A 141,279-nucleotide genomic window follows, 5' to 3' on the forward strand; every position below is an offset into this window, starting at 1 on the left:
TGAGCTGGGGACGCTGCTCTTCAGGGCCCACTGAGAATCAGCGAACTGTCTGGGAGAGAAAGCGGGGAGGGTAGCACTGTCCCCGCCCTAAAGCCCAGGACTGAGCTGGGCCCACTGAGAATCAGCGAACCGTCTGGATGAGAAGGTGGGGGGAGGGTAGCACTGTCCCCACCCTAAAGCCCAGGAGCCCAGTGGTTGTAGACCAGATCTAGAGCGTTCACTTCAGCAAAGGAAGGGAGTTCCTCTGAGAACAACTGGGGGCCTCGCCTCTTTCTCGGTCCATCTACTCATTTACTCTGCTACCAAAATCGGAGAATGAGTCCGTTTCCTTTGACAGACGTTTCTTTCTACTTTGTTCGTGGAGTTTGTTCTGTGTCTTTGAAACACGTCGCCCTGGAACTATGTAAACCATACTGGCCTAGAACCTGCCGCAGTTCTGCGTCTGCTTCCCCAGGATGGAACTAGCGGCACGTGGCACCACGCCCACTTTAAAGGTTTCTGAAATTAAAGAACAATGTTTGTCTACCACTAATCTTATCTATTTTGCTCCCCCCCCCCCAGAGCTGAGGACCAAATCCAGGGTCTTGGGCTTGTTAGGCAAGTGCCCTACCATTTACCTACATCCCCCAATTCCCACTGACCTAAAATCTTCACATTTTTTAAAACAACTTTTGCCAGTTGTAGAGGCACGTACCTTTAACCCCAGCTCTTAGGAGGAGGCAGTGCTTGTAAACTTTTATGAGTTCAAGGCCAGCCTAGGCTACACAGTGAGACCCTCTCTCAAAATTAATAATAATAATAAAATAAAATTTAAAAAAAAGAAAAAAATTTCACCCTAGAAATTAAAAGGTGAAATTCTTGTTAATCTCAGCTCCAATCGCTGTGGAGGAATCTGGGCATTGTTGAAACAAAAATACAACTCTCACCTCAATAGGGATAAGAGTTAACTTATTCTGAAGCCAGGTATGAGTGACTGTGGCCTAAGAACACAGAGTCAGTTACCCCAAATTCCACCTCCAATGTGGTAAATCTGACATTAGATCTCTGAGGTAGCGGAAAGAGACAGAAGGCAGGAGACCAGAGTCAGACTTCAACAGATGGGACTGTTTATTAGCACACACAGCAAGGGGCAGTCTCTCTCCCAAGGGAAATGGAGAGGCCCGTGCAGGAAAAGACTATCTGGGATGGGCTGGAGAGATGGCTCAGAGGTTAAGAGCACCGTCCGCTCTTCCAGAGGTCCTGAGTTCAATTCCCAGCAACCACATGGTGGCTCCAAACCATCTATAATGAGATCTGGCGCCCTCCTCTGGCGTGTGAGTATACATGGAGGCAGAAAGTTGTATACATAATAAATAAATAAATCTTAAAAAAAAAAAATTAGCTGGGACCCTTTATGGAGATTGTGGGGGTCTTGGAAATAAGGAGTTGATACAACTTCAGCGGGTTACTTGTAGGTCTGTAGTCTCCCCGTTCTGAAATTGTTTGCTCAAGGCATCATGGAGACAGGCTGTCTCAGCCGACTTTGCTTTCTGCACTGACCGGTAGTGGTTGGTCAAGGTCAGCTGTGATCGCAGAGGAACTGTCTGAAAAACTGAGGCATTCTATCAGATAAAATTTTTATGGTAATTGAACAAAGAAAGTCATAAACCACGGTGTTTTCAAATACACAGGTGGGAACCTTAAGTGGGCAATCACAGCAGAGCAGTCTCAGGGACCGGCTTCAGCTCCCTTCTGAGGGCACTCGAGCTTTTTGTTCACACTATCCGAAAGGCTTTATCTGTTATTCGAATGACATTAGGCCAGACACAGAAGTGGGCAAGGAATGGCCACTCCAGGGTTAAAGGTAGCCCAAGATGATTGGGCTCTGGGCCTACAACTTTCCAATAATCACTGGAATCTAATCAGTTAATCAGCCTGAAGTTGATTCGGTTTCTTTTTTTCTTGGTAACACAAACCTTCCCTGAAGACTTCCTCCATCATCTAGGCTGGATGGGTGAGGAGGCCTTTGACGTGGGGTCATCCTCCCGGGCCTGGAGCCTTCCTGCAGCTGGGTTCCCTGAGACCACAGTGCTGGTAACTTACAGACCTCAGTGGCTTGGGTCAACTCTCACAAGAAGAGGACAACAGGGGAACTCCTTCCTGATGACCACGTCAAGAAAATCTGAGGCCAGTCAAAGAATTGCTACGGCAAAAACTCTGATGACAACTGCTTTTCCTCCAGGTGTGAAGTTGGAGTGGAGGAGGCTCCGAGGGTGACGTCAGAGCCACACAGGGGGAAGGAATAAGCCATCTTCTGGTGCTGAAGCGGGTCTGCTCAGCATCCCAGAATGCACTGGTCAGAATGTTCAAAGACACCTCATCTTTTTCATGAAGACTGGAACCAGTGGCCAGTTTGCCTTGAGAGCGTCAGTATGCCGCCTGTATCGGGCTGCCTTTGCCACTAACTAGCAGGAAGGTGTAGGGATAAGAGATGGGAGTGTTCTATATTTCTGTCCATGAAAGCCAGCCCTTCTCAGCTGCCCAGGTGATTCTCCATGTGCTGGAGTGAGTGCCCCAGGAAGAGCCAGTGAGAGAAACACTGTGGGTGCTCACTGGGGCCCAGGTTGCTTTCTCTGACTCACCTCAAAGCTACAGGCCAACCTTGAGACACCCCATCCCACCCCCACCTCCACAGGGTACCTCCAGATGCTTACAAAGCCCAGAGGACCAGCAAGCCCACTGTAGCTATGCAGATGGAACAGCAAATGATACTTTTAGCACAAAGCTAAGGGCCCCATGGGTGCCTGGGAGGAGAGTGAGCATCTGGCTTCCTCCCTGTGAAATGGCAGATTAATTTCTCTCAGCAAGAAGTCACTCCAGGCACCCAGAGATAAAGGGAGAAGGATTTTGAATGGCCAACCATAACCCTAACTGTCGCTCAAGGATGCTTCGTCCCAAACAGAAATTGTCCATTGTTTATATAGGTTTGGGCTATAACATTATAGTCTTACACATGTTTTTATCTGCAGATGGCTTTGCAGGTTTCAGTTTAACAGGTTTCACAAAAACAGAAACTGTAAGTTTGGGTCATTATTGGGCAAATGGGAAGATTTACACAGTAGAGAGCCTATCACAGCCACTTTTTTCTTTGTTTGTTTGTTTGTTTGTTTTTCGAGACAGGGTTTCTCTGTATAAATCCTGGCTGTCCTGGAACTCGCTCTGTATACCAGGCTGGCCTCAAACTCACAGAACTCACAGAGATTCACCTGCCTCTGCCTCTGCTGAGATTAAAGGCATGCGCCACCATCACATGGTGTATCACAGCCATCTCAAAGATGCTCTTCTAGGCAGCTGATAGTCACGGTCATTCTCTTTGAACTGCCTGGCTGACCTGGGCTCTTCCTGGTAAGAGGAATGCGGCTGAATGACCAGGCAGGCCTGGTGAGCAAATTCACCCACCCCCACCAAAAAAAGGAGGAAACACAAAACTGGGAGTCATGACCAAGTATTTTGGTCCCATAAATTCCTCCAGGTAGTGGGGTCCTGAACCTATTGTAGCTTGTTTCAACTCAATTATGAAGTTTGATGGTGGGTAATTTATCAGTGTTAATTGTCTGCTAATAGAAGCAGCAAATAAGAAAAGAAAAGAAAAAGTAATGTGAATACTTGGGAAGCAGAGACAGAACAATTACTGTTAGCTCAAGATCATTCTGGACAGCAAGTCCCATGTGGCCTGAAGCCCCCTTTCCAGGGCTCATGTTCTTTGCTTGTGGCTCCACTCCATAGCTCAGAGAGCAATCCAGGGACTAAAGCCTCCTCTCTACTTGGAGGGGATTCACCACTGAGGCCAAGCCCACCTCTTTCCATCTTGCTCACTCTTAAAATACACAATACACATATATACATGTGTGTGCATGTGTGTGTTGTTCTCAGGCAGGTCAGGGAACCCTTGATGAGGAAGCAAAATTCATGCCTTAATACCGCACAGTTGGCCATGTGATGGTGGCACACTCCTTTAATCTCAGCACTCAGGAGGCAGAGGTCTGTGAGTTTGAGGTCAGCCTGGTCTACAGAGCAAGTTCCAGGAAGGCTCCAAAGCTATAGAGAAACCCTGTCTCAAAATACAAAACAAATAAACAAACAAACAAACAAACAAAAAACTAAAAAAGCCAGCAGCAAACAGGGTTCTCCCTTATTTCCACACTTTCCCTCATTGACTGGGTTTCTGCAGAAGAAATTCCAATCATTACTGGCCCACATAAGTGTCCAGGATGTGAGTCGCCCCTTTATTTCCTTAAATGACCTGAACCCCCACATACACCTCTGCCTGGGTGTTTGTATTAGTTCCCATTCTGCAGAGAAACAGAACCGATAGCAGAAAGCCAGGGTGGATATGTAGTTCAGTGTGTGTGCCTCGCATGCGAAGCTTGCAGTTCCACCTCAAACACTGCAAAAAAAGCCAGGCCTGCGAGTACACAGCTATCACCCCAGCACTCGGAAAGTAGAAGCAGGAGAATCGGAAGGTTTCTTTGTTTTGTTTTGTTGAAACAAGGTTTCTTTGTGTAGCGCTGGAACTCACTCTGTAGACCAAGCTAGCCTCAAACTCAGTGATCTACCCGCTTCTGCCCGGAGTGTTGGGATTAAAGGCGTGTGCTACCACTATCTGGCAAGTCAGAACGTTTTATTTGGCTGCATGAGCCTCACACACACATACATACATACAAAGCTAACCATTCATCTATGTCCATCTGTCCTATTTTTCTGTTGTGATAGACACCATGTGCAAAAGCGACGTGGGGGAAAAAGATTGATTTCACCTTATAGGTTAGAGGTTAACTAAGGCAGGAACTGAAGCACGAGTCATGGAAGAATGATTCTTCCTGGCTTACTCCCTCAGTTAGCCTTCATCCACAGCCCCAAATCTACGCCTAGGGCTTAGAGCTGGTGTCACCCAGCAAGCTAGGCCCTCCGACATCAACTAGCAATCGTATGATAATAATGATGATAACAGTAATAATAGGCCCACAGGCTTTTGGACCAGTCAATCTGATCGAAGCAACTGAGTGTCCCTCTGCCCAGGTATATCAAGTTGATACAATTAGCCATCACGCCACCATTATGTTCAAGTGTTGGGTGGCAGAGAGGCAAGCAAAAATACACTAACATCATCAAACATTTAACATATTTGAAAGCCTAGGGTAATGGGTCTAGGGAGAGAAGAGTCTGGAATAATCATCTGGGGAATTTGGGTGAGGTCTGCTTCCACGACAGCAAAAAGCTCACCAGGTCGTTAGTAAAATGCACTCTTGGCTTTCTTCCTGGCTGAAATGCAGGTATTTGGTTTTTATCTCCTCCACCAAGGAGATGCGCCTGTGTGTTTAACATTGCTTCCTTGTGAGTACAAGGACCTCTGTGCCCCCAACCAGGAGCCATCAGCAGCTTCTTAACCTCCCCCACCTCTCGGCACACATTAGTTCCGGGGATGGCATGGGGGGTGGGCACACATCTGTTTTGAAGAGCCTACAATGCAGCTGAGCGGTGGTGGTGCATGCCTGTTAATCCCAGCATGCCGGCTGTCATTTAATAGTTTTTTTCTCCTTCCAGCTTCTTGAAGTTGCTTGCGTTTTCTTCTTAGTTTCCTCCGTGTTACCCTGAGTTGGGCTTCAGTGGCTACCTCTCCCTAACCCTTTCAGAGAGCTGGGTGTCCAAAGGTCAAAGTACCTTTTTTTTCTGGTGGGCCACCTGGAACTGCAAAGAAGCTCTACCTTCATTACAATCCAAGCTACAGGCTAAACAATACTTCCTATCTCCTGGCCATTAATAATTGTCAAGAATCATAAAAGGAATTAAGAGAGACACCCAAATTCCTGGAAAATTTCCAGAAGCCCCAGAAAAAAATTAATATTCCTCTTTTATTAATCTATTCCCTATCTTCATTTTCCCCCCTTGAGATAGAGTCTGGCCGTGTAGTCTAGGCTGGCCTGCTACTAGATATGTAACACAGCGCAGGCTGGCCTCCAACTCTCCATCTTCCTGCCTCACCTCTCCAAATGGCGGGATTACAGGCATGAGCCACGGCTCTCAGCTTCCCTCATTCATCACATAGCTACAACAGCCCCACACCCACGAGGTGAGAAGTTGATTTTCGAGTCTGTCTCTTAGTCTTGGCAAGAATATAAGTCCTCCTCACCCCAAAGCTGGCACTCTGACTGTGTAGAGGTAACAGAAATGGGGGATCATTGGCACTGCATGAGCCAGCGACAACAGAGTAGGGTTGTACAAATGCCTTCTTGTACTTCACCCAGAACTCCTGACCGAACCCAGGTTGTTCTAGAGCACAAGTGCCTTCCTATGGCTTCCGGTGCTGCCCCGGAGGCCCAACACCTCCACTTCATTTCAAAGACCACTTTTGCAAGGATGTCTGATCCTCCCTACCCTTCAATACAGTGAGGTAGCAACTCTCAGGCCTTGCTTGGCACTCCTGTCTTGAGGCTGCCGTTCTGCTTCGGATTCTTCCTGGGGCTCTGCAAACCAGCGTCTGGTTTTGCTCATCATTTTCCCTGTGTATCAATGCGCCCAGGGACCTGGATGGGAACTTCAACCTGCAGATATCTTGTAGACGCGGTGCACATTTCCTGACCGACTACAGAACGAAGCAGACGGCATCACCTGTCTTCTATCTGAGGCACCTGAGGCACAGAAAGGTCATGCAGGCCCGAGATCACCTGACTGGGTCCCGATGGGCACGATTTAACACAGGTATTCTGATTCCCAAACCAGACGCTGGGCTCAGTGCAGAAGAAACACAAAATGAAGGCATATTTAGAGCCAAAGGGAGCTACCGAACAATGAGAGGGGTGCTGAGAGCTGTGAGATCAAGGGAAGAAACTGAAGGGAGCGGTTGGAAAAACAAAACAAAACACATGAAGTGTACCAGTCATCTCTGGGCCCTGCATTTTACCTGCTTGAGGGCTCCAATAAGCAAGGGCAGGAATCCCAGTACTCAGCAGCCACCAGGCAGGAGCAGCTCAGGCAGTAGTAGTCCTTCAAGAGGCACAGCTGGGCCAGTGCACAGCTGGGCTTGCTGGGTTTGACTGGCCTGGGGAGGGGGTGTCTTTGGCTGCTCTAGGACCCAGGGTCTAGGCTGTGCTTCCTGGCTGGTGTTCCAGGAAGGGATTGGTGAATCTGTAACTCTAGATAAGCTGAAGGTGGCTCCTAATGCTCCCTGCAAGCCCTCAAGTACCAGCTCTGGGTGACCCTGCTGCCCTCGAGGGACATATAACCACTCACTCACCTCCTAACGTCACAAAATCTGGACATTTGACTTGATGCTTACTAGTCAGAAGTAATTATCCCAGTTATTAGAAGGAAACAGAAGCACATAAACCCACAAGACAAATCGGTCAGCCTGTGACGGTGACGGAGTGTCTCCATCCCTTCTTTATTTAAGGGAACAGATCTCCTTCCATGTACCCTTGAAAGAGGATCGTTAGAAAATCAGCACAGTAGCTCACTCCTGAGCAGAACTTCCTTTGCCTCTTCTCTTGGACAGTCCGTTTCCATTGTCCAGCCCTGGGATACAGATTGGGGAAGATTTGGACTCTATTCAGTATAGGGTGGATACAGCAGGAATCGGTTCAGATGCCTTGGTTCTTGGTTACCCACCACTCTCCGTCACTGAAGTCTGTCCTGTCTCTATGCAGTGTATCAACCTCTTTTCACTAAGCCAGCAACAAGCTCCCTGACTCCCACTCCCAGGATTGGCAGCCTTCTCTCTCCGTACTCCAAGACCGTCCTAGTGCTCAGAGGGACACAGGATGCTACAGCCTTCTTTAAACAGAGAACAGCACATGATTTCCACACCCTGTAGGCGCTGGCCGATGCTTCGGCGTGCCCACTGGATCGTCGGGTCTGTTTTTCGCCATTCTTGCTGGCCTGGGTGGCTCTGGAACTGCCGGCTTTGAAATGGAATTTTGGCTGGAAGGGGCTGGGCCACACCGGCACAGACTGGATGCGGGTGGTCACAGAAAGATCCCCCTACACCTCATCTCGCCTCCTCCCAATTCTGGCATTCCGCCAGACCCGCCAGACCGGCCCTTCCCTGCGCCCACACAAGAGGAGCGGGGAAGAGCGAGCAAGGCCAGCATCCCTGGCTAGTGGCCGCGCGAACTGGCCCTAGCGCCGGTGTCCCGCCGGGACGCGCGCATCCCGAACGGGCTGCCAAGGCCCACAAAGCCCGGGCCCCGCGCCCCAGCCGGGCGAGCACAGAGCGGGGCGGGGCGGGCCGCGCGGGCCGGGGGTGTCGGATGTCACCCGCCGCGTACACCTCGGCCGGGAGGCGGGGAAGCGAACCATTGAGATGAGGAGACCTCCTCGGTCCTAGAGCGGTGCAGGAAGTGTCCCAGGGGAGGGAGCCGGAGGGCTCCGGCCTTTCCTTTCCGCGGCGGCCCGGCCTGCGCGGCCCGCCAACCGGGACGCTGCTCAGCGGTGAGTATACCGTGGACCGGTCTCCCATGTCCTGCTGCCTGAACCCGGATCCTGCTCCCCACTTCCCGCGCTCTGATCTCCAGCCCTGCGCCTGGGTCCCGCTCCCTCTTCTCCACTTCCCGCGCCCTGGCCCAGATCCCTGTTCCCAGAGCTGCGTCCTCATCGTTGCCCTCGGGGGATGAAGCAATACGAATGTCTTTCAGGCGTCTCCCTTCGCTCCCAAGCCCAGCTGAAGCTTTCTAAATGATCCCGAGACAGGGTTTGCTGCCCAGGGACGTAGTCTGGCCCCTGCAGAGGAGCCGCCTCGGCCAAGACACCAGGGAGACCGGGCTGGAAGGTGAGAACCTGCAGCCCTGCAGTCCCAGGCTTCGAGGCGAAGAGCCAGCAAACCTGGAAGAGTGTAAGCGACAGAAACCCCATAGTTCTCCTGGCCTAAGATACCCTCCTCATTCCTTTCCTCCAATTCTGCTCCTTCAGTAGCAGCTTTGGGCAAGCCCCGCCCCTGGGGGAGCCCCCCCCCCCCCCCACTAACGGTAGTTCATTCATAAAGCTTCCGCTCCCGAGGCTCCTGCGCGCCAGGTGCCAGGGTGACAAAGAAGCACACGCCAGTCTGGCCTAGGGGCTCCCAGAGAGAGCAGTTCCACGGCAGAGCTGGGTGCCGAGGGTGGGACGCTGGATACCCCACCAGGGGCTTAGACCTGAGCGGTTCAGGGCCCAGCAGGTGGGAGACAGTGGGCGGAGGAAGCTGGGAAGAGCGCGGGCGGGGCCGAGATTGGGGATCTTAATACCGGAGTAAAATGTGAGAGTAGTCGCGGTTCACAGCCTGTTGCTTTCAGAGTTTCGCTCCGGGTGTCTGTTTGTCTTTGCTTCGGAAATCAAAGGAGTACAGAGAAATTGGGGTTCCAGGTGTTGTTCGGTTGCTTGGTGGCTTTTCTGGTCTCGCTTGTCTTCCTGCAAAGTGGCTCTGCCTCGTTAGGAATCTCTTCCAGGTGAGAGTGTGAAGTGTCGGTGGCCCTGCCTGGAGTTCCCAGAGGCCTGAGAGCAGAACCCTGTGTGTCTCCGTTTTTTGCCTTTTCTCCCAGTGTTCGGAAGTCAAGTGGAGTGGCCTGTGTGTGTTTGCTGGGTTTTGTACGTGATAGCTAGGGAGGTCTAGAGAACCCCTGCCCTACCGCGGGTGTGTGTCAGTCTGTGGCACCGAGTTTCTTCAGGAGTGGAAAGTCACGCCGGGCGGTGGTGGTGCATGTCTTGAATCCCAGCACTCGGAAGGCTGAGGCAGGTGGATCTCTGGGAGTGAGTTCAAGACCAGCCTGGTCTACAGAGCGAGTTCCAGGACAGGCTCCAAAAGCTAATCACAGAAACCCTGTCTCGAAAAACCAAAAAGAAAACGAATAGAAAAAAAAAAAGAGTCATGAAAGACCTTCCCGCGTGACCAAGAAGGTCTGTGAAGTCGGTGTGTACCACTGCCTCGAGCATGACTTGGAGAGAACAAGGGATCAGAACTCATGAGATTTAAGTTGTTTTTTTTTTAAAACCACATTTTATATACTAAAATGTAATTATATAATTTTCCCCTTCCTTTTTCTCCAACCCCCCTCCCCAAATCTTGGCCTCTTTCTCTAGTTGTTACATTGTTTTACACACACTTATTCACACACACCCCCATGTCTAACTACAGGTAACTTTAAATGTGTATCCCTTTGTAAACATCTGTGTATAGGTATGTACACTTGAGTGCAGTGCCCATGGAGGTCAGAAGAAGGTTGGTGGAGACCCTGGAGTTGGAATTACAGGGCTTTGTGAACAGCTTGGGGGCGGGGGGAGGTGTACCCTGAACTGCTAAGCTGTCTGTCCCTCCAGCCCCCAGAACCAGATGGACTTTAGATGTACAATAAAGACCATAGTTCCTATGCTGCACTCAGTGGGGTGTAAGACTTGTCCTAAGACACTGAGATTTGGGGAAGAGGAGCAACTTTGCTGCACCAACTAACCTAGGACCTTGCACCTCTTGCACCCCTATGCCTAGCGATGGTGTTTTAAAATACAGTGGGTTTTTTGTTGTTGTTTTTGTTTTTTGAGTTCCTTCTCTGCCTGCAAGTTTTTGCCCCTGCCGACATACAGAGGGCAGGCTCTGTTGGGCTCTTATCCAGCCATTCTGTCCTTGGCAAAGTGGCATTGCCCCAGGATGGTCTTGGATGGCTCATTCTTTGCATTTTTTTTTTCCAGTTTAATTTGTGAAGATCTCAAGAACAAAGACAGTGACTTTGGTGCCAAAGCTTCAAGATTGTGGCTTGCTGGGGCTATATCCTCCAAGAAGACCTGTCCCCTAAAGGTATCACAAGCCTGGGTTACACATATCTGCATGTGGCCTTGTTTTCCTGGGATACTGGAAACGTCAGTGTCCTGTTGAAATGCTACCACTTCTCTCCCAGATTTCCTGCCTTCACTGCCACCTCTTAGGGGAACCTACATGGAGTGATGCTCATGGGAAGAGCCATCTTTCTTTCTGCCCCCATGTGTAAGAACCAGCCACACCAACACTTCATGTATTTCCCAGGGATTCCTGAAAGGGCTGGTGTCCTGTGGGCTTTGTCTACCCCCGACCCCCAGAAACAACCACAGGAGACCAGAGCACAGAGCATTGAAGCCAGCAATTTCTGTTTGGAAATAGGGCCGTCTTCTGCCGCTGACCCCCATCAAATCCCATCATGCCCACAGCCCTGTGCCCACGAGTCTTGGCTCCAAAGGAAAGTGAGGAGCCCAGGAAAATGCGGAGTCCTCCTGGAGAGAACCCCAGCCCTCAGGGCGAGCCTCCCAGCCCAGAGTCTTCTCGCCGCCTCTTCCGCCGGTTCCGCTACCAGGAGGCAGCAGGCCCACGGGAGGCCCTGGAGCGCCTCTGGGAACTGTGCCGGGGCTGGCTGCGGCTTGAAAGGCACACGAAGGAGCAGATCCTGGAGCTACTGGTGCTGGAGCAGTTCCTGGCCATCCTGCCATGGGAGATCCAGAGTTGGGTGCGTGCCCAGGAGCCGGAGAGTGGAGAGCAGGCTGTGGCTGCAGTAGAGGCTCTGGAACGGGAGCCAGGGAGACCCTGGCAGTGGGTGAGCACCGGGCATCTGGGAGAGGGGAGCCTGCTAAACTTGTGAGACCCCTAACTCCAAGATGAGAAATTCTGCCTAGACCCAGTGTTTGGCTACCTAAGAAAGCAAACCTTCCTAAGATAGCAAACGTTACGCTTTATGAAGTCTAAGTTGAGCTGATTGTTACTGTTGAGTCCATGGGAGGCAGAACCAGAAGGGAGAGGGCCTACCCAGACCTGTGCAGAGCCTACAGGCAGGGCTCTGTCGTACTTCTCTCTGCCTGGCCCTCACTTGCTCTCTCTGGGGTTGCAGCTCAAGCACTGTGAAGACCCGGTTGTGATTGACGATGGCGATGTGCCTGGACCTCAGGACCTTGAGCAAGAGCGAGTGTCAGCGGAGTCCCAGAGCAACCCTGACGCCCAACCTGTGGCCCTTGCACAGGGCCTAGGGCTCCTCAACAGACCACCAGGCCAGCCCACTGAGGACCCAGGTATGGAGCCTGTAATGAGTTGGGGAGCTGGGTTAGTTGTACACCATCCGTGTGCTCTGGTGTTGACTAATGTGACCGACGACAGCTTTTTAACATTCTCTTGTCTCCTCTAAACCGTGAACTGTAGTTGTGGTCTGGGTCCTTCCGCAGAGCAACCGACCCAGAGTCTCTTCCTGGTATTGAATCCTCCCAGAGGGAAGGTCTTGAGCAGATGGTATGAGGTTATATGGTGATTTCTTTACGGGTGTTCTCAGTGGGGACATAGTCACTAGGACCGGGACCTGTGGCCTGATCTGAGCAAGGCTCTACTTTCCATCCTCTCAAAACCACATTGTCTTGCCTGGGTTACCCTACAGCTGTAAGAAAATCTAAGCTCCCCCGGGAGAGAACAGTGACCTCTCCTGCAGATGGTCCCAGTGCTTTCTGGCAGGGTTTGAGTATCCAAAGCACCCAGCAACTGCAGAGACAGGGCAGAGTCATGCACAAAGCCAGAGCCACCATTCCTCTGAGCTAGAGTAAGACACCGATTGGTTCCTTGAGGAACCAATCCTAGGGACAAGGCCTAGGGACCAGTGTTCCTCTTAAAGATAATATTGACATGGTGGCGTGGTGGTACACAGTTTTAATCCCAGCACTCAGGATGAATTTCTGTGAGTTGGAGATCAACATGGTCTATATAGCAAGGTCCAGTCCAGCTAGAGATACAGCACTTGGGAGGCAGGGGCAGGCAGATCTCAGTGAGTTTGGGGCCAGCCTGGTCTATGAAGCGCGGTCCAGGACAGCCAAGATGTATACAGAGAAACCCTGTCTCCAAAAACCAAAAACAGAAAAAAGAAAGGAAGGAAGGAATACAAGACAGCATGGCAGGTTTTCTTTTGTTTTCTGCGATGGGTCTAGTTTTGTTGTTGTGTTGCTCAATCTGTGGAAAACTCAATCCTCCCACCGAAACCTCTGGAATACTAGCTCTGTTCAGTAGTTTTGTAACTTAGACATGTGCTGTGTACTTTAATTTCTCATCTTTTATAATGCCTCCTACAGTGTAAATGCTAAAGGGCCAGAAAAAAGTATGCGCACAGCATTCTTTTTGTCTGATTTGTTGGTCTAGTCGGCCTTGTGATCCTGGAAGGTTTTGGCCCCTTGAGGTTTCAGACATGTTTGGGTGGCCAGGTTACTCTAATTATAAAGGGAAAAGTGCATTCTTGTGATTTTCAAAATTGTTTCTGGCAGTGAATTTTTGAGTGAGCTGGAGGTCCTGCTCTGTCTGTGGAGGGCATCTGCCTGTGTGTGTAAGTCCCCAGTTCAGTCTCCAGGACCTCACCCAAACTAAAAACAAAGGCTGTTTTCTCGTTTTTCTTTTTCCTTCTCCTTTCCTTCCTTGTCCCATCCGTTTCTCTTTTTCCACTTCCCCTTCCTTGGGTTAGCCTCAAATTCATGTGTCTCCTGCCTCAGCCTCCCGAGTGCTGCAGTTACAGGCCTGCTTTTTCATACTTGGTGGTAATAGTCTATTTAAAAAATAGTTGTGTATGTGAATTTTATATGTGTGTGTATACATATAAAATTATATAAATGTATGTATGTTCACACACACGTATATACAATTTTCCTGCCTGAAAAATGTTTCCTGACTTCTGCACAAATCAGAACTCTGCAGTCCCCTGGCTAGAAGTGAAGGCAATATTGACTTGGTGGGGCTGCCATCAACGTTCTACACACTGGATCGCTCCGCTAGCAGCAGTTTATTCTCATAGCTAGCTGTGAGGCTGCAGGTCTGAAGTGAAGGACTGGTCAGCCTTGGGTTCTCTGGGTTTCCTTACATTAGCAGGTAGACAACCACTTCTTGCTGTATCTTCTATCTGTACAACTGTCTTCTAACTACCCCTCTTTAGTGACCACAGTTATGTTGAATTTGGGTCCATCCATGCTCATGACCTCATTTTAACTTAATTGGTTTTTTGGAGAGCCTTCCTCCAAATACAGTCACATTCGGAGGTATCTAGGGTTAGAATTTGAGCATGTAAATTTCCAAGGAACATAGTTTAAACATACCAGGAAACGGAAGAAGCCATTTCCCCAAGTCACCAGTACTGTTTCCTGCAGCCTGGGATGTATGTGAGCAGTCTTAGGGGAGGAATGCCTAGGGAGAGGCCTGCTGTGAAGAATCTTCTATATTCTTCTGAGATAACATAGCATTCACTCAGGCTTTGGGTTGCTTACATGAGCGATACTCAGCACAGGACTTCCTGGTGCACAGCATTTGGGAAAACATTAAACACTAGGATTTGCTAGAGATACAGCTTCTCATTGTGAGGCTCTTCCCCCAAGGCTAGGCTTTGTTTGGGTAGAGTAAGAGCGATCAGTCCTCTGTGATAGGTGGCGGGCATTAGGGAGCAGAATTAAAACGTTTCCTCCAGAAACCATAAAGAACTTTAAAACTTTCTTGGGAAATCTGTGATATGGCATGAAATAGTTAGAAATAATACATTATATAGCCTCTATTGAGACGCGGTCTCAGCCTGGAACTCCCTGTAGCTCAGGCTGGCCTCAGTTTGGATGTCTGTACCCAGCCTACCAAATGCTGGGGTTGTAGCACCACCACACCCTAAGTTTTAAATTCCATGTCTGAGCAAGGTTGAGCTGTGCTTGTCATCCTATGCCTGATTCATTTTCTTAGGAGATGCACAGATAGGAGGATTTCACCCTTTCATGACTGACTAGTATCCCAAGTGCCTATTTTTGTTTGCGTATTCTCTGTCTCCCCCTCTCTCTGACTCTTGTTTTGTTGAGTCAGGTCTCCCTGAGTATCATGAAACTTGCTGTGTGGCCTCAAACTCACTGAAATCCACCTCCTCTCCCTCCCAAGTGCTGGGGAAAAGTGAATGTTATGAGACAGTTTGCAGCCTGGTGTGGTGGCACACGCCTTTAATATACATACATGTATACACACATGTGCATATAATATAGATACATACATTTATATGCATATCAAGTGTTAGGTTAGATTATGGCATTTTAGTAATATGTTCCTGTTGATTGGTTTCTTCCCCATCCTTCTGTCCATCCCTCCTTTATTCTACCTTATAGCCCCCTCCTACTTGGATGTCATGTGTCCCTTATCCTCCTTACCCTTCCTTAGCTCTTCTTTTCTTCTCTTGTAGGCCATGTTTTCTTTATCAGTTCACTATCAATAGATAATTTGATCCCATAACAGCTACTATGACAAATTTCCCAGGTAGCGTCAGGTTGACTTGCCCCTTGGAGGTTCCATTTCTTTTCTTTTGGGTTTATATTTTCTTTTGGGTTAGGTCTTTGTTGCCTCTCCTGGAACTTAAAAAGGCATGCACCACTACCATCCAGCCGGTCATAGTTTCTGTGAGAAGTTTTTGGTGTTGTTTGTTTTTGTTTTTTCAAGATAGGATTTCTCTGTGTGCCCCTGGCTGCCCTGAAGCTCACTTTGTAGACCAGGTTGGCCTCTAACTTCAAGATCTGTCTACCTCTGCCTTCCAAGTGCTGGGATTAAAGGTGTGCACTGCTACCATCTGGCTGTTTTTGTTTTCTTTTCCTTTTTTTTTTTTAAACATTAACTGTCTAGATGTATTTGTGGATTTTTAAAATTTATTCTATCATATAATACGTCCCAACTACAGTTTTCCCCTTCCTCCCCTCTATGCCCCCCCCCAATCTACTACTCTTTATTTCCCTTCAGAAAAGAGCAGACTTTCCAGTTACATCAACCTAACACAGCATAGCAAGCTGTTATAAGACTAGGCACATCCCCTCATGTCAAGGGTGGATGAGGCAATCCCATAGGAGAGCAGGCAGAGTCATGGCCCTGTTCGTTCCCGTTCTCAGTAATGGTACCGCGGCCACACTAACCTGGACAACAGTTTTCTGTGGAGCTTTGCAGGTGTCCAGCTTACAGATGTATACTGTTCCACATTGTCCTCACCTTCAGTGGACCCTGGTGCCACAATGTTGGCCTTCATTTGGGATTTTGTAAATATTCATACATATCAGTGCAAACATGCTATGGTATGCATGTAATGTCAGAGGGCAGCTTGAAAGAGTTGGTTCTTTCCTTCTGCAGTGCAGTGCCTGGGATTGAACTCAAGTCATTGTGTTAGCAGCAAGCCCTCTTACTCATTAGGCCATCTTCCTGACCCTGTGTTTAGTTTTTGAGTTTTATAATAGTTGAAGCTAGCTGATTCTCCTGCCTCCATCTTTCAAATGCTGGGGTTATGTGTGTAATTATTGTACCTGGCTCTTTTGGGGTGTATTTTAGATGCTGAAACAAGTCCCTGGATCTACAGAGGTTGGATATCTAATTGATCAGGCCACCCTAAAGCCAGGCATTCCCTGGGACAGTCCCCATTGTCTCTCTGAAAAGACTACCAGAACCCTTGTGGTTTGCAAAGGGCTCGTTTTGCAAGTTAAGGTAGAGTGGGGTTTATGCAGAGCAAAGGAATGGCCCCTGTTGGTCCCTCTGCTTTTCTTTCCTTGCACATCTGCAGCACAGAGCCACCCCTGGAAGTCTGCGAGGTTATGGGGCCTGGCTCCCTTTGGGACATCTTCTCCATCTCTTCCAGTTCCGCAAGATGGTTTCCTTGTTCAGGAGCAGAGTGTCAGGGACGCCCAGCCGGTGACCACCTGCCCAGCGGTGACCACCTGCCAGCTGCCCCCGGTGAGTGATTTCTAAAACAAGCTCATCTCTGAGCTGCCCCACAGGACAGTTCTTCCAGGACTCTGGCCTGATTACTGTCTGCCACCGGATGTTCAGCCTTAGCCCCAGGACCAAGGTGAGCAGGGCTGAGCTTAAAGATGCCCATTGTTTCTGCTCTTCCTGCAGCTCAAAGGGCTGCTTGCCGGGACACTCCAGGAAACTGCAGGTGTACACAGAGAGCCCCTGTAGTAGCTGTCTCTCCTTTAAAATCCCCCAGGGAAGAGGATTTAGTTACTTCACAAAGATGAGGTGATCTTCAAAATGGCAGCTAGGTTTCAAGATCGTAAAGCAGTTGGAGCACTATCACGTGACCACATGGGGTCACATGGGGCTCCCTGGTGTGTCTTGTCTGCTGTGTCCCTGGGCCACGTTTGCTTGTTTCAGTGTTCTGAGGAGTGCGGTGGTGTTCTGAGAGGGTGCAGCCGGGCTCTGGTCTCGCAGGAGGAGCACATTTCTTTCCAGCCCTGTTTCCTCATCCGCTGAGGTCCTCTTCGCTTTTCCCTTCTCGTTGCCCTTTCTGCTGCCTTCCCCCAGAAAATGTAGGTTCCATCAGGGACTGCACCTGTAGAAGACTGTGAAGAACTAGAGATTGGCACATGCAGAGTTGACAGCCCGACTCCAAAATGCTTAGGGCTGTTAGGTTTGGGGTGGGTGTTGAAATATTTGCATACATAAAATGAGAACTTGGGTGGTGCTGTGATGTTGCACACCTTTAGTCCCAGCACTGGGGTGCAATCTCTGAGTTCAAGTCAGCCTGGTCTACAGGATAGCTAGAGCCATTAACACAGAGAAACCGTGTGGAGAGGGGGCGACACACACAGACAAACAAGCTAGAACTTGGAATAAGATTCAAGTTATGCATGTAACTTTTTTCATATGCATTATATACATAAACTGCAGGTCATTTAAAGCTTTCTTTAAAAAGAGGTTTAATTGAATGTTTTTGTTTGGGCCTCTTGCCATACTCCCCACCGTTATTCATAATGTTTTGAGGCTAGCGGTACAGGGTATGGATTACAGCACACCCCACCTTCTACCCTGAACTCTCCAGCCTAGGGACTGGGTTCCCCATCCCCCAGAGGCTCTTCGCCATATAATCCAGACATTTTGGTTCCCCTTCCCTTTAGAACCTTTGGCCTCCTGGCTGCTGCACCTGGTTCCCCTCTCTTTGTTTTCCTTCTCCACACCACATGGCACTGCACAGCCTGGTCATGTCCAGTCTGGACTCTCCCAGACGTCCCTGCCTCTGCCTATGCTCTCCCACTTATCTACAATAAACTCTCTCCTCCACCATACCGAGAGCAGTCGTGTCCTTTCCTTTTTATTTCTTCTTTTTATTCACTTGGTGAGTTCCAGGCCAGTGTGAGGCCCTTGTCCACTGTTAACAATGACAATTAAAACTATAAAGGTAGATGGAGTGACAACAGCTGAGATTATCTTTGGTCGCTTTACGTCCATACTTAAGCAAATGAGCGCAGTGGTACAGATGGGCCTCAGAGACTTGCTTGTCCCTTCTGTCTCAGAAGGACACAGTGAAAGCTGGCTCAGCAATTAAGACCTGAATTTGATTCCCTGCATCCACATGGCAATTCACAGCCATCTGTTAACTGCACGTCCATGGTATGCAACACCCTCTTCTGGCCTTCTTAGGCCCGGGTGGGTGCTCAAGTAGTGCACAGACAGACAAAGTGCCCATATATATATACATAAAGCAAACTGAAATTTTTTCTTAAATGTTTCAAGGGAACAAGAAAGTGTCGCTGTTGATGGAAACTGAAGGTGGAGGCTGTGACGCATTCACAGGACCTGAGGCTAAGGCATTCCATAATGAGATTCGGGAGTAGGAAACCGGTGGTTCATGCTGAGCCCTCACTGGGTGTAGATGACAAGGACAGGACAGGAACTGTCAGCTGTCAACGGGAAGGAGACTAGTCCATGCAGGGTCTTTTTCTTTTTCTTTTCTTTTCTTTTTTTTTTTTGAGACTGATTCAGGCTAGCCTTGGACTTGTGGCTGTCTTCCGGCCTCAGGCTCCCAAAGCTAGTAGGATTATAGATCTGAAGATGTGATGTCACCCTGTCTGGCTCTTAACTCTGCTGTTTTCTGGCTGTTTGTTTCCAAAAGAATGCTGTGACCTTGATAGAGTTTGAGCAGGAGAAAGCAACGTGGACAGATTGTTGTCTTCTCCTTTGCTGGCTTAGCTTGAAACTGAGTTAAAAATGATCCAGGCTCTTCTCTGTTCTCTGACCTGTGTTTCAAATACCTCAGCTTTTTTTTCCTACTGTTTCCTCTTTATAATTTACTTGGGTTTGTTTTGTACGCATGACTGTATAACACGTGAGTGCTAGGAATCAAAAGCAATAAGGATTCTTAACTGCTGAGCCACCACCTCTCCAGCCCTGCCCTTCCCACTAGACTTTCAGAGCAGCATCCCAGGTGACCGCTCTTTTCCTGTTCTTTAGGTGACCTTCTGTTCAGGACTCCTCCTCTTTGGGGAGGGGCTCTTTCCTAGGAAGTTGTGCTCTAAAGAGTAGGGTGGTTGGTAGATGAGATCTGTGACGTCCTTTAGCCTAGTTTGCCACAAGTGGTAGGAGGAAGGTGGGAGAGAAAATCCACTCACCACGAGGCCTGCTCTGTATTTTTAGATGTGGCTTGTTTTGGAAAGGCTTATGTGGGTATGGGTAGTTGAGGTTTTTTTTGAGCAAGAATATGTGGCTGGATTTGGTCTACCAGTTTACATGGTTGGGAGAGAGAAACTGTTCATCATTTAGAAATTAGTAACAGAGGACTGCAACATAGATCTGTTAAGCCAACCTATGTGTTTTTTCCTCTGAACAATGAAAATATTTAGTAATTAACAAAAAATCCACTAACAGACTAAGGCCGAGTAAGTTCTCGAGACCTGGAGAGCTGATGAGTTTCTTGTCTAGTATTTCCCACATGGGGCTTTGTTGCCCACACAGCAAGATACTCAGCCAGGGCGCCTCCTTACTCTGCTAATGTGTCCCCTCAACATACTCAGCCAGTGTACCCCCTTACTCTGCTAATGTGTCCCCTCAAAATACTCAGCCAGTGCACCCCCTTACTCTGCTAATGTGTACACCTCAACATACTCAGCCAGTGCACCCCCTTACTCTGCTAATGTGTACACCTCAACATACTCAGCCAGTGCACCCCCTTACTCTGCTAATGTGTACACCTCAACATACTCAGCCAGTGCACCCCCTTACTCTGCTAATGTGTACACCTCAACATACTCAGCCAGTGCACCCCCTTACTCTGCTAATGTGTACACCTCAAGGCAATTTGGTTGTCTAGCCACTGGGAATTTTTGTTTGTTTGTTTTCTAAGACAGGGTTTCTCTATGTAGGCCTAGCTGTCCTAAAACTTGCCCTGTAACCAGGCTGGCCTTGAATCCACAGAGATCCCCCTGCCACTGCTTCCTGAGTGCTGGGATTAAAGGCATGCTGCACTGCCACTAGCCAGTTGCCACTGGCTTTTAAATCACACTGTAGTGAAGTGGCCACCCTGGCATCAAGCTGAAGGGAAGGCTCTGACCCATGTTGACATGAGAAGTAGCAAATTATCATTGCAAAAGGGCTTCTCCATAGGAGCTCAGCACCATCTTTCTGTTCTCGAGTCCCCACAGAAATGAATTGCTTGGTTTCCTCTGAGTCAGGTTTGGATATATGCAGGCGCGTTGTCCCCTGTGATCCATCCTGTGTTGTCTCCCCAAGCATCACAGATTTGTCTTGTTTTATATGACTTGGTGATTAAGTTGTAGGTCATACTGCAGCATTCAGCTTATCTGGACTTCCATCTTAGACAGTCCATTGAGGCTTTTCTTAAAGTTTTTGTTCTTAGTTCAGTGCCTGCCTGTTTGATAATATTGTGGTGAGTGTTTTGGGGGTAGCGAGAGTGTAGTATGAGCACCTGGCGTGGATTGGCTAGAGCGGAAGATGTGAGGTGGATCCAGTGTCTTTTGGTGTTGAGACTGGTGGTCAGGAGGAGGGGAGTTACTGTGAGAGCTTTGCAGGTGGTGGCAGATCTAGCATTTGTTGGAGATGGTGAGATTCTGACTGAGCAATCAACTTTCTGTGTCTGGGCCAAAGGGACGAGAATAACAACTGTCCATAGAAACCATGACAAGCCAGCATAGTGGTACACACCATTAATCCAAGTGCTTGGGAGGTTGAGGCAGGTGAAGTGGCTGTACGCACTGAGACTCTGTTTCAAACAACAACAAAGAAGCTGGAGAGATGCTGGCTGCTCTTCCAGAGGACCTGGGTTCAATTCCCTGCATATACATGGCAGCTCACCACTGTCTGTTAACACCAGTCCCAGGGATTTGATGCCCTCTATAAGCACTGCAGGCATATGGTGCACAGACATACATACAAGTAGTTCACCCATACAACAAAATATTTTTAAATTTTTTAATTAAACCTTTAGCTATTTTTAGTGGCTTAGAATAACAATCTAAAACACAGGGGCACTAACTGGCTTTATACAGCATAATTTAAAAAAAAACCCTCAAGAAAAAAATTAGCATAGTAACTATAGAGTGGGCATGATGAGGAGCTGGAGAGATGGCGCAGAGGTTAAGAACACTTTTTGCTCTTGCAGAGGACCTGTATCCAGTTCCCAGCATCTATGTGGTGACTCACAACTGTCTGTAACTAGCTGGGAGATCGATGGCTTCTTGACCTCTGAGGGCACCAGGCACTCGCTTGGTACAGATGTACATAGGCAGACAAAACAGTCATACACAAAAATTAAATTAAGAGAGAATTGTTAAAAGAAAAAAGAATCAACAGCTCAAGACTCCCCCAGACCTTGGGCAAAAATGTCATCCTCAGGCCAGCACACATTTCCCTGGTCAGAAAGAATCTCAGAGCCAGTGCCAGTATCCCGGTGACCTCTGCAGGTGGGCTGCTGGCATCCTCTCTGGGAGTGTGTTTCTTCTGAGATCTGTTTCCTGTAAATGAAACCACCAACCTGGACTTGACTAGGTAGAAGGTCACTCTCCTTGCTACAATACAAAAGATGGCTTTTGGTTTTCCCTTAACAGCTTTAATGAGTTTTTGGCATCACCAAAGACTTCCTTTTCAGTGCTAAAGATTGTCAAGCCCCAGAGGAGGGTGAATCTGAAATTGTAGAGAACTGAAGGTCAGGCTTTGGGCCAACCAGTGTTCCCCTAAGTTTAGCTGAGTCTTAATCCACTTGTCCTTTCTACACCCCAGAGGGCTGGAGGCAGTAGGCAGGTGAAGACGCAATAGTACTGGGTAGAGCCCAGAAAGCTGCTTTGCCCCTTCACCATGTGAGGACCCCGGGTCTTTTTGTTGTTTTGTTTTTTCAAGACAGGGTTTCTCTGTGCATCTAGCAGTCCTGGAATTCACTCTGTAGATCAGGCTGGCCTTGAACTCAGAGAGCTCTCCCTGAGTGGTGGGATTAAAGACCTGGGCCCCCACTGCCCACCAGGAGCCTCAGTCTTTAAACCACTTTTAAAAAATCAGGCTCTTACCAGAGACCCATCTGCTGCACCCCGCCTTAATTTCTAGCCTCTGAAGTCATCAGGCATAGGTGCCTCGTGTTACACGCCACCTGACTGTGGCATCTGGTTATCACAGCTGAGAGACACAAAGGCCCTGCTCTTCCCCAGCTGACACAGCCCTGCTCTGCACTTTCAGAACCGAGTTTCTCCATTTAAGGATATGATCTTATGCTTCTCAGAAGAGGACTGGTCCCTTCTGGACCCAGCGCAGACTGGTTTCTACGGAGAATTCATCATTGGGGAAGACTACGGGGTCTCCATGCCTCCAAGTAAGACCTAGCTTCTCAGGCAGCCAAGTATATGGAAGGTGGGCGGAGGGCCTCACTCTGACTGAGGGACACTACCATGAGGTTCAGGTACTGTGGCTGAATCTGATCTGTTTACCCTCTTAACCTTGACAGGAAGCTACCTGTACAGCATCCACGGGTAATTTGTGGGTGACCTGGCTATCCTAACACATGTAGTTAGGCTCTTAGGCTCTGTCCCAAATACAACATTATTTCAGTGTTTCCATCGCTTCCAGTTGTTCTTGCCCCAGGGGCCCTTTTCTGTGTACCCAGTGGGCCTCAGAGGGATGATCCTGGCCTGCTCTTGTCACATGCTGCCTTTTACCCTTCCCCAGTTTCCCGTCCTTGCTCCTCTGTACCACCAGCTGTGCTTGATACAGCTCAGTGGCTGTCTCTCCACAGTTTCTTCTTGGGCCAGACAAGAGTTCCCTCACTGGGCCTGCCCTGGTCACCTGCAATAATAGCAGGTCACTGTTGACACTTTTGTGTCCTACCTCTTTGTGAACAGACGACCCTGCAGCTCAGCCAGACCTCTCACCTGAAGAGAACGGGCCACGGATCATAGAGATGCCAGCCCTCCAGGGTAAAGATGCGCCCCAGGTGTCCTGCCTAGGTGAGTGGCAGTCCAGAAGTGGGCAGGCAGGAAAGGAGAGAACTGTTGCAGCCGGGGCACCCCAGTTTCCCCCCACAGCGCCCCACTGTCTTGGCATTCCATGCTCTGCTTTGCCTCTAGCTTTTTGTAGAGAGTGGGAAGTCTGGATTTTGCTGTCCATTGAGACTGTTCCTCAGCTAGAGACTAGTAGAGAAGGGAAATGTCTCCCGCTGTCCATAGTAGCCTATGTTTGTAGCAAGGTTCTTTCCAGAAAAGTGGGCAGATGCTCGTGCTGAGGGCTGAGCACAAGGCACAACTCCTTTAGACACTGTGCTTGCCTGTGCCCCACCCACCCCCAGATTCTGGGAGAATTCCCTTGGGGAGAGATGGGTAAGATTGATCTGCACCACATACATGTCTGTGTGTGCCCAGGATACACGCATCTGGGTGGGGGATGCAGCTGTGCTATGCACGGTAGTAGCACTGAATAGAACCTAAAGGACTGTGCAGGGCCTGTCAGCAAAGTTGTTGCCACAGAGGTAAATGAACAGAACTGGAACCTGTGTTAATTTGTCCAGCTTCAGACCTTGGTTCGTGGTGTTTGCTCATTTGCCTCCTGTGGAATGACCCCTTTGCACCAGACCCCAGGAGGGAACGCGGCACCCACAGATCATAGCCTACCTCTTCCTTAGCTGTTTCTGCATGGTGACACATATATATATATATGACAAATTGCTTTCTCCATTTCTTTGGGAAGACCTTCCCAGTCTCCAGCCATTCCAAGAAGAAGGAAGGAAATGGGAGGAACTGCAGGTGCCAGAGCTCCAGTCCTGCCAGCAGGTGGCGCTCACTCAGAGTCCTTGTCCAGGTGAGGAGCCTGGGTGTGATGTGTGACCTTGTGGTGCTTGTGGTGCTGGTGATGGGGAGAAGGGGGGAGATGATGTGTGTGTGTGTGTGTGTGTGTGTGTGTGTTGATTAGGACATTAGGAATGAGACTGGCCAAGGTTCTTGCTGACTGCTGCTGGGGGTTGCCAGCCTCTTGTTTTCCTTTTGCTGTTTCCCCATCTCACAGTGGCTTGTTGGCTGTTCCTGGGTAGATGTGGGGGCGGGGGCTAATGTGACACTGGTCTGTATGTACCTGATGATGGGTACACCAGAATCCCGAGATGGTCTTATTATAGAGCAGAATCTAGAATGCAGAAGCTGCATTGCTGCCCTCCCAGTATGAGTCTCGGTCATGGTAAAAGTGACCCTCCAGAGGCCCCTGCAGTGTCCTGACTTAACATCCTCTAAACAGCACACGCAGGCTCTACTGAACACATCTTTGGACCCAGTGTCCCAGTGGCTTCCTGTAGTCATCACACATTTGTTCCCTTGTGATACAGGCAGGATTGGTGTGCCCACTTCATGCAGTACAGGGCACTCAGCCATCGTGCTCAGCTCCCCTCGTTCACGTGTAGACAGTGGATTTTAGAGCATGGTCCTTCAGCCTGAAAGGAGGAGGCCTCTCTACCAATGCTTTTGTCTTTTCCTTTCCTGCATTTCTTTCATGCATGTGTGGTCAGCTCTTAACATTGTTTTCTGGCCTTTAATCCCAGCACTCAGGAAGCAGAGGCAGATGGATCTCTTGTCTCTTGAGTTCAAGTCCAGCCTGGTCTACAGAGCGAGTTCCAGGACAGCCAGGACTACATAATGAGATCCTATGTCAAAAAAAAAAAAAAAAAAACTTAAACCAAACAAGCAAAAATGTTCAGTCTTGTTAAAATGTCCAAAGTCTCTTTTAAGCTACAAAGCTCGTCAGCATGGTGTTACATACTTTTAATCACTCAGAGCTACACAGAGAAACTTACTTGAACCCCCCCCACACACACAAAAGGTAGAAAATCTCTCTAAAATCACAGTGTCTTGAGCCTGGCAGTGGTGGCGTACACCTTTAATCCCAGTACTCAGGAGACAGAGGTAGCAGATCTCTGTGAGTTCGATACCAGCCTGGACTACAAGAGCTAGTTCCAAGACAGCTAGACACAGAGAAACCCTATCCCGAAAAAAAACAAAAATTTTTTTACAAAGTCTCTTAACTATAGCCTCTTATAAAATGAAAAATAAGTTCCATACTTTCTTAGTGCAAGACAGAAAAACCAGGGCACATTCAAATCAAACCCCGAAGTCCGACACTGTAAAACTCAGTGTTAGACGTCTGGGACTTACTCTCTTCTGGACCTAGGCAGCTCCGCTGTCCAGCTCTGCTGCCCATAGCCCACACACAGTTTGTCTCCTGGGCTCCACTGTATTCCCTTTCTTAATATGCAGACAACTGATTTGAGGTGACAGCCCCCAACACAGCTACGGCACACCAGCGCACAGATATCACATACATAGACCAGACTCACTACTAGGTGGAAACTGAAGCCAGAGTCGTGGGGAGCAAAAATTTGTACAAATATGGTGTAAGCAAAAGATATATTCATTCATTCGTAGGGAGAGTAGCATAGGCACTCAGGAAGGTATTGGCCCTCTTTGTTGTGGGGGAATTGAGCTGTATGGGAAAAAGAAAGAGAGTCTGTGGAGGCTGCAGCACCTGATTATGAAACAAACGAAAAGCCGGGCGGTGGTGGCGCACGCCTTTAATCCCAGCACTCGGGAGGCAGAGGCAGGCGGATCTCTGTGAGTTCGAGGCCAGCCTGGTCTACAAGAGCTAGTTCCAGGACAGGAACCAAAAGCTACGGAGAAACCCTGTCTCGAAAAATAAAAAAAAAAATAAATAAATAAAAAAAAAAATGAAACAAACGAAAAGCTATTAGCTTAGGAATAATTTTATTCTGGGTCTTTACCGACACACCACAGAGGACCGTGTATATACACAACTACTTCTATACCACTTACAGACTTTACATATCATAGAAATACTATACATACCGACACATTATACATGCAGTATGAATACCACTTACATCTCTGTTTTTGCCCTCCCTTGTGGAACTGGACAGTCTGGAAGTCTGCATACACTTCCCACAGCCTTAGCTTGTCATTTTTCCTTCAGGGATTTTTCATAATGTGTGGGTATACATGCCAGCACAACTAGCCCATCCTGTGACCTTAGTGTGGGAGGGGCTGGGTATGTTTCTAGTTATTTTAGCTTTTGAATTTCAGCACTATTAGAAGGTTAGTTTTCTTTTGGTTTGAGTTTGTTTTTCTTTTAAGACATTTTGACTGTATAGCCAGACTAGCCTGGAACTTGCAACTTACTGCTGAAGCCTCCTAAGTGTGGACTTAATCAACAGACCTCTATTGCATAGACTTCTCTTTTCCTCTTATATTTGTTTTAGATCTGCCAGTATAGTCTCATTTAACCTCTTAAAAGTTACAACTACAATCACATTCTGACATCTAGGGAATTAGGATTTCAATGTGGGACTTTGGGGAGATGTAGTTAGGCCCACAACACTCCCCTGGTGTCCTCAAGTTCATGTCCTTACATGCAGAATATATTTACCTATGTCTGGCACAATGGTAGAGGCTGAGGAGAGAAGGTCACTTTAGCCCAGGAATTGAAGCTCAGCTTTGATGGCACAGTGGGACCTCACAAATCTATTATATCACCAGCTTCTGTCCGAATGCTCATGTAACTCAGATGTGATGAGACTTCAGGTCTCGTCCTAACCCGTTCCTTTCCAAATATGAAGCAGGTAAGCTGTGTGTTAGGACAAGGGTGAGACAGATGCTTCCAAAAGTACAAAAGAAAGATAAGCCCCAAACGCTCCTGTAAAGCCTAGTTAGGTAAGTTCTGCTAGTTTCTGAGCTGAAGGAGACCTTTGGTTGGTGCTGGCTCAAGGCCAAGGCTGGCTGACGCTGAGCAGAACTGGCCCCAGTCCCCAGGCTGTGCTCTTGTGTCCTTGGTGGCAGTGCTGCTGCTGCCGCTGCTGGCCTCTAAGGAGCCTTAGGGTCATTCCTCCCCTTTCTCGTGGGATAGCACGTGTCTAACAGCTCAGCTGTTAGGTAGAGAGCTGGAACTACAACCTTCTTTGTTTATCCTTTCTCTTCCGTTTAGTGCAAAATCTTCAAAGAACCTTATTGGTCTCCTATAAGATACAGTCCAAGGGGCACAGACACCAGGCAGGGAGCTCCTCCTACACGGCTCTCTCCCAAGTAGCTGCATCTCTGTTCTCGCTGCCAAGGTGATTGACAAGGTTCCAGGAGGCCCAGGCACACACTGCCCACTGTTTATTAAGCCACAGTTTGGTGTTCTCCCCAGAAACCAGCCTTTGGAAGTATTAATCCTGCCTTGGTTTAGGTATGGTTGAGGATGCTCTCAAAGGCTTCTTCTAGAGGCTTCGTCCTCAGAGTGGCAATGTGGGAGGCGGCAGAGCCTGGTAGAGGGTCCTCAGGTAAATGAACGAGCCACCTTTAAAAGAGGAAAAGGAGGACCCCGCCTGCGCACATGGCAGCTCACAGCTGTCCTTATTCCAGTTCCAGAGGCTGCAGTGTCCTCTCCAGGCAGCAGGCACACAGACGGAACACACATGTATAGGCGTCAGGGCTGGAGAGATGAGACAGCTCAGCTGTTCCATTCTCAGCGCTTACACGGAGGCTCACAACTGTGTGTAACTCCAGTTCCAAGTGATCTACTGCTCTCATCCGGCCTCCGTGGGCACTACACACACATGGTACACAGATTAACACGAAGGCAACTATCTGTAAACATAAGATAATCTTTTAAAAATTTATTATTAAAAGAAAAAGAGCCAGGGCCTTAGTGGTGCTCACCTTTAATCCAACACTACGGAGGTGGATCTTTGTGAGTTCAAGGCTAGCCAGGGCTACACACAGAAACCTTGTGTACTTGGGGAGGAGCATGGGTTGCTCTGTGGGAGAAGGGCCCTCAGCCTTCAGCCCTGCAGTGCTAGGTAGCTTGCTCTTAAGTGACGTGACTTTCACATGCCTGGGGTGGGGAATGAGGTTGACTATGCAGGTGTGGAGACCAAAGGTCAACTTCAGATGTCACACATATTCCTCACAACTCATCCATGTTGTTTGGGGGAGGGGATGTTATTTGTTTGGTTTGGTTTTCTCGGTTGTTTTTTTTTTTTTTTGGTTTTTCGAGACAGGGTTTCTCTGTGGTTTTGGAGCCTGTCCTGGAACTAGCTCTTGTAGACCAGGCTGGTCTCGAACTCACAGAGATCCGCCTGCCTCTGCCTCCCAAGTGCTGGGATTAAAGGCGTGCGCCACCACCGCCCGGCTCTCGGTTGTTTTTTTTATTGAAATAGTTTCTCTGTGTAGTCCTGACTGCCCTGGAACTTCCTCGGTAGACCAGACTGGCCTTGTACTCAGACCCTCCTGTCTCTGCCTCCATAGAGCAGGACTCCATTTGGTTTTTAAGATAGGGTCAAAAAGGTGCAAAGTCTCCAGCCAGGCCAGGCAGTGGTGGTGCAAACCTTTAATCCCGGCACCCAGAAGGCAGAGGCAGGAGGATCTCTTGAGTTTGAGGCCAGCCTAGTTAATAGAGCAAGTTCCAGGACAGTCTTGAAGTTCAAAACAAAACCCTGGAACCTAGGGTTTATCAATTAGCCAGCAAGCCCCAGGGGCCCTGCCTGTCTCCATCTCCCCACCACTGTGATTACTAACACATCCCATGAAATCTAGATTTTATTTCTATGGGTCTTCGTGTTTCTGTGGTAAACACTTTCCCTAGCCATGGTATGCTCTCTGGCTCTGACATCTGGCCATTGCTATCATCTATCAGTGATATGGCCAGGGGAAGCTCTCACCAGAGCCTCTCCAAAACAAAACTAAACAAAGCTTCACTTTGTAAGCAGCTGCTGCAGGCGTCTGATTGTTGCCGTGATGAAAGCCGGACTAAAGCAGCTGCCTGAGGACTTTCCCCACCTTCACATTCCAGAGCTTTACTTCAGTCCAGATTTTAATGAAGGCAGGAAGAAGAAGAAAACAGTGTCTCCAGCAATCTGCTTAGAAATACTCTTGCTGTCACTTAGCTTCTGCTTGTCATAGAACACCTAGCACGCAGTTTAGCCAAGTTTTTCTGCCACCTTGCAAGAATCTCATTTCCCTTACACTTCACTGCCTTGTTCTGGCTTCCATCTGAGACACATCCAGAAGTCCATTAAATACCCGTTTCTACCAGCCACCTCTTCACATCTGTTGATAACATGCACCTTACATACTCCCAGCTTACGGGCTGGGCTCCAAAGCTGCTTCCACAGTTCTTCGTGGTTCTTACAGCTCTTCCCATACTTCCTGCTACCAAAAGCTGTGAGACTGGGATCTTCGTATCTTACCATAAGTGGAGCCTTTCCCCCTTTGGTTTGTGGATGTGCTCATGGAGGCCAGAAGAGGGCATCGGCTCCTGGAAATGAGCTACAGACTGTTGTGAGCAGCCATGGGGGTGCTGGGAATTGAACCTAAGTCCTCTGGAAGAGCAGCCAGTATTTAACCACTGAGCCACCTCTCTGGCCTCACACGGACCAAACTTTAACCACATAAAAGTTTCAGTTCCAGACGCCTTAGTGCAGGATCAAGGTCTCATTAGGGTGGGCTTCCTCCCCTCCCCACAACTACCTCTTCCCTGTGACCTCCATGATCTCTCTGTATCAGGTTTCCTGTTACAGAAATACCAGTTGTGTTGGGGCCTACCTATATAGTGGCCTCATTCCAGCTTACCTCTGTCTCCCTATTTTAAGTTAGCTCTGGGGTGAAGTCTCATTGTCCTTTCCTGTGTGTGCTGTGTCGCATTGTCTCCTGTCATCCTCTCCTCCTGCTGGTCCCTTCCCCCTTGCAAGTAGCTTCTTTTCTGCTGAAGGTGTTGAGTATTGAAGGTGAAGCCTTGTGTGTGCTAGGCAAGTTCTTATAATAAGTTAGCCAGGCTAGCCTTGAACTCACTCTGAAGATTCTCAAACATTCATCCTCTGCCTCAGCCTCCTCTGCAGCTGCCATTACAGGTGTCACACTAGACTGAAAAGATTTATTTTTCACTTTTTATCTGTGTGTGTGTATACGCAAGCATGTGGGTGCTGATGGAGACCAGAGAGGGGCATCAGAGTCCCCGTAGCTGCTTGACCTTAAGTCGGGTCCTCTGGAATAATAGCAAGCACTCCTGACTACTAAGCCATCTCCCCAGCTCTTTATAAAGCTCTGGGTTCTGCATATACGTCAACTTGCCTTTTGAAAAACTGTCTCCAAATACGGTGGCATTCTACCATCCTGGAGGTCACTTTGAGTTGGGGCACAAGGAGTTCATGGTGTAGACTTCCCGCTGTCATAATGTCATCTCCTACTGAATAAAGGAGAGACTTTGTAGGCCGCTGTAGCACTGTGTCTTCTACTGAAAGCTAGTGGCGATTAATAGAAGAAAGGTGTCACTAGCAAGGGCTCAGTACCTTCTACCTGGCCACTCAGAGGTCGAGAAAGTGAAGAGCAGAGCTGCCGTGGTCATTTCAGTCCCGTAGATATGGCTGCATGGGCTTAGAAAAGCCACCTGGCCAGAATGAGCCTTCTCAGCTGGAAAACCCGGAGGACAGCTGAGCTTTGAATCTCTCCTTCTAGCTCTGTCAAGCAGAGTTAGGTTGGGTAACAATGAGGATCAAGTCCGTCTCCCACCCTTCTCCCTGTGGCTGTGAGTTCACAGCATAAGCAGAGGGGGCTGTGCACACCATAACTCTGACACAGCCTCTGAACCTCCAGGGTCCTTGGCGGGGTGCCTAGTTAAGTACTGTAAATGGTGTGTCAAAGGTTTGCACAGGTAAGTGCCAGCTCTTAGAATTTTAAGGTCCAGTGGCTCCGGAAGAAATGCTTGGAAAGGAAAGGATTATGGGAAAACAGCAGGAAAGTCAGAAAGAGATACAGTTACTACACCAGCAACTATGCAGGACAGCGAGACCCTCAGGAATTGATAAGGAACACTACAACCCCAGGGTGTCTGGATCCCCTGTTAAGCCTGTCTGCGCAGGAAGTAGTCTAGACAGTTCCACTGACCATACTGGTATTCTGTAACAGGAGGTGATCCACCACCCCTAAAGAATAGCCTGGACCAGGAGGTGACCATTGAGATCGTGCTGTCCAGTTCTGGGGATGAGGACTCCCAACACAGCCCATACTGCACAGAGGAGCTGAGGAGCCCTGCAGAAAAGCCCCATAGTCTCTCGACCCACCGCAACAGCACGGAGGCTGGAGGCGAGGTGCAAACCTCACAAAAGTCTTATGTGTGTCCGAACTGTGGGAAGATCTTCCGCTGGAGGGTCAACTTTATCCGCCACCTGCGCAGCCGCAGGGAGCAGAAGCCACACAAATGCTCAGTGTGTGGAGAGTTATTCAGTAACAGCGAAGACCTGGATGGACACCTGGAGACCCATGAGGCCCAGAAGCCCTACAGGTGCACTGTCTGCGGAAAGAGCTTCCGCCTCAACTCACACCTGCTCTCCCACCGACGGATCCACTTGCATCCAGACAAACAGCCACCAGTGAAGAAGAGCGAGGAGGATGCCTTGGAAACGGAGGGCACAGGTACCCAAGCCCTGCTGGAGAAGAGCAAGGCTAAGCTGGGCTTCCAGTGTGGGAACTGCGGGAAGGGCTTCCAGAGACACGACTATCTGGTGAGACACCGTAGCCACTGTCACCTGAAGAGTGAGGCTCGTCCCCTCCAATGTCGGTACTGTGTCAAAACTTTCCGGCAGAATTACGATCTCCTCCGCCATGAGCGCCTGCACATGAAGCGCCGCTCCAAGCAGGCTCTGAACTCATACTGAGCGGGACGTGGCCCTACAAACTAGTCCCTGCCTAGCACAAAGCCTGAACCACCTGCCCTTTGCTCTCAGGTAGTGTCCGACTTCTGGTGCCATGCCTCTTCCTCCCCAGATAAAAAGTAGCCACCTGAGCACTCCTTCTACTGTGCCAAAACCCAGGGAGGTGAGGCAACTCTGCATCTTAGAGACCTTTAGTCACATGCTCCAGCCCTCAGAGGGACTGAGCTGCCCCATCCCATGCCTTCTAGGGGTGAGGTATGTGCAGTGGGGAGCTGGCCTAAAGCCCTGACCCTGGTCCTGTCCTCAGAAGTCAGTTTGAGGTCATTGTGTCTAGGAGAGTGTCCCACAGATGGCCAGGAGGGCCTTTGGGGTCTGGGGATTGTCATGAGACCTGATTTGGCCAGGCCACTGACCATACGGGGATCAGGAGCTCACATTTTAAATGTGTGCACCTGTCCCAACATGTCTTCATTGTGCCCCAAAGATCCTTCATAAATCTGTGATGGAAACTGCCTGTCACCACCCTGAGTCCTGCATTCTGTCAGCCCATCAAGGCTCTGTTGGACGAGCCAAACCCTGGGACAGAAGCTTCTGTGAAGCCGTGTCCTTCAAGGGTACCCAGTCCAAGGCAGCCTCTTTAGTTCCCTGGCACTGTTGTGACTGTACTAAACCTGAGCTCTTCTAATACCAGCAGGGGGCATTGTCCCAGCTGTGAGGCCTCTAAGGCCGAGAGCTGGTGTCAGCAGGGTTGGTTCTCTGGGGCTAGAAGAGGGGATGAATCATCCTGGGGCTGTCGTCACTAACCCTTGTCTGTAGCCCTGGGCTGCATACTGCACAGAGAAGATGAGGAGCCCTGCACAAACGTCTTTGCCTTTGTCTCCACTGTGTCAGTCTCCAAACTTAACCTTTTGTACAGGATCCCAGTTTTTGGGTTGGGGCGCTAACCCTGTCTGTTACAGCTGAACCCCACCTACATCTGGAGTGGCCGTTTCCAAATAAAGTCACATCTTGAGGTGCTAGGAATAAGGACTTCAACCCTGGAGTTTGAGTGGACATAGCCAAACCCCAGATGATCTCATGGTGCTGTTATCCTGCCTCAGATGAACCGATGTGGACTTGGGGTAGCTTGCTTGCCATCCCTTTGAATGCCGGGCTCAGTCCGTTGTCTGCTCTCAGAGCTGCTGTCATCTGCAAGGAAGAATCCTCATCCATGGCCTTTAAGTTCAGAGCCTGGGATTCTGGGGGTAGTTGTTGATAGGAAACCTCAAGCAATTGAAAATGTGGTCTTACTGTCCTGGCCCACTGGTGTTGACCTCAGTGTGGCTATGACTGGACCCAAGAGCTGCAGCCAGGCTGGTTCTGTAGGCTGTACCAGCTCTCAGCTGTCAGGAAGCCTGAGAAAATGAATTCACGGCCTCTGGTGCTCTATGTCCTGATTTTCACATCAAGAAGCCTCTATTCAGATGCAATCAGAGAATTCTGAGACTTTCTTTTTCTGCTCAGTGCATTGCCCAGAAATAGTAAATGCAATAAAACCACCACACCTTGAACAAGAAATAAACTGTCCTAGTTTCTGACTAGTTCTCTTCTATCCTTGTGTCTGAAAAAGGGAGAAGTTGGGTCTTTATTGGTCAAGGGAGGGAAGACTTCCACATGGAGGCCAGGGTCTTTGTATTCACCCTCTCTACCCCCACACTCTTGGCTGAGGCTCCACAGTTACCTAAACGGGGAACACGGTGGTATTCACTGGTGTATTTGACAATAAAAGTGCAGTGCTTAGAGGAGGTATCCCAGGTATACAGCCAGTACTGCCAGGGAGCCCTCATTGCTCATCCAAAGACCAGAAGTCCTGGGATGCAGCTCAATCCCAGGTTTTTTAGCTGTGAGGAACAGTGACAAGCCTCCACTAAACACCCTTTCCTTACTGGGCTGATTGGTCCTTGTCTCCCTCTGGCTGCTGAGAAGAGCCAGTTCACTTATTCCTCCAGGTCTTCTCATAGTAGCCCACAGAAGGCTGCAGGTTGAGACCCTGCATCTAAGAAGCCTCCTTCCATGCACCCGATTCCTTGGCTTCCCACAGTTGGCGCAGGTGCGTTATCAAAGCTCATTGAGTTAAAATTTGTGTTAGATTTCATTAAAAATAGCATGAAGCTGGTCATGACAACATAGGTATGTTATCCCAGCAACTCATGAATCGGAAGCAATCACCTACACAAATTGGGGAGACCAGCTCTCAACTTTTTAAATGGTGGAAATAGTTTAATGGTAAACACAGTTGTCTGATGTGCTAGGCACTGACCTCAGTCCCCAAAACCACAAAACAGCATCTGAAGCATAGCCATAGTAGTGAATGACTTAGGAGTAAGTGACTTTTAGGAGAAGAAGGGAAGTTTCTGGGGGTACAGGAGGTGGTTACATTCCCAAGCACACAGCAGAGATTTTACTCGGCCTCCGCTTTTCTGCTCATCTCCCCAACTCGCAGTGGCCCCAAGGCCCCTGTTATTGTGGCACAAGTGGAAAAGAAGGTAGTAAGCCAGCATTTGTGGACATCTAGGCCCAATGGTTTCCCCTCGACCAAAACCAACTCCAATTGGGCAGTAGGAGGATAACTGATATCACCTTGCCAGTTCCATCTATATTACCCAGACTGGCTTTGAACTTGGGAAGTACCTGCCTCCTAAACTTCCTGAGTAACTGGATTGTGGGCCTGCTTTGGGTTTGTTCATAGGATGAACTATCCAGACTCCCAGTGACAGGGCTCTCTCTCTTGAGAAGCCCAGACTTTGAGACAGGGTCTTCTATACATCCCTGCCTGTCCTGGATCAGGGTGGCCTCAAGTTCATAGAGATCTTTCTGCTCTGCACCCCAAGTGCTGGGATTAAAAGACATGGACCACCACACCCAGCTCAGACTCCCTCTTTTTAGGTTTAATTTTTAAATTTTTTAGACAGTTTTTGTGTATGGGTATTTTCCTCTGTGTGTGTTTGTGTGTGTGTATGCACCTGTACACCATGTACGGGTGTGTGTGTGTGTGTGTGTGTGTGTGTGTGTGTGTGTGTGTGTGTGTATGCACCTGTACACCGTGTGTGTGTGTGTGTATGCACCTGTACACCATGTGCGGGTGTTTGTGTGTGTGTGTGTGTGCACCTGAACACCATGTGCGGGTGTGTGTGTGTTTGTGTGTGTGTATGCACCTGTACACCATGTGCAGGTGTGTGTGTTTGTGTGTGTGTGCACCTGTACACCATGTGTAGGTGTGGGTGTTTGTGTGTGGGTGTGTGCACCTGTACACCATGTGCTGGTGTGTGTGTGTGTGTGTGTGTGTGCACCTGTACACCATGTGCGGGTGTGTGTGTTTGTGTGTGTGTGTGCACCTGTACATCATGTGCGTGTGTGTGTGTGTTTGTGTGTGTGTGTATGCACCTGTACACCATGTGCGGGTGTGTGTGTGTGTGTGTTTGTGTGTGTGTGTGTATGCACCTGTACACCGTGTGCATGTTTGGTGCCTGCAGAAGCCAGAAGAGGGGGCCGGGCAGTGGTGGCACACACCTTTAATTCCAGCAGAAGCAGGCAGATCTCCGTGAGTTCGAGGCCAGCCTGGTCTACAAGAGCTAGTTCCAGGACAGCTAGGACTGTTACACAGAGAAACCCTGTTTCAAAAAACAAACAAAAAGAAGCCAGAGGAGGGTAATAGGGCACCTGGAACTAGAGCTGCAGACAGTTGTAAGCCACCATACCATATAGGTGCTGGGAATTGAACCCAAGACCTCAGACTCTTAAACTGTGTTTTCTTTCTACAATAAAATCTCTCAGTTCTTTGCTTTGTCCCAACTCTGAATTCTTTCTTAGACACATGAGCGAGAGTGAGAGTCTAATTAGTGTTGTTGGCTTTCCTGTGGATGTAAGGCTGCCCACCGGAGTGTGGACAAACTACCAAGAGTCTCACCTGAAGAAAGCCAACTCTCCCCCTGCAGTGGGGTCTGGTGAGCACACTCCCCATCCGTGCTGAAGACGGATGGGGCTGATCCTGGGCAGGTCTTGTGTAGACAAACACAACCGTTGAGTGCTCATGACTGTAACCGCCTGTCGTGTCCAGAAGACACCATCTCACAGTAGCTCTCCCTAGTCTCTGACTCTTAGGGTCTCCCACGTTCCCATGACAGTGCCTGAGCCATGGTTGGAGGCCTTTGATACACATGTCCTGTTTGGGGTTGAGCGCACAACAGTTATTTATCCTTTACACTCTGATAATTTGTGGCTCTTTGTGCTCTGTCCATTGCAAAAAAGATTTTCTGAGGTAGTGTATGAGCTAGTCTCGTGTGTGTGTGTGTGTGTGTGTGTGTGTGTGTGTGTGTGTGTGTGTGATGTAGATGCCTGAGGAGGTCAAGGATTGGGGTCCTCCTGGAAATGGCTGCTGTGAACCACCTGACACTGGGCTCCAGTTTTCCTCAAGAGGTGTGTGTTATTAACCACTAAGCTATCTCTCTAGCTCCTGGGAAAAAAAAGAAAAACAAAAACAAAAGTTCAATTCATCACCATTTATCAAACTGGGAGTCACCGAGATCCAACTTGCAGTTATACAAACAACCACACGATGTCACCATGAGCTCAAAGTATTTTAGAGTAACAACCGGCAACCTGGATTGAAAAGAAAACAATAAATTTGACAGACATGGGAAATGATACTATCGGACTTGAAAGAACGCTCTCAGCTAACCGCATCTAGATTGACAGTTTGTGCTGGCAGTCCTGGTGAGGGCCTTATGCATGGGTCCAGAAATCGGAACAGACTACCCAACAATTTCTCACTGTGACAGCCTTGACATTTTGATACTTGGTTTCAGGGCCTTAGAAGGGGGAGGAAGGGGGACAGTGCTCTTGGTTCTGGCTGTCTGAAAGAGTCCCGTGTTGAGTAGCATGATTGCTGCTGAGGGAAAGCACTCCTTTTTCCTGCTTTGAGGGCAGAGCCCTATGTTGGAACTCCTAGAGCAGGGTGAGGCCTCTGCTAGGACCGGTCACAATATTGCCACCAAATATGCCAAATCAAAGTTTTAGAGACCAGAAGATATAATAATAAAACCCATGTTTCTTCAGCTATAACAAGTGCTGGGTAATAGGAAGGGAATGGTCCTGCAGCTATATTGTAACCACCAGCAGCGAGGAAAAGTATTCACATGGTCAACAGAACATTTCATCAGGAAAATCAGAGCACAAACAGCTTACAGTGACCCTCCATTGTCTGTCATTAAGGGAGTCGAGACAGAGACACTGGACAAAGCCTCGGGACAGGATACAGCGTGAATGAGATGGGTAAAGCCAAGTGCTGCTGCTGCTGCTTGGCTGGCTGGTCTTTGCTAGCAACGTGTGGAGTTCTCACGATGGCAGACCTCTGACTTATAGGGAACAGTTTTCTTTTCTCTATTTAGCCCAAGAGTATAAGTCTGACTCACCTCCTTCATCTTCTCCTTCCCTCCATTCTTCAGCCTATAACAATCTTGGGGGGTTTTATTATTATTATTAATTTAGAAATTGGATTTATGCATTTTATGTGCGAATGTTTTGCCTGTATGTATGTATGTTATGTGCACCATCTGTGTGCTTGGTGCCCCTCGAGGGCAGAAGATGGCATTGGATCCCTGGGAACTGGAGTTATGGATGGTTGTGAGCCATTATGTGGGTGCTAGGACTCATACCCAATTAAACCTGGATCTCTTCAAGAGCAACAAGTGTTCTTAACCAATGAGCCATCTCTTCAGCTACCTTGCAATTATTTTCATTCTCTTCTCCCCCAGCATGCAAAGCTTTTTTGTTTTGTTTTGTTTTTTGAGATAAGGTTTCTTTGTGTAACAATCCTTGGTGTCCTGGAACTTGCTCTGTAGACCAGGCTGGCCTCGAACTCACTGAGATCTGCCTGTCTCTGCCTCTCAAGTGCTCAGATTAAAGGGGTGCGCCACCACTGCCTGACCCAAAGTTTTTTAATAACAGTAAGATCCAAGGTTAGTTTTTGTAGCCAGGCTGACCCTTCAGCCCCTGGGCGCGCAAACTTTCAGCACTCGGAACAGACATAGGGTTTGGTATGGCTTTGTGGTTCCTGGGCCTTGCCAAAGTGCCAACACATCTCTTAGCCCTGATGAGGACTAGACAGGAGCACGGTGCCATGGCCTTCGGGAGACTCCAGGCCAGCTGATTGATGGTGGATCTTACCCCCAGCCTTGAGGATGCGACTTCAGTTGTCTGCTCATCCACAGTGCACACACCTTCAGCTTGGGCACTTCCAGAATCTGCAGGTTGTCTGTGACTGTCCCCAACCATAGCTGTTTTGTTCTCTCAACAAAGCAGCTTCATCCTTTGGATTATTCGGGACAGGGACAGAGGTGGCCGGTTAGTGCAACCCATAAATAACCTTTTCAGTATCACTTGTTTGATGGAGGCGTTCATCTGGCCAGAAACCCGTGGGGCTTCCCTAGCAGCCACAGGCAGATGTCCGCTCCTGGGCTCCTTGCGCCGAGCCTTTCAGTCCTTGTGGCCATGTCAGCTCCTATGGCGGTGCCTCCTACACGGAAAAGTTATTTAATTTTTTAAGATGATACTTGCAATTTTCAGCTACTAATAGGGGAAGGTGGCATGCATACTAACTTTCATATAGGAAAGGTTAAAAAGTCAACCTGATTGTAAAATAGAATATAATAATAAATAGAAATTGAAAAGGATGTATGGTGGGTAGGCTGGATAAAGAAAGATCAGATTTACAGAGTGTGAGCTGTACTCATGCGTGGAAATATGACACTAACTCCCACGAATTTGTATAAGTTTCAGATGTTAAGCAAAATAAAATATTTATGAGTTAAACATATACTGAGATTTATGTGTGTGTGAATATATATAAAATATTTATCTTTATTCTTTACACATGTATGTGGCAATTCCTTCTAACTGCAACATTCCATCCTGGAATCCTCATTAAGAGGGGGTATGGGATTGGAGAGATGGTTCAACACTTAAGAGTACTGGCTGATTATCCCAGGGTCTCAGACTTGATTCCCAGAGCAGTTCACAACTGTCTGTAACTCCAGTCCAGATCAGTGCCCTCTCTGACCTCCAAGGGCAGCAGGCACACATGTACACAGACATGCATGCAGGCAAAGCACCCATACACATGAAAATAAATAATTTTTTAAAAGAGTCAAGAAGTAGAGATTGAAGAGATGACTTGGTGGTTAAGAGCACCGGCTGCTTTTCTAGAGAAACTGAGCTCATTCTTCAGCACCCACATGGTAGCTCCCAAGCGTCTATAATTCCAGGTTCAGGGGATCTGATGCCTTCAACTGGCCTCCAAGGGTATCAGGCACATGGTACACAGGCATACATGCAGGCAAAACACCCATGCACATAAAATAAAATAATACAAAATAATTTTTAAAAGACTTGGGAAGTAAACAAAGCTTACAAGGCTCAGCAAGTAAACACTCTCAAATCTGAGGAAATTCCCACAACTTTAAGGGATCCGGAGTCCCTCGCCAAGGTTATGCAGCTATAAAAGCAGGTTATAAAAGCAGTAAGAGCTGCTGGAGCAGAGAAATCTCTGACCCCTCCAGCTGCCTGAAATTGTGCATCTTCCATGGGTCAGCACCTAGGCTAGGACATGCTGTTAGTCAGCTGCCGCTGCATCATCCATGCTCCTGTTGGTAACTACTTACTCATACTCTCTTATGGAGCCCTAACAAACTCATTGGCTCACCAAGTTGAATTATGATAGAATCATCTGTTGTTAGCACCCTGTCTGGGGTGAGTAGATGTTTGTCTCTCCCCAAGAAAAGCCACATAACATAATAAATGTCCAAATAGGAAACAACAGAACAAAAAAATGAGTTACAGAGGAGTGGTTGCCCAGCGCCTGCAATGGTGCTGAGACGTGCAACTGAGGCTGATCCATGCAACTGAGGCTGATCCATGCAACTGAGGCTGATCCATGCAACTGAGGCTGATCCATGCAACTGAGGCTGATCCATGCATCTGAGGCTGATCCATGCAACTGAGGCTGATCCATGCAACTGAGGCTGATCCGTGCAACTGAGGCTGATCCATATGATGGCGGAGGAGCCGCAGGGAACAATTCCCTAGGCGGCTACCTTTCCCCTACCTTTTGTAGGAGATGATGTGTCTCCTTGCTGGTGGTTACAGGCTCTATGTGATGGGTACTAGCACATGCAACCAAGGCCAAGTGATCTGAGAATGGAATGCCGTTGAGGGAAGTCTCAGGGTAGCATCTCTCTCCATTCAGTAAGGGGGTGAGTCCTCATGAGGACCACAGAGGAAAAACAGCCATTACTGAGAAAATTGGGTGTGAGAGAGGCAGTGTTTGATACCCAGTTCACTGGGCCGTATAGGATGATGTTCACAGGAGCATTCAGAAAACGTTGACTCAGCAGGGTCTTAGGGACTAGTTTAGGGCTTTAATGGCTTTCTATTTCTCTAGAAAAGTCTCTTAATATTCCCCTCCAAGCTGGGCATGGTGACTGAAGCCTGTAACCTCAGCATTGGAAAGGAGAAGCAGGAGGATCATAAGTTCAAAGTCAGACTGGCTACATAATGCTTTCACATCAAGACTAGGTTGCAAGCAATTCTGGCTGAAAAAAAAATTCAAAGTTACCCAGCTGGGTCTGGAGAGATGGCTCAGTGGTTAAGAGCACGGACTGTTCTTCCATGGGACCCGGGTTCAGGTCCCAGCACCCACACAGCAGCTCACATCTGTCTGTAAATCCAGTCCAGGGGATCTGACACCTTCACACTAATGCACATAAAATAAAGTTAAATACATCATAAAAAATTCTTTGGAAAAAAAAAAAAGAAAGAAAGAAAGTTACCGAGCCTCTGGGTAGCTGCAGGACTATGGGCATGTTCCTTGACTCAGAGCGCTTACACCAACCTGATGTTCACGTAATGCAACATGATTACAGACCCAAGCGTTCCTTTATCCCTCCTTGTATCGAGAATTTCGACAATGTTCTTTTACAGCTGAACGTCAGATTGGGATCAGTAGATCAACAAATGTGGCAGTGGGCTAGCTCTGCATGTCGAGTGCAAAGGTCTTAAATGCTTCTGGTTTGTTGGTTTGTTTTGAGATAGAACCAGGCCATGTCCATGAGAACAGAGCCTGCATTAGCCTACAGAAGATGAGACGCCACGGGGAGAAGAAGCAGGGCATTCCAGTTATCACCCCGGTCCAGTGCCCCCCAATAATGAGAAGAGGAGGCAGAGACTGTCTAGACAGTTCAGCATGAGAAGTCTCCAAAGAAAGCCGGGCTGTGGTGGTGCATGCTTTTAATCCCAGCAGAGGCAGGCCGATCTCTGTGAGTTTGAGGCCAGCCTGGTTTACAGAGTGAGTTCCTGGACAGCCAGGGATACACACAGAGAAACCCTGTCTTGGAAGCCAAACCAATCCAAAATCAAAAAGTCTCCAAAGAAAAGTAACCAGTTTATTTCTGGGCTAAAGCTAGAAGCACCTTTGGTCCTCTTAGTAGCTTCATTTTTGCCAGAGGCCAGAGGTGCCAAAAGTATTTTAGGGTTCTAAGCTGTTTCCTCAATAATTTTAGGGTTACCTGGATCATGAGATCATTAATTGACCCAGAACAGACAGAATATCAGGATTCAACAAGCAGGTACTTGTTTTCTTTTTCCCTTGTTGAAGGATGAATTTCTTGTTTGGTGGCATTGAATTATACAAAAACTCATGTAAACATACTGGCATGTGATTGGTGCTTAGACTCATGTAAACATACTGGCATGTGATTGGTGCTTAGACTCATGTAAACATACTGGCATGTGATTGGTGCTTAGACTCATGTAAACATACTGGCATGTGATTGGTGCTTAGACTCATGTAAACATACTGGCATGTGATTGGTGCTTAGACTCATGTAAACATACTGGCATGTGATTGGTGCTTAGACTCATGTAAACATACTGGCATGTGATTGGTGCTTAGACTCAGTCGTTACCTCACAGCTCAGAAGAAACAGAAGATCAAAGCCTGAGTGTGAGTCCCAGGGCCGATTACATAATAATAATAAAAAAAAAGACTTGCCTTTTTGGAGGCCGAAGATGTGGGTCACATGGTACAGTACTTGTCTACTTGTCTAGCATGAACAGAGTGTTAGGCTGAATCAGCAAAGCTGCCTAAACTGGGTGTGGTCTGCATGTTGATCCCCACGCTTGGGAGGCAGAGGCAGAGTGTTACCACTCTAGAGGCAGTGGGACCTGGGAGAATGGAGCCCATAAATGAGGCAGACTAAAGTCTCCTGCAATAGCCAACTTTATTAGAGCATCAGACAGTTTATACTCCGAGGGTTAAAGAGGAGTCACATGAGTAAAGTGTACGATCACAAGGGCAAGCCACACCTGGCAAAAGCATGCTTTTCCATAGAGTGTATAAACAAATAACAATAGCCTGTGTAGTAAGTAGTCTGAAGTGAATTCATTCTGTCTTCTACACCTAGAAGGGGCATGAAAACACAATCCAAGAACAGCTCCGTATTTTTGAAGAAGCTGAGATCACAATTCTCTTCTTAGTTTCTTGGAGTTTTCTCACTAGTACTCAGAAATCTTTCACGACTCCATTCTTTTTTTGTTGTTGTTATTGTTAAATATTTATTTATTTATTTATTTATTTATTATGTATACAATGTTGTCTGTATGCCTGCAGGCCAGAAGAGGGCGCCAGATCTCTTTACAGATGGCTGTGAGCCACCATGTGGTTGCTGGGAATTGAACTCAGGACCTTTGGAAGAGCAGGCAATGCTCTTAACCACTGAGCCATCTCTCTAGCCCCACGACTCCATTCTTGGACCGTGTTCTGGCAGCAGAGAGTGAGAGCTCACAGAAGATTCAGGGCCAGCCTGGGATTCACCATGTCTTAGAGAGGGTGGGAAGGAAGAGAACTCACAGAGAGCATTATGGCCGAAGGGCCATAAGGCACTCAGCAATTAGGATGTCTCCACAAGATTTGCCTTTCTAGTCACATGAACCTTCCTTAAAATATCATGTTGATATAAAAGTTAAACAGACATCTCACCAAACGGGGAGCAGTTGTTTGAGCAGAAACGCTGGCTGCGGTAGGGTTCCACTGGGGAGTCTTCTCCAGTGAGCACACTTCAGAAGTTTGCGGGCTCGACCTATGTCTGCTGTGAAGTCCTTCAGCTGTGGCAGGCTGGAAGGATGGCACTGCTGTGAAGTCTCAGGAGGTCCTTGAGAGCGCGTAGACCCACAGCTAACACTGACAGGCTGGCCCGTGTGGGCCAGCAGCAGTGTGGAAATTCAACAGCCATTGAGGCACGGGCCGCACACAGAGTCTCAAGTTCTCCTTGCCAGTGGCTATCAAAACAGGCTGGAGAAGAGGTGTCAGGTGAGCATGGCAGTGAGATTCTACAGACCATTCCCATGTTGTGAGGTAACTCTTTCAGAGAACACAGGGACTCTTAAAGCCAATAGAAAGTCTTTATTTGCCGACTGTGGGCTACATGGGGAATTTGTAGCCCTGAGTCTCACTGTTCTTTGCCTTTTAAGGACAAAACACACATCCTGGTTGACACATTTTGGTTAGCAAGAAGAGTTAGCGAGAAGCTAAACTAAAGAAGCCAAAAATCAAGGTTACTACATTTCCTGGAACTATGGACTAGATCTTTGATGGATTAGGTCTTTGTTCCCATTTTTTGGCAGGTGTTGGGGCTTACATATTGGGTTCTAAAGTCAGAATAGTGCTTTGGGCATGGCACCAGTGTTAATCCCAAAGACAGGAGGAGGAAGATCACCGAACCAAATTCTCATGGCCAAATTAATTAAAGTAAGCAACTAATTAAAGCAAGCTTTTTTATTCGTTTGCACAGGCTGCCTGCCTCCAAGGCTGGGTTCAAGAGGTCAGCATTGGCTGTGAGGAAGACAAGGTTTTTACAGAGCTCAGAAGTAGGGAGGTTTCCAAAATGGGGGATTTGGTGGGCAAAATTGGTGGGGTTACAGGAGCAGAACATAACCATAACAAGTCAGTCCCTCCTGAAACAAAGACATGGTTGCAAGGTGGGCATAGCAACAAGTAGTTGTAACAATGAGCCTAGTTTGTCTTTACTGTAAGATGGCTTTTAAGCCTAAAATGGAGGCAAGCTGGTTCTTCACCAGTTGTGCTAAGGTCTGGGAGCCTGTTACACCCAAAGTTTCAATTTTTGTATCATTTCATTGGATAGTAGCTTTGCGTTATTAGGGGATGCAAATCAACACCACCTTGGGGTTAGTTCATTAGACTACCAAGGCCTGTCCTGGGCTACCAGTGGCCTGCCTGGAACTTGCTTCTAAAGCCTAGGTCTTACCAGAGCTGCCTGGTAGCAAGCTTAGTTATCACATTATTCCAAGTCACACAAAATGACTTTTGAGTTATACAAAGTGGTTTCTAAGCTAAGTTCTTCACACACACACATACACACACACACACACACACACACACACACACACTCAGAGAGAGAGAGAGAGAGAGAGAGAGAGAGAGAGAGAGAGAGAGAGAGAACATAAACAGAGAAGAAAGAGAGCAGCGGTTCCCACCTGTTCCCATCGTCCTTTCTTCCTTTGCTGTCTGATCAATGGAAAGGGAATGAGCGCCATCACGCAATGTGGGAATGGAGACCTGTCGTTTGCATACTCTGCTTTCTTGTCTCAGCCTGAAGAAAAAGGTTAGAGGGAAAAAAAATGTTCTCTTATTTCTGGCACACAAGGCGGGCAATGGTCAAAGGTGGCGCAAGCCTTTAATCCTAGCTCTTGGGAGGCAGAGACAGGTGCATCTCTGAGTTCAAGGCCAGCCTGGGCTACAGAGTGAGTTCCAAGACAACCAGGGCTACACAGAGAAACCCCGTGTTGAAAAATAAAAAACAAAACAAAAGGGATGGTGGTGGTGGTGGTTGAGGTGCGACTGTGTGTGTGTGTGTGTGTGTGTGTGTGTGTGTGTGTGTTGAAGAGACTGAGAAGCTTGAGAGTCATTCCTGCCTGTGGTTGCCCAGAGAAGGTGGGAGGTGGGGTTTACTGAACACCTGGATTGTGGTTGAGATGTTCAGAAATGTTAAGATGTAGAGTAAATTTCACAGAAATTAACAACAACTAAAGAGGTATTTGTTTAAAAATGAAAATGTACCATATGTTTCACGTATATTTTGCAGAAACATGCTATAGAAAACAAGGAATTTTGATCACATCTCTTTGTCCTTTATGTATTCTTTGGTTAGTTTAAGTGCTGGATGAAGAGCCGCTCCCAAGCCTTCTATCGCCACCACCCATGAACTTAACCTGTTCCTTTTAACTTTCTGTGTTGTTTCTAGAAATTATAAAGCTACAGATGTGGCCCTTTATTAATTTCTATTATCCATTATTATTATTTCTTTTTTTAAATTTTTTTTTCTAAAAACGGGGTTTCTCTGTATAATAGTCCTAGCTGACTTGGAACTCGCTTTGTAGACCAGGCTGGCCTCAAACTCACAGAGATCTGCTTGCCTCTGCCTCCCTAGTGCTGGAATTAAAAGCATGTGCCACCGCTGCCTGGCCTATTATTATTATATCTATTAGTCTTTTTTTATTTATTTATTATTTATTATGTATACAATAGTCTATTTGTGTGTATGCCGAAGGCCAGAAGAGGGCGCCAGACCTCATTACAGATGGTTGTGAGCCACCATGTGGTTGCTGGGAATTGAACTCAGGACCTTTGGAAGAGCAGGCAATGCTCTTAACCACTGAGCCATCTCTCTAGCCCCCTATCTATTAGTCTTAAAGGACTGCCTTCCCTTCAAAGCTTAGGCTGCCTCCTTGTTTAGTCAGGGGATCTCTAGAATACAGGTTCTCAGCCCGTGGGCCACGACTTCTTTCGGGTTGCATAACAGTAGCAAAATTACAGTTATGATGTAGCAAGGGAATAGTTTTATGGTTGGGGGCAGTCACCACAGCCTGAGGAACTGTCTTAAAGGTTCACAGCGTTAGGAAGGTAGAAAACCACCACTCCACATGCACAGAACTGATAGCAGATATAGTTTATTAGAGTGGTTTGAGGTTTACAGGTTGAGGTCCAACAAGTTCAACAATAGCTGTGTCCCAACAGGAAGTCCAAGCATCCGATCATTGTGCAACCCATGAGGCTAGATGTCTCCTCTGGTCTTCAGCATTCACCGGAATACCAAAGAAGTGGTTCGGTTCGAACACCAGTGAAGGAATGCTTCAGCAGCGGAATAGTTGGGCTCGCCAGTGAGATTGAGGGCAAGCAGGCAAAAGGCGAAAGTTCCCTTTTAGGCTGCCACCAAGGTGTGGCCCAGATTTAGGGTAGCTCTTCCAATCTTAAATGATCCAGTCAGGAAAAAATCCCTCACAGGTGTGCTCAGCTGTTTGGGGTTTAGCTGATTCCAGACGCAGCCAGCTTGGCAACCAAGATTAGCCATCACACTCCTCAAGCTAGGGAGATGACAACATCTAAATTTTCAAAACGAGGGCTGTGGTGCAGTTGGCAGAGTCCATGTCGGCATGCAGCAAGCCCTCAGCTGGATCCTGGTGCTGCGTAAGCCCTGATAACGGCACGTGTGACATCCCAGCATTCAAACGGTGCAGGCAGGCCCATTAAGAGTTCAGAGTTGGGGGGGCTGGAGAGATGGCTCAGAGGTTAAGAGCACTGATTGCTCTTCCAGAGGTCCTGAGTTCAATTCCCAGCAACCACATGGTAGCTCACAACCATCTATAATGAGATCTGGAGCCCTCTTCTGGCATACAAACATACATTGCAGGAATGTTGTATACATAATAAATAAATAAATCTTTAAAAAAAAAAAAAAAGAGTTCAGAGTTGGGGGCTGGAGAGATGGCTCAGTGGTTAAGAGCACTGCCTGCTCTTTCAAAGGTCCCGAGTTTGATTCCCAGCAACCACATGGTGGCTCACAGCCATCTGTAATGAGGTCTGGTGCCCTCTTCTGGCCGCAGGCATACATGCAGACAGAATACTGAGAATACTGTACACATAATAAATAAATAAATCTTTAAAAAAAAAAAAGAGTTCAGAGTTGGGCCGGGCGGTGGTGGCGCACGCCTTTAATCCCAGCCCTTGGGAGGCAGAGGCAGGCGAATCTCTGTGAGTTCGAGGCCAGCCTGGTCTACAAGAGCTAGTTTAGGGACAGGCTCCAAAGCCACAGAGAAACCCTGTCTCGAAAAACCAAAAAAAAAAAAGAGTTCAAGGTTGGCCTGAACTGTACTTGAGGCAAGCTACATGAGACCCTGTCTCAAAGTATTTAGAATATTTTTTTAAAAATATTTATTTAATGTGCTTTGGTGTTTTTGCCTACATGTATGTATGAAGGTGTTAGGTCTTGGAATTACAGAGAGTTGTGAGCTGCCATGTGGGTGCTGCGAATTGAATCCAGGTCTTCTGGATGAGGAGCCAGTGCTCTTAAAGGCTGAGCCATCTCTCCAATCCCCTAGAATAAAAATTTTAAACAGTTGTCATATTAGCAATTTCCAGTTGTGAATAGCATGCGTGTATTGACATTATTAAGTCATGGCTATGCCTTCTATAGATCAAATGCAAGCGTGCCCTGGCAAGCCCATCACTAGTGTGCAGAAGAAACCTGACCCTCAGTTTCTCTAATTCAAGGGTTGGATTACATACATCCTTTGTCACTCAGGCCTTGGGGGCGTGCCCTAGGACTTGTCTATCAGGATGGAATTGTCCAATCAGGCTGCAGCTGGAGGAGAGGGGCGGGGCAGGTGGCTGCACTCTCGCGGTGTTTGGTTCTTTTCACTATTCAGTCTTGGCTCGGATTCTGTTTCCTCCGCTAGCTTCTGTGTCTTGAGCTCACCGTAGTCAAGGTGGCCCCGCTGTAGCCAGTGTCCCTGTGAGGTGCAGACGGCGCGGGACGCCAGAAATTCGGAAATGGTGAGCGTTCTGGCCGACGCTGGCCACATCCAACCAGAACCAGCCTCGGGGAAGGCCTCCGTAACCGGCGTCCGCATCCCGATTCCGCTGCTGTCCCCCGGTTCTGTGTGGTCTGGGCGGCGGGTCCCCTCGCGTCCCATCGGCCCCCGCGGCGTCCTGGCCGACCCACCTCTGGACTTGGGGCTCTGGCTTCTCGTTGTGCGCTACCGCGGGTCAGCCACGGCTGAGTTTTCCTGAGGCGTGGGAAGCAGGGTCTCTCTCAGTCCACTCTCCTTCAGCTTGGCTGCTCCCGGGGTTCACAGTGAATCCCCCAAATTCCAGGGTTTTCCTGTTTCAAGAGTCTTTAGGGCAAAACCCCAGCTAGTCTTGGGGCCACCCGTCCCAGTATGCCAGTTAGAGAGATGGGTAGTGGGGATTTCGTCAGTGTGGGTACAGTGAGAAAGAGGGACAGATAAAGGGTTCAGTGACATCTGCTGCCCCAGCTCATCTTCAACAGGAGCCTTGGAAATAGAGAAGGGCCAGACCAGAAAAGCTTAAAGAGCAGCTTCACGCAAAGTGTGGCTCCGCCCATCATTGTCTCAGCTCACTTAAGACCTCTAGGGGGACTAGGTGGCTCGCTGGAGTTAACTTCTGCTTCTGGGAGGTTTGTTCTTCCTTGGATCCTAGGTGGCTGCAGGTTAAGGACTATAACTTACCTCTATGGCTTCAACCTTGAAGATGGAGTAGGTTAGACAGACACTACTTGAATACTTACATGCTTAGGTTGACCCCAAAAGAGGTATTAGGCGCAGAGTGAAGGCAGAGGTGTCAGGCTTTTTGTCCCGCTTTTATTTATGTGTGTATGTTTGCGCACACGTGTGTGGGTGTCTGTGGGGGTAGGAGGAGGGCCTCAGATTCCCTGGAGCTAAAGATAGAGGCAGTTATGAGTTGCCCCAAGTGGCTACTGGGAACTGAACTCCAGGTCTCTGCAAGAGCAGCGAATGCTGTAACCACTGGGCCAGTTCTGCAGACCCCGCCCCCCAACGCGGTTTCTCAGTGCCTGTTTCATTCCCAGGATTCTCAAGTGCCAACTTCTAGTCTAAGAGGTTTAAAAAATGACAACCATTACTGTTTATTTTCCTTCCTTAATAAATAGAAATGGACTCATTATTTTTCATTTCTTCTTAGTAATGGACGGAGGTTTCAGAACTGCCGGAGGCTGGCAAGTTAACTTATAGCTGCCATATGTCCTCTTAGACACCAGTCTGAAGTCTTGGGTGAAACCTCTCAGGGGAGCAGTTGGAGGCCCTGGGGCTGGAGGAATCTCCTGGAATAGTCCCCATCTCCATAGTTAATTCTTAGAGACATTATGTCCCCTGAGCTTAGTTCCACTCCTAGGACACATGGTGAATGAGAGTCTGCAGATATATCCTGCCCTCTTGGTTGTTAAGGGAGGAAACTTTCTGCCAAAGGAATGGGAAGAAAACACCACTACACACAGTGCAGTGGGACAGAAGCCTGAAAAGCAAACTAAGTATGCTTGAGTACCGTCCGGAGTCTCCCGAGGAGGTGTGAATGTTGAGTATTTCAGCAGCACTAGGGAAGAGAGAATGGCCTTTTGACCTTGGATCCCAACAGATCTGTCTTGTCTTCGGAATTGCTCCTTTGCTGGAGTCAAACAGTTGTCATTTACTTGAATGTTAGCTTTTCATTAAGTGTGAAAAGTACTCAGAGCTGAATAAGGTAAAAGTTTTGTTTGTTTTTCTGAGACAGGGTTTCTCTGTTTGTCTCTGGCTGTCCTGGAACTCACTCTGTAGACCAGGCTGGCTCGAATTTAGAGATCCATCTCCTCGGAGTGCTAGGATTAGAGGTGGGCACCATCACCACCTGGCACGGTAAATATTCTTGAAACTAGAAAGAAGCAGATTTCAACAGAAAGTAGAGTTTCATTTCTACTTTTTTTTTTAAACATTTTTATGGTTTATTTAACTTTATTTTATGTGCATTGGTGTGAAGTGTCAGATCCCCTGGAACTGATCTTCAGACAGTTGTGAGCTGCCATGTGGGTGCTGGGAATTGAACCCAGGTCCTCTGGAAGAGCAGTCTGTGCTCTTAACCACTGAGCCATCTCTCCAGCCCCTCATTTCTACTTTTTTTTTTTTTAACTCTTTGCTTCCCCTGAGCATATATAGATAAATTCCTGAGATCTCAGAAGAGAGCTGAGGAAGGTAGAAACTGAACTCATATCATCAGGTTTAGAGGAAGTGCCCCCCTTACCCCCTGAACCATTTCCTAGCCCAATCATTTGGTTTATTTGTTTTTTTTATTGTAAGCCATGGTCTCACTATGTAGCCTTGTCTGTCCTGGATCTTATCATGGGATTAAAGGTGTACACCACTGCACAGCCTTTTTATTTCTTGATTATGTGTGTGTGTGTGTGTGAGTTTCTGTGTCAGGACAGTGCCTGTGGAGGGCAGAAGGTATTAGGTCCTCCGGCAACTGGAGTTAACAGGCAGTCCTGAGCTCCTCAATGTGCTAGAAATCGCACTGACAAGAATAGTATGCACGCTTAACTGCTCAGCCGTCGCTCCAGCCCCTCATTTGATTTCTTAACTACAAATTCATTGTTGCCTCCTCACTTTCCCTGGGTTGATACAGACTACCTTACCCTTCATTGAAGTTCCTGGAAGTGGAAGATTAAGTGATTTTAAATCTTCAAGAATGTATGCATTTGATGCTTTGAATGTTTCCTGTGTACCGCCTGTACTGTATCCCACAGATTTTCATACGATGAACTTGTCTCCTTTCCTTGAACTATTCAGGTTCCTTTATGTGCATGGGGCATTTTGCCTGAATTTATGTTTTGCCTGCATGTATGTCTTTGTGAGGGTATCTGATCTTGGAGTTACAGACAGTTGTGAGCGGCCATGTGGGTGCTGCGAATTGAACCGCGGTCCTCTGGAAGAACAGGCTTAACCACTGAGCCGTCTCTCTAGCCCACGGGCATTCCTTTAACACATAATCAGGTTGGTTTTGTTTTTTTTTTTTTTTTTGTTTTTTTTTTTGTCCTTAAAATTTCTTGGGAAACATGGAACTTTCTCCATTTTACATTATACTTGGGTACTTTTGGATACTTTAATTTCTGAAAGAAACCATCACTGCAACTTTTCCTCCCAGAGTTTAGGTGGTATAGAATCATTGTGGATATAAACAGCAATTCGTTTTTCCAGGTAGATGGAGGCTTTTGTTTACTCGATGTAAAATGAGATCTACCCTGCCCTGCGCTGGGAACTTAGGCTGTTGTCCAGAAGACTGTTAGCATATCAGAGACAGGGCAAAACAAGAATGAGTAGACACTGCACAAGGTTTTTTTGCCATTTTGATTTTTCTGTTTACATTTATGTGGTTGATAAACAGTTTGAGAATATTTAAATTTTTAACAAACTTGTTTCTGAGGGTTCTGCTTGTATTTTCATGTTTCTGTGGAGGATGTGTGCTTGTAGCATCTCACAGCCATTTTCCTGACCACATTCTTCCTGGACGCTTGTGGATGTTCATATAATGATGTTCTTTGTGTCATTACGTATGTGTCGTTACATAATCATCTTGATTACTGCTGCTTTAAGAGGCAAGTTTTGGCATTAAGAAGTACTGGTCTTACTGTGTTTTAGGATTCTTGTAGTATCTGAGTGCCTTATAATTTCATATGAAAATCTGTATTGGTTTTTCAATTCCTATAAGTTAGTCACCCAGGATTCTAATTGTTCTTAGTTACCCTAACACTTTGATTTTTAGAATTCCTCCCAAATCCTGAGGTCCATGACAACATCAGCAAAGGTCCAGTTTTGTGAGTTGTCACTTCTAACAATTAGAACTCTCACAGTACAAACATTAGCATTGTTTGTAGAGCAGATAGTAGGATTTATTAGTCACATGTATTGGAGATGAACTGTACAATGATAAATTAGTGATAATCAAGAAACAGCCTACTCCCTGGATTTACCAATGAGAGGGTGTTTTTATTCGGCTATTGCTTTCTGGGTGCTTCAGTTGAATTATAATATTAATACAGCAGTATATGAACAACTACATACATAAACTTTTAGATCAGCAAATCATATGACACATCTACATACAGAGTATGGAGCCCTAGTGGTATAAGTTTTACCCAGCCGCCAATACACATTGTGGGATATTTTAGAACTCAGTGGCCTTTGACGATGTGGCTATAAACTTCACCCAGGAAGAGTGGGCTTTGCTGGATCCTTCCCAGAAGAATCTCTACACAGACGTGATGCAAGAAGTCTTTAGAAACCTGACTTTTATAGGTAAGAATGATAACATTTCTTTACTTAATAGTTTAAAAAAAAATACCCTAGGAATTTTTTTAATCAATTTGAAATGTGGAAAGGGACGGCTTTTTATGAATAAATGGGAATATTTTCAGTGTACAGTGAACTTCAAAATTACTATTAATCTTTTGAAGTTCCTAATTAATAGTGCTTTTCCTTGGTCTATATTTTAGAAAACGGGTGGGAAGACCAGAACATTGAGGAGGACAAAAATCCTGAGATAAATCTAAGGTAATTTGTATTCACAAAAGGGTATGATGTTCCCCGAGGGAACTTTAGCATGTCATGTGACCTGTGGTAAACAAAGCAAAAAAGTAAGCACAACTTTATGTATTTTATTCCTAGTTGTTTGCGATTTCTCTCTCCAGTTTAACACAGTTCTGTTTTTTTCAAGGTAGTTGACTTCCACAAAGTACTAAGAAACTATATGAATATCACTGTTTAGATAATAGATTTGGGAAAGCCATGTTTCAAAGAGATTATTCCATTTATTTTCTAATAATTAAGACATGCCAAGATATGTCTTATTCTCTGATATTGGCTATAATGTAGGTCCAAGACATTAATGAATAGAAAAATCAGTAATAAACCAACCATTAATAATGTGTTTGTCTCTTTTTGTATAGAAGCCATATGGTAGATTCTATGAAAGTAAAGATTATAAAAGTCAATGTGGGCCGGGCGGTGGTGGCGCACGCCTTTAATCCCAGCACTTGGGAGGCAGAGGCAGGCGGATCTCTGTGAGTTCGAGACCAGCCTGGTCTACAAGAGCTAGTTCCAGGACAGGCTCCAAAAAACCACAGAGAAACCCTGTCTCGAAAAACCAAAAAAAAAAAAAAAAAAAAAAAAAAAAAAAGTCAATGTGGGCAGACTTTCACTGAGATACCAAATTTTTGTTTGTTATGTTTTTCGAGACAGGGTTTCATAGTATAGCCCTGGCTGTCCTGGAACTCATGCTGTAGACCAGGCTAGCCCCAAACTCAGAGATCCCCCTGCTTCTGCCTCCCAAGTGCTGGGATTAAAAGTGTGTGCCACCACAGCCTGGCTGAGATTCCAAATCTTAACCTGAAAAGAAAAGTTCTTAGTTGAGTAAAACGGTGTAATGTGATTTGTCTGGAAAAGTCTTCATGTGTTGTTCGTCCTTAATAGGCACATCATAACTGACTCCGGATACAACCTGTGTGCAAGTGAAGAATACTCAGAGAAGCCATATAAATTTACACAGTACAGGAACTCTTTCATTTCTCTGATGAGTGTTCAGAGACATATGACAACGGACACTGGAAGTAAACCTTACAAGTGTATGCTATGTGGGAAAGCCTTTCATTTCCCCAGTGAGTTTAGAATACATCTAAGAACTCACACAGGAGAGAAACCTTACGAGTGTAAGCGATGTGGGAAAGCTTTCAGTCACTCCAGTTCCTTTAGAAAACACGAGCGAACTCACACGGGAGAGAGGCCCTATGTATGCAAACAGTGTGGGAAAGCCTTTAATTGTTCCGGTTCCATCCGGAAACATGAAAGAACTCACACCGGAGAGAAGCCATATGAATGTAAGCAGTGTGGGAAAGCCTTCAATTGTCCCAGTTATCTCCAGATTCACGAAAGAAGTCACACTGGAGAGAAGCCCTATGAGTGTAAACAGTGTGATAAAACATTCAGCTGTTCCAGTTCCCTACGGAAACATGAAAGAACTCATACTGGAGAGAAGCCCTATGAATGCAAGCAGTGTGGGAAGGCCTTTAGCTGTTCCAGTTCCTTTCGAAAGCATGAACGCACTCATAGTGGGGAGAAGCCCTATGAATGCAAACAGTGTGGGAAGGCCTTCTTTTCTCTCACAAGTGTTCGGACACACATGATAAAGCACACTGGCAACGGGCCTTTTAAATGCAGTGTATGTGAGGAAGTGTTTCCTTTCTCCAGTGTGTTTAGAAGACACCAAACCTCTCATGCTGGAGAGAAGCCCTATAAGTGTAAACAATGTAGCAAATGGTTTAGTTCCTCCACTTCACTTCAGATACACGAAAGAACTCATAATGGGGAAAAGCCCTATATGTGCAAGCAATGCGGCAAAGCGTTCAGTTGTCCCAGTTACATTCGAAAACATGAGCGAACTCATACTGGGGAAAAATCGTACCCATGTAAGCAGTGTGGCAAGTGGTTTGGTGCTTCCAGTTCTCTTCAGATACATGAAAGAATCCATACTGGAGAAAAGCCCTATAAGTGTCAACAGTGTGATAGAGCGTTCAGCCGGTCCACCTCTATTCGAAAACATGAACAAACTCACACTGGGGAGAAACCCTGTGAATATAATGTGGGAAAGCCTTCACTTCCAGTTGAAATTGATTACTAAGTAGTCTTATAAATGTAAATTCTGGCAAATCCTCAGTTTCTTGCGGGTTTTTAAATAAAAATGGTAAAGCACACTGTAAATGGGCCTTTTAAATGGGAGGTATGTCAAAAGCCTTTCACAGTCCCGTTCTGTTTAGAACATAGCAGATAACTCATGCAGGAAAGAAACAAGGTGAATGGAAACAATGTGGCAAATCTTTCTTTCAGGTAGTCTCAGAAGCATAAAGGAAGTTAGGCTGGAGAGTATCCCTCCTAATGAAAGCAATGGAAAATCAATCACCTATTAAAATTGCCGTTGTAAACATAAATGAACTTGTACTGGAGAAACATCCTTTGAGTACAAATAAATATGAAATATCACATTTTCCCATTTGCCTTCAAAGAAACTAAAATACTCATTGGACAACAAATCATCAGAAAGCGATTGTTAGGAATATGAAAAACAGAGTTTTCTTGGTTCTTTTAAAGGACACAGAAAATTCACACTGGATAATAACCCTGTGTATGTGAGAAAAATGGTTGAGACTTTAGATGCCCCAGTTCTTTTAGATTATATCAAAGAATATGTACCAGATAAAACTGAATAGGAATGTGGGAGAAGCATTCAGTTTTTCAGTTTTCTTTAAAGACATCAAATAGAGGGGGAAAGTCTGGAGCTTTTGATAATGTGGTTAGGTTTTCAGTTTTTGAAAACCTTGGAAGAATTCTGGAGGAAAGGTTGAGTGTAAGAAATGTCAGAAGGCCTTCAGTTTTTCCATTTTCACTCGAAAATGGAAAAACTGAAGACACGAAAGAACTCTTTTAGGAAAAGACTGTTGGGCACGCAGAAAGTCTCCCAGCTTCATTTCTCATGGAAAGGTACATGATAACGCGCACTGAAGGTGGATATGCATTGCATTGACTTTACAATGTGAAAACTTGGCTTTTTTGGGTTAAAGCATGGAATGTGTCTTTTTATATTAGATACAATTTTGTAGTATTTTGTTGAGACTTTTTACAATTGTATTCAAAGAGATTTGTGTATCTTGGAATAATATAGTATTATTTAGTACATACAGTGTATGCATGTGTATATGTGTATCTGTAGGATACAGTATAGTTTGTACATGAGTAGTATATATTATATAACTAGTTTATATGGTATGTAATTAAAATTTATGTAACCACTATTTTACTACATTGGTTGCTATTGAAATCTTATCAGTGCGTAGAATAAAGCATTTCAGTTGCCTACACCACCCCCCACCCCCAGCTACTTCTTGCTTCAGGAACATGGTTACCAGGGTCCCCAATATTCAGCATCAGCTCTTATCAAGGGTAGAAATCATGGCCTTGGGACTGCATCTGATATCAAATCCTCAGCATCAACTGGGTGCGGTGGTATCCACCTTTAATTCCAAAACTGGAGAGGCAGAGACAGGAGGGTCTCTGTGAGTTTGAGGTCAGCCTGCTGCCTGGTTTACATATGGAGTTCCATGTATGTATATATATATATATATATACACACATATACATATATACAAACTTCAGTGTCACCCATTCTTGTTCCTGCAGATTCCCGAAAGCCCTATTCTGCAGCTCTGGGCATATGGCTAGCAAAGCTTTAGTTCAGGTTCCCACATGACCACCAATATATGATCTATAGACATCCCTATCCACATCCTGTAGTATTGCACATACTAAAGTTTTAAGGCCTAGCACCATCTTTACTCAAGGGATGTAAGAAGGTCTCTCATTTTACTCCTACAAGAGATTGGACACCAAAATCATAAATCCAGATGCATCCTTTACATGTCCCATAGTTTTTAGAGAAACTTAAAGAGATTCTGAAAAAAAGTCCTGGCACTACTTGGGCTTATACTATGAGGCTTCCAGAGGACCTCATCTAGGTTTCATACCCACAAAAAGTGGTTAAAGTGCTACATGCCCCAGTACCTACTTCATCTCACACCTAAGGAAGGTACCCTTTGTGTTTCAGAACCTAGATTCTGGAATTACCATGTCACACACTACAGCCTTGTCTCATAAGACCTGGTTCCATGGCATCCTGTGACATCAAAACTTTGGCCAGTGGTGCCACAATCACCTACCTCTCCTGCATTTATCTTGGTCCCATGGAAGGTCTTCACATGCCTGAAAGCATCAGCTCATGGCATCACCTATGTTTGTCCTTGGGGAAGACTTGGGATAGTTTTCAGTATCCTGTAGCACAGCTAATGATAGTTGCCACCAAAATATCTGTCATTATTCCCGCTCTTGATGTCTGAGAATCCACACACCTTTGGATGCCTGTGTTCACTACATAATCATACAACTCTTTATGAACTGCTGTGGTCTAGACTGTTAGGATACTCATGGACCCTGCTGACATCAAGCAAAGATGAAAACACACAGGCTGGGCTCAGTTGTAGGCAAAGATTGGGATCTAGAGGGCACCCTACAAGGAACTGTACAGGGACACAAGCAGAGAAAGTTTAGAAAGTCAGAAGGGAGGTGGGCCATAGCTGGGGAAAGGTCAGGCTGAATGTTACCGCTCTCCAGCACATTGGGATCTTCCTATATTATTTATGCAGTGTGCTCTTCTAAGTTGCTTAAGCTTCAGTTGGGGTGGGCTTTCCCTGAATTTTTTTCCTGGGTTGTTTATCACTTTTCTTATATTTACTAATTTGTATACTACAGTTCATATGCGCAAGCTCTACTCTTCTGCCACAGCTTTACTATCAAACCCGGTAGATTTGGGGGTCACAGACACCTACGTATTTATTTCTCCATGTCTCAGTTGCCTTTCCTCTTCACCAGCTAAGTAAGAGACCACCCTAAGAATCAGTATGGGTATATAAATCTGGCTGTGGCTAAGACACAGATTTGCAAAGTTGAGCCTATACGATGGGAAAGCACAGAGACTTCTACTTGGGAGCTGTGGTTGGACTCTTGGGAGGAAAAGTTAGACAACCTTTGTAGAGATGGGTAGGAGCTGGAACAGAACACTGGTGTGGCAGGGTGTAGAGGATCACTCACTGTCTGCTTCCTCTTAGATTGTTTGGTTGTTTTTTCCAGTCTCAGTTCCTCAGAGGTTTGGTAGAAATGCAGCCACTTCTTGGGAATTTCCCACACACGCATTGGCAGATCATGCCTGGTGTGAAGAAGCAGCTAGCTGGGTGTGGTCTGTGGGTGAGTCAACATGACTGGAAGGCAGCTCCCATATTCTCCCCCATTGCACTTGTATAATTTCGGCCTCACGAGGTCATTCATTGTCTGAGCTTGCATGCCTTAGATGACAAGGCTGGACCTGACCCCATATAACACTTTGTCTTGTGGATCCGACGGAGAGTGACTCATCGCTCACCTGTCATGCCTCGTGAACTCCAGCACTGAGAAGCAGGAGAGAAAAGCGAAACCTTCCTAGTCTCCTCAGCGAGAAGGCACCAAACCTGATGATGGGCACGTTCTATTGCCCATGCTTAGGTTTGCATTTGTTCCATTCTTTCCCTCCATCATTCGTACTCTTCCTGTCCGAATCTGCCCACTGGGTATGTTTCTCACAGGCAGCAAACAGTTGGGCTTGTTTTTTAAGACATGGTCTCTCTAAATAGCCCTGGCTATCATGGAATTCACTATGTAGACTAGGCTGGCATGGAACTCACAGAGATCTTCCTGTATGCTGGGATTAAAGGCATGAGCCACCATGCTAGATCATTTTTTTTGTCTTGATTTTTTTTTCCTTTGAGATAGGGTCTCAGGTAGCCCAGCTGGGCTTAAACTTCTGGGGTTATAGATGGGCACCATCATGCTTGATCTATTCAATACTATGAGTCAAACCCAGGACTTTAAGTATACTAGGCAAACTCTACCAACTGAGGTGCTTTACATCCCTTGCCCAGATGTTGCTTTCTTGGGGCTGGGAAAATAGTTCATTGGCGAAGTGCTTGCTATGTAGGCATGAGGACCTGAGTTCAGATCCCCAGCACTCATAAAAAACCGGATACGGCAATGCAGGTCTGTAATCCCGTGCCAGTGGGGTAGAGAAAGGCAGATCTCTAGAGTTTGTAGCAAACCACTAGCTGACTGCATAAACTGCAAGTTCAGTGAGATACCCTGTCTGAAAAAGGGAGAAGCAATTGAGGAAGACACACAACATTGACTCTATCTGTATGGTTTCAGTGCTCTGGGAAAGTAAATAGTTTTTACATATTGATAGAGTGTCAGAGCCCACCTTTATTGTCTATTAATAGACATTTCATTTTATCTTAAGCTATTAGGAGAAAAGGAAGGGATTCCTAGAACTCATACTGTAGACCAGGCTGGCCTCAAACTCAGAGACCCACCTGCTTCTGCCCCCCAACCCCCTCCCCGGAAATTAAGATAGATTATCTTAAATTTCTATTGTTGTGATGAAATATTGACCAAAAGTAACTTAGGGAGCATTTCAGTTCTTTTTCTATTGATGTGACAAAATGCCATGACCAAGGCGACTTCTGAAAGAAAGTATTTGTTGGGGCTTACAGTTCCAGAGAGCTGGAGTCCATGAACATCATAGTGGGGAGCATGGTGGCAGGCAGGGATGGAGCTGGAGCTTATATCCTTTCCCAAAAGTAGGAGGCAGAGAGAGCTAACAGAAAATAGGATGGGCTTTTGAACCCTCAAAGCCCACCCCCAGTAACACCTCCTCCAATAAAGCCGTACTTCTTGATCCTTCCTGCAGTTCCACCAACTAGAGACCAAGCATTCAAATACACGAATCTATAAGGACCACCCATTCTCATTCAAACCACCACAGGTAAGAATGTGTTTATTTCATTTTACATTTCCAGGTAACAGGAACTCAAACAGGGCAGGAATCTGGAGGCAGCAACTGAAACAGAAGCCATAGAGGAACACTGCTCACTGGCTTGCTCTTCTTAGCTTGTTTAGTTTGGTTTCTTAGACATTGTAGTTCTACCTGCCCAGGGTGGTACCTTCCCCAGTGGGTTGGTCCTCCCACCTCAATCATTAATCAAGATGTTCTACTGATTTGCCCATATGCCAATCTTAATTATGGATTCCAGGCTTCAGACGCAGGTCAACAGACTTGCACAGCAAGCACCTTTACTCGCTGAGCTGTGTAACACGTGCCCCCTCCTGGCTTGTTAATCTGACTGGGGACTTAACTATCATTTCTAGTTACAACTGTCATGGGAGGAAATAGTTGCTAGTGTCTGTCATACATGGCCCAGGGTGTTAACTTTTCTTAATTTTGCAAATCTGGAGTATGCTCCATTAAGTTGCTGGGCCACTTGTGTCTCCACATAGGAAAGGACCCAGGCGTTCAAAGGCAGAGCCTGGGCAAGCCTATGTGCTTGGTCACGTTTTGAGACTCCCTGGACAGTGCTGCTGGTAAAGACTCTGAAACAGGAGGTGTTGTTTAGCTGGCAAAGAGCTTGAGGGCATTAATAAATAAATAAATAAATAAATAATTTTTCTTCCCATTTACTCTAACACCAAGAGATATCCTCCTAGCCAGAGCTTCCGCAGCTCCCCAGTAGTCCGTGGGGCAGGCAGGGCAGAGATACAGGTGCCCCTGCCCCCATCCAAGTTCTTACACGTACCTGGTCTGTAGAACCTGCAGCTCACAGGGTAAATTAGCATTAGTGCCACTCCGCAGGGCACCTCCATTTGTGCCTTGAAGTCAGTGCTCTAAGCCTCAAGTGGCTCTTCCAAAAACATCTCCAGGAGGCCTTACCCAGAGTTCTAGGATCTCTAGGAGAGGCTAGAAGGCTCCAGGGAAACCTGGCTTCATGATCACTACTCAATTCAAGTTCTTGGCAGGCCACAGGCCAAATGGGTGAACATCCCTCTAGCCCCCGTGAGTTAAACTCCCATTATGGCTGGACCTTCCTCAAGATTCAGGGCCTAGATGCTGGAAAACAGCACTTGATGGGCAAAACTATGTCTGCCCACCCTGCAGAACTGCACCTGCACAGCCTTGGGGCACATCCTAAGCCTCAAGGAAGGGTAGCTTGTACTTCAGAAGGGCCCCAGGGCAAGAGGCTGCCTCCAGAACTCTTCCTGCATCACGACCTGTGGAGCATTACAGGGCCTCGGCAGCAGCCACAGAGTCCTCCAGCTGCTGAAGCAGCGCCTCTGGCTGTGGGGAGAATGCGCTCGTGTCCACTCTTTGAAAGTCAGGATGTGCAACCACAGAGGCCAGCACATCTGCAAGGCGGCCAACATCAAATGCAGCCTGCTGCAGGCCCAGCCCGAGGCCTGTGCTGGCCCCTGTATCCCCCTTCAGTCCTTGCCTCAGGACAAGAAGCCTCTTTTCAGCGATGACCTTGAGAAAATGGTAAAATTCTTCAAAATTGATCCCCGTGCAGGCCTTCATGATGACCTGGGCCAAGAGGAAAAGGAAAGTAAGGCCTGGGAGTTACATCCAGACTCAGATTGCTCTGGTGCACAAAGATCCCTCCCACACACCCAAGTGTCAGGGTTAAGACGGGACCCGGAGGCAAAGGGACAGAGCCAGGAGCGTGGTCAGTGGGGTCTGCGTCATGAAGCCTGGCCCTGGCATCCACACTGGACACAGCTGGCTCAGCCTGGGCTGGTTGACCCCACCTGGCAGTGGTGGTGCCAGTCAGACATGGAGTCCTTCCACTCTCTGACCTCCTGCTGTACTGCCTGGAGTTCTTGCTGCAGGAAGCGCCACATGAGAGCCAGGTTGCAGCCATTGACCCAGTTGTGGTTGATGGAGATGGTGTCATCCTGGAAGGCAGAGGAAAAGCTCCATGAGGCATCAGCAGGCATCACCTTTGGTGGGCAAATCAAATCCCGTTCCACGTCCACCAGGCTTGGTGCTTTCGGTGGGTGTGACAGTTTAACTGTCACCCTGACACAGTCTAGACTTATCTGAGAAGATAGTCTCAGTGAGGAACTGTCTACACTAGATTGGCCCGTGGGCGTGTCTGTGGGGAGCTTGTCTTCACTGATGTGGGAGGACCCAGCTCACTGTGGGTAGCACCACCATTCCCTAAGTAGAGGGTCCTGAACTGTGGAAGAGCAGAACACTGAGCTGAGCACAAACGAGAAAGTAAACATGTATGCACTCGCCTCTCTGTTCTTGACTGGCTGTGATGTGACTGGTGTCTGAAGTTCCTGCCTTGGCTTCCCCACAACCATGAACGTGGAATACACCCTTTCTCCCCTGAGTTGCTTGTGTTAGAGTACTTTGTCACAGCAGAGGTAGAAAGCAGACACCCAGCCTTGGAAGCCAGGAAATGCTGACCCCCATTTCATGATGGGGCTAACATGTCTGGATGAGAGCTGGAGGGTCCAAGTTAGAACAGGGCAAGCGGATGAGCTCTCCGTGGTCTCACTGTGGTTTTCCTGCTCTGTGTCCAGCCTTTGCAGGGGAGTAGTACTGCTTTCTTTCTACAGAGGTAGTTGAGGGTGTAGAGGAAGGGAGCCTGGCAGAAGCAGGGTCATGTGCAGTCTTACCAGGTTGTACACTTGATGGTGCCATCCGCTGGGCACAAATATCATCTCACCAGCCTCCTGTATGACTTCAAGGGGTAGACTGCTGTGCTGCATCCTGGGATACAGGCGAGTGTCCAGGAGTTCGGGGGCAGTCACATCATAGGGCAGGTTACCATGGCAGTCACGAAGGGCCTCCTCCTGTCCTGGCGAGAAGAACAACCATTTCTTCCTCCCACAGATGTTCACTGACCAGCTGAAGGAGCGGAAGATGTCCGCATGGAAGGGAGACCTACAGCAAGGGCTTCTGGTTTGTGTCTTGTGGAGTCCTGTGTGGACCCTGGCTTTTTTGATAGGCCTCTAGGCAGATGCCCCAGATGGTCACACCTCCCACCTCATCTTTACCAGGTGCCCCTGGGCCCCGCATAGACAAAGCGGTAGTCATCCACATTGAGGACATCCCAGAACTCGTTCAGCCAGTCTGATGAGAAGTACACAGGCAGGGTGAATATATCTTCCAAGTCATCCACCAAGGAGTCTCTGAGGAAAGAACAGGAGCGTTATAGCGCTAATCTACTCTGTGCCCTATCCCAGCAGGCCCACCTGCGTCAAATTAGGCCACCCAAGATCACCCAGTCCTGGTGGACTGCTTGACTGCAGCAGATTCTGAGGACCTGAGCTGAACCTCAAGTTGCTCGGTTCAGAATGCTGAAGTTAAAATGACTTTGGGGGTACCGTGCTTAGGCACTCCACCTTGGCCGTGGTCACTGGGGCTTTGCACAAATGTTGAGCAGCGGGCTGGAGAGATGGCTCAGTGGTTAAGAGCATTGCCTGCTCTTCCAAAGGTCCTGAGTTCAATTCCCAGCAACCACATGGTGGCTCACAACCATCTGTAATGAGGCCTGGTGCCCTGTTCTGGCCTTTAGGCATACACACAGACAAAATATTGTATATATAATAAATAAATAAATATTAAAAAAAATGTTGAGCAGCATCCCAGTTCCTCCTCCTTTTCTTCACCAATACCAGAGAGCTTAACACTACCTGGTAAATCCAGGCTACAGCCCCAGGTGTGAGAGCCTCAAAACCCACCACTGGGTCCCCAAACACTGGATCATATTAACATCAGCCTCAGAAAAGGCACAACTCCGTCAACATCATGCTGGAAAAAGCATCTAGATTCATGTTCCTGTAACTCCTAATAAGAGACGGAGATAGGCAGAGTCCCATAACAAATTATCTGTAGGTTCAAACATCAGGATCGTCTGCTTTTAAGCACTCAGCAAACTATTAAACTCTGCTCAGGCATCACTTCCCCTGTGGCCTCCTGATTATGCAACTCCATGCCTCCTTCTGCCCTTATGGTTTCAGGGTCTTCCAGACAAAAGCACAGGCAAACATTGAATTAACATCAATGATCAATTTTCTAGCATAAATATGCCAGTATAATAGTTGGGAAATATTCATTACCTCCTCCACACAAAAAACAAAACAACCCAATGGAAATGTTTACCTAAAATCTCAAATTTCAATACACGACAGTATTAGGCCTGTGAGTCCATCTGCACCTGCTCAAACATTATACAGATCTAGGACCAGTGTCTGGTCACACTTTACCTACATAGGCCAGCTTTCTGCCCAAACAAGTAGAATGACAGGGTAGCCAGAGGCTGGTGTTTCTTTTGCATCTGGTCAGTTGTGGAAATTGCGGGGGCCTGAATTCCATCCCACTCTACAGTCCTGAGCCTTATTTTGCACACAAGTGATACAGGAATTCAACTGTTCAGTGTGCCTTCTGCTGGGGTTCTGAACACAACTGTCTGTGCTTGTGAAAGGCACACTGGGCAGAGAAAGCACGTGGTCCCAGGGCCACCATGGAGGGAGTGGTGTTGTTCTCAAAGTGAGCATCATGTGGGCTGGAGGTCTTAGGTACAGGCAAAACTCTGGCAACAATCTTATGTACTGACGTGTCCAAGTTGGAAATACCATAAATTTAAAAATGCATTAACAGCATGTGTTTAGATGCTCAAGACCTTAGCATTAGCACTTCCAAAAATAAAAGGGCAGCAGTGTGCCTAAATGCACGGCCATGGTAGCATATCATAGCAAAGGAGCATACTCTAGAGGCGTGATCATTTCAGTAGACCCATGGGCTGGGTGGGGGTATCGCTTCTCGATGCTGAGAGAGAACAAAGAGAGAAGGTAAGAGAAAAGGGACGGGGAAGAAACAGACCACGTGTGGCCAGCCTGAAAAAATAGCAAAATCCAAATCTCGAAGTTTACTAAACGCTCTGCACTCCTGCACCATCACGAAGTCAAAATCTCCTAAGTAAAACTGTCACGAGTTTGATGTGTGAGAGAAGCGGAGGCTAATCAGGTGTTGAGTGCTCTTTAAGGGATTCTCAGAATGGGGCAAGAGCGGTTGTAGAAAGGGCACTTGCTCTTTTGAGAACCTAGAATGGGCCAGGCAATGGCAAGAATCCCCAGAACAACCATGGAGTGGGGTCATGGAGAGGACAGCCCCAGAGGATCTGAGAGGAACCTGCTCAGACATTATACAGAAGACGCCACCTGGACCCATCAAAATCCACACAACACTTACTTTCCTCATGACAGTCCACGTGGGCTGGGTGGTGACCTTTCCCAGGAAGCTCCCTCCCACCAGCTTTGAGACAGACTAGAACTCGCTGGAGAGGTAACCTCTCCGAGTGCAGGAGGAATGACCTAGAATTCTCTACCAAAGAGACCTGCACTCGCCGTTTAGGGAAAGGGCTGTAGTCTCATCTACCAGCCTGACTGCCCCGTTACCTGCACAGGTGCCAGTCCTTGAGGTAGAGGCAGCCCCTCGGGGAGGAGCAGCCTCCTTGTATGTACTCCTTCCAGTAACTGATGTAGTCACGGAAGGGCATGTGCTCCTTGGGATTTGAATTATACTCCCGCACTCCACAATTGGCAACCGGTACAACCACGTCTCCTGCAGCGAGAGGGTGGGCACAGAAGTGGCAGAGTCATCAGTGTAGTTCACCCCCTTGGGCTCCTACCACCCTCTGGGCGAATTATCCAGAATTATCCAGATCCCACTCGTCTGTCCTGTCCAGGCCACCCTCCCATCCCGGGGTCTACGCCCATCTGCTCCGACTTCCCCAGGCAGGCCGCCGGCGCCCTACCATACTTCTGCAGCAGATAATCGAAGTTAGGCTTCCCCGCTGACGTCACCCAGCGTCGCCGGCTGCCCCAACTCTCGGTGAAGGCGCTGGAAAACACGCAGGGCAGGTTAGGCAGCAGGAAGCCCTTCACGAAGTCTGCGTACGAGAAGGCGTCCGGCGACTGAATGAAGGTCACACTGCTGGGTGCGGGCCCGCCGCAGCCAGGCACTCGGCCCCCGAGGTCCCGGTAGTGCCGCTCGGCAAAGGTGCGAGTCTCCCGATCCATCCACCGGGGAACCTGACCCCGGAGGCCCAGCCCTGCTTCTCACTACACTCTAAATGGGGAATGGAGGCCGAGAATCCCGAGACCTGTTTGGAGCAGAAACCACAGTGAAAGAGCCCGGAACCAGATAACAGAGGTGCAGCCTTCCAGCAGGAACTCAAGCCTTGGCGCTCCTAGGATGTGCGCGTGCGCCCTACGCGGGCCCGCCCTCTCGCGCAGGCGCAGAGCGCTCGCCCGGTGGCGGACCTGCTTCCCAGCGGCTGGCGTCTGTGTTTGGTGATCCAGTGGCGCTTACCACTGCGTCTCCTGTGCGCTCCTCTTGTCTCAGGTGAGCGGTACTGCTAACGCGCAGCTACGCAGTACTCGAGCCCGCCACTGAGACAGGAGATGGACACGAGTCCCAAACCTTAGGGGATGACGGAGTCCTGAAGAGATGGTGGAGGGTGAGGATCCGCGGGGCGTGGTGAGGCTCCTGAGTCTCCGGGATAGGTCGAGGAATCTTTCCAAGGATTGTGTTATTTACCTAGAGGTAGAACGGGAGATTCTGAGGTTCAGATACAGTGGTGTGTGGATTAGGTCGGGCAAGAGTAGAAACAGGAGGCAAAGGATTGTTTGATATAATTCGCCCGTTTTGGACCTCACTGTGTTTCTTGTGGTCAAAGTGTAGTACTCTATTGCAGCTAGGTCATGGTAGGAGATGACAGCTCTTAGAGAAATACAAGTGGAGAGAAACATATCCACGCCAAGACACGTGCTGCACGCCTTAATCCCAGCATTGGGGATGCTGAGGTGGAAAGATCCAAGGGTTCTTAGGACAATATGAACCACAAACCAAGACTTGTCTCAAAAAGAAAAAAAAGCCAGAATATAATAACAACAACAATAAAACCCCCAAGTCATTAAAAAATTCCATCTACGTGCAATCATTAAATCTTCTGGTATCAAGCCCGTTTTTCCAGGCATACATGAATTTGTACATTTGATTCCTGTTCCCCCCTCCTTCTGCCGGAGTTTTCCTTCTTTTCCTACACTGGCAGTATGTTATATTTGGAAATATCTTTTTAGATCTTTAATCTACTTCTTGGTATACAGTTCTTAAAAGTCTTGGATTATTTGAGCTGATAAATGCCATTTTGCATATAAGTTGCCCAACACCATCCGACATCCAGTAGGGTGGATTCCAGGTGGAGCTGGTAACTGAAACATGAGCAGGACCAGAGAGTGGGGACTTTCAACCCAGCCCTCGGCCCCTAGGGCTGAATGTTGAGTAGGTTATCAATGACCAGTGTTTAGTCAGCATTGCCCCTGTAATAGTAAGTCCAGAAAATCCTTAGAGGACTCATTCAGAGGATCTTAGAGAGGGTGCCTAGGGAGCGCATGGGCAGGGTCTTCTCATACTTTGACCTCTTGCATCTTTTTATACCCTGTGTAATAAAACAGTAAATGTAAGTTAGTGTTTCTCTGAGTAATATGAGTTTCTGGGAGAAAGCCAACTCAAAGAGGGGTCTTTGGGACCCTCTTTATAGGTACTGGTCATCAGAGGTGGCACAGCCTGAGCTTGCATCTGTACTGAAGTAGGGACATCTTGGGAGATTGAGCCCCCACCCTTGGGATTTGATGCCATCTTGAGGCAGACATTGTCATAGCTGAACTGAATTAAAGGACCTTCTGGTGTCCACTGCTGACAGTTTTAGGGTCCCAGAATTCAGGGCTATGGTGTGAGACTAAAGGTAAAATAAGTGGTTTGTTTTTTCCATAGAAGTATGAAAAACCCAAGTAGGAATTGCTTCTTTTCCTGCGTATCTGAGACCAGTGTCCTGAGAAAGAGGTCAGGGCCAGCAGGTGTGTGTGCTGTCAAGATTTGTGGGGCAGCACAGCCCCTAACACAGTGACTGGGACATGGGCTCCTGACCCCTATTTAGTTAGTGTTGTAATTCTGGTCTTCAGTGGTGGCCTCCGGGTGTCAGTAACACCGTCGGATATGTGAGGCCTGGAGAGAGGCCTGGAACACAGGTGTGTGTCCATGAAGTTACCTCCCTACCCCCAGCTGGGAGCCGCTGGTGATGCACATCCTCTGCCCACACAGACCTATGGAAACTACGCATCCTGGGCAGAGCCACCCCAGAGGAAAACAGGAAAGGACTGGAGTTGGCACCCCGAGGAGATGAGGTGGAAACAGTGGATGGTCTCATTTCTCTCTGGATGTCTGCAGCATGCCCTGCAGCTAGGCCCTGGCGTTTGAAACATCCTCAGAAGCATGGCTGAGCCTCCCGGGGTGGAGATGGGAACTTGTGAGGGAGTGGAAAGAGGGTCTGCCGTGGAGCAGGAGGGGAGCAGGAGGGCAGGTAATGGAAAAAGCCAGTCTTGCCGCCCCCGCTCGGACACACTGCCCCACTGTTCTCCCTCTCGGCCCCAGAGTGGAAGGTGTGCAGAACGGTGCGTGTTCCGTTACTTTGGAAATTAACTAAAAATAGGCTGTTTACTCGCTATTGAGTTCTACTCAAGGGTACATGTGTGATGCAAATACTGAAAGAGACCCATTGTGCCCACCCCAGTGTGTTAGGCGTCAATAGTCAAGTGACGTGGGCCTAGCCCCCAAGAACATCACTTATGTGAATTAGCTTGACACCCAGGGGGTGCCTGCCATGACTTCCCATGGTGATTGTGCCTCTTACATTCAGGGTCCACACAGGACTCCTACTCTACCTGTACTGGTGGAGGCAAGTTACACCAAACAAAGAATTCAGGAACAGAGCATCTCTGGAGGCCCACTCAGTATGTGACCAGGTGCCCACGGAGTGCACAAGGCTTTTGTGAAGGTCACCTTCGGTGCACAGAGCGAGTTACCTTGGGAAATCTCTCAGGTATGGGAGTTCTGTGATTGTGGTGGGCATGAGGAAGGGGAAAGGTGCCATTTAAGCAGCAGAAGCTTTAAGATGAAGAGCAATTCAGAGTCAGGGGTGGAGCGGAAGGGGCAGCAGAATGAAGCACAGAGCCCCATTTGGCGGTCGGAGCTGGACTTGCGAGGTGGTGTTTTCTGCGATTTGTTTGGCAGTGCTCTTCCTCACTCTCCCAGAACTCAGAGCCCCCCATATGCCTAGCAGGTGCTTTACCCTTCGGGACCCAGTATTCAGAAGAGTTTTCAATGGAGCCCGCTGTTTTCTCATTCTGTTTCCTAACTGGTTGGTGGTGAATGAGGAGCAGGAGGGAGTGAGAAGGTCCTGGAGGGGCTGTGTCGATGGAGAATGACACTACACTCGAGAGGGTGTCACTGTGGAGAACTGTCAGTGCTGACAGATGGGGGTCACAACCTGTATCCCAAGCCAGGTCTGAATAGGGCCAGATTAAAAGTGGAAAGTACAGAAAGAAAATTTATTCAATGTGGCCACATTGGGATAGATGATCTAGTGAACCTCCAATCTGGAGTGAAATTAAATAGAAGGCTGAAGATTTGCCTATTTAAGCAACACAGGTGTGGCCCCATCATTAACCCATCCTTGACTGGACTTCAGTCTCCTGTAAGGTGGTCTAACAAGTTGTTAGACTCACGTGAACCCTCTTTCTAGGAGACAAGTTCCCTCTGGCTAGTGCTCTTTTCCTTTTCCCAGCTTGAGATTCCTGGGGAGATTCCCATCTCTTTGGGTCCATTGTTTCAATACTCTGATAGTCAGATTGAGAGACACAATTGTCTCTTTAAAATATGTTCGTTTTTTGCCAGCCTATTACATTAGGATTTGCTTATGGGTTTAGGAGGATGAGGAAGACATGGATTCAGAAAGACTCTTCGTTCCAACACAGCTTCTGTTAAAAGACGAACCACATAGCCAGGACTTAGTACAGTATGAGGTACCCAACAGATGAGCAAACATCCAGCTGGGCTGGTTGGAGAAGCCTGTTAGGTGTGTCATAAAAATGCTCAGCACCAACCAGGAGCCTGAGTTGAAGCCTTGAGAGGTCCTGGGTTGATAGATGTGGTTGGGTGAAGGCAGCCTTGTCATGGTCCTCTTACACTTTGTGTCTCATACTGGCGGCAGTAACTGGAGGGGGATGATGGCATCTGAGAGAGGGGGGTGGTGTGTGTTTTAACTTGGAGGTTTTTATTGTTGTTTTTGGTTTTTCAAGACAGGGTTTCTCTGTGTAGTCATCCTGGAACTCACTCCGTAGACCAGGCTGGCCTTGAACTCAGAGATCCGCCTGCCTCTGCCTCCCTAAAGATGTACACCATCACCGCTCAGCTTAACTGGGAGATTTTTAATAGGCTTGTGAACTGATGACATTTTCAAGGGGAATTCCTGGAGAGAAGTTCTGTCTGATAAAAACTACAGGGATGCGGAGAGGTTGGAAAGCTGCCAGGAGCTGATTAGCTTATCTCGGGCCCACTTTAGCCACCTGAGTTGCTAGCTGTTCCTTGTCCACCTCTGTATCGTAGTATCCCGTGACTAATAGGTTAAAAACCTTTGGCATCTAGTAACTTAGCAGGCCACTAGCTTCTACTGTCTCCAAGCTAAGCCTGTCATCAGATAGCATCTGAGGCCCATAGAAAAGCTTTGTCCACCTTGCTGTAAAGGCCCCTCTGATAAACTCACCAAAGAGTTTTACACTTGCGTCATTTATGGCTGTCGTTATTCTGTAAAGCTACAAAACTTCATGAAACTGCTTTCACTTTGGAACGTGGAATTTGGAGCAACCTAAATCTGTGTTGCTGGACCATGGTCTCTCAGATGGCTCCAGAAGAAGCATCTGTTATTTAAGGTGAGAGCTCTGCCTTTTGTGCTACAAATGGGATTGCCACGACCTATAGTCCGTGTCCAGTTGCCAGAGTTCTGTAGATGAAGCTTATTGGAGTAGCCATGCCTCTTGGTTGATGTGTCACCCGTGGTGGTGACTAAGATTCATGGCTTCTAGGCCTGAAGTACTTACTTACCACATGGTCCTCACGCCGGGTCGGTAGACCTGGTGCAAAGAAGAGTGAAATCAGTGATGCTGAGGAGAACAGGGTAGGTGGAGGACCCTGTGAAGGATCTGGCTTCAAGGGGAGTAGGAGCCCCTTCTTGAGGACTCTGGGTGATGTCAGACTAGGCAAGGTCATGGGGTCTAAACACGCGTGGGCAGCTTCTGCTGCATGGGTAGGAACAGTTTTCTCTTTTCTGCCCTTCCACTTAATAACTGTTTATTTTGGCTTTCTGGAAAAGACATCCTGGAAATCTGTGGTAGGGAAAGTTTTGGCCACATGCTTCTCCTTTGAAATTTGTCACATATGGGTACAGTTGTCATACTTATTGTCTGTAATATCATGACAAGTGCTTGCTGTCTCCTCTCAACTCTTGGTTCTCTGTTGTTTTTCTCTTTGAATTTTAGAATGACCTAGAGCTGGTATTGACCTGAGGTCTTTTAGTTATTTTACCAGAGGGTAAACAGAGGTCCAGAAGGTGAGGTAACTTTTCCCGAGTCGTAAATCTGTGGTGGAACTGGAGGAGCTGCAGCTGGGACCATGGCGAGCTTCCTCTGCTGCCCCGCTGCTAGGCCTGGGGATTTTCTGGGGAGTGTGCAGATAATTTCACTTCCTACTCTTGCTCTGTGCAGGAGCAACCTTGTGGAGCGGGTGATTGTTGATACAAACTTTTTGTGGTGTCTAGCAGTATGGCAGTGTGTTGTCCCATTTCCTGATTTTTATTTCTATTAGTTCCTAATATGATTCCTAAAATCCTGGGCAATGAAGTGCCTTCTGCTGGTTGGTAGCCCCTAGGTAATTTCAGGGTGGGACGGTCATAGGAAGATGAGGGCAGAAGCATCAGAGGAGGGGGACTTCAGTCTTATCTCCAGACCCCAAAGAAGGAAGAGGGTCTGACGGCTGAGCAGATCAGCCGTGGCTGGTAGTTGAATCAGTCACACCCATGGAATGAAGCCTCTGTGGGTAGACTGCCACATAGTAGACTTCCTCGGAGCTGAACACTCGGAAGTTCCAGGGAGGGCAAGGCAGCCTTACCCAATCTTCCTACCTGGCCCTGTGTGTTTCTTCATCTGCATCCATTTTAATGCCCTTTATAATCCAATAGTAAATGTAAGTGTTTCTCTGTCTTCTGTGAGCTGTTTGAGAAAATGAATCCAGTCTGAGAAGATGGTGAGCCCTGACATATGGACAGTGGGTCAGATGTAGCCTGTGCTTGAGGTTGGCATGTGGAGTGAAGGCCATCTTAGGGACAGACTTGTCTTCAAGTAGACAAGGTTGCAGCGAAAATGGATTGCAGAAACACAGCTAGTGTTCGCTTTAGAACCAATTCCTGGGTGCTGTGTAAGGAGACATCACACACACATGTGTTTGCAGAAGTGATAGCAATGTAAGAGAAACTGGATTTGGGTTTTTTCCTTATGTGGATCCAGTCATTGAATAAGTTATTGTCTGCGAGCAATGGGAAACCCTTTCCAGCCAGAAACGAGACAAGGCTGTCTTCAGAAGCTGAGCAGTGTTCTCTTGGCCTTGGAAACCGTGAGTGGGCTGAAGTAGCTCCCCTAATTCTGAGAAACGCATGCCAGTACTTTTTAAAGCTATTATTTTGTGTTGTGGGAGTTTTACCTGAATGTATGTACACCACTTGGATGCAGTACCCTTGGAGGACAGAAGATGGCATCAGATCCCCCCCCACAGAAGTTATAAATAGTTGTGAGCCACTATGTGGGTGCTGAGAATCAAACCTGAGTCATCTGGAAGAGCAGCTAGTCTTAAACAGCTGAGCCATTGCTCCAGCCCCACCAGTGACTTTCAAGGGTTCAGAGGTCACATGAATGACTTGGAGGTGCTCTAGCCTGTGACCACTCGTTGTCCTGGAGTATAGGCTGTTCTGCTGAGGCATGAGGGTGTCAGCACTTGCTCCCTGTTTCTCCAGGCATTATGGTGGAAGGCTCAGGTATGGGCTTCCTAGTTCAGGGACCTGTTGCCTACTACTCAGTGTGGCATATCCAAGCAGAAGACACTGACACTGGTGTGGCCTTGGTATGCTAGGGAGGGGCTCATAATGCAGACTTGCCTGCTGAACCCCTCCTTCAGGAAGACAAAGCAGCCTTCTCTACAGAAGGAAGTGTCTCCTGCAGCTGAGAAAATCTCCCCCACTTTTCCAGTGACATCAGGCTGTAAACTTCCTGGCTGTTTCTCATGGAGCTTTCCTGATGTAAGAGTTTGAGGTGTTTTGTTTGTTTTTAATGTGGTGGTTCCCCTGGTCTGGCCAAGGGCAGGTTGTTAGGAGGCCTGTCAGGCCCCACATAGGACCTGGTTGTCCTCTGCAACCTGGGGTTGTCTACGAAATTCTTTTCTAAAAAGTGACTTTTAGGTGTCTTCTTCTCTCCCACCTGTGATGGCGACAAAGAGCTGGTTTGGCAGCTTCCTTCAGGGACTGTCCTAGCTTCAGGCAGTGATTTCTGGTGTGTAGCACTGACTTGGGGGAACCATAGCCACACACCGGGAAATTCGGGTCTGCTCTTGCGGCTGTCATGGAGGAAATGTCTAGGATATGTTTGTGAAGAACTCGAGCCAGGTTATTAGAGAAGACAGATCTACATCTTGTTTTTACCTGGTGCTTTCATTTTGTGTACATTCAGGGTGACACGAAGAAGGTGTCCTTTCTTTCTCTGCCCCTTTCCCTGTTGTGTCTGCTGTTGCTGTGCATAGGATGTGTTGTCTGAGGGTGACTACCAGATGGTAAAGCCAAGGCCAGGTAGCAGGTTTTTGGTATCTTCCTCATGCAGCGACCCTTTAGTACAGTTGCTCTTGTTATGGTGGTGACCCCAACCATAAAATTATTTCCTTGCTATTTCATAACTGTGGTTTTGATACTGTTGTGAAAATATCTGGTATATAGGTTGAGAACCACTGCCCTAGAGGTTCTAGGAAAGATGGATTCAAGACACAGGGGTAGACTCCTCCCACCCCTGATGGGTAGCTTCCATGTCGGTCTGGTATATTTGGTTTGTTTCATACAGTGCTTGGTGAAGGCTGCCATCAGTACAGGATGGACCTCCACCATGCCATGGTGTCCCAGCTGAACCAAAAAGCGAAGACCCATCGCAAGGAAGTCACTGAGCCAGAACCTTAGGATATGGTCTGCTGTCCTCCAAGAGCGTCCAGTCAAACAAACAAGATGTGTCATTTTGTGTCCTTATCTGCTACTTGGAGTCTAGTAATTGTGATCTAGAAATTGTGAGTAGGCGAGGAGAAGTCGTAGTGTTGGCAGTCCTGAGCCTTGAGTGCCCAAGGCCTAGGGGCGCTGTACTATGCGGTACATCCAGAGGCTTTTCATTCCCAGCTCTGGGAATAGAGAACTGTTTTCCTATTAGACGCTAGACTGTGACTTTACATACTCAAGTTGAAGGTTTGTTGCTTGGGGCTTTCCCAGTGGGCCCAATACATGGCAGCTATTGTGATCCCTGACTGCTACTGCGTGTGGTACAGGTCTTGAATGGGCCTCAGATATTGGGATGCTGTGCTCCAAAAGCAGTTTGTACTATGTTCTAAGGCATAGAGTGCTGGGCCTTGAGAGGCCAGTGTCACAACTTTCATTCCTGGCATTTGGAATTCTTGGCAGCTCCTCTTGAGTGATTAAAGCCTGAAGGCTCTTTGTCTTCAGCTGCTCTCAGGTGGTCATTTTACACCTCTGCTCCATAGCACAATCTCGGGAACTCCTTCCTTAACTTCCTTCTGTTACTGCCTTGCCACTGGTACCACTTTCCTCTCTCTTACCAGCTCAGCCGACTCCGCTAGGAAAAGTAAGAGAAACAGACCAGTGAGACCGCTCAGCAGATAAACCTGCTTAGTGCTAAATCTGATGACCTGAATTGATTTCCCCTAGGAATCACATGGTGGAAGGAGAGAACCAACTCCTTTAAGATGTCCTCTGACCTATACATTCATGCCTTGACATGTGTGCATTCAGGTACAGTCAGGTGTGTTTGCATCTCTCATTTAGCTACCAATCAAACTAAGGAACTTGCGAACCTCCTCTGCATTAGTGGCCTCCAGAGGGACCCCTGCCCTGTATGACTCTGCACCCTTTGTTCTTAGTGTGTGCTTTTACATTTCCCTCAGGCTGCTGTCCCCTTTGCTTGTTTGTTTTTTACAAAATAATGGAATTCTGTCCTGGTGAAATTTGTTGGCAGTACCCACCAATGGGAGAGCTGGTTCGTATAATACTCCTGTTTCTAGCTGTGCTGCTCTCCTTAGCATCCCCACCAGACATGTAAGGGTTACCATTTCCCTATTTCCCGACAGCACTTAGCATCCTTAGCCTCCACCACAGACACTAGGGGTTGAACCTAAGGCTTCACATTTGCATTTTCTTGGTAGCTAAAGATGTTGGGCATTTTTTATATATTTTTTGACTTTGCACACTTTTTAAAAAATTAGTATTATTTTTCCTGTGTATTTTATTTTTTATTACTGTTTGAGGCAAGTTCTCTGTATTTATGCCATGCTCACATCCCTCCTGTCTCAGCTTTCCAAATCTTGGGATTGCAGGTGTGTGGTTCTGCATCAGGCTGATTTTCACCATATTTTTAAAAAGTTTTTATGGCCCTGTTTATCAGGGAATAGGTGCCCAGTTTTCTTTTGTTGTTGTATCTTTGTGAGGTTTTGATAGTCCTTGACCTCATAAAAAGGATTTTGCAATGTTCTTTCTTATTCAATATTTTTTAATTTTTGAGAATTTGATTATTTATTCTCTAAATGCTTTGTGGAACTCAGTCAAAAAAATCATCATGCCCTTGATTTTTTTTTTTTTTAAGACAGGGTCTCACTATGTAACCTTGGCTGGTCTAGAGCTTGCTATGTTTATGGGAGACTTTTAACTACGGTTTCCATTTTATTTCTTATTACTGGTATGTTTAAATTTTCTGTTTCTTTTTTATTTAGTCTGGGTAGGTAGAATATATCTAAAATTTGTTCATTTCTTTTAGATTTTCCAGTTTGTTAATCATGTAATTTTTTTCTTGTAGTTTCTTTTTTAAAGAGATTTTATTTTTATTTATGTGTTTGTGCATATGCCACAAGAGAACAGTGACCACAGAGTCCAGAAGAGGGCATCAGATTCTCCGGAGCTGGAGTTACAGGTGGTTATGGACCACCCAGTGTGAGTGTGGGGAGCCAGGCCGCTGTTCAAGTGCTCTTAACCCTGAGCCATCTCTCTAGCCAGTCAGAGTAGTTTATTTTCTTTCCTTATTTTTTTCTCCCTTTGGTTTTTCCAGACAGTGTTTTTCTGTGCAGGCCTGACTGTCCTGGACCTCGATCTGTAGACCAGGCTGGGCTTGAACTCAGAGATCCACTACCTCTGCCTCCTGAGTGCTGGGGTTTGCACCACCACACATGGCTTCAGCTCTGATTTTACTTATTTGGGTCTTTTTTCTTCGTTAGTCTAACTAAAGATTTATTAATCTTTGTCTGTTCAGAAAACAAAGTCCTTTATTAATCTCTTTGTATTTTTTATTTTAAAATTTTATTTTGTTATTATTGGTATGTCTCTCTGTGTATGTGTGTCTGTACATGTGTGTACATGTACATGCGTGCCGCTGTTTGTGTGTGGAGGTCACATGGCAATTTTTGGTGCACTTCCACCACTTGAGCATATCCTATGAATTTTAATACAGGGTGTTTTCACTTTTATTTCAAGATCCCCCACCTTTTTTTTTTTTTTGGTTTTTCATGGAAGGGTTTCTCTGTAGCTTTGGAGCCTTGTCCTGGAACTAGCTCTTGTGGACCAGACTGGCCTTGAACTCACAGTGAACCGGCTGCCTCTGCCCCTATGTGCTAGGATTAAAGGCGTGCGCCACCACCACCCAGCTAATTCTCCCTTTTTAAAATTATTCTGTTTTTGAATAATTTAAGAAGTATTGTTGCAAATCTCTTGAGTTCAAGGCCAGACTACTCTACAAAGCAAGTTCCAGGACAGCCAGAGCTACACAGAGAAGCCCTGTCTCAGAAAAAAGGAGAAGGAAGAGGAGGAGGAAGCAGTAGTTATGGAGGTAGTAGTGGTATTGGTGAGACTGGAGAGATGGCTCAGTTATGAACACTGGCTGCTCTTCCTGAAGACCAGGGTTCAGGTCCCAGCACTCACATGACAGCTCATAAATGTCTGTAACTCCAGTCCCAAGGGATCTGGCACCCTCTTCTGGTCTCCTTGGGCATGCATGAGGTGCACAGACGTCCATGTAGGCAGAACACCTGTACAAATAAAAAGAAAAGTTTTGGAAAAGAAGAAAAAAGTATTGGTTGTAGTTCTTCTTGAAGTCCTGGTCGAGTTCTATGAGCCAGTCTGGATCTGGGCTTTTTAAACTGAAATCTTAATGACGGGCTCAGTGTCATCTTTTGTTATGGGTCTGTTTTAGGTTGTTGGTTTCTTTTGGTTTAACATTGGTAGTTTGATTGACTCATGAAATCCATCCTTTTTTTGATTTTCCAATTTATTGAAATGTAAGTTTTTAAAATTTCCTTAATATTTTAATTTTTTGGTGTCTGTTGTAATGTTTTCCTTTTCATTTCTGGTTTTATAATTTGGGTCATCTTTTTTTTTTAATATTTATTTATTATGTATATAGTATTCTGTCTGAGTGTATGCCTGCAGGCCAGAAGAGGGCACCAGACCTCATTACAGATGGTTGTGAGCCACCATGTGGTTGCTGGGAATTGAACTCAGGACCTTTCGAAGAGCAAGCAATGCTCTTAACCGCAGAGCCATCTCGCCAGCCCTGGGTCATCTTTTTTTTTTCTTTTGCAAGGGTCTGTTTATCTTCTTAAAGAACCAGCTCTTAGGGGGCTGGAGCGGTGGCTCAGAAGTTAAGAGCACTGACTGCTCTTCCAGAGGTCCTGAGTTCAATTCCCAGCAACCACATGGTGGCTCACAACCATCTATAATGAGATCTGGTGCCCTCTACTGGCCTATAGGACATAAGTAGGCAGAATACTGTATACATTATAAATAAATCTTAAAAAAAAAAGAACCAGCTCTTTGATTCATTGATTATTTGTATTGTTTTCTTTGTTTATATTTTATTGATTTCTGTTTTGATTTTTATTATTTCTTGCCATCTACTGGGTTTGGATTTGGTTTGTTCTTGTTTTTCCAAATTCTTATTTTTAGGTGTTCTTTTTTTTAAATTATTTTTATTTGATGTGTGTGTGTTTTGCCTGAGTGTATGTCCATGTACCGTTTGAGTGCCTGGTATCCACAGAGGCCAGAATTGCATCATCAAATTACTTATTTGTGCTCTTTCTGATTTTTTAAAATGATTTTTCTTTCTTTTTTCTTTTATTTTTAAAATTTTATGTGCTTTGGTATTTTGTCTGTGTGAGGGTATCAGATCCCCTGGAACTGGAGTTACAGACAGTTGTAAGCTGCCATATGGGTGCTGGGAATTGAACCGGGGTCCTCTGGAAGAACAACCAGTGTTTTTAAATGCTGAGCCATCTCTCCAACCCTCTTTCTGTTTTTTTATTTTTTTATTTTTATTTATTTATTTATTTATTTATTTTGGTTTTTCGAGACAGGGTTTCTCTGGGGCTTTGGAGCCTGTCCTGGAACTAGCTCTGTAGACCAGGCTGGTCTCGAACTCACAGAGATCCACCTGCCTCTGCCTCCCGAGTGCTGGGATTAAAGGCGTGTGCCACCATCGCCCGGCTCTTTCTGGTTTTTTAATGTAGGAACTTAGGTCTATAAACTTCCTCCTAAGGACTGCCTTACTGTGTCCCAGGGGTTTTGTTGTCTGGTCTTTTCATTTTCCTTTAGTTTGAAGAATATTTTGATTTTTTTTCTTCATTTCTTTGACTCATTCCGTAATGAGCTGTTTAATCTCCATGAGTTTATACACTTACTAGAGTTTTGTTTGCTGTTGATTTTGTTGCATAATGGTCAGATAGCATGCATAATTATTTCCATTTTTCTGTGTTTGTGAAAATTTGTTTTATGTTCCAGCCTGTGACCTGGTTTGCAGAGGCTTCCGTGTGCTGCTCAGTAGAATGAATATTCTCTGGTACTTCGGTAAATGTTCTGTAAGTGCCTGTTAGGACTGTTTGATGTAAGATGTCATTAAATCTGAGGTTTCTCTGCTAATTTTTTTCCCCCCAGAGGACTATCTATTAGAGAAAGTAAGATGTTGAAGTCGCCTTCTGTTATTCAGTTTTTGTTAATCTGTGTCTTTAGTTCCATTTGCATGGTTTTTATGAAATTGAATGTGTCAGAGTTTAGAGTACATAGGTTAGTATTGTAATATTTCTTGATTAATTGATGCCTTGGTTAGAATAAAGTACCCTTCTTTGTCTCTTTTGATTAGGTTTAGTTTAAAGTCTAGTTTTTCAGATAGCAGAATGGTAATGCCTACTTGCTCACTGAGCCTATTTTCTTGGAATACTTCACTTTATATTTCATATTTCACTTTAACGTGCTGCCCGTCTTTAAAGCTAAGATGGGTTTCTTAAGCCAACAGGGTTTCTCTGTGGCTTTGTAGCCTGTCCTGGAGCTAGCTCTTTTAGACCAGGCTGGCCTCGAACTCACAGAGATCCGCCTGCGTCTGCCTCCCAAGTGCTGGGATTAAAGGTGATTTTGTTTCTTAATCCATGGAGCTAGTCTGTGTCTTTTGATTGGAGAATTGACCCTTTTTTTTTAAGTAATTTAATTTTTTTAGATATATTTATTTTATATGTGTATTTTCCTTGAATGTATGTCTGTACACCACATGCATGCCCGTGCCCACAGAGGTCAGAAGAGAATATTCATACCCTGACCAGAACTATGGCTGATTATGAGCTGCCATGTGGGGGCTGGAAACAGAACCCAAGGTCTCTGCAAGACCAGCCAGTGCCCTTAGCAGCTGAGGCATCTTTCCAGCCCTCCCCTCCCCCATTTTGTTTTGTTTGTCGAGGTAGGGTCTTGCTAAGTATCCCAGACTGTCGCTGTGACCTCCAGCTCAGTCTTTCACCCTTAGCCCCTGTGCACACTGTACTCATCCTGCTGTGACCTCCAGCTCACAGTCTTTCTCCCTTAGCCCCTGTGCACACTGTACTCATCCTGCTCCCCTGATACAGTTTAACAGGCTTGGTCTGCTGGTGGCAAATCCTTTCTGTTTCTGCTTATCTAGGAGAGTTCATTTGTCCATTTCTGTAGAGTAATTGAGAATTCTGTCTTCATCTTGCACTTTTGATGTTTTGACCTAATATTCCTTGGAGAAGCTTTTTGCTTTTTTTTTTTTTTTTTTTTTTTGGCTCTTTGAGCTTCTTGGATCTGGATGTCCATGTCTCATTGAAGACTTCAGGGGGCGTAGCTCAGTGGTAGATTATTTGCTGTATGAACAGAACCCTGTGTTCATTCCTCAGCACCACAGACAGGCAGGGAAGCAAGGTGTGGTCTTGGAGGGTGTTTGTTTCCTGGGGATGGATGGATTTGGAGGTTTCAAAAGCCTGTACCAGGCCCAGTCTCTCTGTCTGCTGGCTGTGGATCAGGATGTAAAGCTCTCAGCTGTTCTCCAGTGCCGTGATAATGATGCAAGCCTCAGAAACTGAGCACGCCCCCAGATAGGTGCTTTCTTTTATGAGTTGCCTTGTTCATGGTGTCTCTTCGTGGCAATAGAACAATGAATAAGACAGAAATCTTTAGGAGTTTTCGGCTGTTACTTTAATAAAGAGATTTTTAGTGTTTTCCCCCTGGAATTCCCTGGAATTCATGTAGTGCAACTGTCTGTTTCCTTAATGATTTCCCATGTGTCTCAGAGTACGGAGTACCTGCTGAGGCCAGAGCTGTTTGGATCTCCTGAAGTTGGAGTTACGGATGGTTGGTCCTCCAACATGGATGCTAGGAACTAAACTCTGGTTCCCTGGAAGAACAGTTAAGTGAGGGTGTCTTTTTTTTTTTTTTGGGTTTTTCGAGACAGGGTTTCTCTGTAGCTTTGGTGTCTGTCCCAGAACTAGCTCTTGTAGACCAGGCTGGCCTCAAACTCCCAGAGATCCGCCTGCCTCTGCCTCCCGAGTGTTGGGATTAAAGGCGTGCACCACCACCGCCCGGCTTTTTTTGTTTTTTTTGTCTTTTATTTTTTATTTTTTTTTTAAGACAGGGTTTCCCTCTGAAGGTCTGACTACCCTGGAACTCACTATGTAGTCCTGGCTGGTCTCAAACCAGATTTGCATGTCTCTGCCTCTGCTTCCCATGTACTGGGATTTATGGCATGTGCCACTATCTGGCCTAGCAAGTGTTCTTAGCTCCTGAGCCATCTCTCCAGACTCTAAGTCTGATGAATTATTTCAAAAGACTTGCGCTCAGCTCAGAAATTCTCCTTCTAGTTTATTACGGAAGCTATCGAGAATTATTTTTCAGGCAACCCATGGATTTCATTTGACTTGATCTCCACTTCCCGAGAATTACTGTGTCCTTTACAGGTGTCGTGCATCCTTGATTTTTAAAATTTCTCCATTGATGTCTCCACATCTGGCATAATAGTTGCCCTTTCCAGTTTTGTGTAGTAGCTTTCATAGGACAAAGCCTTTAGATAGGGTTTAGGGTGCCCGTGTTTGGGCTTTGCTTATAGGTGAAGGTGGAAGTGTGGCCTGTGTAGTTTCTCGATGTAGTGAGTGTTACCAGAGCTCTGAAGTCCTTCATCGTCCAAGCTGCAGCAGTGTGTGAGAGATTTGCAGTGGACATGGGATTCTAAATGTGTGTTTTCTTACGTCCTGCATACTTGTGTGCCTGTGACCCTGGGGCCTATGATGGTGGCAGTTGAAGTTCTGATGCGACAGAATGTGGAGGGTGCTGTCACTAGGTCTTATGGGGCAAGTGTAGGTGATGGCAAGATTGTGGCACTGGTAGGTATGGTCTTGCAGCCGGCGACATTGGTAAGATCTTCTCTAGGTCCCACTGGGCAGCATGGATGACTACTGACCACATTCCCGGCATTGTAGGCCATACATGGACTCTGCTCCAGGCCTTGGCGTGGTGGTGCACTTTTGATATCAGCAGTTATGATCTCAAAGATATAACATATGGGGGAGGCTTCTAATTCCTATGAGGTGAATGCAGGTAAGGTTAGGGTTGTGGTGTTGGAGCTACAGGATACCAAGAAGTCTGTGCTCTACCCTGGGAGAGCAGGCTCAGTGCTTTTGGTAACTCCTGGCCCCTAAAACAGAATAATATCTAGCAGTGGCTTTTGTAGCAGTTGTGTTCTGAGGATTGGGGAGGGCCAATCTGAGGTCATTGTTTGGAGCAGAGTGGTCACTGAATGAAAGAGAGAGATAAACAGACAGTGAGAGACACGGTCAGAGACACAGACACAGAGAAAGACGGCTGGGTGAGGTGGGAAAGCTCTGTTTACCCAGTCAGTACCACAGACTACAGTGTGGAACCTCCTTTCTTGACTAATAATTGGTATCTGTACAAAGAGGATGATTGGGCAATATATTCTATAAGGGTCGGTCATCCATGACTTATGACTGCCTTGATGAATATAATTATAAATATGAAATTGCAAACAGTGCCAGGTGTGATGGCACAATGCCAGTACTTCTAGTATGGCCAAGTAAGACACAGGGAACTTGAGACCACCCTGGGCTACATAGCAAGTTCAAAGCTATGTGAGACCCTGTTTCAGAGAAACCAAGGGCTGTGGATCTAGCTCAGCAGTAGACCACTTTCCCAGATGCACCTGGTGTGACCCTGATTACTGGAGAAAACAGAAGTAGAAGAAAAGGAAACCAGCACACACGCCACTGCTTGTGTGCACACAACACTGTATAATGCATTCATGTACACATGACTGTATAGGTAGCTCTGAGAGGGCTCGCCAGGATGGGGACAGATGTCTATAAAACTTGAAAGAGGATCCTTAGGAGGACCTTGTGCAGATATATAGTGGTAGGGACATCACAACCACAAGGTCGTATGCATGGCCTTGTCTATAGTACTTGCTCTCCTCGTGGTTGCCTGGTGGGTCTCCTGTAGGGAGTGGTGGGGCGAGCACAGTTCTTGGTTCTGATCTCAGCCGTCTCTGCCCTTTACTTGCAGGGCAGAGACCCAGAGCTGCCTTGAGGCTGTACCAACTCCTACTAACTATAGTCTAAAGGAAATTGATATATTTCAGCCTCACCTGCCCACTGATTGTTTCTTTTCCCACAGAGGCAGCTACTACAGTCTCGCGTGTAGTACAGCTACCTAGGGACAGATGAACAGTGATGTGCGTGTGCACTGCTGGTCTTGCTCCTACTACCTGAACCTTGAGAAGCAATGGGTTCCTGGGAAGCTGACTCTGACACCTCGGTCACTGAAGTTCAGTGCAGACAGAAATGAAGAGGTCCTTGTGGGCCTGCCTCTCTCCAGCATCACTGAGATCAGGAAGGAGTCTTCTCTCTTTATCTTCAGTGCCATCACAGTCCTGGAGAAGGGCCAGGCCAAACACTGGTTCAGCTCACTGCGGCCCAGTCGCAATGTTGTCTTCAACATCATCGAGCACTTCTGGAGGGAGCTGCTACTGTCCCAGACGGGCACTGCTGCCAGCACAGCCTCCCCCATGACCAGGGGGCAGGAGCTGTTGGGACTGATGGCTAGTTCCCAGAGACGCATGGAAGACACATCAAAGGTCCTTCATCACCAGGGCGAGCAGCTGGACAGCGTCATGAGGGGCCTGGAGAAGATGGAGTCAGATCTAGATGTGGCTGACAGGTGGGCAAACCCCAAGGTCTGCTCTGCTTCTGGAAAGGCAGTTTCCTCTCAGCAATCTCATGGGTAGGACATTTCCAGCCTCCAGAGGAAAGGCCATGCAGCTGCGTGTGGACTGTGTGGGACGCATCCCAGAGAGCCACTGCCTGTCACCGCCTGCATCCTGTTGGTTTCAGAGAGTAGGGAGGCGAGTGTCCATATTGTGATGTGCTGCACGAGGGAGGTATCTTGTTCTGTTCGTGTGTGTGGTCCCTGTGTGCTGGTTAGTCAAGTTTCCAGTTCTCAGGTCATGAGTATGATCTCTGAACCCTCCTGGTGGTGAGCTGCTTTGATGGAGACAATAGTTTGGAGGTTTGTTTGTTTTGTATGTACTGTGAATGCCCTCCTCGAGTTTGTCCTTCAGAATGGGCTTTTTTTTTCTTGTTTTGTTTATATGGTTTCTTTGATAACTTTTTCACATCGCTTTAAAAAATGTGACCCATGTGGAGCACCAGTTTTTGTTGTCCTTTATTGGTTTTCTTGTGTTTCCTCTTCATTTTGCTCTATCCTTTTGTTTTCATTCTGGTTTATACTTCTTGAGTTTTTCCTTTATTTCTGTTAGGTTTCATTTTCTAAGAATTAGTTTGGTTCTGCACATGGTATTTGTCTCATCCTCCAGCATTGCTCCCTGTCTGTTTTAGCTTAGCATTTCAGTTGTTTTTTTTTTTTGTTTTTGTTTTTGGGGGCTGGTTTTTCAGGACAGGGTTTCTCTGTGTAGCCCTGGCTGTCCTGGAACTTGCTTTGTAGACCAGGCTGGCCTTAAACTCACAAAGATCCGCCTATCTCTACCCCCATCCCCAGTAGTGAGATTAAAGATTAAAGATATGCACCACCACTGCTCAGGTGCCTTTTTTTTTTTTTTGTTTTATAGTAGCCTATCTCTTCCAGTTTCCTCTTTGTCTGGATGTCTTTGTTTTTTGTCTTAATCAGAAGCATTTGTCCCAGGGTCCCTGTGTAAGGACACCCTGGACTGAGTTACCAATAAAACCTCATCTCGTGTCCCTGCCTCCCTCCTGCAGTATGAGCCTTGTAGACCTTGCTTGCCTTGGCATAGAGGATCCAGCTCTCTTCTCTCTATTCTGCTAGACAGTGTCTCCTCCCAAGTGCCCAGGTTGGGTGTCGAGTCACCATGTCTTCCTCCCAGCCAGCGTGCTCTGTCACAGACCCTGGTCCACCCCTGCCTTTAGAGGACCCTGGATTTTAAGCTCCTCCTGCCACTGGTGTGTAGAGAAGTTTCTACAGTCTTTTTTTTTTTTTTTTTTTTTGGTTTTTCGAGACAGGGTTTCTCTGTGGTTTTGGAGCCTGTCCTGGAACTAGCTCTGTAGACCAGGCTGGTCTCGAACTCACAGAGATCCGCCTGCCTCTGCCTCCCGAGTGCTGGGATTAAAGACGTGCGCCACCACCGCCCGGCAAGTTTCTACAGTCTTTTCCCTGTCCTTAGGGAAGCTGTGTTCAGCTTGTAGTTCTTGAACAGCATTCCCTGGCCATTCTTCCGAAGGCCCATCTTTGAGAGCTCCTTTTTAGCACCTCAAGTTCAAACATGTTTTAAATTTCTGTGCTTATTTTCCAGAAATTAGCTTGAAAACGTGCTCTTTCTGGGTTTTGCAACTATAGCCCTCTATCTATAGTTCTGTTTTTGTTTCAGTTACCCCAGAGTCCCTCTGAAAATATTAGGTAGAAAAATGGACCTCTTTGGTAGCCTGTAATGTCAGTGCCATTCTGAGTAGCCTGGTGAGAGCTGAGACATGGTTGCCTGCCTCTGAGGTATGGAGCAGCGCTTTGTCTGGCCTGGCTGTACTGTTCGCTGCTATGTCAGTCACTAGCAGCCTCTTGGGTCATCAGGTTTTTAGTGCTCTGTCCAGAAGTATTTCACTTAACAGTGATCCCAATGTACCACGGTCGTGGTGCTTGTGACTGGATACGCCAGGAAGAGGCTGCAGAAAGAGACCAGGAAGATGGTTGGAGAGGGAGACTCCTCACTCATAATTCCCATTACAATGTAGGGCCTGGGAGCATGCGCTCCCTGTGGATGAAGGACTGTGTCTGTAAAGAGCATGCAGTGCTCCCAAGCCGCTGTGTGGTGGAGTGGCCAGGCTCTTTTGGTGCTTCTTGGGCGTGATGGCCTTTGCCGTAGTCCACTCCTGGTTAGGGATGTGCTCAGAGAGGGCTTGTGGATGGGCCGAAGACACATCCTCCCCTCTTATCAAGCCAAAGAGGTTCTTTTAGTTGGACCGCACCATGGAGGTAGGCCTGTGTCAGGCTTGTCACGGGAGCAGAGGCAGCAGAATCTGCAGACTGTTCAGAGTTGGCAGTTCTGTTCTTGCTGGGCTTGGCTTAGCTGGTCCTCGGGATGAAATGTGATAAAATGGATGTGGAGAGCAAACTCCTATGTGTTCCAGGAATAGAGTTCTCTTTTTTTTTTTTAAATATTTATTTATTTATTTATTTATTATGTATACAATATTCTGTCTGTATGTCTGCAGGCCAGAAGAGGGCACCAGACCTCATTCCAGATGGTTGTGAGCCACCATGTGGTTGCCGGGAATTGAACTCAGGACCTTTGGAAGAGCAGGCAATGCTCTTAACCTCTGAGCCATCTCTCCAGCCCCCAGGAATAGAGTTCTCATGATGTCTCCCCTTCTGGTTGACTGTGTCGCAGCCTGTCTGCCTCTGTGCACATGGATGCGTACTTTCCGGGAACTCAGATAGTTCAGCATATCTCAGTCTGCCAAGTTAGAGTTCCTGTTGTTTACTTTTGGTTTCTGTTGGGAAATGAGGTTTAATCTGGACATACTGGGTACATCTGAGCTCCTGTCTTCTCCGTGAAAACTCAGCAGATGAGTCAGAGCGAAGTGAGGTCCTGCCGGTGCAGGGCCAGTCTCGATAGATGCTGGCTCAGTGCTCTTCTGAGCTCTGTTCAGTGCTCCTCCAGACAGTGCTCACCGTTAAAGAGCCCGCTCCATCACCACTCCAGCACATCGCTCCCACCTGCCCTCCTGCTGTTTCCTGCACACTTCCGCCAGTAGCCCCTCAGCTCTCAAGGACACCTCAGCAGAACCAGAGCTTTTGTGCTGTTAGTGTTGGAACAGATGTCTCAGTGTGAGGCCCCAACTGTTGGCCTCTTGTGTTTTCAGTGTGCGCCTGCTTGTCAGTGACACAGAGCCTGTTTCCATGGTAGGCTAGACAGAGGGTACCTTCCATGTCTGAGCGCAGTGCTCTGTGGTCTGGGCATGTTTGGCTCCTTGTCTACCACGGTGCCTGTAATGCTCCTCAGAGAGAGTGGCCTCCAGCCTCAGAACTTACTGGGAGGGACTTGTGCATAAAGGAAAAACATGCTGCTGTTCTTTTGTCTTTTGTTTACCACTTGTTGGTTGTAGTTTTATTTAGAGTAGCCAAATCAGGAAGTGGCTCAAGTATCTATCAACAGATGGACAAAGAAAATGTGACACACACACATACACACACACACATACGCACGCATATGCACACACATACACATACACGCAGTAGAATATTACTCAGCAATAAAGAAGGATGAAATTGTGTCATTTATAGAGAAATGGAGGGACTGGAGATCAGTGTGCTGTGTTAAATAGCAGACTCAGAAAGAAATAGATTGTGTGTTCTCTCATATGCAGAAGACAGATGGGGGCGTGAAAGTAGTAGTTGGACTGTCTGGAAGAGGGAGGAGACCCAGTGGGGGGGACACAAATGTAACAGTCTACTAGTCACTGGGACCAAACACCTAACTAGGAGCAACCTGTGAGGGTATTTTGACTGGCAGCTTCAGAAAGGGTATATCCCCTTGTCAGGCAGAAGATATAGAGCAGGAGGCTGTTTGCATTCCCATTCCAGGAGCGGGACTGAGGACGTAGAAAGGATGGGCAGGACCAGAGCAAGACTCAGCGGGCTGTTTCTGTGGAGAGCTGTGATGAGCACACCCAGTCACAGAGACACAGTGGCGGTGGTCAGCACGGTGGGCTCTGAATGAGATCCCTGGTCAGAGCAGCAGTGTCCCTCACACATACATGGGGAAGGAAGATATGGTTGATCTATGCAGTGAAGTGCTGTTCAGCCCTGAAGAATAAAGTCCAGCTATTTGTAGAGTACAAACGACCCTGGGAGTTGTGGTAGTCAGTTAAGTAACTACAGCCCCAAAGGACAAATACTGTGTGTTTTCATTTGTGGAAATCAGAAGCAATGGGGGCTTGTCCATGTTTGTAGCTCCTGCCTGACTCAGTAGGTCCCCAAGCCCACCTTGGCAGTCCTCCAGTTCTGTAATACATAAGTAGTTTAGACACACTCAGGAATGAACGGAGCCCCGTGTGGGTCCCTGACCTGTGTTGAGAGAGCCATCATAGTGGTAAAGAGCAACCGAGAACTCCTTCTGTTGAAGAACGTAGAGCCAGCAGCTTAACTGTGAAGGGTTTGCAGAGGGAGGGCCACCACAGACAGCTGTACATTAGCTCCTTTGACCCTTCCTTGGGTTGCACTGGTTTGCAGTTCACAGAACTTGTTTTGGCTGGTTTACCATGAGAATACTTACCAAGGATACAGATGAAGACATATAAGAGGTCAGGTATGTGGAAGGGAAGGGACTTCCATGCCCTTCCTGGGCACACCCCCCCCAGAACCCTCCACATGTTCAGTTCCTGGGAAGCTCAGAGTGTCTCTGGGGTTTTATCAACACTTCATTATATGGGGGTGATTGGTTGAACCACTGGTCATTGGTGATCCCTTCAGCCTTCAGCCCTCCTTCCTTCTCTGGTGACTGAGATGAGGCTGAGGGTCCTGAGCCTCTGATGCAGCCCTGGTCTCTCAGTGACCAGCCCCACCTGGTAGCTCTCCAGGGCTGCTGGGAGCAGGGGTTCGTCAGCACGTGGTGACCCGTTACTTCCAGATTCCCAGGAAACAGGATGAGGACCAAAGGTATTCCAGAAAGTCATATGTGAGGAGACTTGGCGCTTCGGGATTCTGCTTACTTACTGTTTTCATTCTGAGGGAAAAAACCATGTTGTTCAAGTTTTTTGTAAGTGCCCTGTATCAGTTTGAGAAAGTTTCCTTCCTGTGACAGAATTCTTGGGGCTTGATGCTGTTCTGTTGGGCTCACAGCTTCCCGGGTTCACTGTCAGTGAGACGGTTATACTGACTGATTTTAGTTCCGCTGTCCTCATCTTCCTGGGTGAATGCCTCTGGCTTACTTGTGGGTCAGTAATTTTTAATGTCATCGGGTGTGCTTGCTGATTTGACCATGTTGGGATTCGTATGTCGCGTCGGGTCGGTGGGGCAGGCAGCCTGTGAGGCGGAGGGCGGTGCTGCCTTTGCACCAGTCTTTGACGGACTGTGGACAGACAGTTGTTGGTCCTTGTCTTTGGCAGAGTTCACCAGGGAAGCCACTCAGGCCACAGTGTCCTCTCTGTCCTCTCTGGTGTCATCGTTACAGGTCTAGTTTCTTTCTAAATTTTTTTCCTTGCCTGGGTTTCAGAGGTCAGGCTGTCTAGTGTTGTACATTTCAGGGAAGTTGTTAGAATAATGTTTATAAGACTTTCAACCATTTCCAGTCCTATGTCAGAAATTTATATTTTCTCTATTTCTTTTTTGTTTTTGGTTTTTGTTTTTTGAGACAAGGTTCTCTGTGTAACAGCCCTAACTGTCCTGAAACTAACTCTGTATACCAGTCTGGCCTCGAACTCACAGAGATCCGCCTGCCTCAGCTTTCCAAATGCTGGGATTAAAGGCATGCGCCACCACCGCCTGACTTCTACCTCTCTTTTTAAAGACAAGGTCTCACTATGTGGCCCTGGCTAGCCTGGAACTCACTTTGTAGACCAGGCTGGCTTCTAACTCAAGAGATCCGCCTGCCTCTGCCTTCAGAATGCTGGCATTATAATCACAGATCACTCAGATCCGTGTGTATACAGGCACATGTTGCCATAGATTTGTATGGAGGCAGTTTTCTCCCTCCGTCACATGGTTCAGAGGATCAGACTCGGCTCTTTAGGCTTGCTGGCAAGTTCCTTTACCCCCTGAGCTGTTTCCCTACACCAGTTTCTTTCTTCCCTTTTTTTTTTTTTTAACCTCTTGCTTCTAATTTCGCTGATCTCTACTTTTCTACTTTCTTTGTGTATTTTTAGTCTTAATTTTAAACCAGTTTGAAGTAGAAGCCTAAATAACTAATTTTAGACCTTTCATTTATTTGTTTGTTTATTTATTTTGGTTTTTTTTTAATTTTTTTTTTTTTAATTTTGGGTTTTTGAGGCAGTGTTTCTTTGTGTAGCCTTGGCCTTCTTGGAACTCACTCTGTAGATCTGCCTCTGCCTCCCAAGCGGTGGGATTAAAGGTGTGGTTACCACCATCAATTGTAAGCCTTTCTAATATACACATACGTGTTGGAAACTCACTTTTCTCAGATGGAGTCATGCTTGCTCCTCATGTGTATTGTATTTTCACTGTTATTCACTTTAAATGTTTTCTTCTTTTTGTAAGATTTGTTTTTATGTGTAGTGTTTTGCCTGAATCTATGTCTGTGTGTGTGTCACATGCATGCTTGTGCCCTTGGAGGTCAGAAGGTGTCAGATCCCCTGGAACTGGAGTTACAGATAGTTGGAACCCAGGTCCTCTGCAATAGCAGCAAGAGCTCTTAGCCACTGAGCCTTTGCTCCAGCTCCTTCAGATGTTTTCTGATTTCCTTTTTGCGTTTTTAGTGCATGTACTTCAGTGTGCATTAATCTGCAAATATTTTCAGTTTTGTGTCTGTATTTGGACATAGTGGCTTTGCAATTAGCTGCATTCCAGGCCTGAGTGTTCTGCGTCCAGCTGAAAGTGTTGTGCGTTCATCAGTTGCTGGGCGATTCTGTAACCAGTCAGGCTGAGCTACCATAACACTGTTCAAAATCCCAAATTCTTATTAATTTTTTGTCATTTTGTCCTCTTAGCCATGGAAAGAAATGTAACTGCTGAAGGCTATAGCTGTGATTGTCTGTTTTGTCAGTAGTTTTGCTCAATGACTTTCACAGTGGTGTTATTTGGTACATAGATGTTTAGTGTTAAGTCTGCCTGTTGGATGGATTCCTTATCATACGGTGCCTCTGTTGTGTCTGTTTGCTCTCAGCATCCTGTGTATCATGTGTACATTTCAATTCTTTGTTTTCTGTGGAGCTGTTCTTTCATATTTTACAGTGTTTTCGTGAACAAGTATAGCTGCCTCTTGTTTCTTTCAAGCTGATAATGCCTTTATCTTGGGCACTTGCTTTTAGTCTGAGTGCTTACCTGGTTCAGTTTAACTCATTTAATCCCGCCTTATGTTTGCCGTTTGTTCTTTTTGATAGCTGATTTTTCTTTTTCTTTTATTTTTATTTATTTATATTTTATGTGTGAGTGTTCTGGCATGCCAGAAGAAGGCACCATATCTCATTATAGATAATTGTGAGCCACCATGTGGTTGCTGGGAATTGAACTCAGGTCCTCTGGAAGAGCAGTCAGTGCTCTTAACCACTGAACTGTCTCTCCAGCCCCCATACCTGCTTTTTCCTGCCTTCATTTGATGCACTGGGTCTATTTCTTGGTGTTGCAGTTATGCTGTGAAGTCTAGTAGACACTAGCTTTACTAAAAACTGAATTGTATCAGGCTGGGAAGGGCTTTAAACATAGAGCTCTTACCTAGTATGCACAAGGCCCTGAATTTGATTCCCCGGCTCTACAAACCATTAATTGGGTTTCTTAGTTGCCATGGCTGTATATAAAGCGTTGTTTTGGACAGTGCAGGCAGAGCATCTCCTTCTGCGGAAAGCTTTAGCAGACAGCTCTGGAGAGCTTGGTGGGTTGACGAATCCATGAATGGATTCTGAGTCAGAACTCTCAGGCCAAGGCATAGTGTGGAAAGAACATGAGTCATATGTACGCGTTTGCTGTATCTTTGGTAGCTGGACCCCTCTAGACAGGTGTGCTTACCACCCCAAGCCTCAGGTCCCCACCCTTTGCTCTTTCTGCTTTATGAGTGCTTGTTGGAGAAGGCTGGCTATGAAATGGTAACATACTCTACAAGATTAAAGCAGTCTTCTGGAGAAAAACAAACAAACAAAAAAACCAAAGGCCTTACACCTCAAAACTGACTGTCTCTGCTTTCCATGTTTTCTTTGCTCTTTTAGATTGCTGACAGAATTGGAGTCTCCTTCCTGGTGGCCTTTTAGCTCTAAGCTTTGGAAGACGCCGGCAGAAGCCAAGCCCAAGGAAGGTATCTCTGTAGCCGCTTGTGAGCCCTTTGGAAAGGAAGGGGTAGTGATCAGAGTCCCTGCTATTGTTTCTCAGAAAACAGAGTCTCATGCCAAGCCAGGAAAGCTCACTGTCCTGGTCTCTGCTTTGGAAATCCACGACTCCAGTTCATTGCTCCTGCACAGGTTTGAGAGGGAAGATGTGGATGATATCAAGGTTCACTCTCCTTATGAGGTCAGCATACGCCAGCGGTTCATCGGGAAGCCAGACGTGGCTTACCGGCTGATATCTGCCAAGATGCCAGAGGTCATTCCCATTTTAGAAGTGCAGTTCAGCAAGAAGATTGAGCTCCTGGAAGATGCCCTAGTGCTTAGGAGCTGGGCCCAAACTGCCCCTGCAGAGGGTAGCTGCTTCATGCATGCAGGTGAGTGGCCAACAGGGCAGTTTGTGTACCGGCTTCCAAAATTAGAGTTTCCCTCAGCATGCTGTGGTACGTGTTCAACATGCGCATCTGTCAGCAGCTGTGGGCTCTCGCTCGCAGGCAGTCACGGGCTTGTACAGCCCTTCCAGATGGCCAAGTTACACCTGTCCTTGACAGATAGTTGGGTTTCAGAATAGGGTAGTGCCAAAACTTGGTTCTTGACTGTCTCCCAAAGGCTTAGCTCTCGGGGTGGCACTGTTAGGAGACAGTGGGGCCTTTAGGAGGAAGACCTTCTTGCAGGGTCCTTCAGTCGCTGGAGGCTTGCTCTCTCCTTCCTCCTCTCTCCCTGCATGCTGATGTTAGTGAGCAGTTCTGTTCCTGTCCTGGTGCACTGCCTCACCACAGGTACTGGGTAGGACCCTCTAGAACCACGAGATAGAGTCAGTCTTTTCTCTTGCTAAGTTGGTTGGGTATTTCCTTGTGGTATAGGAGACTGATTAGTGTAAGCAGAGGTATTGTCAACCCATTTTGTGTTGCTTTAAAAAAAAAATAGCAGAAGCTAGGTATTGTATAAAGAAAAGATTAGGCAGCTCATCATTCCGAAAGCTTAAAGCTCAAGATTGGACAGCTCTATCTGGTCTCTGGTGAGGGTCACGTGGCAGATATACAATAGGGAGAGCGCTTGGCAAGACGGGATGCTGAGGAGATTCAAGTGCCAGACTTCACCTTCACAACAGCCATCTTTCTCAGAAATGTACTAGGATTCCATAATCCTTCCCAAAGGCAGTATCCTTGTGACCTTATGACTTCCCCCTAGGCTCTGCCTCTCAGAAGTGCCGCTACTTTCCAACATCACTTAACACCTAGCGTATGAGCCCTTGGAGACACTTACATCATATCTGAACAGTAGCAAAGGGTTTGGGTAAGTCAGCCAAAGGAAGTTTCAAGTCTGGAGCCCTTGCCTCTACTCAGCCTAACTCAAGAAGTGGCACTCTCAGATGCATCCTGGTTTGACCCACACCACACCTGGCATGTCCCCACTAGCCTACCACTATCCATTGGCATTGAGTTGGGTCTTCCCAGCCACTACCCAGATGTACATTGTAGGAGTCTGGATCCTTGAGTTCTTGGACACAGGGCTGAGTTTTCAAGTCCAGGTGCTGTGCACTGGGTCAAGTGGGACAGTAGAACCTAGCACTGAGGTCCAGGATGGGAACAGTACCTTTGGGCATGGGGTCTGTGCACTCACCGTGATATCCAAGTTAGCAAGGTAAGGACCCAAGTGTGTCAGGTGAGATGCTCCAGTGTGAAGCTGCACATCTGTCAGTGTGAGAAAACAAGTGGCCATGCTTAGCCCTTCCAAGAGAGGCTCCCAAGACATGGAGTGTCCAGGGCTGGAGGATGGCTCAGTGGTTAAGAGCACTGACTGCTCTTCCAGAGGTCCTGATTCCCAGCAACCACATGTGGCTCACAACCATTTATAATGGGATCTGATGCCCTCTTCTGGCATATAGACGTACGTGCAGACAGAGTACTCATACCAAAAGGAAAAACAAACAAACAAGCAAAAGACCCAGAGTGTCCAGTGAGGCACAAGCAGAGAAGCAAGGAGTGGGGTCTGTCCTGGTAGAGGTAGGAGTCAGGAGATGATGAAAGCCAGCATGGGATATCGTGAGTGGGTGGTAGCTGTTCCAGGGGAAGGATGACTGAGGGAGGAAATGTCATCCTCGAGGTGGGGCTTCCGGTAGGACACATTGTAATGTCCCAGTGGAGGGAGGACTGAGGAGGTGTCTGTGGCCTACAAGTAAGGTAACCTCCTAAGAAAGTTTTCATGTCACTGGATTGGTGGCTTCTATAACTCATGAAGTAATAGAGGTTCACTGCAAGATAGGCATCCATCCAGTGGGTTTTGTTTGGCGGGAGTTCTGCCAACCCCCTAGTGTTAGTAGGTCTGGGCTTGTACACAGCTGCAGTGGTTCACTGTCCAGATAGCACTGTCTTTAGGAAAGCCATGGGTGTACTTCCTGTTTCCACTCCTGGTTGGAGCAGTCCCCCGCTGGTGCAGGCCAGCCTCCCTTATTATAGACATTGGCTTCAGAGATGTCTTCGTAGCCATACTCTTAGCTACAGCATGTTGGGATTTGATTGAGTTACTGGGGACCTGTCCTTTGCAAGGGGCACAGGAAAGTGGCCGTCACAGGGGCTCTTGTGTGTGGGGGTGAATGGAACATTAGAAGCATGACGGTCTGTGTTATTTTTTGTATCCTAGGGATTCCTTCTGTGTTTTGAGTGTCCTTGAAGGGAAGTGCTATCCTCACTTCTAGTGGATGGGCGTGCCTCCCAGCTGGCTGGTCTGTGCAGAAAGCTCACATGTACTGAGGTTTAGTAGGGGAGATGGCTTCCAAGTAGGTGGGAACTCAGTGGTTTTCTTGTCCACAGCTTGATGGGAGGGTTGGCACCTCGCCCACACCTTCATGTGCTGCAGTGCTCAGCCAGCTTCTATCTGACCACTGGGAGGTGGAAACTGGAGGCAGTGCTCAGGCCCCAGCCTCTTCTGAAGCTGTGCTGTGTGCATGTGGCCACACAGGGGCAGTCTTGAAGCATGGCAGGCTTCTGCTGCTGGGAGTTAAACTTTCCCCGGGAAGCTCCCCAGAGGCTGCTGTGGTGAATGCTTCCTGCAGATCACAGAGGCTGCTAGTGCCAAGGGCCCGGGCCTGGAGTGCAGGAAGATTGGCATGTTGTCCTAGGACAGCACAGCTTGATTGCTGTTCCTCTTCGTAGCATCCTTAGAGACGTGAGCCTAGAATACTTGCAGGTTTTCAGGGTCATTGCCTCTTGTTTGGTGGCACGAGTTTGCAGGTGTCTCCCACCCTGAGTTTCAGATCATGGAATAAGTGAATAGTGATGAGGTCATAGAGCGTAAGTCTGCATACGAGACTCACTGCTGCTTTGTGTCTGCCTTGTCCACATAGGCCGGGGCGATTTTATACATTGTCTTCAATGATTTTGTGCATAGATAGGTTCAAAGTGTCCTGGAGTTTGTGGTATGAACTCTGGGTTTTAACAGTTTTCAGTCCTGTGTTGCCCCCAGCCCCAGATGTGCTTTGTCATCAGCTCCTAATGTTGGTGTGCCTCTTTGTCATGTCTAGGGAGCACCCATGCCAGGTACCTATCTCTTACCTCCACCCGGTCCCTCTGTCCCCAGACATCCAGGGTCCTGTGGTTATAGGTTTCTGGGCTCCCTTGCTTTGACAGTGCCTTAAAAAGCCTATAGAGGACTCCCTGCTGGAGTACATGATAACCTGTTCCAGACTGTCTTTTAAGGCAGAGCTGGGAAGTCCTGGGAGTCCTAGGATACAGGCATCTGTCATAGTCAGGGTTTCTATTGCTGTGACGAAGCACCATGAGCAAAAGCAAGTTGGGGGAAGAGAGGGCTTGTTCTGCTCACACTCCCATGTAACAGCTCATCATCAAAGGCAGTCAGGGCAGGAACCTAGAGGCAGGAGCTGATGCAGAGACCATGGAGAGGTGCTGCTTACTGGCTTTTCCTATGGCTTGCTTAGATGCCCTTCTTTTATGACCTGGGAACATCAGCCCAGAGGTAACCCCACCCATAATGGCTAGGCCCTTCCCCTTCACTCAATAAGAAAATGCCCTATAGGCTGCCTATAGATTGATCTTAGGGAGGCATTTCCTCAGTTGGTTTCCTCCTCTCTGGTGACTCTAACTTATGGCAAGTTGACATAAAAATTAGCCAGAACAGCGCCCCAGGATGAGGTCCTCAAGTGTGCAAGTCCTGTGCTGTGTTTGGCTGAGCTCTCACAAGGGGTCCGTGATGATACACATACTGCCTTTTGCGTGATGGGGAATCTCTGGGCCAAGGGCAGGGTTTGTGGGGATACAGATGTGGGTGGCACTGCAATGGTGATCATGGGGTCCAAAGACGGGATCCTCAGGGTTGCACAGTTCTGACCTGGGCTGGCCAGGAGGCTGAGCAGGGAGAATGGCTTGGCCCTTCCTGCTTCAATGTAACTATGTGCTACAGAGTCACTGTGGAAGTATGGGAACACGATATGACCCCCTCTGTTCCTCCTTCCTCCGTCTGTCCTGCCCTGTGGGTGAGTGTGCATTTTGTTTTCTGACCTGTGCACCAGCTTCTCGGGCCCTATACAGCCTGCAGCCCCTGCCAGAGGAGCTGCTTTCCAAGTACAGACGAGGGATGCAAGGCTAGGTAGCCTGGAGAGGGATCTGTCTGGGTCAGGCTTGGTGTCTTTGCTCTGAGCTGTGTCCCAGAGGGCCATCTGGGGGCCAGTGTCTGTCCCTTCGCTAACTGACTTAAGACTATCTTAGGCCTCTTTGTCCCTGCAGTCCTCCTCTCTGCAGGAGCCATTTCTGCTGCTTGTATTAAACAGATCGGTAGTGACGGAAGAGGTAGGAATCGTCCTGTCCAGAGCCACAGTAATTCTTCTCAGATGTTTCAGAACAGCAGCGGTCAGCCTTGGAGGTGGCAGAGTTCTGCGGCTCTGATGGGTCCCAGCTGACCCCACAGCTCATGGAAAGCATCCCAGACTCCATGTGCCTGTGGGTCATTAGTAGCATCCATTAGGAGAGTCCTGCTTCAGCTTTCTGCTTGGTGAAGCCCTGATTATTGAAGCTATTGAAGTCCAGTCAGTCAGCATCAGCCCTGAGGTTTCAGTCACTGGGGAGTCTTCAGCCAGTCTGGTCTCCTTCAGTCAGAGTCTCCCGTAGCTTGAAGTGTGGTAGCCATGGTCAGCGGCTCTGGGGAAAGGCCTCAGCAGCATGGGAGCACTGAGACTGCAGTGTGACGTCACAGTGTACACCGCTAATTACAGACCAGGCGGAGAGGATCACCATGCCCCAGATACACGAGCTGTTCGGCACAAGGCAGAGGGACCCCAAGTACAGGCAGTGGGCTTCTTTGCCCCCTCACCTACCCGGAAGAGCCCTCTTTGTACTGGGCTCCCACCCCAAGCCTACCTACCACTATCTTTTCAGGCTGATGATTGCTCACACACCTTTTCTGCTCTTCCCAGCCTCAGCCCGGTTAGCTGTGTCCACTCGCTGTAAAGTAGTGGCTGTACTGGCCAAGAATTCCCATGGACAGAGGAGCTCAGCTGTGAGCCCTGGGAAGTGGCGGGGAGGCTCGTAGCTACCACCACCGCATTATTAACTCCTGGCAAACACAAGTTTATAATCAATTTGGGTTGTTGCTGTTTTGTTTTTGTTTTTATTTTTTTTTATTTTTTTAATGTAGTAGGGGCTACGCCGTGGTAGTGCATGCCTTTAATCCCAGCACTCAGAAGGCAGAGGCAGGCGAATCTCTGAGTTCAAGGCTAGCCTGATCTACACAGAGAAACCCTTCCTGTCTTGAAAAAGAAGAAAAAAGTAAAAAAAGGAATATAGTAGGAAAACCACTGTCCCAGTGTTGGGCCCTAACTCTGCTATTTGGTAGATTAGATTTACACACCCTAAAGTGTGCAGTGTGGGTGAGCTGAAAAGGGTGTTCACCTCTTCGCCTATAGTCCTGTGGGCCTGACCTCACCCTGCCTGCCTTCCTCCTGAGGGTGTGGCCACTTCTTGCTGCTCCTGCCTCTCTCAGGAGGCTTGCCTGTCAGACAGTTGGAAGCAACACAGAGGAAGGGAACTCTGTGCTGAGCTAGGAGCCCCTAGTCTCTCTCCTGGGGAAGAAAGGCATGTCTCAGTGACTGATCCTTTTGGTTCCTGCCCTCAGCCCACCGAGCGCCCCCGAGCTGTGCCTCCTTTCCTTGTGTGGAGAGAGCTCCAGGCTGCTCTCCCTTGTCTAGCTTAGAGATGTGGAAAAGCCACTGCTTTTCAGGCTGCTTGTCAGACTGCTCTCCCCATTTCCTCCCAGCCTAGTAAATGCTCCTGGCTGCTGCCCTGTGCCCCTCTTCTCTGCCCCCATGCCCCCCTGCCCTGTGCCCAGGCACCCCCTATTGTAGGGAAGAGCAAAGAGCAGACCTCAGTCTCAGACCTTATCTGGGCCAGGAAGCTCTGGGTTTGTGGCTGGAGTTGCTCTCTACATAAAGAACAGGTGCCCATGGCAGCCGCCAGGAGCCACACGGTGTCACGCCAGTTACACCATTACTGCCAGCCGTCCTATCGGGTGCAGAGATTATCCAACACACAGGTGTGTGTTGATCTGTGTGAGCTGCAGAGCTGCCCCATTGAGCTGAGGCCTGCCTGACCACAGGATGGGTGGCTCTGACTCACTAAGACTGGAGTGGGGCAGGCTTGTACGTGTAGCTCCACTTGGCTCCAATAGCTGGCCATTTCCTGTGCTTTCTGGAACCGCAGTGTTCTGTGAAATAGCTCAACTGTCCCCACATTTCCTGGTGATGTGTTATATGTATGTTTCACCAAGGTTCAACAGATCTTGTGTTTTATATGCCACATCTTTAAAATTTGTACATGTGAATCAAAGGTCCTTCTCTCAAGAGATACTTTCAGAATTAGCCCTGGGTGTTTACAGTGTTGCCATCTCACCTTGATGTGAAGCATTCAGCTCAGTAGAGGCCCAGCCGCCAAGGCGCATCCGTACCCATATGGACACTCAGATGTGCTCCTCAGGCCAAAGCCTGTGGCAGTCTTAAATGCCCCTCTGTGAGCTGCTGAATGCTTGTGTGTGGTTTGCGCCTTCCGACAGTTTTCACCACTGACCTCAGCTTTCCGTTCCAGCTTCCAGACTGATGGGCTGCACTCCGCCCCGAGAGCTGCCCATGGGAGGCCAGGAAGGCGAGCAGCTGCAACTGCAGAGGAACTGGCCACTACTCTCTGAGGGGGAAGCCCAGGAGCTGACACAGGTAGAGGGTCCCTACTGCCTCAGTGGACCAGTTCAGCATCTCTGTCCTTACTGCCTGAGCCTCATCCCTCTCCTGCCTGAAGACAGGCCCTTGTTGGATTATGCATGCCTTTAACTAAGACAGTGGTTCTCAATCTGTGGGTCTCAACTCCTTTGGGGAGGTTTCATGGGGGTCACCTAAGACCATCGGAAAAAACAGATATTCACATTACAATTCATAACAGTAACAAAATTACAGTTATGAAGTAGCCACGAAAATAATGTTATGGGTGGGGGTCACCACAACATGAAGAACTGCATTAAAGGATCGCAGCATTAGGAAGATTGAGAACCACCGCTCTAAAAGGATCCGCTTGTTCCCAGGCTTTACTATGTTTTTGTAGTTGGAGAAAGACAGGAATGCAGCTGCCGTCCAAACTCTCCAGTTTCATGCCATACAAACTCACAGTGTGCACACTCTCTGCACGTACAATTGCCTCCCATTGTATATGTATGTGCATGTGTGTGAACTGTATGTATGCTATGCCCGTTCTGCACAGTATGTGTGTACTCTGTCTACTTACGTATGACTGTGCAGTATGCATGTGCTCTGTGTACATGTGTTTATGGTATATAGGTACTGTATGTTGTGTGCTGCACATGAACACATGTTCTCCTCTAGAACCATGTATGTCCAGTTAAGGGTAAATTAGCTTGCTCATATCTCTCGTATTCAACATTAGGTTCTGGAAGAAGTTTTCTGCTTTTCCTCAGATGGTTAAAAGTTAAATATTCCACACAAATACTTGACATTTACCTCTTTACGGTGACCCTGGACAGTGTGGTTGCCTTTCCTGATTCTGGAAGAAGCACCCCATCAGCATGTCATTTTCCTTACAGATATTTCAATCTCTGTCCTTAGAAGATAAGAGAGCTGTTACGGTGGGATGGGTTTCTCTGAGGAAGACTGAGAAAGACTTTCTAAAAACAAAACAACAAAAAGCAACAGACAGATAAGAGCTGTTAAGAAATCAGGAGGATGAGGATGAGGCAGTAGGATCATAAGTTGCGTGTATGCATATGTATAAACGTACGTTCATGCATGAATACACGCATGATGGATAAATGTAATCCTATTGATTTAGAAAATGAAAAGTGGAGGCTGGAGAGACAGCTTAACAATTAAGAGTATTTGCTTTTTGGGTTTGGTTTCCAGAAACCACATGGTGGCTCACAGCCATCTGGACTGCCTCCTCCTGGTCTCTGTGGGTACTGCTTGCACAGTGGACATGCATACATATAGACAAGAGTCATACACATAAAGTAAAGCTAAATAAATCTTTAAAAAAAACATGATTAAAATGCCGAGTCAGTGTTGACACTGCCCTGGACCTGCCATGAGGCCTGTCTGTTCTAATCAGGACCTGTAGCTGCATTCAAGATGGTAACCACTCTGCCCCTCATCTGTGGGAGTCGTTGGTAAATACAGGTTCTGTTTGGTGGGGAGCAGGCATCCGTAAGCAGAGCACTGTCTGTCTGAGAGATGAGTGTGAACAGCCATTCAGTAAACCTCAGTTATGTGTCTGCATAGGCACAGACTTCTCTTGAGCTCAGCAGCTTCCTCTTTGGGGAGGTGGGGGAAGTCATCTTTTCTATGATATACTTTAACCATAGACCCCTGTTCCTTTTCTCATGGTCCAGTGTTTATGTTTAAGCATGACCCAGGCACACTGCCAGCTGTGACCAGCATCTTCCGTAGATCACTAGTCATACTGTCTTCAAGACCTTCTGGGTGTGGTCTTGCTTGTATGAGATTTTGAGAAAGCCTGGTATGTCAAGGCCCACATCTCTGAGTTTCCACCGAGGACTCTCCTGAGAGCTTGGGCAAGAATGCATTGGCCTCAGGAGGCTGCATCTGAGGGTGCCTCATGCCAACCTTTATGATAACATCTGAGCCCCACAGTGTGTTAACTGCAATGATGGTCATGTAGTCGAGAGACCCCTCCTGTTTGTGAGCATCACATCTGTCTGCCTTCATCCTGAAGTTGAGGGTCAGATGGGAAGATGTCAGGATGAACATAGCCCAGGCCAGGGATGGAGTAGGACTCCACAGTGCCTGTCTGTGGCAGTACCTAGAGGTCCTGAAGTGGTCCGTGTTGGCAACACTGGGTATTATGTATAGAGGTCTTAGTGTTGGGACACTGAGATCAGTGGTGCTGCAAGGGGGTCTATGATGCCAGACTGGGCAGGTGGGAACTCTGTACCTGTCAGGGGATGCAGCCTAGCTTTACATGAAATGGTCTTTTGAAGGTAAAACACATGTTTCATATTTAGAGAGGAATTCCTAGCTGTACAGTTAAAGCTCACGCACAAGTAGGAATGAGTTAAATTCTGGGGAAAACAAAAATGCAAGAAATCCTCCTCCATCCAGCTGTGGTTTTGGTTGCAGATGCTATTAAAGCCATTATGTTGAGATGTGTCCTGGTGATTTAAATTGCAGTTGGGGATGCTAATGGGGAGGTGGCCAGGATTACACAGGGGCGGGAGTGGGCTGAGTGGGTGCGCGGTCTGTGGCCACCAGCTGCCGCGTCACTGCGGCTAGGGGAGAAAGAGCCCAGGAGGCCAGAAGGAAACCAATCCCCTGGTTGACTTGGCAAAGCCCCTCAACTGACAACTGGCAGTGTCTGCTCCTCCTCAGAACTGTGGCTGCACTTGGTTCAAAGGCTCTGCAGAGCCACGCATTGGTGGTGGTGATGGACTGACAAATGATAAAACAGAAAATGAAGATTGCTCTCCCAAAGCAGGGCTCTCCACGTTCGTGCAGGGTCTTCTTGTCTCTGTTTCTGTGTCCTGACCTGAGTTGAGAGGTTCTTCTTCTCACTTACCCTTTTACTGGGAAGCTACAGTAGAGATCAGGGTGATGAGGTGTGGTGGAGTGTAGGTAGAATGATGCCTAGCCTGACAACAGACTGCGGCAGAGAAAGGAAGCCCCTGGGTGTAAGAGCTCGTGTCATGCTCAGCAGGGGTGGTGGGCTCCTCACACAGCAGCAGAGGCTGCCCTGCATGTTGGTCTTGCAGCTTGATGTTTTATCTTTAGAGTCCCCCGCCTGCTCCCTGTACCCCAGCTCCACATGCACCTGTACATGCCCATATAGTTAGCTGTAGATTTCTGGAAAGAAGCTGTGGTTCTCTATTGGTTATATAACCCACTTCAAGGAATTTGTGGGCCAGTGAAGTGACTCGGGGTAAAGGCATTTTACCAAGCCTGATGGCCCAAGTTTGACCCTTAGGACCTACGTGGAAGAAGGAGAAAACTAAGTCTCACAAGTTATTCTATGCCAGGAATGGTGGTACATGTTTTTAATCCCCAGAAATCAGGAGACAGAGGCAGGAGAATCTCTGTGAGATCGAAGAAACCTAATCTGCACAGGCCAACTAGGACTCCACAGTGTGACCCTGTCTCAAAACAAAACAAAAGTGACAAATTAAGAACAAATTGTCCTCTCACCACCACATGCATGTGTGTATACACAAAAACCTCCAAAAATAAATATAATAAAAAATTAAAGAAATTCATGTCTGGCCGGGCGGTGGTGGTGCATGCCTTTAATCCCAGCACTCGGGAGGCAGAGGCAGGTGGATCTCTGTGAGTTCGAGGCCATCCTGGTCTACAAGAGCTAGTGCCAGGACAGGCTCCAAAGCTACAGAGAAACCCTGTCTCGAAAAACTAAAAAAAAAAAAAAAGAAAGAAAAAGAAATTCATGTCTGCTATCTCTGCCTTTTAATTCCGTTTGAGCAAATGTGGAGCATGGCTCATGGTCTTCAGTGCTCCTCACCTCAGCCTGTTTTCCTTGGCCAGAGCATCACTGACTTGACTTCTGCACCCACACTGTCTGCACACTGAGACCATGTGTCTTCTTCAGACAGGACCATGTACCAATGATGACCCTCACATGTGCTGCAGGTCTCATGGGCAAGGGTCACACATAGCCTGTAAGGATGGAGCCCAGGAGGACCCACTTGTCTGCCAGCCTGAGTTCAGGGTCCATGCCTTGAACAGTTTGTAGTGAAAGGAGGCGCTGAGTGTCGCCAGTGAACCATTTTCCCACTTTGAGTTATTGTGAGGCCCTGTCAAAGTCCATTAGCCATAGAAGGATGGGTTTCTCACTCTTTTTATTCTTTATTCTGGTCTATGGTCAGTGTTTTGATTACTATAGCTCCTTAGTAAAATTGCTAAGTATGTCATGCTTCTCTCATTTATATTTTAGTTTTTGAGGCAGGGTTTCATATAGCCCAGACTGCCTTCACACTCATTATGTAGCCGATATTGGCTTTGAACTCCCGAGCCTCCAGTCTCCCAAGTGCTGGGATTACACGTGTATACCGCACATCCATCTCCCACTCTGTGAGAATTGCTTTGACTATTCTAGGTCCCTTCCACAAGAGTATGAAGTTTAGCCTTTCCATTTTGGTTTACAAACTGCAACTTGCATTTTGACCATGCCTGCACCGGGTCACTTTGGGAGGTTCCGTGGCCAGGACAGCCTGAAGCCTTCTGGCCCGGCACCTAGGGAATCTTTCTGTTTGTTTCAGTCTCTAACTTCAGTCAGTGCACCTCTCCCCTCTTGTACTAGCCTGCTGTTTCATTCTCTAGGATTCTATCGTAAGCAGAATGATTTTCTCAGCTTCCTTTCCCAGTCCTTTGCTGCTGCAATAGACAGCTACGGGTTTGTGCTACTTTGGTCCTGTGCTGAATTCTTTGCCCAGCCTGTTCACTTTTGTAGCTGAGTCTTAGGTTTTCTGCAGTCAGACAAGACCCTCCGCACACGGGAGTCATCTCAGTGCTGCCTTCCCAAGACTGTTACATTTTTTTTCTTGCTTGCTTCACCATTTATAAATTCTTATTTTTATTTTGTGTATGTGTATGTGTTCGCCCACATATGTCTGTGGTGCCACATGCATGCCCGATACCCTCAGAAGCCAGAAGAGGGCGTATGACCCCCTAGAATTGGAATTAGAGACAGTTGTGAGCTGACCTGTGGGTTTTGGGAATTGAACCCAGGTCCTATGGAAGAAGAGTCAATGTTCTTAACCACTGCACCATCTCTGCGGCCCTTTTCTTAACTCTTTTGACCTTGAGGGTGTGGGTGCTCTGTTGGTAGATGCTATGCATCCTCTAGAAGAAGGTCCTCTGTTCTGTGTCCGAGCATTTAACCAGGAGGACATGCTGGCTCTTGTTGATGCCCTTCCTTTGTTGGGTGGACGGTCTTTCCAACTGTGCTATTAACGTGGTACGTCATGGAGTTCCTCACGTCAAGTCCCCTGCACTCTGCGATCCGTCCCATATGGATTCAGTTTGTTTCCTGTGTTTTCATTTTCATTTGTCTCTAAGAATTTACTAATTTCCTTTCATTGGCTGTTTCGGGGCTGCTGTTTAATTTGTGTATATGTATGAGTGTTTTGACTTTCCAAATTTCTACTTTGATTCCTCTGTGGTCGGAGAAGAAACTTATTATTTCAGTCACTGTACATTTAATGAGATTCGTTCCCTGGCATATGATGTATGCTGGAGAAAGTCACTGAAGCGTGGAATACTCTGCTTCACTCCTAAAGTCCTGGGAATCCAAAAGTCAAGTATTTTCCCATGCTAATGATCCCTCTGCTGGCCAGTAGCCACAGCCACCAGAGTAACTTCAGGGTGGGGCTGGTTACCGAAAAACCGGGGCAAAACTGGATGTGAAGACCCTCAGCCTTACCTCAGAAGAAGGGCCGAAGGTTGAGTGTATCACCAATGGCCAGTGGTTTGACCACCCACCCCCATATAATGAAACCCCCATAAATCCTAGAGACGTTTTCAGACATCTTCCCGACAGCCGAACAATTGGAGGACCTAAGGGTGAGTGCCCACAGAAGGCATGGAAGCCCCGCCCTGTACCCATACCTGGCCTCCTGCATCTCTGTGTCATGATGAACAGTCAACCTAAGCTAGTGTTCTCTAAGTTCTGTGAACCGCTTGAACAAGCCAAGGAGGGGTTGCAGGAACTCTGACATACTGCTGGTCATCAGGGGAGAGCTTACCTGTGCCCTGGAGTGGGGACATAGTGGGGACTGAGCCCCAGCCTCTCTAAGCAGTAGATACCAGAGTTGAGCTGAGTTAGAGGGGACACCGCTGAGGAGCGACTGTTGCTGGTGGGGAGCGGCCCCCAGATTCAAGGCTGCACGTGCTCTTCCCCATAGTCTCGGCTGTGGTGCTCAGGTAGGGTGTTGGCAGTAGTCCACTGGAGCCCTGCATTGCCTTCTGTGATCTCTCCAGAGACTCCTCTGTAGCTGTTCACAGTAGGTAGCAAGTACGAAATAGCTTTGGTCTGGGCTGGGAGCAGCTCTTGAGTTTTGATGCCATTGACTCCTGTCAGACAAATAAGGGATGAACAGGCATGTTGTCTGTCTGTCAGTGTGCAGCACAAAGGCAGTGCGTACTGAGATGGGAGGTGTAGGTATTGCACCCTTGCCTTATAACTAACTCACCGTGTCGGGTGTGGTGATTGTCACTGTCCCCTTTCATCCAGCAGGGTCGTACCTGCAGCAGGGTCGTACCTGAAGGCTTGGGTAAGGACAGATGGCACATTGTGAAGCAGTACGAGGCCCTCGTATTGCTCTGAATTCGGGGAGCCGTGCCTCAGTGCATCTTCCCTGTGTCTCCTGTTTTGTGTAATAAAGATCTGTCTTTCTGCAAACATTTGACTCACTTGCAGGTCACCTATGAGTTGTGTAGCAGTGTTCTGGGTCAGCCTTGGACCTGTGGACTCAGGCATCATGCTGACCCTCAAGTGAGAACAGCTGTTTGTCCCTGGCAGCTGGCTGCCAGAAGTGGTTCAAGGCCCACAGACCCCTGAAGACCTGCGCTCAGCTACTCTGCTGTCTCTAAGTCCCCCCAGAAATGGCACAAACAAGCCCATACACACCATGGTATGGGGGAGACTATGAGAGCAGAGCCTCACACCCACCCTCCCTGCCAGCCCCAGACCACCAGGAGCCCCTAGGAATGCAGCCACAGGGACGTGAGACTAGGGTGGTCTGTGAGCATTGCGTGTGATGGATTGCAGCAGAGCATGCTCCTGCAGCCCCTTGGGCTCCACTGTTGTGAAAGCCAACTTTCCCTCCTTACCTTTTCCCCAGCATGCTAATGGCTCAACTGGAAGAACCGTTCAGAGTTGCAGACAGCTTGATTTATCCCAGCTCTGTTCTTAAATGGTTGCTAATTTCTCACCGTAGGAAAATTCACAGTTTCTGGGTGAGTCAGTGTAAGAAGAGTTGAGAGCAGACAGCCCAGCTCACAATAACTGTAGGTGCTCAGATTCATACCCTGTATCCTGGAGTCCTCTGACAAGGTGGAGCAGGGCATCTTTCCTGAGAGCCTATATGAAGACAGCAGCCTGTGTGCTGCGGCATGTGTGGGCACACAGAAAGCTAGACTGTCTTGACAGCTCAGCTCCACATCAGGAGGCCAAGACCCTTGGGAGAGTGTGTGTGGGCACGTCCATGCGGTCAGTGCATCGAAACTGCCTCAATCAACTCTGGTTCCGTAATGTGCTGTCACTATGGACAGTGTAGAAATGGCAAGGAGGCTGAGGTCTCTCTCTGCTCCCCTGGTGTCCCTGGTATGACCTGGCTACCAGCCAGGGCTGTGTTGGTGTGCTTGTCTCCAGTCCAGGCAGCGTTGTGCAGATAGACCACTCGTCACATACCGCTGGGCTTTGAACTCTTGTCCAGGGCAGCCTTGAGGACTCATGGGCCTTTCAAGGCCAGTAAGGCTAGAGAGCCCTCCTCAAGGATTCCCTGGGAATAGCCCCTTGCAAAGCGGCAATTGTGTTTGTCCTAGGGACACAGCTCTGTGTGTGTGTGTGTGTGTGTGTGTGTGTGTGTGTGTGTGTGTCTGTCTGTGTGTTTGTTGTGAGGGTAGGGGGTGTCTGTTCCTTCCCTGATCTTTTTGTGTCCCTCTCTACTTCCTGCCTGAAGTCACCTGAACTATTACTCCCTTCTCCCACCACACACACTGGGAGGAGCTGATGGGACTCTTGGACAGTGGCGCTGACTGCTGATGGCTGATTGTTGTGTTCCATCCATAGCTTCCCTGAGAGAAGAGCCCTCAACTTCCCAAACTCTCCTGGACACATGCCTGCCCATGTTTACATGTCTTGCCTGTCCTGCACGGGTTGACGGTTAGGTAGTCTGCACAGAGTGGCAGTCTTGTTTGCTGCATAGCAGGGACTTGTTGGAACATCCATCTGAGCCTGGACTTTGACTCCCAGCCAGAGAGGGCCCATCAAGGGGCCCCTGGGTATGTCAGAGGCTGGCAGCATTGTGTGCTGATGACTAGACAGCTTGTCATCCCGGGCCACAGGGGGAACAACTGTTTTTAAGGTTTGGCCAGACTTCATGAGCTCCATTCTTTCCATCCCCTGTTATATGGAATGTGCGTGGTACTATTTAATTACTTCAATCCCCCTCTTAAAGAAAAAAGGCTCCCAATATTCCAGCGGTATTAGTGCTTAGAAGGTTAGCTCTGTGACTTTCTGTGTCTGCGGACCTAGTAGCTGCTGGATGTCTTTTCAGTATGGGCAGGATTAATTAATTCCAAGTGCATTCTGGCAGACAGGCCAAGGGGTCTTAGCAGCCTATTTGGAATGAGTTCTATTTTTAAGACTTAAAAAATGGTGAGAGTTTTTCCAAATCAAAGATTAAATAGCAACCAGCCTGTATTTTGAGTATTTGTACAATAAAATGCTGAAACTTGGATAGGCAATCAGCTGTTTGGGCCACGGATTATTACATGTGAATATTCTTTATTCTTTGACTATTAGGCAGAAGTCACAGACTACACAGTTTCACTGACTTCACTGATTTTTTTTTCTTGTTTTTTTTCTTTGAGAAGGTCTCATAGCCTAGTCAAGATGACCTTGAATTTCTGGTCTTCCGACTTTACCTCCCAAGTGCTGAGATTGCAGGCAGACACCACCACACCCGGTTTATGTAATTCTGGGGGCTGAGCTTCAACTGCACTACGTCCTCTTCCCACACATCGCCCCTCTCTTGCTGCGGCTTCACTGTGCACAGGCGAGGGACAGTCGACCTAGCTTTTCAGGAAGATGGCAGTTGGAAATGAGGTGATATTTTGTTTGTTTCACAGACTCTTGTCATAGAGGTGATCTTTGTGGACACAATGTCCCGTGTCCCTTGATCCTGTTTCGTATAGCTAGCATTCATGTTTGTCCTGGCTGACATTCACACTGACATATGGGACTTCTGTGTTGTGTGTACTATACTTAACCAATCATGACTTTTGTTTGTTTACTTTTTGAAGTATATTTTGGGTGTATTCACTTTTCACACCTCAAATTGTGGTCATTTAAGAATGCATTGCTTCTTCCTGCGCTGCAGCTTTATGGCACTGCGGGCTGTGAGGGCTGGGTGGGTCCTGCAGCCCAGCATCCCGGACAGGCCCCCATGAGGCAGATAGATCCTTGCTCTGTTTCCAGGGACGTGTGATTTCTCACAGTGCCCTGGTGCTGTGACTCAGTCATCCCCCTGTGGCAGTTAATGCCAAGCTAGTGATTATGTCTCTTGTAAGCTGGCTCAGTCTGGATCCAGTGAGCGCCAATGCTCATGGCCAGTGCACAGCTTTTCTGGACCTTATTTTTAAAAAGTTTGAGATAAAACAAAAAAAAAAACTGAACACTTTCTGAAATTAAGTTCTGTGAGTTGCATGGCAGGGGGCACACAGTTCAAGCTTTTGTTTAGAATAACTAGAGAATGAAAAAGTAAACAACAGGAAACAAATTGGAAGTGTGCTTTGATCGTGTATTTTTAGTTTTCACGCAAGCATGTGGATGTAGTAATAAAATCCAGCTCACATGGGCTGAACGTTCTTTCTCTGAAGCACTCAGGACCATACTGGTTTTGAATTATTTAGGATTTTGAAATATTTCTCAGACGTGAGACAGCCTCGGACTGGGACTAGTCTAAGCGTGAAATTCACCTGTTGTGTGTGTGCCCTTGACACATGCTCGAAGTGATCTCGGACAGTAGCTAACACTCTACCCACATTTTGGAGGTTTTATGTTTTATTTTTGTTGTTTTGAGATAGGGTTTTGTATAATGAAGGCTGGACTCAAACTCCGTGTGTCACTGGGACTGGTCTTGAACTCCTGATCTTGCAGGTGTGCCCCTCCTTGCCTGCGTTTTGATGTGGCCTGTCCCGAGAGCTCAGGTGTAGCGTTCTGCAGTGGTGTCACATCAGCTCAGAAAGATGCAGATTTGGGGTTGGGGGGGAGGATACCAACCTGCCGTCTAATGTGATGAGTAACACTTTGAGTCATGGGCAGCTTTCATTTTCTTACCCCCTTCTCTTCTTTCGTGCAAGCACCGTTCTTCTTAGACACAAACAAGACAAGCTGTCTGTCTACTAAGTGAGCTGTGGCCAAGAGGCTACAGGACCCACACATGACTGGCTAGAAGCTGTGGTGCCCAGAGTTCTGCCAGGACCTTGGTCCAGGTTTAAAAGAAGCCATAGTCTAAAGCATTTCTATTTCAGACCATGGCGCGTACACCTTCAGGACAGGGCGCTAGCCAAGAGTCGTGCTATCAACACATCACAGTATATTTATACCTCTGGAAAGACATGTGCTCTTATGGACCCACGTGCACACAGACTCAGAATTTGTAGAGAAGCATGGCCCGGGATTGTGTATGGCTTGACCGTTGGAGGCAGTGGGGGGCCTTGTCAGATGACATAAGTGGCAGGCAGGTGAGAGAGGACGATTGACGAGAGAGAGGGGTGGGATGGGTGTTAGGGGACTCATTTCCTCGTTTTCCTTTGCTGTCTGGTGTCCACTAGGTGAGGTCACAAGTGTAGGAGATGGAAAAGGCCCACTGTATGGTGTCACCGCCCATCTCCAGGGCCAACCCCACAGCGTGTTTTCAGAGCTCGAGCTGGCTTCTAGGGGAGAGACCTAGAACTGCAGGCAGCGTGCTCTGTCTTGTGATAGCAGTGTTCATGGAGACATGGGCTGTCCCACTGTCACAGTCTCTGTGTCTGACTTTAGAGGAGCTCCCGAGACCCACTGGTGGCCCCATCACAGGTCTTTCAAGTTTGCAGTTTATTGTGCAGATGGCTTATGTGACTGAAGCTGTCAGGAAAGAACTTAGGCTTACTGTCCTGGCTTCTCCTGCTTGTGTTGTATGTTGTTAGTCAAAGGCACAGTTTGGCCAGGTCGCCACACTGGTGGAAAGGCCAGCCTGTGAGTAAGGGTGCCTTTGTGAACTGGAACTGAGCACTCAGTGTGTGACTGGGGGCACCAGTTGGTGCCGATAGAGCAGTTTGGACCACCAGAGGTGTGTGGTAGCCGGGCCAGACCCTCCTAGGACACTCTCGTACGTCATCAGGTAGAGGTCAGGGAAGGTCACTAGACAGACGTTAGGGGCCTCTGAAGTCCCTACTCAGCCCATCCCTGTTATAAACAGCTGTGGGGAGACAGTGATTGTGACCAAGATGTCCCGATGACTCAGGTTCCTCAATTCCTCTTCCGTGGCCCACTTCTTTCCCCAAAAGAAGGTGTTCACAGTCATCACAAGTGGTGGGCGCTGTTTTCTTTTAGTGTGCTTTCCTTTCTGCTGTCAGCTTGGGGAATATTAGCTGCTTAACCCAGCTTCGTGAGAACATAGAGTAACCACAGTGTGAGGAGCTCGGGACTGCGGTAAAATAAAACTGCCTGGAGTATGACGCAGACCACAGATGTGAATGTGGGCAGCTAAGGGGAGGTGGGTCTCCTTGACCTCTCTGGCCTGCAGTGGTCCCACGGACACACATACCTGTTCTCAGGCCCTCGATGATCTCTGCACTGGGGTAAATATGGCCAGCCTTACATTTTTAAAGTGACCTTGTGTTGTGTGTAGCCTATTAAATTAGAGGCATTTGTCATTTAATGATGAGGATGCATTTTAGGGGGAGCCTAGTGAGGGGACTTCACCATTACTAACATCTGGTAATTTACACGGGTCTGAATGCTTGCGTCCCTTGCTGGCCTGAGAGCTGTGAGCACACACACAGCTGTAGCATGACCAGCACACTGCTGTACTGAGCTCAGAGTTTATTCCCGTTTGTCTGACAGTGGGAACCATGCAGCCTCGTGACTCGGTTAGCCCAGGTCCGCAGTGGTTTCACTCAGCGCCTTCTGGGGATGGCCGTGCACACTTGATGATGGCGGGCAGCTACATCCGGGGACAGCAGGGTTGAAGCACGATTAAGAAAAACTCAGGGTCAGAAATTGGGGTTCAGCCTGAAGATCTGAAAAGCAAAACAGCCAGCCACTGGCTCTTACCTCGACCTCAGTCCAAAATGGTGATGCTGCCTCCTGGAATCTCAGAAGACTGCGTATCTGAGAGCTGTTTCCTCCCATTTTGTAATACTCTCTAGGGCTGGTATTAAAGGCATGCACCGCCCAGTTTCTATGACAACTAGTGTGGCCACTAGGATTAAAGGTGTGTGTTACCATAACCTGGTCTGTAAGGCTGACTAGTGGGACTGTTTTACTCTCAGATCTTCAGGCAGTCTTTATTTATTAAAATATACTTGAAATGCCAGTACACAGGATTAGGCCTAGTGCGGAGGCCAAGCCAGGCAGCAGCTCTGTAGGCTGTGTCCTCATGGCTTTCACTGTTGGGAAGGACGGAAGTGTGCATATGCTTGTCATTTGTGCTTCTCCCAGATCCTGAGCAAGCTGAAGGGACTGGCACTGGACACTGAGGCAGAGCTCGAGCGCCAGGATGAAGCTCTGGACGGCATCACCGAGGCTGTGGACCAGGCCACCCTGACTCTGGACAAGCATAACCGGCGTATGAGGAAGCTGCTGTAGCGGAGCGAGTTGCAGAGCGGTCCCCCTGGCATGGCGCTCCTGATTCTGCTGTTTCCAGGCCTGTGTCCTTCGCACTGGAACCTTGGAAGCCATTCGTGGTGCTGTGAAACTGTGACATCTTCCTAAGGATGGGCCACCAAGAGGAGCCATGACATGCATGAGTATGATGTGTTTTCCAGGTGCCCTTAGCATGTGGGCCAAGTCCTGTTCAGGTAAGGATGGCCACCACGGCATAGCCATCCTCCCTGTCCTCACTGAGACCCCAGCTTTGTGCTGTCGTTGTGGGTCTGTGACCCAGGTTGCCGTGCACAAATCACATCATGTTGTCATCGTTTCACCGTTTCTGCCGAACAGGAAAGAAAATGCCAGTCATTCTGAGGGATGAGTACTTGGTCTAACTCTGCTGTTCACTTGCCACAGGTATTGATTCCCCTTTAAGATGCTGCTGTAGGGGGGCTGGAGAGATGACTCAGTGGTTAAAAGCATTGCCTGCTCTTCCAACGGTCCTGAGTTCAATTCCTGGCAACCACATGGTGGCTCACAGCCATCTCTAATGAGGTCTGGTGCCCTCTTCTGGCCTGCAGACATACACACAAGACAGAATATTGTATACATAATAAATAAATAAATATTTTAAAAAAAAAAGATGCTGCTGTAGCCCCTGCCACCTTATCCTGGTCGTCAGTTAACATCCTGTAGAGGAACAAATCTAGTAGCCTCTGTGTATGTATTATAAAAGAGTGTTTACTGGATTGCTTATGTTATGGGGCTGGGTCCAAGCACAGCCATGTGCACCCTGGAGAGTCAGAGAACACCATAGCTGCCCAGGCCAAGACTCCGGACCCTCCAGCAGCCCCAGCTCTGAAGGCCTGGAAGCTCCTGAAATACTGGTCTTCGTTCTGCATTTATAGGTCAAAGATAATGGGAGCCGGGCACTCTCAGAGAGAGAGGGCCCACACACTTAGCACATACTGCTTCCTCCACCACCCATTTAGGCTGCCCACAGTCAGGGCAATCCCCTTTTTCCTAGTCCCTGTCCCTCTGGAAGCATACACACCCCATTCCCAGACACACAGGCATGTCTCACCACTCCTAGACAGCGCTTAATCTAGTAAATTGATGACCACGACCAGACGTTCTGCTGGCCTTGCCCTTGCAGACAGTCTTTTCTCATCGCGTGTGTGGGGATGGGTGAACGCCACAAGTGCAGCCCACCCCCAGCACAGTGCCTCCGCTTCTAGGGAAACAGACACAGTGCCGATCCCCAGGCTACTCAGAAATGTGCCTAGGTGCCTGCTAAGAGGGCCCAAGCTATGCCCTACTGTTTGCCTTTGCCTCGTCTTGTGCGTTTTCAGTGCAGGTTCTCATGTCTCTGCTGGGAGCTACTTCCACAAGCCCCTTCCCAGTGGCCACTAGGACTCTGGGCTTGTTTATTTGTGCAGGGGAGGAGGGAGGGTTTTGTTTTGTTTTGTTTTTTGAGACAGGTTCTCACTCTAGTCCAAGCTGTCCTCAGACTTACCACAGCCCTCCTGTCTCAGCCTTCCAAGTACTAGGATTATGGGTATGTGCCCCCTCACCTGGCCCCATCGTGTGGATACAAGGTGTATGGAGATGTCTGTTTGATTCCCAGCACCCATGTCATGGCTGACAAATCTCCTGTAATTCCAGGTCCAAGTGATCTGGTGCCCTCTTTTGACCTCCATGGGCACCAGGCACACACATGGTAAACAGACATATATTTAAGCAAAACATTAATACACAAAAAATAAAAATAAATACAGTTTTAAAAAAAAAAGGTAGAGTTCAGAGGGTGGTGTGTGGAGACCTGTGGCTTTCACAAGAGGTTTTCTCCTGGGGTTCCACACCAGTGTACATCCACACGTTTCGAATGGAAAGAGACAGCACCACCCAGCAGCTCCCTAAGACGTGTTCGAACATTCTGAGAAACTCATTTCTGAACAGCAGTTGTTGGAATTTGTGTGGTCTGTAAGTTGAGGTACTGCCCAAACCCAGGGCCAGAAGGGACCTCCGTGAAGGCCGGGGGGCAGGCTTGCCTGGTGTCCCTAGCACAGGCTGAGTGAGCGCACTGGGAGGCACCCACATGTTCTTAAGTTCCAGGAATGTGCTCAAAGCTTGATTCTGTTGGGGAGGTTCTGCAGGCTGCGCTCTCCCGTGTCCCTGACTCCTCGGTGTAGTCTACAGAGTCTGGTTGTCTGGTTCCTCTTCCTCCAGCTAGGCACCACATCCTAACAAACTCTCCGAACAAACTTTTCCTCAGCCCTTTTGAGCAGAAAAGCCTCAGGTTGCTCATTCTTGACCCAGAGGCACTTCTCAGCCTCCCCACACGGGGATTCTGGACAGACTGACAAGGTTTGGGGTAGGAAGACTGAGTGGTCAGATTCTGTAGGGAAGTGTTGGGGTGACTGTTCCAGGGAGGCCTCCCAGGATTCACAGGAAACTGCTTTGGAGGCACAGTGTGCAGAACCCCCAGTGTGGGGCTGGAGGAAGGGGCGTGTGGAGTGGGGGAAGGGAAATGTGGAGTCTGAGAGGGGGACACCTCAGGGCCCTAAGGAAGAGCCAGATCAGTGTGGTAGTACTTGTTTTGTTTGCTTTTTTTTTTTTTTTTAAATCTGTTTTGAGTCTCACTTATTTAGATCTTACTATGTGGCCCTGACTGGCCTGGAACTCTCCATGTAGACCAGGCTATCCTCTAACTCAGGGAACTCCTCCTGCTTCAGCCTCCTGACTACTGGGGTTAAAGGCGTAACCACCATGCCTGTCGTAGTTCAATGATTTCATTGTGCTTGCATAATAGGCCCTGTTCTTGGGAGGAGACCTCTGCCAGACAGGGTCTCTTTATGTAGTGCAGACTGACCACGCTCAGAATCCTGCCTTAGGGGCTGGAGAGATGGCTCAGTGGTTAAGAGCATTGCCTGCTCTTCCAAAGGTCCTGAGTTCAATTCCCAGCAACCACATGGTGACTCACAACCATCTGTAATGGGGTCTGGTGCCCTCTTCTGGCCTGCAGGCACACACACAGACAGAATATTGTATACATAATAAATAAATAAATAAATATTTTTTAGAAAAAAAAAAAGAATCCTGCCTCAGCCTTGCGAGTGCCGGGAGTTCGGGTGGTCCCACCAACTGTCTGCTTTTGATAGAAGGTGGAGAGGTGTTCTCCAGGCCCCAGGCTTTCAGCATCTTCCTGAGGGCCCTTCCCTGAAGATCTTTGAGACCTGTAGGCCACCCAGGAGGAGCCTGTGTGCAGAGCAGAGCAAGGCTATCACAGCATGAGATGGCGACACTCAGAGAGATGATAGGCGGGACACCCTGTGGACCCTGTCTTTCTAGTCAGTGCACCCCATGATATGCTACCCGCTAACTGCGGGAGGGCCCAGATGCACACAGGGAGAAGCCGACTCCAGAGCAGGAAGCTGAGAAGGCCCAGGGATTGTTGGAGCAGGGGACACTACCAAACACAACAAACTTGGATGCAAGGAGACACCCTTGACATGACACCCTACATGCCGAAACCTGCACCTCCCTGTCGGCAGTGCACAAGACTCAGGGAGTAGGAAACACCTGGGTGGCCATCCACACCCCACTGGGCTTCTGACTCAGGAGGGAGCGTTGAGCCCTGCTGGCATCTCACCGCCTGCATGACACAGGCCTTCCTGGTGGGCGACTCTCCTTCATTGCCAGGACCCAAGTGAGGACGGTGCTGTCTCTGTCCTCTCAGGGCCACTCTGCAGGCTGGACTCTGCGCTGTCCCTGACTCCTCGGTGTAGTCTACACAGTCTGGTTGTCTGGTTCCTCTTCCTCCAGCTCGGCACCACATCCTAACGAACTCTGAACAGTGCCACTGGCTGAGAACCAAGTCCTCCAACCCTTGAGCCCACGGAGGACATTTTATATACAGACCATAGCATTAGAGAGAGACAAACTCTAGTCCGTAGGAGTAACCCTGCGTTTTTCTCAGAGACTGAGACACAGAGGTCAGAAACCCCACAAAAAAAAAAAAAAAGAGTTTCAGAATAAGCAAAATACTTTTTATTTTTTCATATTAAATGATCAGGTAAGTTTACTAAATCCATGATCTAAAATATCTGTGTATGTGTGTATATACGTAGAGGAATGTGTGAGAGCAGTGATACAAAAGGTGATGGGTAGAAGGAATTAAAACAATCTTGTCATTTTTAAACATTTATTTTTGTTTTTTGTGTAATATTTGTCTGCATATATGTATGCACACCACATGTATTCCTGGTGCCAATAGATGACTAAGGAACGGGTGTTGGATTCCCTGGAATTGGAGTTACAGGTAGTGATGAGCTGAGACTTGAACCTGGGTCCTCAGGAAGAGCCTCCAGTTCTCTTAACCCTGTCCCCATTTTTTTGAGACACGGTCTCACTGTATAGCCATTGGCTAGCCAGGAACTTGCTATGTTGAACAGGCTGCTCTTAAATTCCCAGAGATCTGTCTACCTGCCTCTGGCTCCTGAGTGATAAAATTTAAAGAATTTGCCCTACATCCAACTTGTTATCATTTTTTGTTATTTATTTATTCTTTGACAATATCATGTATCTGTATATTCCCTGTCCCCAGACCTTTCATATCTCCCTCCTCCGTGTGTGTGTGTGTGTGTGTGTGTGTGTGTGTGTGTGTGTGTGTATGTGTGCGCGCGCGTGCGCACCAACTGGAGCATGGACAGCGTACTAACAGCCATACTCCTTAAGAAAGTGATCTCCCTGGCAGCCATCAGTTGTCAGTAGCTCCTCAGGAGTGGGGCCTCCCAAGCCTCTTCCCCGTTCATGCTGGATTTCGTGCAGGTCACCATAGCTGCTCTGATGAGACAATGGCTGCACCATGTCCAGAAGACAGTATTTCACATCACTCCTCTCTATCCTCTGGCTTTTACGACCTCTCCCTCCTTTTTCAACAGTGTTCCCTGAGCCTGGGGGCTGGGGTTGATACAGATACTCCATTTGTAGCTGAGTACCTAATGATCTCTTATTTTTAACCAGTTATGACTCTGCCTTAACCGCAGCCCACAGCAGCACCAATCTGTGGATAGAAACATAAATATTTGGAAGGTAGTTTGACAACATGAGTATTTAGCAAAACAGCAATGCATTCCCATTCTAGGGCCTGTGACCTTGCCAGCCACGGGCTTTGGACTGTGTTTACAGTACCAAGCATGAATTACTTCCTATGGCGCAGGCTTCAAATGCAGTCAGAAAGAAACTTGCTAACCCCAAAGCAGTCATATGACTGTGCACAGAGGACACATCCTGTCTGGCAGGTCAGTGGCATAAGGTGCACTACTGGGAAGGCCATTGATGCCTTTTCACCTTCAATAGGCCGAGGACCTTCTGGCGCTATGAAAACTGGCAAGCAGGGAAGACGTTTCTGGTCAGTTCCAGATTTATTTGACCATGCCCTTTAACCAAGGTGTGTGGTGTTCCCAGCAACAGGGTCATATCCTCTAGTTACGGTAGGCAGCTGTCCTAGTTTCCTTACTTTGGTTTTATTTTCTGAGACAGGGTTTTTCTGTAGCTTTGGAGCCTGTCCTGGAACTCATAGAGGTCCACCTGCCTCTGCCTCCCAAGTGCTGGGATTAAAGGCGTGTGCCACCCCCACCTGGCTAGTTTCCTTTCTTTCACTGTGATAAAATGCCCTGACAAAAAGCAATTTATGGGGCTAGAGAGATGGCTCAGTGGTTAAGGGCACTGACCGTTCTTTCAGAGGACCTGGGTTCAATTCCCAGCACCCACACAGCAGCTCCCAACTGCCTGTAACTCCAGTTCCAGGGAATCTGGCACCTCACACAGACATGCAGGCAAAACATCAATGCACGTAAAATTTAAAGAGCAACTCATGGGAGAAGGGACTTGTGTGAGCTCGCAGTCTCAGGTCAGAGTCTTATCATTTTAAGGAAGCCACACTGGCAGGAACTTGAAGCAGCTAGTCACATCACACTCACAGACGAGCAGAGAGAAATAAAAGGGCTCGTGCCTATTGCTCAGCTAGCTCTCCACACGCTCACTTAGCCTAGGGCCCAACCTATGAAATGCTGTTGCCCGAAGTCAGGGTAGGTCTGCCCACCTTAACCTGGTTAAGAAAATCCATCACAGGCATACTCACAAGGCAGGGTGATGCAGGCGATCCTTCACTGAGACTCTTCCCCCAAGGCAATTCTAGGTTGTGTTGGTTTGCCAAAGTCACAGTCACAGCTAATCAAGAGCATTTGTGATAGCTTGTGCATTTCCGGGGGCCACTGAGGCCTCCCTGACCAATAACTCAGAGGTATCCCATGGCCGTCCTATGCCTTCTGGGAGTAGCAGTGCCCGCTCACACAGAATACCTTCCTTAACACTTCCTTGTTATTATGTTTTATCATTGCCTTACAAAGTTAGGTTCCATAAAGCTTTTCCACACACCCTCCGGTTTTACTAACTCAGTCTTGTCCCTATCCTCATTGCTGCTTAAACTTAATATTACTTCAATGTTACTTGCATTCTATTGACCCCCTCCCAATTAAGACCCCCTTCCCTTCCTGCCCTTCATGGTCACTTCCTACTTTCTTGATCTCTACAGTCACTCCAAGTTAAATGAACAAATCTCAAAATCTAAAGCTAGGGACCACATATGAGGACAGCCTGTAGCTACCCCTCCCCACTGGATGGGAACTATCTCACTTGATATATCACTTTCCAGTTGTGTTCGTTTTTCTGCAAATGTCATTTTTCTTTATAGCTAAGCAAAATTCCATTGTATTTGTAATTTATATTTTCATCAGCCACTCATCAGTTGATGAGCATCTAGGTTGATTTCCCAGCTGTTGTGAATAGAGAGTCCTTTGGGTGTGTGCCCGAGAGTGGAATCGCTGGGTTATATGGAGTCCTTTGGGTGATCCCTGGGTTATACAGTGAGAGGCATACAGGCTGTTCACTGTCTTCCGTGTTTCACCAGTTTATACTCCCACCAGTAGTGGGCGCCTGTTCTTTCTCCATGGCCCAGCCAACATCCTTTGTTTCCCTGATGACGCCATTTGGTGTGGTGAGGCAGAATCTCAAAGTAGTTTTAATTTGCAGTTCTATAGTGGCTAATGATATTAAATACTATAAAATATTTATTAGCCATTTATACAACAATATTATACTTCTTTTCAGATTTATTCATTTTTTTTACTTTTATGTGTATGAATGTTTTGCCTGCTTTTAACTGTGCACCACATGTGTGTCTGTTAGACCCCTTGGAGCTGGGGCTATGGATAGCTGTGAGCCATCATGCGGGTGCTGGGACTCTAACCTGGGTCCCCTGCAAGAGCAACAAGTGCTGTTACCTGGTGAGCTGTCTGCCCAGCCTGTGCATGGCCGTTTTTGATTGGGTTGTTTGATTGATGTTTATGGTTTCTCTTGTTTCTTGCATATTCTTGATAGTAAAGCTCTGTTGGATGTACCGCCAGCAGCGTCTTCTTCCATGCTATAGGTTGTCTCAGGACTTGACGGACAGTTTCCTTTGCTGTACAAAATGAGATCCCATTTGCCTATTATTGGCCTTATTTCCAGAGATACCACAGTCCTGTTCCGAGGGACCTTACCTATGAGTGTGTCTTGAAGTACACTGGTTTCTAACTCTAGCACTTATAGGGTTTCAGGTCTTGTGTTGGGGTCCACGATCCATTTGGAGCTGGTTTCTGTGCAGGGTGAGAGTTACGAACCTAGCTTCAACTTTCTACATGTAGATATTTGGTTTTCCCAATACCATTTGTTGAAAATGTTGTTTTTTCTCCAGTGTGTGTTTTTGGCATCTTTATCAAAAATTAGATGACTGTAGGTGGGTGGCTTTGTATCTGGGTCCTCAACTCTATTTTGTTAATCTGTGTCGATCCATGCTGTTTCTATCACTATGATTCTACTGTATACCTTGAAACTAGGTACGGTGATACCTCCAGTGATATTTGTTTTCTCAGGATTCCTTTGACCGAGGTCTTTTGTGCTTTTAAATGAATTTTAAGATTTCCCCCCCGAACTTCTGTGAAGACTTAAGATAACATTTTGATGTGAATTGCCTTGAGTCTATAGACTGCTTTTGTTGTGATGGCTGTTTTTACAATATTAATCCTGCCAATCCATCAGCACAGGAGATCTTTCTGCCACCGAGTGTCTTCTCCAGTCTTTTCTGTTGGTGGCTTAAATTTTTCAGAAGTGTAATAATTTCTATAAAATTTCATAGAAATCTTTCATACCTTGGTTAAATTTATTTCAAGGTTTTTGTTTGGTGTGTGTGTGTGTGTGTGTTGAGGCTATCATGAATGCAATTCTTTCCCTGACTTCTTTATGTTTCTTATTAGTGTATAGGAAGAACGACTGCTTTTTCTATCACATATTTGAGATCTTTTCTTTTCTGAATCCTAAAGCTACCTGCCCATCTTTAGAGTTTTGCTACAGCAGCATCTACTTCCTAATAGTAAGTCTGTATTCATTTTCTGGGTGCACCAGAACAAAGAGCCACAGACCACATGGTTTCAAACAGCAGGATCTTCCCATCAGTTTTCCCAAGGCTGAGATTTGCAGTCCGGGTGCCGGCGGGCGGTACCTCACATAGGCTGACCTGAGGTCTTCTGGTGCAACCAGCTTGGTTGGTGGGAGAATTCAGTTTCTGTTGCAGTGAGCCGAGCTGTCACGTCTCCGGTGACCAGACTGTTCAGTCCCCTCATTCTCCTCCTATCGCACTGGCAGCCACATAGACCCTCCAGCTGTACCTCCTGGGCTTGCTTTCCCCAGTGGTGATGCCAGGCCCAAGGGAGCACACTCCCTGCCTCGGAATGAACTCATTCCAGACCTTGATTCCATCTGCAGGGCTTACCAATGGCCTCACTAGTGTTTGCTCAGGTGACTGAGAAAGTTGTGTGTAGAGCAGGCTGGAGCTGTTACGGCATCTGAGAATCTGGCTTTCTTTTTCCTTCATCCACAGAGCCATTGTCTGGCCCTCCCTTCTGACCCCGTGAAGTCTGGAAACTATCCTGGTTGGTTTTTTTTGTCAATGCATAAGCTAGAGTCACCTGGGAAGAGGCAAATCTCGGCTGAAGAATTGGCTTGATCAGTTGGCGTGTGCCCATGTCTGTAGGGGCTGGTTTTTACTGATGACTGATGTGGGAGGGCCCAACTGTGGGCAACACCATACCTGGGCAGGTGGTCTTGGACTGTGTGAGAAATCTAGCTGCCCACGAGCCTGAGAGCCAGGCAGAGAGCAAGCCAGCACACAGTGCTCGTCCATGGCTTCTGATTCTAGTTCCCTCAATCGTGGGTTTGCGAGCTGGAAATGCAAACCAGATAAACCTTTTCTCCCCGAGTTGCTTTTGATCGGAGTGTTTCAGCACAGCGACAGAAAGGAAACTAGAATGGAAATTCAGCAGTCCCCCTTGTCCAGCCTCATGCCCCTCATTCCAAACTAGCAGGCTTTCTGCCGATAGAACATTCTCCAAGACCTCACAAGCCCACAGAGCACACTCTCGCTCTTCAGTGTTGCCTGTGGTGCACTCTGTGAGGCTCCAAGCGATTGTGTCCACGTTTATAATGTGGTTCTGTCCCTTTCCTCTGTGCGGTGATGGAGTGCCGCATCCCAGCCAGGGGAGCCCCTTGACCCAGCCCCGGTGTGTGCAGCCTCGAGCTCCCTGCGGTTCCCCCTGCTCCCCGCTCTGTCCTCATCTGAACAGGAGCACCTACTGTCAGTGCCCACTCCTGCCAGTGTTCAGGGACTCCAGGCCCACGGACTCTAACTGAGCCGGAAAGGACACAGTGATGTCTTCAGTCCCCTTCCACTAGGTAACCAGCACCTGTCACCCATGGGCACCTCTCTCCATGAGCATCTCAGCGGGGTAGTGGCAGCTTGGCAGCCAGCTTAGAAACTCAGTGAGGGCCTGGGTGAGACAGTCACGGTGGCTGCCACACCCCGGGGGAAGGGAGGGCGTTTTTTGTTCTTGCTTTGTTGACTTACAGTGAAAGGGCTGGGTGCAGGCATAGCCCATTCACGGGGCTGTCGGGATTTGTTGCACATGTGAGGCGTGTTTCTAATTTAATGGTTTATATCATGGCGGACGGTGTTTACAGCAGTGACGTCAGTGAGAATTGAAAGCATTGTGGGCCCAGAAGTCGTGCTTGGCACACAGGCTGGTCTGAGAAAGGGTATCGGTCACCTGAGTGCACAGCAGCACAAGGGGGGAAAACCGAGAGGCGGGGCGGGGGCGGGGGCGGAGGCTGGGCCCTTTGATCTCACTGCTCTCCACCTTGGAATCCCTCAGCTTTTCCCACGTGCAGGAATCAGGAGTTGGTTTGTAGCTAGCCCCAATCCGCACACTGTGCTGTGCAGCTGGGGGCCGTGGATCTAGTGCTCCTGGCTGTGGCACAAGTCAACAAGCCCTGATCCCAGGGACAGAGGGCAGAGCTTCCTGGAGGCCAGAGCCCCAGGGAGAAGGAACAAATCAAAGCAGCAGAAAAAGTCAGATCACCAGTTCTGTCTGGGAGAGGGCAGGTGGCTGGGGAAAGGGAGTATCTACCCTGTGATGCTTGCTGTCAAACGTGTGTGTGTGTGTGTGTGTGTGTGTGTGTGTGTGCGCGCGTGCACGTATGTGTTGGCATAATTTGGTGGAGTTGGCACCCTACCCACACATCTACAGGGAGTGAATGTGTTATAAGAAACCAGTGGTTGCCTGAACCTCACACAGTTATCTGGCTTGACAACTTTTCTTTTGTCTGTGATTTTATAAGCTAAAATTCAGCCATGGCAAGAAATTAAAAACAGCTAGCTAAGCAAGGTGGCACACATTTATAATTCACGCATTTAGGAGGCTGAGGCAGGAGGATTGCTAAGAGTTTATGGTCACCCCCAGCCCCCACCCCCACCCCTTCCAAACACACCCTTACCTAGATTTTTTACAAGTACTACAGGTTTTTTTAATTTTTTTATTGTATTTTGTCATGTTAATGATTTTTATTGTGTGCACTGGCGTTTTGCTGCATGTGTCTGTGTGCCGTGTCAGCTCCCCTGGAGGTGGAGTCACAGACGGGAGCTGCCGTATGGGTGCTGGGAATTGAACCCAGGTCCTCTGGAAGAACAACCAGTGCTCTTAACCGCTGAGCCATCTCTCCAGCCCCTACAACCTGGTTTTTGGTTTGTTTATTTCTCAGTTAATTTCTCCTTTTCACCTGGAGGAAGTCCTTTCATGGCTAGTCTCCGGTGTGAGGTGACAGTTGATGCCATCATGGCGACGGCTGCCAGGTCACTGTGGGTGGACAGAGGGGTGATCCTCACCCATAACGGCGGTACTGAGCCCAAGGTCAGGAGATGTTACCACACTGCCCATAGGGTGGGTCAATTCAAAATAAAGAACAATTTTGGGGGGGACAATATTTATTAGTGTCTCTAGAGCGTGGTTGCTTGAAGTTAGACATCGACCTGGGTGAGGGAACTGGCCTGGGTGGCTGGGCGACCTCAGCTCTGCACCCATGTCCCTTGGTGAGTACAGATGCCCTGGTAGGTGGGTGAGCTGATGGCATCTGGACCAGGGTTCTACCTCTCACCAAAAGCAGATGCTCGCCTCTGGATCCCTGTCACAGCTTGCAGCCTGAACAAATAAAGGAATGACCACAGGTTCAGAAGAAAGAGGGGCGGCATCGCCTTTCCCAGCTTTTCAAAAGAGGCTTCCAAAGCAAGACTCTTCAGATCTGGACTCATACCTCCTAAGACGCTTAATTCTTTCCTTATGTCTGGAGCCTGATAAAAACAGGCTCCTTTGAACGCAGTCCCATGGTGCTACGTGTATGACGGGAAAAAGTTCCCAGAAAAAGTTCCCAGGGTCGTTTGTGGGCAGTGCCTGTGAATGCACTGGTGCGGCCTTTGCTCAGGAGCACCCAGACAGGGCCGGGCGGTGTTGGGGGGCAGGGACACAGAGAGGGGAACACCCTCAAACACTGACGGTGGGAGTGAGGCCACGGAGGGGTGAGAAGCACTCGTACAGGGGAGGGGGGTGGATAGACTTAGAGCTCCTAAGAAACAACATCTGGGGGAGGGGTGGGGAGATAAGGGCCCACTGGAAGGAAATAATCAGAGGAGTGGGGGTTTGGGTCCTGGTGATCAGAGGTGCCCGGGGGAAGGGGAAAGAGGTAAGGTGGGGAGACAGGGGCCCTAGGGAATAGGATGGCAAAGGGATGGGGCCCTGGGTAGGATGGTAGGCGGGTGAGAAGATGGGGGCCCTGAGAACAGAATGTCTAAGGCAGGGACAAGGTGAGGCTGCAGGCTGATCTGGCAGTGAAGATCTAAGCAGCTGTTTCCAGCTATGGAGGGGAGAGGGGTGGCGGCATCTGCCCTGGTGGTGCGGAGTGAGGCACACCTCTTTACAAAGCCCAGACTGAGATCTGGAGACAGTTCCTGTGGCTCTTGCTGCCGATCCCTGTGGGGCCTGATTATGAGTGCAGGTAGGGCCCCAGCCTTCTGGCCAGAGCTAGACCAACCCTGGACAGTCAGCCATCCGAGGATTCCGCCCCAACAGCTGCTCTGGGGTCACTCAGAAAGGTCATTGTCAAACCCAGCATCAAGGCATCAAGGGCAGGTCTGAGCCTGGGGGGAGGGGGGAGACACAGTCATCTAAGGCAGACGTAGATAATCTCCAGCTCCTTTCTCCAGGAACTCGGTGTTCCAAGGTGTGCAGTAGTGTATTTATATGTTTGTGTTCTCAGATGTGTGTGTCTGGGTGTGTCTTCCTGTGTGTGTACTCACATTTTCAGGATCGGCTGTGTTAGCCTGTCCATATTCTCAGGCATGTGTGCTAGGGTATGTTTATCTGCATCTCAAGTGTGTACTGGATGTAATATCCTATGTGTGTACTCAGATGTGGTTTTTTTTTTTTTTTTTTTTTTTTTCGAGACAGGGTTTCTCTGTGGTTTTGGAGCCTGTCCTGGAACTAGCTCTTGTAGACCAGGCTGGTCTTGAACTCACAGAGATACACCTGCCTCTGCCTCCCGAGTGCTGGGATTAAAGGCGTGCGCCACCACCGCCCGGCTCAGATGTGTTTATCTGTGTTCTTAGGTGTATACCAGGGTGTAGATGTTCTGATGTTTGCACTGTGTGCTTTTGGGTGGGAAATGCACACTCATGTTGAGTGTGAGGACCTGCACACACTATCACTGGGTGCTGTCTTGCACACTTGTGTCGAGTGTGAGGCCTTCCATACACTGTATCACGGGATGCTGCCTTGCACACTTGTGTCGAGTGTGAGGCCCTCCATACACTGTATCACGGGATGCTGCCTTGCACACTTGTGTCGAGTGTGAGGCCCTCCATACACTGTATCACGGGATGCTGCCTTGCACACTTGTGTCGAGTGTGAGGCCCTCCATACACTGTATCACGGGATGCTGCCTTGCACACTTGTGTCGAGTGTGAGGCCCTCCATACACTGTATCACGGGATGCTGCCTTGCACACTTGTGTCGAGTGTGAGGCCCTCCATACACTGTATCACTGGGTGCTGTCTTGCTTCCTCCTCTGGTGAGGAACCCTTGTATTTGCTTTTACATAGCTTCTCAAACACTGACTTTCACTTCATGAGGACTTTGGCACTAAAATAATGACAACCCTTGGTGACCAAGGGCCACTTTTTCCAAATCTTACCTTCAATGAGCCCTGTTATGCAGTTGGGAACAAGGAGACAGGGTGTCTTCCTGTACTGACTACCGGGCACTTCCGTTCACCTCAGTTCCCAGAGCCACCCTACCCACCGCCCCACCTCCATCTCCTAGAAGGCTCTAGATGGTCAGAGTGGCTGTCTCTCAGGAAGCTTAATCTTGGGCCTTCTCTAGAACCTCCCATCTAGGTGGGCTCAGAACCACAAAAGACCCTGACCAGGGCCTGCTGCTCCTTCCACACACACCCACTTCCCACACCAGTCCCCACTCCTGAGCACAGCTGGGCTCTGTACAGTCCAGGGATTACACACTGTGCTGTCTATCCTCCAGAATTCTCCTGGGTGGACACCCTACTCACGCTCAGCGCCCGAAGGGAGGCAGGGCCAGCACCCTGGGATGTCCACTATCGCCTCAGCCAGTCAGCAGCTCTCCTGCACTCCGAGTGTGACAAGGACTTCAGCTGTCAGCATCAGCACGCAGCCCTCAAGAGTGGGGTCTGCTGCTGCTTGGAAACGGTCTGAATGTCCCCTGAGACTTGAGTCGTGATGCTCACTGTGAGGGTTGAAGTGAGGGGCGCTCTGGTGACTAGCACTAGATATCCTCCATAGTCAAGTCCTGACAGCATCGTGAGAAGACCCGCTCGCCATGTTGATGCCTCCAGGCTTACCAGTAGCAGCTCTGGGGGCAAACCCTTGACCTTGGTCCTGAAACCTGGGAAGCAGGAGCTGCCATTGTTCCCACTGACTACTCCTCCAGGCTGGGGTGCTGTGTGATGAGCAACGGAAAGTGACTGAGGGACCGGGGACATACCTCCAACCCAAGCATGCAAGAGGGAGATCTCTGCAATCGAAGGCAATCCTAGTTTATTTTATTTATTATTTAGCTAGTTAGTTGATTTTCCAAGACAGGGTTTCTCTGTGTAGCCCTGGCTGTCCCGGAATTTGCTCTGTAGACCAGGTTGGCCTTGAACTTAGAGATCCACCTGTCTCTGCCTCCCAAGGGCTTCAAGGCATGTGCTTTTTTTTTTTTAAAAAAAAAAAAAGCTTGGTCTACATAAGCAAGCTCCAGAGTACCCAAAGGCTATGTAGTGATTCTCTGTCTCAAATAAACAAAAGGGGTGTGGCTGAGTCAGGCCCTGCCCCATGAGGACTGTACAGCACACAAACTGTATATCTTGATGACCTGGAGAAAAGCCTGGAGGGGTAAGAAGGCCATGGATATTGGATTAGATACAAGATACCATCCAGACCCCCAAATGTGGCCATCACAGCATGAAGGGTACTGTGTGGTACTGATGATGGCACTAGATGACGGGAATTCTCAACTGCATGCCCACCAACTGTCATTGACTAAGATGTCATTATGCCATGTTGACTCTATAGGAAACACTCAAAAGGGAACTAAAATTTAGTACCTCCTGTTTGGTAGAACAAAACACGGTGACTTGGCCACTGTGTTTCAGATTAATTTTATCTGTGTGAATGCTTTGCCGCATATTTGTGTGTGGTCACTGCAGCCGCAGGCACCTTTACCCACTGAGTCAGTTCCCAGCTCTCAAAAACATTCAAAACAAGAAATAGCTGTGTGGTGGTGGAGAAAGAAGCAGGAGGATCTCTGAGTTCAAGGCCAGCCTGGTCTACAGCGCGAGTTCCAGGATAGCCAGGGCTACACAGAAAAACCCTGTCTCAAAAAAACAAATAACAAAAAATACCCCAAGAAGCAGAGCAAGAGAATTACTACGTAACAAACAGAGCACATCATAACTGAGACTCCTAATCTCGGATTTCACATTTTTGTGGGGGTTGGAGCCAATTCATCGTCATCGCCGCCTTTATGAACGCTAGGCATTGAGGCTTACAGGACACATGCATATGGATTCCATTTGTTTCCTTGCTGTAAGTGAAATCCCTGACCGCCATTGCTGGCCTTTTTCCCTGATGGGGTTCACATACAAACCTCAGTTTATTGTCGCTGGCTTTAAGAACCACTTTCAGTTCTCTCTGAGAGGTGGTCTTGTGTCAGCTCTCCTCCAGAGCCCACCTGGTGCCACACCTTGTGTCCACATTTCCAAATCTGGCAGCTGTGACTCCTGTGAGAAGAAGGGACATGGGGCTGAGCAAGAATTTCCTTCTTGCTTTGGTTTTGTTGGTTGTCTTTTGACGCAGGGTTTCACTGTATTGCCAGGTTGGCCTTGAACCCGTGATGTTCCTCCTGCCTCAGCCTCCCAAGTGCCCAAGTGCTGAGATTAAGGCATGGGCTCTGTGCCTCACCCTGTTATGTTTTTGAAATCTACGTGAAGGAAGAAAGAACTCCTGAGACCTGCAGCCTTGGAGTGTGTGCTGGGACTAAGTCAAGTTCCAGAGCAGGAGATGAGCTTTTAGGGCGGGGTTGGGACCTTGAAGGAAAGTGACATTTTCAAACACAATTATCCCTACCATCAGGTCTTCCAAAATCCAAAATTCTGAAACTGCAAAAATAGAATTCTGAAAAAATTCAAAATCTTGAAATATTTCATTAAACATTTTATTATTTATTGTATATATGCTTATTGTTATTAAATTTATTTGTGAGAGGTGCCTGTGGGGATATCAGAGGATAACCTGCAGGAGTCAGTGATAATGTTCCTTTTTTTTAAATTGATATTTATTGAGCTCTACATTTTTCTCTGCTCTCATCCCTGCCTCTCCCCTCCCCCCTTCAATCCTCCCCCAAGGTCCCCATGCTACCAATTTACTCAGGAGATCTTGTCTTTTATACTTTCTACTTCCCATGTAGATTAGATCTATGTAAGTCTCTTTTAGCGTCCTCATTGTTGTCTAAGTTCTCTGGGATTGTGTTTTGTAGGCTGGCTTTCTTTGCTTTATTTAAAAACCACCTATGAGTGAGTACATGTGATAATTGTCTTTCTGTGTCTGAGTTACCTCACTCAAAATAATGTTTTCTAGTTCCATCCATTTTCCTGCAAAATTCAAGATGTCGTTATTTTTTTCTGTGTATAGTACTCCATTGTGTAAATGTACCACATTTTTCTTATCCATTCTTCGATCTAGGGGCATTTAGGTTGTTTCCAGGTTCTGGCTATGACAAACAAAGCTGCTATGAACATAGTAGAGCACATGTTCTTGTGGCACAATTGAGCATCCTTTGGATATATACCCAAAAGTAGTATTACTGGGTCTTGAGGTGGGTTGTTTCCTACTTTTCTGAGAAATCGTCACACTGACATCCAAAGGGGTTGTACCAGCTTGCATTCCCACCAGCAATGCAGAAGTGTAGGGAGAATGTTCTTGTACACTGTAAAGATTTGTCACTTGTTTTGGTTTAATAAAACACTGATTGGCCAGTAGCCAGGCAGGAAGTATAGGTGGGGCAACTAGACTAGAAGAATTCCAGGAAAAGGAAAGGCAGAGAATCATTTGTCAGCCTGGTGGAGAGGAAACAAGATGAGAATTCTGCACTGAGAAAAGGTACCAAGCCACATGGCTAAACATAGACAAGAATTATGGGTTAATTTAAGTTATAAGAGCTAGTTAATAATAAGCCTGAGCTAATCGGCCGAACAATTTATAATTAATATAAGTCTCTGAGTGTTTCTTTAGGACTGAATGGCTGTAAGGCAGGAAATGACAGAAACTTCCATCCACACAGGTCTCCTTCCACCATGGGGGTCCCAAGGATTGAACCCTGGCTGTCAGGTTTGGCGGCAAGCACCTATACACACTGAACCCTCTTATCAGCTTCCTAATTTGCAGGGTTTTTTTGAGACAGAGTATTATTTCGTACCCAAGACTAGCCTCAGACTCGAGGCAATCCTCCTGCCTTGCCTTTCTGAGTGTTGGGATTACAGGTCTGGCTAATTTATATTTCAAGAAGCAGATCAGAGAAACATGATAATAACAACGTAACACTTGATAGGCTGCTTTGCTTTGAAGCAAATATAGACATCTCCTTTTAAAAAACATGCATTCCACCTGGGCGTGCTGTACATGGGCAAGGCACATTTCCATGAGTGTGATACAATTCCTGCAGAGGGCCTGCCTGCCCACAGTTCCAAGCCCACGGCTCTAATATCTCTACCTCTTCCAACATTCACCCTCTACAAAAAAGCAGATGCTATGAACAAACCAGTTGATATGAACAAAGTACAATGTATAAATATATATAAAAAAAGAGCCTGCTGAAGAGGGGCCTTAGCTGCAGTCTTCTATGGCAGAATGGTAGGTACTGCAGAAGGACTTGAATAACTACAGTATTAGGTCTGGGGCACCAGCAGTGGTACAGCTTTCAGAGAGACAAGTTCCTCCACCTCTGCTCCTCTGAGCCTTGGCTATTGACTGGCTAGTAACCATTGTTGCTGAGGATAGAGCTATGTGCCCAGGAACTTGAGAGGTTCCTTGCCCCTTCCAGAAGACACGACGCAAGCTTCCAAAGGAGAGAGGTGAGCACAGACCTACCCAGCCATGACACCTATGCTCCACAGCCAGCGTGGCATGCTAACCCCGTGGGTGCAGTAGGAACACACATACTTTGGCAATAACTCACTGCTTTCAGTGGGCTTAAGACCCTCTCAACAAGCATGCGACCGTGCCTGGTGCTGGAGGCCTAGCTAACTACTCAGTGCCAGTGAAATCACGGTTACCGGAGGAGAATCTGTAACCACTAACATACTAGACCAATGTATTTCCTATCGGCAATCTATAAACAATTGTGCTTCTGCCCACAGATAAGTGTAACCCTCACTCCTCATCACGGAAACTTCTCTCTGCAATAGACAGAGACCGCTCCAGAAAACCACAGCCAATGGTCATGCAGGGTTGTGAAGCCCATGTTCAACCGACTACAAAATATTCCCACAGCTAAGGCTGAGGGAACTTTGTGGAGCAGGGCCTAAAGACTGTAAGAGCAGGAAGACCAGGGGCTTTGCTGTGAGACTGTCTCTCCTAGCAACATCAGAAGCTATGCCCATAAAGTTTCACCAGCATGACGTCCAAATGTGAACTGAACAAGGACATCCATGAACCTGCCAAACTGCGTGGGGAAAAGCCTATGATGAGGCCTCAACCTAACAAAGAACAACGGACAGCTGAGTAAAGAAAGTAGGAGCGGGAGAGGCGGTCCTCTGCGGGGAAAAGCATCCCAATTGGTTGTCCAGTGCCAAATGGTTACATTATACGGACTCAACGGGTTGTATTTAGGAATATATATATATACACAAATACATAAAAGCAATGCAGTAACGATGAAAAAAGAGGCCGCGAATCTGAAGGAGAGATACATATGGTGTATATGGGAGGGTTCGGAGGCAGGAAAGGGAAGGGAGAAATGTAATTAAAATATAACTTCGCCGGGCGGTGGTGGCGCACGCCTTTAATCCCAGCACTCGGGAGGCAGAGGCAGGCGGATCTCTGTGAGTTCGAGGCCAGCCTGGTCTACAAGAGCTAGTTCCAGGACAGGAACCAAAAGCTACGGAGAAACCCTGTCTCGAAAAATAAAAAAAAAAAAATATAACTTCAACAAGAGAGTGTGAAATGAAAAAAGATTGTTTTTAAAGAAATTAATTTAATAAAAAATAAAACAAATATATAATTTCAAAAATAAACAGAATAGGGGCTGGAGAGATAGCTCAGTGGTTAAGAGCATTGCCTGCTCTTCCAAAGGTCCTGAGTTCAATTCCCAGCAACCACATGGTGGCTCACAACCATCTGTAATGAGATCTGGTGCCCTCTTCTGGCCTGCAGACATACACACATACAGAATATTGTATACATAATAAATAAATAAATATTTCTTAAAAAATTATTTAAAAAAAATAAAATAAACAGAATAAAAATAAAAACAGAGCCCACCTCATCGTCCCTGGAGAAAGTGGCAACGGCTTTTCCAAAACTCATACCCTTGTTTAAAGAATGCTAACAAATAAATAAATAGATAGATTGCTTGATTGACTGATTGATAAATAAATAAAGTCCCAGTCTGTGGGACAACTATTCAGGCTCAAGCAACCAGGGTTGGCAAAGACAGTGGTGCCTCTGTCCTGGAGATACAAACCAGGGCACAGGAGCCCGTCAGAGGGAGGTGCCACACTGGAGATGGGAGCAGAAGGGCACTCCACCATCCTCTGGAGTCCATGAAGCAGGTGGCACCAGGGCCAGTGCTCCATGATTGAGACCAGAGGAGCAGAACCAGAGGTTAGTTCCACCCCCAAGGGAAGGCTGCTAGCTGGTGTCCCCACCACTCGGAAGAAGGAAGGTGGCAGAGTAGCCTTAGGTGCGACAACCGTCTTTGATAGATATCATCTCCTGCCCCTCCCCTAACACGTGACATTTCCTGTTTAGATGGTCCCTGGAGCCTGGGCACAGGCCTTCGACGGGCCTCTCAGGGGTGGCAGTGGTGGCATTCTCTCTGGTGTTCCACCCAAACATGCTGCAGAACTTTTGTCTCCCTCGCCTGCTTCTCTTGCCTCAGCTGGCTTGTTTCATCCCCTGCCTGGATAGCCCACAAGCCTAGAACCTTCCTCTGGCCCCACAGTGCCTCCAACCATGAGGGTAAAGGGCCCAATAACTGTCCGACCTCCCCAGAGGCACCAGCCTGGCACATTCCCAGCCAGATCTCATACCAGCTGAGCACCTTCTCCAAAGAAACTGAATTGTGACCTTGCTACCCCCAAAGCCACCCAGTGAAGGGCTCTGGGCAGACTGGGCCTTCAGCAGAAGTGGCCTGGCCTAGTTAGGAGCTTTGGCATCCAGGCTGGCTCCTCTGTGTCCGCTGGGATCTGTTCAGATAATGCAGGGTTCAGACAGCCTGTCCCACATGGTGGAGCAGTGTGGAGCCAGGTGAGGTTTACTCTCCAAGAACCAGGCAGAGGCCTTGAATGTGTGACCTCCGGGCCCACAGGTAAAGTGCCTGGATCAACCTTGTCTACTTTAGGGACAAGTCTACAAGTGTCTTTCTGCAGTGTCTGCAAGAAAGGGATGCAGGGCCTGGCTCCCTTGCATACACACAGTCAGTACATGTAGGGCCTGGCTCCCCTGCACACAGTCAATACATGCAAGGCACACACTTGCACAGCCTCTGTCTAACTACGTCTCAGGGCACACCCTAGGATCAGCCTCCCTGAGCACAGGTCTGTCTTATATCTCCCTACCCTTTATTAGCACGGGGGCAGGCAGAGCAGGAAGTCCTGGGTCCTTGTTATTTCTGGGGTCACTTCCTGCCCAAGTGGACCAACTGTGGACTACCAAGACCTTTCCCTGGCCTTGACCAAGAACCACTCAGACCAGTGGAGAAGCAGATGGCCCAAGAAGGTGGTGTGCCTGGCAGCCAAGTCCAGAGGAGAGGGTATCTCTTGCAGGGCTAAGTTTGTGGCCATCGGGGGAAGCTGAAGATCAGATTAAGCTGGAGTCTGAGAACCAGGTACATTTCGGCATTCCTCAGAACCCTGTGAGGCAGGTTTCAGGTACTCCTGAACCCTTGGTGTGTGTGTGGGGTGTGTGTGTGTGTGTGTGTGTGTGTGTCTGTCTGTGTGTACATGTGTATGTATGTGTCTGCATGTGTCTGTCTGTCTGTGTCTGTGTCTCTGGGTGTGTCTGTGTAATGTGTCTGTATGTCTCTATGTGACCACACACGGCACAGGGAAGACAAGGGTTGAGTCCAAAGTCAGTAACTAGAAAATCCAGGCCAAGCAGAAAAAAGAGGAGCTAGGAGGGGAGGGGAGTTTGGAAAGGGTCTCCTCATAGCCCTTCTGGTGGGAACTTCCAGATTCACTTCCTGGGAGCTCTACTCCAGGAGGCAAGGATCCATTTGGGGGATTCCTCTTGGCCCCTCTTGGGGTGTGGGATGAGGGGCTGGGATTAAGTTTCCGTCACTGCCTGACATGTTCCCTTCACCAGGGGGAACTGAGCCCCCATAATCAGGACCAGCTGTGCCTCAGGCTGGGATGCTGGGATGTTGGGGGTGTGTGTGGTAGCGGTATCTGCCTGAACAGAAATGCCTGGTCCCACTTCCCCAGGGAATACCTTCTGAGACCTCCCAGTCTATAGTCAAGAAACCAAGACCAAAGATGCCGATCCAGAGTTCATACCTCTACAGGGTCTCAGCCCTTCCCCCACCCCGTCTACTGAGCCTGGAGAGAGTGGCTCTGGCTCCTGGGACCAAGAAGCAGGACTCCACATATTGGACTCCAAGCATCAGCTGGCATTAGCCCCAGAAAGAGCTGTGATGGGTGCCGTGGACAGATGGCACATGTGTCAGGTTTTTGCAGCTGTGACAGATGTATGACAGGAACAACTTAAGAGAGAAGTGTGTCATGGTTCACGGTTTCTGAGAGTTCTGTCCACCATCATCTGGCTCCTGTGCTTCAAGCCTGTGGGTGGGAGGGGGTGTTGCAATTGTGCATTATGGCAGGAGCATATATGTGAAGCAGCTAGCCTAGTGGCAGAGAGAGGCAGACAAAGAGAGGAGCTGGGGACAGAGACAGAATTCATAACCTTCAGAGGCTTGTGCCCAGTGGTCCTCCTCCAGCCAGGGTCCTCGGCCATGATGTCACCAGTAGGTTATCTGATTATGAAGTCAGCAACTTACCGATGTCATTCAGCTGGTGTCCTAGATTTTTGTTGATGTGTTAAGATTGCATGATCTAAAGAAATTTGAGGAGGAAAGGGTTTATTTGGCTTACAGATTACAAACCACCATCAACGGAAGGAACTTGAAGCAGAAACCATGGATGAACCAGGTTTACTGGCTTTTTCCAGGCTTGTGGACCACTGCCCAGAGGCAAGCTTACCTCTATCAATTAACAGTCAAGGAAACGCCCCCATAGTCATGCCCACAGGCCAATCTGATGGAGGCAATTCCTCAGGTGAGGTTTGTCTTCCCAGTATATCAAGTGAATAACCAAGATTAGCCATGGTGACTGGGGACTAAGCAGCTACCATAAGCCTGGAGTTATGGTTAGGCTTGGCGCTTAAGACTGGCCCACAGTCTGGCAGCTCTAACTGCTCATGTGAGTGTTAAGTTTAGGCCTTGAAAAGAGATTCCAAAATGGGCTGTGTGGCACATGCCTTTAATCCCAGCATTTGGGAGGCATAGGCAGGCAGATCTCTGTGAGTTCCTGGACAGGCTCCAAAGCCACAGAGAAACTCGGTCTCAAAAAACAGAGAGAGAGAGAGAGAGAGAGAGAGAGAGAGAGAGAGAGAGAGAGAGATTGATTCTAGTCCAGCATCCAGGACCCCAGGAAATCACATACAAGGAGGCCATAAAATGATACCAGTGGCTTGCGTTATTCGTTTTTCTCTGAACCAAAGGCACAACAAAGACTCAGCTGTGTAAAGTGAAACTGTCTCCAAAACCCACAGACTGGTGGATGTAATAAAGGCAGTGGGAGGAGGAGCTTGAGCACAGGGTCGGAGGAGGTAGGGAAAGGAGCAGGGTCACTGTGAAGGGAAGAGGAGGAGCACAGGGGCATGGTGCCATGAGAGAAGAGAGGGTGATCTGAGGGAGGGAGTGGTGCAGCGTGCTGGAAGGAGGCTCCTGGACTCCGGGATGTTCTATGCTGTTCAGTCATTGTTTTGTTTGTTGGGTTTTTTTTTGTTGTTGTTGTTTAGGGTTTCTCTGTAGCTTTGGAGCCTGTCCTGGAACTAGCTCTTGTAGACCAGGCTGGCCTCCAACTCATAGAGATCCACCTGCCTCTGCCTCCCAAGTGCTGAGATTGGCATGCGCATGACACCCTCCTCCCCCCCCCCTGCCCATTGTTTTTAAAGGCAGAGTTTCTCTGTGTAGCCCTGTCTGTCCTAGGACTCTGTCTGTAGACCAGGCTGGCCTTGAACCAGAGATCTGCCTTCCTCTGCCTCCCAAGTGCTGAGATTAAAGGTGTGTGTCACCACATCCTGCAGCCAATGCCATTTTAAACAATCTTAAATGTTCTCTGAACTTCTCAGCATTTGTTTTGCTTTAATGTCCGCAAATATTCCAAGTTGTTACGCCATCCACTGCAGCAAAGACCACAGAATCCCCCTGCTCCTGCAGGAGGGTGCGTGGACACACATGTGTCTTTGTGAGAACTCCTCAGGATTTGAGCAGCAGAAGCTGGTTACCTAGGTGATGGAGTAGGTAGAGAGGGTAGAGCAGGGTCTCCTGCAGGTGTCCCTGAGTCCCTGAGTCATGGACAGCACCGCACACGCAGCCACAGACGTACACAGATCAAGACGAACAGACAGCAGGGGAAGAAAAGAAACAGATTTGGTATCTGCCACCCAAATGCTCGGGGCCAGAAGTATGCTTGATTTTTTACGTTTTCAGGTCTTGGAATATTTGCAGACATTAAACAACAAAACAAACAACAACAAAACTGTCTGAGGACCTTCCCATGATTCCTACACAGTTCCTGTTCATCTTAGGCTTAATGTCTAGAGAAGGTTTTATGCGTGTCTCCGATGCACCTGCTCTTTGAGTATGACCTGTCATATGAGGCCACGGGTGTAACCTACCTATGATGGCATCACAGCAGCCCTCAGAAGTTTCACTTTTCAGATCTTTTTAGATTCCAGATTTTCAGATTAGAAACGCTTAGCCTGCCTCAGTGAAGGTTAAAAAAAATCAAAGTGTTTCTGGCTTGCTCATTAGGAACCCATATCTGCAGGCTCATCACTGTCTCTTCCATAGGCTCCAGGTCAGCCTGTTCATATGGATTCCTACTCAGAGCCCCCAAGCGTGTACCAGGGCCAAGGGGGCATGTCCCTGTCACGTTGCTCATTGTCTCAGCGTTGCCTGCTCAGGGAAAGCCAAGGGGGCTGTTAACACAGCACGGAGGGAGAGCAAGCCCGGCCCTGACCGTGTTCCCCACTGAGAGAGAGGCTGAACTTAGGGCACGGGGCTTGGGGTGAGGCCGGATGGTGAAGAGCATTCCAGGCATGCCGAGCCGAGGATTGGCTCCGCCTGGTGGGTGGCGCCTCCGGAGGCCCCTGGCTGACCCTGCAGAAGTAGGATGCTCCTCTGCCCCCAGACTCCTACGTGGCAGTAGAGTTCAGCGAGGCCACCAGACCCTGCCTTCTGATGTTCATGTAATTGTAAGGGAGTCCCCTCTGGCTTGGGACGGCGTTATCATGCAGCCCCAGAGGGACAGTAGTCACTGGTAGCTTTCCTGTGCGACTGAAGGAGGGGACAAAACAAGCAATGTCATCCTTATGGCCCCTCTTTGAGCCTTCCTTCCCTCCAGGGCAGTCTGCTGCTGAGATACCATAATATGGCCCGTGAGGAGGTCATTAAATCCGTGGTCCGTTTCTACCGCCTCCCACAAGGAGGGTGGTTAGCCACACCTCTGACAACAAGCAGGCACACGGAGGAGGCCCAGGAGGTTAGCACAGGCAGGTCAGCGCCTCTGCCTATCTCAAGCCGACTTGGAGGATGGCGTGCCACCTGCACACACTTTTCCAACCGCAGGCATCTGCCTCCTGTTTCCCCTAAGTTCAAAGGCAGACAGCTGGCAGGCAGAAACAGGGTGGCTAGCCTGCAGTTGGGCGTGTTGTCTGTCTGGACAAGCTGGCCTGAAGGGGAGGAGGTGTGGCCCTTTGGCCCAGCCTTGACCCAGCCCAGCTTTGATTGAAGCCATGTGAGGGGTGGATGGGCAGACAGCCAGGACTCTGACCCTCAGGAGAGGTGCAGTGGTCCTGGGATGCCAGACCATCTGCAAGTTCTTTGCAGGGCAGGGCACATTCTCCTGGGCTGAGTAGTAGCCCCAACTTACACAAGGACCGAAGGGGCTTGTGGCTCAGCGGCCCTTCAGGATACTCAGCTCAGTGGGGACTTCAGCTACAGAGGTTGGGGTGGAGCTCTCGGAGCATCTCAGCTGGACAGAGAGGATGGCTGTGATCTTCGGGGAGTAGCTCTGCAAGCGGACCTTCTATAGATGGGGCTAGCCAGCTACTCAAGACTTCTCAGCTGCTTGCAACACTTTCCACGATGCACAGTGTTTATCGAGGGTTCACGTGAGGTTCACGAGGGTTCACCAGGTCTTCCAGGGTCATGGTGGCACAGGGGAGAGATCAAAGCCCAGCAGGCTCCAAAGCTGAGAAGAAAGGCAAGGGAAAGGTTGTGGCGGACTGTTTCCATTTTCTAGACAGCAGCCTGTGGGGGGCCATAAGGAGAACAGCCTCCTATAGGGCTGTGGACACTGGTGGGCATGCCAAGGGCATTAAGGGGCCTTTATGACAGCTGGGTGTCCCGCACCTCAAATATTCATCACCTGTCCTGCAGCATGTCTACCTGCCAGCACTACAAACAGAGCTAGACATGAGCCTCACCCCCACATTGTGGGCTAGGCTGTGGTTCCCAACTCCCGGGCAGTGCATCCTGGAGTAAATGGTCTTTTAACTACTTTGAAGCCCATCACTGCCGCCCCTGCCAGGCTGCAAGGATGACGTATGATGTGTTTCCATGGAGTATCCGTGCAGCCTACTATCCTGAGGTCATCCCCTAGACCCTGCAAAGTGCTCAGTGTACATGCGTGTTACACAGTGCATAGTGTTCATGCTACATGGTGGGTAGTAGACACATACGCAGGACACAGTATACACTGCTTGTTGCGTGGTGGGCTGGCGGCTGATAGCTGTCCTAAGTGGGGATAGCTGTCCTAGGTGGGAGCTCACCTCACCTACTCAATCTGTCGCCAGAGACCTCTGCCCCCCTGAATATAGGTCTCCTATCCTCACCCTGATCCCTACCCCACTGCCCAGAGAGATTGTGCTATGCTTTGATGGGCTTAGGGGATGAGAAGCCTTGCCGGAGTGGAGATCCATAAGGCAGGGCCCAGAAGATAGAGAGAGCTAAAGAAGCCACAACATCCAGGCACATTCCGTGTGAGGAACATGGGTGGAGGAGACTGACCAAGACCTCCAGATGCGTGTGTCTCAGGAGCAAACCTCACATGAATTTGCTGGAAATTCTGTAAGATGCAATGAAAGGCACACACTCCCAAAGTTCTCACCAGGTGAACCAAACCATCTAGTGGCCTCCTTCTAGAGTGAGGACCCGGTCTGCTCTGGTCTCATGTCCTTCTTTCCCATCATCTTGTCCAAAGAGACTGATCTTGGAAGATAAAAATGTTAAGAGAAATGCAGGTAATAGAAGGCAGTAAGCAGCACCCCTCCATGGCCTCTGCATCAGCTCCTGCCTCCAGGTTCCTGCCCTGTTTAGTTCCTGCCATCACTACTTTTGATGCTTACCTGGTTTTTTGTTTTAAAGATTGATTTATTTATTTCATGTGCATTGGTGTTTTGCCTGAATGTATGCCTGTGGGAGAGTGTTGGATCCCCTGGAACTGAAGTTATAGACAGTTGTGAGCTGCCATGTGGGTACTTGAAATTCCTCTTGTAGGACAGCCAATGCTCTTACCCACTGAGCCATCTCTCCAGCCCCCTTGATGCTTAACTGTTACATGGAACTGTGAGCAGAATGAACCCTTTCCTCTCCAAGTTGCTTTTGGTCATGGTGTTTCATCACAGCAATAGAAACCCTAACTAAACAGACCATAAAAAAATCCCAGCATACAACTTTCCTGCTTCAAAACCTGGACAGTGTCTCTCTGATTCCTGAGTTACAAGGCTTGGGCCAAGTACAGTTGGCTCAGCCCTCTGCTCTGTCCAGCACTGAGCAGTTCCAACTTAGGCAGCATCTTCAGATATCAGCCTCTCCCTGCCTCAGCTTCTGGCAAGGCCTGGCCAAGTAACCCTGGGCACAATGGTAGTGATACCTGGCCTCCACTTCTATCTACCTTCCTCCATCCAAGAAGAGAGCCCTGGGCAGTGCTTACTGCTGCCACAGCCCTTGGAGACCAGGCCATGCCCTTGGAGACCAGGTCACGGTCCTAGTGGATGCTCCTCACTGACCCTTCTCCAGTCTCTTCCCAGGTACATGTGTGAAAACTTCCCAAGAGATGATACAAGGATTGAGGATTCAACTTAGTTGGTAGAGTGCCTTCCTAGGGTGCATAATGTCCCGAGTACCTCCCCAGCATTGCTCAAGGCCAACCTGGGCTATATTAAACCAGTGGGAAGGGAGGAAGAGAGAGAGAAGGGGGGCTGCAAATATGCATACAGATAATATTGGTATTCTAGATTTTATAACTGGACAAACAGGAACAGGTCAATCCAGACAGAATACCAGAGGGAGATTCTCTACCTCCTCCTCACCACAGGTGGACCACCCAGATAGAAGTTCAGTAGAGAAGTCCAGAGACAAGTGCACTACAGAGCAACAGGACTTAAGGGAGGGACACCAGCAGAATTATTTCACCCAATAGCTATGGTATATGAATTCTTCCCAGCAGCCCATGGAACTTTCTCCAAATGGGATCAGATTTTAGGCCACAAAGCAAGTCTTAATAAACAGAGAAAAGGAAGTAATTTTACAATCTTTTTAGATCAGCATGGAATAAAACTGGAAGCCAAGAAGAGGAAGCATACAAAGTTATGAGCACCCGAGAGTGAGCCTTGAGTAGGGCATTGAGGAAGTCTGGGAGGAATACGAAATTCCTAGAACCCAGTGAGCACGGGGTCATAACTTTGGTTCTGAGGATGGGTCATAGAGAGGAACAGCTGCCCTGAAAAGTCAGAGACTGGGCGAGCCCTGGAACAATGCCACTTCAGCTCTTAGCATGGCAAGAACACGCGGAGCCCCAAACCCGCAGAATTACAGAAATGATAATGAGCGGAGCTGAGAATAATGAAACAGACAAAAAATACAAGTCAATGGGATGAAAAATTGGTTCTTCCGAAAAGATGAACAAGATCGGCAAACCCTTAGCCAAACTAACAGAAAGAGAAAGAAGGGCTCAAATAGTGAAATTAGTGAGGAAGGGAGCATGTCATAGCAGCTATCACTGAAACAGAGATCATCGCGACACATTTGGAAAGTTTATATTCTAATAAATCAGAAAATTGTAAGAAAGAGATATATTTCTCAACATATATGACCTACCAATACTGAACTTTAACAAAGCCATACCAATCAGTGATCTTAGAGCAGTGATGACTATCCCTATCAAAAGCATAAGGCCATACAGACCCACTGGTGAACACGACCAGGCCTTTAACCAGCTAATCAGTTTGGCATAGTGACACACACCTTTCATTCCAGCATGTAGGAGGCAGGGGCAGGAGGATCTCTGTGAGTGTGAGACCAGCCTGGTCTACATAGCAAGTTCTAGGACAGCCAGAGCTACCCGTTGAGTCCCTGTCTTAAAAAAGGAAAAGAACTGACAGGGAGTATAGAAACAGAAAACTGAGTCTGAATCCAGCAGCCATGTTGGGTGACTCATAAACACCCGTAACTGCTGTTCTAAGGCATCTGACATACCGCTCCTGTCTTCACGGGCACACACACACACACACACACACACACACACACACACTTATACAGACACATAAATAAATCTTTTGGAGAAAAGAATTGGCAAATGGAACTGTATCAAATAAATGTTTCCACACAACAAAAACAACAGCACCAAGAGCCAGCCTATAGAACAGAAAAAAAAAATATGCCAGCTGTTTATCCAATAGAAGATTAATATCCAGAATACACAAAGCACTCAAGTATAAACACCAAAAGAGTGAAGACTATATTCAATCAATGGGCAAATTAACCAGATAGGCACTTTTCAAAAGAAAAGATACAATGGCTAATTAATGTATGAAAAAACATTCAACTTCCTAGTCATTAGGAAAATGCAATTCAAAATTATGTTGAGATTCTGTCTCACCCTAGTTATAATGGCTCTCACTGAGAGAGACAAAAAGTGATGGCGCTGAAGATGCACAGCAAAGGGGCGGAGGACACTTACACACTGCGGTGGAAGTGTACGTTAGTGTTGTCGTGCTGAAATCAGTATGGAGTTCCTAGGACACTAACCTACAGCTGCCATATCATCTAGCTACACTACTCACTTCTGGGCAGACACTGAGAGGATCTAAGCTCACCATACCATGTTTATACGTTTACTGTGTCACCATCTACAACAACAAGGTCATAGAGCCAGCCTATGAGATAATGGACAAATAACAGGTGATATTGATCCTCAATGTGATTTTATTCAG

The 141,279-nt window shown here is 47.8% G+C and overlaps 4 protein-coding genes across 13 annotated transcripts; 3 read left to right on the forward strand and 1 right to left on the reverse strand.

Moving 5' to 3' along the window:
- Positions 1-8,323: 8,323 nt before the first annotated feature.
- Znf496 (zinc finger protein 496) lies at positions 8,324-33,505 on the forward strand. Of its 8 annotated transcripts, XM_041664359.1 has the most exons (11): positions 8,324-8,466; positions 8,670-8,803; positions 10,690-10,795; positions 10,896-10,981; positions 11,135-11,561; positions 11,853-12,030; positions 16,614-16,708; positions 22,436-22,568; positions 23,095-23,199; positions 23,936-24,046; positions 31,186-33,505. In XM_041664359.1, exons 5-11 carry the CDS (start codon positions 11,172-11,174, stop codon positions 31,932-31,934), a joined length of 1,761 nt encoding a protein of 586 aa, XP_041520293.1. In that variant the 5' UTR covers positions 8,324-8,466; positions 8,670-8,803; positions 10,690-10,795; positions 10,896-10,981; positions 11,135-11,171; the 3' UTR covers positions 31,935-33,505. The 8 variants fall into 8 exon arrangements, with proteins under 8 accessions (XP_041520293.1, XP_041520292.1, XP_041520296.1 ...); XM_041664358.1 differs by lacking the exon at positions 10,896-10,981; XM_041664362.1 differs by lacking the exon at positions 8,670-8,803 and having other exon boundaries at positions 8,422-8,466.
- A 14,202-nt stretch (positions 33,506-47,707) lies between these two features.
- LOC121456304 (zinc finger protein 709-like) lies at positions 47,708-55,756 on the forward strand. 2 transcript variants are annotated; one of them, XM_041664365.1, is made up of 4 exons: positions 47,708-47,871; positions 52,052-52,178; positions 52,376-52,433; positions 53,352-55,756. In XM_041664365.1, the coding sequence occupies exons 1-4, from the start codon at positions 47,869-47,871 to the stop codon at positions 54,553-54,555; spliced, it is 1,392 nt and encodes a 463-aa protein (XP_041520299.1). In that variant the 5' UTR covers positions 47,708-47,868; the 3' UTR covers positions 54,556-55,756. The 2 variants fall into 2 exon arrangements, with proteins under 2 accessions (XP_041520299.1, XP_041520300.1); XM_041664366.1 differs by having other exon boundaries at positions 52,094-52,178.
- Positions 55,757-59,347: 3,591 nt separating this feature from the next.
- Positions 59,348-65,565, reverse strand: Jmjd4 (jumonji domain containing 4). The gene is made up of 6 exons (XM_041664587.1): positions 65,168-65,565; positions 64,809-64,974; positions 62,406-62,540; positions 62,025-62,292; positions 61,146-61,292; positions 59,348-60,921 (listed from the first exon to the last, which is right to left on the reverse strand). Exons 1-6 carry the CDS (start codon positions 65,430-65,432, stop codon positions 60,622-60,624), a joined length of 1,281 nt encoding a protein of 426 aa, XP_041520521.1. The 5' UTR covers positions 65,433-65,565; the 3' UTR covers positions 59,348-60,621.
- Positions 65,566-65,572: 7 nt separating this feature from the next.
- On the forward strand, positions 65,573-112,093 carry Snap47 (synaptosome associated protein 47). 2 transcript variants are annotated; one of them, XM_041664588.1, is made up of 5 exons: positions 65,573-65,757; positions 82,562-83,104; positions 91,288-91,775; positions 98,490-98,614; positions 111,357-112,093. In XM_041664588.1, exons 2-5 carry the CDS (start codon positions 82,608-82,610, stop codon positions 111,501-111,503), a joined length of 1,257 nt encoding a protein of 418 aa, XP_041520522.1. In that variant the 5' UTR covers positions 65,573-65,757; positions 82,562-82,607; the 3' UTR covers positions 111,504-112,093. The 2 variants fall into 2 exon arrangements, with proteins under 2 accessions (XP_041520522.1, XP_041520523.1); XM_041664589.1 differs by lacking the exon at positions 65,573-65,757 and adding an exon at positions 78,383-78,456.
- Positions 112,094-141,279: the final 29,186 nt, after the last annotated feature.

This window comes from Microtus oregoni, unplaced genomic scaffold (genome assembly GCF_018167655.1).
Source record: "Microtus oregoni isolate MIOR12 unplaced genomic scaffold, Mior012 000015F_ref0000493, whole genome shotgun sequence".
Lineage (NCBI taxonomy): Eukaryota > Metazoa > Chordata > Mammalia > Rodentia > Cricetidae > Microtus > Microtus oregoni.

Excerpts from the sequence above, each read along its gene's own strand:
- Znf496 (XM_041664359.1), top strand. The coding sequence starts at position 11,172 with ATGCCCACAGCCCTGTGCCCACGAGTCTTGGCTCCAAAGGAAAGTGAG. Across the intron at positions 11,562-11,852 it reads CAGGGAGACCCTGGCAGTGG|CTCAAGCACTGTGAAGACCC; the intron begins GTGAGCACCGGG and ends CTGGGGTTGCAG. Across the intron at positions 23,200-23,935 it reads GCCCCAGGTGTCCTGCCTAG|ACCTTCCCAGTCTCCAGCCA; the intron begins GTGAGTGGCAGT and ends TTCTTTGGGAAG.
- LOC121456304 (XM_041664365.1), top strand. Across the intron at positions 52,179-52,375 it reads TAGAAACCTGACTTTTATAG|AAAACGGGTGGGAAGACCAG; the intron begins GTAAGAATGATA and ends TCTATATTTTAG. Across the intron at positions 52,434-53,351 it reads AATCCTGAGATAAATCTAAG|GCACATCATAACTGACTCCG; the intron begins GTAATTTGTATT and ends CGTCCTTAATAG.
- Jmjd4 (XM_041664587.1), bottom strand. The coding sequence starts at position 65,432 with ATGGATCGGGAGACTCGCACCTTTGCCGAGCGGCACTACCGGGACCTC. Across the intron at positions 62,541-64,808 it reads AAGGACTGGCACCTGTGCAG|AGACTCCTTGGTGGATGACT; the intron begins GTAACGGGGCAG and ends TTCTTTCCTCAG. Across the intron at positions 60,922-61,145 it reads ACTGGCACCACCACTGCCAG|GTCATCATGAAGGCCTGCAC; the intron begins GTGGGGTCAACC and ends CTCTTGGCCCAG.
- Snap47 (XM_041664588.1), top strand. The coding sequence starts at position 82,608 with ATGAACAGTGATGTGCGTGTGCACTGCTGGTCTTGCTCCTACTACCTG. Across the intron at positions 83,105-91,287 it reads GATCTAGATGTGGCTGACAG|ATTGCTGACAGAATTGGAGT; the intron begins GTGGGCAAACCC and ends TTGCTCTTTTAG. Across the intron at positions 91,776-98,489 it reads TAGCTGCTTCATGCATGCAG|CTTCCAGACTGATGGGCTGC; the intron begins GTGAGTGGCCAA and ends TTTCCGTTCCAG.